This window comes from Pimephales promelas, chromosome 12 (genome assembly GCF_988280905.1).
Source record: "Pimephales promelas chromosome 12, fPimPro1.hap1.1, whole genome shotgun sequence".
Taxonomy (NCBI): domain Eukaryota; kingdom Metazoa; phylum Chordata; class Actinopteri; order Cypriniformes; family Leuciscidae; genus Pimephales; species Pimephales promelas.
Window position 1 is genome coordinate 19,493,663 of NC_142780.1, and position 144,179 is coordinate 19,637,841.

General features: G+C 36.9%; 11 protein-coding genes and 2 long non-coding RNA genes across 15 annotated transcripts in view; 3 read left to right on the plus strand and 10 right to left on the minus strand.

Moving 5' to 3' along the window:
• Positions 1–913: 913 nt before the first annotated feature.
• aqp10a (aquaporin 10a) lies at positions 914–6,736 on the minus strand. The gene is made up of 6 exons (XM_039679324.2): positions 6,500–6,736; positions 3,423–3,549; positions 3,160–3,297; positions 2,903–3,021; positions 2,174–2,391; positions 914–1,927 (listed from the first exon to the last, which is right to left on the minus strand). Exons 1-6 carry the CDS (start codon positions 6,593–6,595, stop codon positions 1,723–1,725), a joined length of 903 nt encoding a protein of 300 aa, XP_039535258.2. The 5' UTR covers positions 6,596–6,736; the 3' UTR covers positions 914–1,722.
• An 857-nt stretch (positions 6,737–7,593) lies between these two features.
• Positions 7,594–20,727, minus strand: LOC120484460 (uncharacterized). 2 transcript variants are annotated; one of them, XM_039679631.2, is made up of 9 exons: positions 20,652–20,727; positions 19,513–19,579; positions 18,931–19,024; positions 11,504–14,465; positions 11,090–11,294; positions 10,853–10,951; positions 10,291–10,504; positions 9,939–10,055; positions 7,594–8,113 (listed from the first exon to the last, which is right to left on the minus strand). In XM_039679631.2, the coding sequence occupies exons 4-9, from the start codon at positions 14,155–14,157 to the stop codon at positions 7,956–7,958; spliced, it is 3,447 nt and encodes a 1,148-aa protein (XP_039535565.2). In that variant the 5' UTR covers positions 14,158–14,465; positions 18,931–19,024; positions 19,513–19,579; positions 20,652–20,727; the 3' UTR covers positions 7,594–7,955. The 2 variants fall into 2 exon arrangements, with proteins under 2 accessions (XP_039535565.2, XP_039535566.2); XM_039679632.2 differs by lacking the exons at positions 18,931–19,024; positions 19,513–19,579; positions 20,652–20,727 and adding an exon at positions 16,936–17,126.
• A 27-nt stretch (positions 20,728–20,754) lies between these two features.
• On the plus strand, positions 20,755–24,276 carry ltap1 (lipid transport auxiliary protein 1). Its single transcript, XM_039679633.2, has 7 exons — positions 20,755–20,995; positions 21,325–21,426; positions 22,059–22,167; positions 22,253–22,306; positions 22,981–23,147; positions 23,242–23,300; positions 23,383–24,276. Exons 1-7 carry the CDS (start codon positions 20,933–20,935, stop codon positions 23,588–23,590), a joined length of 762 nt encoding a protein of 253 aa, XP_039535567.2. The 5' UTR covers positions 20,755–20,932; the 3' UTR covers positions 23,591–24,276.
• An 815-nt stretch (positions 24,277–25,091) lies between these two features.
• tuft1a (tuftelin 1a) lies at positions 25,092–40,015 on the minus strand. 2 transcript variants are annotated; one of them, XM_039679964.2, is made up of 12 exons: positions 39,761–40,015; positions 33,698–33,772; positions 32,455–32,556; positions 32,191–32,277; positions 32,040–32,105; positions 31,866–31,943; positions 30,436–30,546; positions 29,355–29,578; positions 29,142–29,247; positions 28,971–29,054; positions 27,694–27,788; positions 25,092–27,573 (listed from the first exon to the last, which is right to left on the minus strand). In XM_039679964.2, exons 1-12 carry the CDS (start codon positions 39,815–39,817, stop codon positions 27,501–27,503), a joined length of 1,158 nt encoding a protein of 385 aa, XP_039535898.1. In that variant the 5' UTR covers positions 39,818–40,015; the 3' UTR covers positions 25,092–27,500. The 2 variants fall into 2 exon arrangements, with proteins under 2 accessions (XP_039535898.1, XP_039535897.1); XM_039679963.2 differs by lacking the exon at positions 39,761–40,015 and adding an exon at positions 36,819–36,911.
• Positions 40,016–42,202: 2,187 nt separating this feature from the next.
• Positions 42,203–47,321, minus strand: LOC120484309 (uncharacterized). Its single transcript, XM_039679407.2, has 8 exons — positions 47,206–47,321; positions 46,138–46,464; positions 45,723–46,043; positions 44,766–44,825; positions 44,488–44,658; positions 43,143–43,190; positions 43,004–43,060; positions 42,203–42,852 (listed from the first exon to the last, which is right to left on the minus strand). Exons 1-8 carry the CDS (start codon positions 47,276–47,278, stop codon positions 42,800–42,802), a joined length of 1,110 nt encoding a protein of 369 aa, XP_039535341.2. The 5' UTR covers positions 47,279–47,321; the 3' UTR covers positions 42,203–42,799.
• A 4,061-nt stretch (positions 47,322–51,382) lies between these two features.
• LOC120484776 (cell adhesion molecule 2-like) lies at positions 51,383–54,155 on the minus strand (the record flags this gene model as incomplete). The annotated part of the gene is made up of 5 exons (XM_089118196.1): positions 51,383–51,459; positions 51,547–51,594; positions 51,947–52,132; positions 53,159–53,479; positions 53,786–54,155. Coding segments are annotated over 5 exons (1,002 nt in total), but the record flags the coding sequence as incomplete, so codon positions are not given.
• A 4,186-nt stretch (positions 54,156–58,341) lies between these two features.
• On the minus strand, positions 58,342–76,771 carry LOC120484788 (uncharacterized). Its single transcript, XM_089118197.1, has 13 exons — positions 76,580–76,771; positions 74,256–74,389; positions 73,950–74,159; positions 72,971–72,987; positions 70,644–70,970; positions 70,243–70,563; positions 62,958–63,114; positions 61,857–61,960; positions 59,640–59,966; positions 59,226–59,546; positions 58,781–58,942; positions 58,471–58,518; positions 58,342–58,385 (listed from the first exon to the last, which is right to left on the minus strand). Exons 1-13 carry the CDS (start codon positions 76,769–76,771, stop codon positions 58,342–58,344), a joined length of 2,364 nt encoding a protein of 787 aa, XP_088974323.1.
• LOC148977006 (uncharacterized) lies at positions 68,067–69,983 on the minus strand. The gene is made up of 4 exons (XR_016145864.1): positions 69,802–69,983; positions 69,533–69,718; positions 68,634–68,681; positions 68,067–68,542 (listed from the first exon to the last, which is right to left on the minus strand). It is a non-coding gene; the product is annotated as an uncharacterized LOC148977006 (long non-coding RNA).
• A 1,255-nt stretch (positions 76,772–78,026) lies between the features above and the next one.
• Positions 78,027–82,609, minus strand: LOC120484485 (cell adhesion molecule 2). The gene is made up of 7 exons (XM_039679667.2): positions 82,491–82,609; positions 80,522–80,851; positions 80,113–80,433; positions 79,672–79,755; positions 79,415–79,588; positions 78,511–78,558; positions 78,027–78,421 (listed from the first exon to the last, which is right to left on the minus strand). The coding sequence occupies exons 1-7, from the start codon at positions 82,558–82,560 to the stop codon at positions 78,378–78,380; spliced, it is 1,071 nt and encodes a 356-aa protein (XP_039535601.2). The 5' UTR covers positions 82,561–82,609; the 3' UTR covers positions 78,027–78,377.
• A 3,312-nt stretch (positions 82,610–85,921) lies between these two features.
• Positions 85,922–108,330, minus strand: cgna (cingulin a). The gene is made up of 21 exons (XM_039679666.2): positions 108,160–108,330; positions 100,686–100,952; positions 99,413–100,070; positions 98,944–99,044; positions 98,794–98,863; positions 95,901–96,013; positions 95,671–95,803; positions 95,205–95,417; positions 94,921–95,069; positions 93,787–93,907; positions 93,494–93,706; positions 93,187–93,408; positions 92,436–92,684; positions 92,129–92,299; positions 91,863–92,024; positions 91,689–91,778; positions 91,480–91,563; positions 91,201–91,319; positions 90,608–90,716; positions 90,325–90,488; positions 85,922–87,780 (listed from the first exon to the last, which is right to left on the minus strand). Exons 2-21 carry the CDS (start codon positions 100,949–100,951, stop codon positions 87,639–87,641), a joined length of 3,549 nt encoding a protein of 1,182 aa, XP_039535600.2. The 5' UTR covers position 100,952; positions 108,160–108,330; the 3' UTR covers positions 85,922–87,638.
• Positions 108,331–112,611: 4,281 nt separating this feature from the next.
• Positions 112,612–113,893, minus strand: LOC120486030 (uncharacterized). The gene is made up of 6 exons (XR_016145727.1): positions 113,768–113,893; positions 113,251–113,305; positions 113,097–113,148; positions 112,943–112,986; positions 112,755–112,815; positions 112,612–112,652 (listed from the first exon to the last, which is right to left on the minus strand). It is a non-coding gene; the product is annotated as an uncharacterized LOC120486030 (long non-coding RNA).
• A 2,479-nt stretch (positions 113,894–116,372) lies between these two features.
• Positions 116,373–125,080, plus strand: she (Src homology 2 domain containing E). The gene is made up of 6 exons (XM_039679739.2): positions 116,373–117,294; positions 119,659–119,782; positions 122,720–122,938; positions 123,139–123,340; positions 124,545–124,664; positions 124,773–125,080. The coding sequence occupies exons 1-6, from the start codon at positions 116,824–116,826 to the stop codon at positions 124,954–124,956; spliced, it is 1,320 nt and encodes a 439-aa protein (XP_039535673.2). The 5' UTR covers positions 116,373–116,823; the 3' UTR covers positions 124,957–125,080.
• Positions 125,081–130,440: 5,360 nt separating this feature from the next.
• Positions 130,441–144,179, plus strand: part of chrnb2 (cholinergic receptor, nicotinic, beta 2) — a 23,190-nt gene continuing 9,451 nt past the window's right edge. Inside the window, exons 1-3 of the mRNA XM_039679655.2 lie at positions 130,441–130,757; positions 141,900–142,045; positions 143,536–143,580. Of these exons, the coding sequence (XP_039535589.1) occupies positions 130,712–130,757; positions 141,900–142,045; positions 143,536–143,580 (237 nt within the window). The 5' untranslated portion in view covers positions 130,441–130,711. The remainder of the gene's footprint in view (positions 130,758–141,899; positions 142,046–143,535; positions 143,581–144,179) is intronic.

The window sequence follows — 144,179 nt, forward strand, 5'->3', positions numbered from 1 at the left end:
CTATTTTTGAATAGCGAGGACTTTCATTAAGTGCACGGTGAAATAATTTCTCTCAAAAAGGGATTTAGCATGCGAGTAAAAAGAGGCGGACACAGAGTACACAGCTTCGTGAGTAAAAGATACCCCTTGCTAAAATGTACTCAAGTACAAGTAAAAGTACTACAGTCAGATGTCTACTTAAAAAAAAGTACTGAAGTACTTTTTTTTAAAAGTACTTGAGTATCAAGAGTACAAAAGTACATTTTTTAAAATATTGCATTACTACAGTATTTGTGCTTACATTTATGAACATAAAACTTCCTACATGAGTTATGGAAAATGTTAATGTTAATACCTTGGAGAATGTAAAAGGAATTTAAAGTAAAATCAAGTCATTTCCATCTTTTTACCATGTTGCTTTATTTAACATTTAAGAAAATTTCAGAAAATTGAAATAGTGGGGCCACAGGTTGGCACATTCCCGGGATGGACCCTCATCCATTGTTTCGTCCATGGTTTCGTCTCTTATCTAAATCTGACAATGGAGTTGACTTTGGTGGAAAGGTGATTGCTGATAGGCTGTCCTAATCAGTGGCGTCTGCACAATCCATTCAACAAACTGAGGGTTTCCGAGATTTTTCTTTTTTCCATTTTTTAGAAGTAGTAACGGGTACTCGGTTATGGATAGAAATGTAGTGGAGTAAAGAGTACAATATTTCCCTCTCAAATGTACTTGAGTAAAGTCATGAGTACTCCCCAAAAATGATACTCGAGTAAAGTACAGATCCCTCAAAATTGTACTGTACTCAAGTAAATGTACTCCGTTACTGTCCGGCTCTGCGAGTAAAGTGGCCATCTGAGTTCATATATTCAATACGTATTCCCAAAGTTCAAAAGTCAGATAAATATTTGGTAAATAGGAGCTTCAGACAGGTCCAATTATTTATTTTTTTACTTTTTGTTTAATGTACTCCACATGACATCAGCAAATATGCACACACTCATCCTAATGTATTCCTGTGATGTACACAACATTTACATGTAATATATTGTTTCACTTACATGAGAGAACACTAGACAACAAACAAATCGTGAGCTTAGAATTATAAGGTTCTATCTCCGTTTAGGGCAGTTCTGAAATATTGAGCATCAAAGTTTTTACATCCCAGCTGGTAAAACTGGTCTGTATTATAATCTTCTATTATATCTTCTATTATAGCTTTATCTAATAATCTTTTTTTTTATTTTTTTTTTTACAAAAATAACACCACACAGGCATTAATAAACACCTAATGGATCAGATTATGTCAAAAACTCAATTTCGACCAAAAGTGGAGACAGAACCTTATAATTCTAAGCTCACGAAATATCTATTCCACCATCTTCCAACAAGAGGATCTAAAATAACTAATTCACTTTACATACTATATACAAATATTTTAATTCCCATTTACTGTATGAAACAGTGAACAATCAAGGCGATATTAATTTTCTACAGTTGAAAGAAGTCCCTGTTTAATCTTTTAAAGAAAGGGGGTTTAAGGGGTTGGAAATAATAAATAATAAGTGGTTTTAAGAGATTTTAAAGTCGACCTTGAGTACATTTTCCCACAGTTTTTGTTTTGTGGCAGTTCCCCATTTTTTACTTACAGTATTAAACAGTCCGTAAATAATATATTAGGGAAAAGACGGGAAGCAGGTTCTGGAAATGCTGTGAGGAAGATTCAATGGTCCTGCAGGCTTTTAAATAGAAGACATTTTCAGGTATAACTCGTCTTTTTTGCTGTTGTGCTCCATGACCTTTGTGTCCTCTTTGATCTCCTCAGACTCAGACTCATCCTCAAGCTCAGGCAGATGCCACTGAATGAAGACCAGATAAATGAAGGACCCCAGCACGCCCCCCACCAAAGGAGCCACTATTGGAATCCAGAAGAAGTAGTCATAGCACCTGTGAGGGTCAGAAAAAAAGAGGGCTTGAAAAGGACCATGCATGGACAACTGAAGAACACACTTCAGTGCAAATGCCAGTGTGGCAATGTGCTGAGATAACCGCAATGGAACTTGTAATTTGCTTTATCAGAGGAGAGATAAGTTAATAGGTAGGAGGTGCAAGGACATAGATAACAAGCCACTTAATATGATGTTAATTGATCTCTTTTATTACTGTTTGTTAATAGGTTAATAAAGTACGCACGTAAAGACTTCTGTGCCCCAGCCTGCTGTGAACGTGAACAGTCGTGGTCCAAGGTCACGGGCAGGGTTTATAGCAGCTCCACAGTTAGCCGACATTGACATGGAAATCCCAAGTACAACAGTTGCTACAATGGGTGGAAGCAACGCTTCAGGAGCAGGAGCATTTCTCTTATCATTCAGAGGTAGAATGCACAACATCAGCATGGCTGTGCCAACCACCTACACACAGGCAAACAAGAGAAACACGGTCTAGTTAGAAGACCCAGAATGCTGATTAATGTTTGAAATAACACAGTTTCATCCCAAGAAGTCATTTAACTGACGTCTTGGGACGTCTTTTGACCATACGTCAACATCCGCCTTTTTAGGGTACCCTTAAACGTCGGTTACATGACGATCCCGGGCCGTCATACAACTGATGCTTTACCTTTAACGTCGGTTAGGTGACGGGGTAGGTTTAGGTGTAGGTTCGGATCCGATAACGTCATCTAACCGACGTTTAAGGGTACCCTAAAAAGGCGGATGTTGACGTGTGGTCACAAGACGTCAGTTATATAACGTCTTGGGATGCGCTGTTTGAAAAAAACATCTCATAAATCATGTTATGTTGTACAACGTTTTATTGCATTAGAGCATTGCATGTTATATTAGATTAGATTCAACTACAATAATTTATCAATAGCACAGCATTACAGCACTCTTGTCTAATCCGATATGGCCTTTTGCCGACCTGGTCGAGAAAGTTGGTCTGCACTGATACCACATCAGTTGGGTAAGTTGCAAATATACTGGCAGTTTCATTAGGACCAAATACAGTCAGAGTTCCACCACTGAACTCCATGATCGCATCTGAAGGAGAGAAGGGATGAGAAATCTTTATCCTCTCTTTATTAATAACACAAAACTGAAAAATTAGAATGGTGAATTACTGTTAAGATCCAGGGTGTATCTTTAAAGAAATGTCTTTATTTCTCTCTTACTTCTTACCATGGTAGATGAGATAGACAAGTCCAGAGGCCAGGTAAGCCCCCAATATTTGAGCAAGAGTATAGGGTAGCAGCTTTATCCAGGCTAGGTCTCCCAACACACAGAAACTCAGGGACACAGCTGGGTTTAGATGAGCTCCTTCAGAAGGAATAGAGAGAGCGATTTATATTTATTAAAACAGAAGTCAGTTTGTGTTGATCCAAAAAAAAGGTAAGGATTTCCCCTTAACTGCCACAAAACAGCCCAATCTATAACCATTTTACCTGATACCGCCCTGCAGAGGTACATGGCAGACATGACGCCTACAGAGAAGGCCATGTTAACAGACAGAAACTGTCCCCTAGTTTCTCTGCTGGTTTTCACCTGAGCAGCTGCAGCACAACCAAACAGCTGCAGCAGAGAAAAAAAAATTACATATTAATAATTTTACTTGGGTATAAAAACAACTGTCCCCCACCCTCAGTCATAATTATGCTGTTGGTCTGATTGTCGGCATGAGCTTTATTACCTGCTGAACTCCAGCCATAGTTACTGTATATTAATGTAATGTTGTAACATAATTGCTATTGGTACTAACGCTGATAGTACTCTTAACCCTTTGAAGTACGCACCAAGAAAAAAGTGATGGAAAATTTTTTTGTTTGCATGTCTTATCTCGCTAGTAACAACACTCAATGATTTTTTTTCAATACATCCCATAATTATTAAAATATCGGCCTCTTCCAAATGGTTGAGATGTCACTTAATTGTAATAAATGGTACCGAAATTCATACACATACTTTGCCATACTTTTTCATTGCCCATCATATTATGATCAAAACCTTTTCTAATATTGACAAAACACATTGTCAGAAAGGTCTGAGTCTCAAGGTTCCATATTTTGTAACAGAAGTGATATTTGGACAGAAATGTATTAATTTGTTTCAGCATAATGCGTACAATTAAATTCAATGGAATTTATGTCATTTTTGGCATTATGCCTAAACAAAATCTCATGAGAACTTAATTTTTTTCCCCCGATATTTAGCTTGGAACACAATTTGATATCAATTTGGAACACAACTTGGTTAGATACATGTCTTTGATTTTATAGTAATTTTATAGGAAAAAATATTTTGTAAAATATATATTTTTATATAAAAGAAAAAAATATTTAGTACAGTATATTTGATTTAATGTAAATTTAAAACTTCCATAACTTTTTCATACTTTTATTTTTTTGAAGTGTTTTTACTTCAGCAATAATCTGCAGAGTGTTTTCTTTAAAACAAGACTAAACTTAGGTCTTTATTCCAAAGCATACTTAAATTACATTCAAGTTTTAATAGTGCACCGTTTGGTTGAGCATGTTTTTGAAAAATCATTAAAAATATACTAAAGTTTTTTCATAGCACCAAGTAACATCGTTTTGTGGAGTTACAGTGCAATATGTAAAAAAATTATGCTTAGCTTGCAAAATTTCACCAAAAACAGTTCACATGGCTTGGGTGATTTATTTGTTTCTGACATCCATGTTAGAAGAAGTGCTGTTGATTGACACTGTGGATTTTTTTTTTTGGCATAATATAACTCGACCAGATGATAGAGATGGCTAAATCAGTTAGAGTTAAGTGAGGTACTCCTCTAAATAAAATATAGTGACTCAAAATGTGCTCAGCCGTTTGGTTGAGAAGTCACTTAAAGGGTTAAAGGTGTAATGTGTAGATTTTAGCGGCATCTAGTGGTTTGGTTGCGAGTTGCACTAAGGGCTCAGTCCACTGCTCACCCCTCCCTTTCTAGAAGCTGGTTGCTAAAACGTAACAAATAGATCATCGTCTGAGACAGCAAAGAATAGCCAGAGGAAGACAAGAGTGTCTAACATTGTCACTGTTTCTGTACGACAGTCTATTATAAACCACATCATGGATAGCCATAGTCAGGTCATAGTCAGGTGAGGATCAAGGGTCTTAATTTATAACAAAATAATAGTAATAAGCTGATTGTCTCACGAACATAACCTGCACATTTTCTACCGACATAGCAAACCCATAATACAGCGAAGGAGAAGAACAACATGAAACTATCCAACTACATATTTTTTTTCTAACATAGTAGCAAAAGTTTAGCTGGCTAATGAGCTGTTATGCTGTAGGGCTGTGGCTGAGCTGGTTAAACCGTAAAGCATTGTTTATACTCAACGCGTCTGCATGAGCGCAAAGGTGCGCGTGGCAAAAATTACGTAAATGTAACAGAGCGCGCCTCTGCCTCTTTACACAAGTTAATAAATAATAATGAATAAAAATATTGTTTTTATTTCTCTGAAAACCGTGAACGACGGGTTGGTGACTCCTGAAACGTTACTGTTTTACGGTCAATACTAATAAGCGGATTGTCAAAGCCATAACACAGCGAGGGAGAAGAACTAAGTTACATGAAACAATACAAATACATATTTTCCACAGCTGACAAGGGAAAAGTCATTACTCATTAAGTTCATTAAGTAAGGTCTTTATACACCACTGAACACATAGCTATGGATCTTATATTGCATTTCTGTCAAAAGATCCTCAGAAATATCACACATTGCACCTCTAAATTAACTCTGCACTGGAATATTTTATTATGGACTGCACCTTACTTGAGATTGAAAGTTTCTGCTAACTTGCACACATTGCTAAATAAACACATTCTTAGCATATATTAGCAAAAGCACATGCTCACAGTCACAGAGCCTTGCATTTGTCCATTTTAAAAATTATGCTTATATTATTGTGTAACGTACAATCATTTTCAACATAAACCCTTCAAAAAAGCACATTTTTTTTATTCATGTAAATATAATTTTATGAATTCTTAATTTAACTACTAAATTACATGTTAATATTAACAGAGAATCAAGGAAAATATTGCAAAATGTATTTTTTGTAATGTTTGTGGTATTTTCGTAACACTTTGTTAACATTAGTTAAAGCATGCATTATCATTAACTTAGTAATTATCTTTTTTGACAGCATTTATTAGGTTCATGTTATTTTGAACCATTTTATAAATTAAAATTAGTTAACATAATATGCACAAACATGAATTAACAATGAACTATAGTATTTTTTTATAAATTAACATTAGCCTCGACTATTAAATGCTGTAAACGTTGTTAATATTATCTAATCATTTATAATGCATTGACAAATTTGACCATATTACAAAAAATATATATTTTAATAGTGATAATGAGTTTTAAATTACAAAATTGAAAACATCTTATATTTCATTAATGAAAAACATGTGCTAACAAACCATATCTATAAATCGATAACTGTGCTTAGTTTGTTTAATAGTGAAAATTATGCAAAAACTTACCAGAAGTACAAAAGTGCCCAAGACCTCTCCCATAACCTGTCGTGCCAGTTCATTTTTCACCTTCATCCTCTTAACTATCTTTTTTACCGGACTCATTTTTAGTATTGGCTTGCAGATTTTGTGCAAAACTTGCTGCTGCCCTGCTGTTCAGAGATCTCTGACCTCAGTCTGTCTATTAGCGCAGCTAACCTTTAAACCCTGTTTTAAATATCCTCGCAGGGTAAAAACATCCCACATCAGGCAGGCAACATCCACATATATTGTAGCTTGACTGATCTAGACCATGACCCCTTTATAAATCATTAATAATCATGCTGGAAAGAAAGATTTGGTGATCTATGACTGAGTTTCTGCTGTAAAACACTTATCAGGCTTTTCTGTGCATCCAGATAAACTAATCATTTTGACATTGGGAGATTAGATGACATTGAAATTGGTTAATTATGCAATTATCTAGCTCAAATGTTGCTAATGTTGTTTCAACCCAGCATTGACTGAAATTATTCAAATTAAATATAGCTGATTGGAAATATTAAGGGTATTCTTAAAGGATGGGATACAAAGTAATAACTTATATTGTTCATGAACGTGTTTTCATAATAATACAATCATAAGCGGATACAATAAGCACATAAAACGGTTCAACATGGAGATAGAAGTTTTCTACTACCCCCGTTTTCCCCTACACACATGAGCGTGTAATTTACTCAAATGCCTTTCCTTTCACATATTTAAAATTACGTGCAGATTTATAACTTTATTACCTCTGAAGACATTATGACTGTAACAAAAGATTTGTGCGGCTGATGCTCCTGTGGTTATGAACAGCTCATGCAAGCGTGTGCGTGTGGTCCACACCTCTGGTTGCAGTTTCGCTTGTTGCCAGAGGGGGCATAGTTCTGCAAAAACTCAGAAACTTGACCAATGCACCTTTCATATTGGTTGTGAAAGATGCAATTTCTTAATAGATATTCTGTTACACTGTTAAAAAAAAAAAACCCTCTCAAAATTAAACAAAAAGAGTAGTACATTAAAATGTTAAGAAAATGCCATCATATCACTTATGAAATAAATGTAGTTGCTGCTTTTGTCTTTAATATTACAAAAGTTTAATTGGGACGGATATGTGCAGTACAGACAACATATACGAATATACATGTAGCATAAAAAACTAAGAAATATATATAATGGCTTTCTGATAAAGACTGATTGTACAAAACAATATCAATAGTTGCATATTGTGAGTGCATAAAATAAGTGATATGTAAAAGAATGACCTCCTGGTCTCCAGTGCTTTTATGCCCTTAATTTTGGCAGTATTAATTAATAATTATCTATATATAAAAAATATATACTTCATAGTATTGCAGAACTAAATATTTACAAAATATGAATTATGACTGAATTCATGTAAATTGCTTTGAGAAATAAGTTGCAAGAAGGAAAGTAAAAGTCTTCAGTGTGGTTGGTGAGGACGGTGTAGTAAGACCTCTACTGGACCAGAAGGCAGTTTCTTTATGAGGTTCCAAGCCTCAAGCCGCATCATACCCGCCAAACGCTGACCTTGCATCTCCAACAACTCATCCCCAGGAAACACTTCACTGACTGGTCCACCTGCAAACAAGTGATTGACTTAATTGCTTGTTGTTATGAAAGAGCTTGGAATGAACCTCAGCACAAGCTCAAAATTGCCCTTTTGTGCAGAAGTGCATGAGGGATGCCAGTAAAGTGTGAGGTAAACAGAAGGTTTGACATTACAGCTTTTTTCTGACATTACAGTGTGTGTGTGTGTGTGTGTGTGTGTGTGTGTGTGTTGTAAATATAATTCATTCTGAAGTAATATTCTCATCAGTGTTCAGTCAGCTTTTATATAAACTGATAAGCAGATATTTGAAATCTAATACTTGAATTATCTGCAGCATTAAAGGGCACACCAAACCCTATAGGTAACCCTAGGGCTGATCAAATTAAATGATTTACACTGAAAATTACAATTGCATTAAATAATGTTCTGAGATTGTTTTAAATATATAAAATAATAAATGTTGGACAAGGATACTTTTAAACATAACCCTAAACCGCCAGTAGGTGGCGGCGATCGTCTTAATGAGTGAATCATTGATTCATCGATTAATTCTAACGGTTCGTTCAAACGGCTGAATCATTCAGTAATGGGTATTGCCAGAGCCCGTCTAACGGAGAGCCTTGGCACTTCCTATTTGCCCCATTGTGTATCATCTTGGTTGCAGTTCCATTAGAATTCCACTGGAGGTGATCGCGGGCGGGAGCAGAATGATTGGGAGTTTATGGGGCTAAACGGCTAAATGTGTCTCTTTCACCTGCTTGTTGTTAAATCAACATAGATTTTATTGTTGATTCCGCAAGTTCAATATAGATTATAGGCCAAAAGTCGAATGAACGAGTACTTATGTCCTTTTGATTTCTTACAGGTTAGGCTGTTGTTGGCCGGAACACGCTAGCATTCTGCTATTGTGTGACGTCATCACAGTTTTGAACGGATTTTTAGAACAGATAAGTGAACTTAAAAATGCAATTTTCAGCTGAGTGTATTATCTTAGCCCTCCCCTTTGAATGCAACTTTAAAATTACTTGACAAAACATTACATCCTGAGAAAAGTGGATTTCAGGGGGTGAAACCCCATTGACTCCCATTCATTCTGCACTCGACCGCAAGCGCCCCCGCATGGACAGAGACGTGTTACTGCAGCCAGTCCAGAACCCGGAAGTAACCAGCCAGTGCCAATTCTCTTCAATTAGACATTCTCTGGTATTGCTGTGAGATGAGCTATAAATCTCCTGATCTTTGTTTGGAACTATTATACATTTGTAATTGACATTCTAATCAGGCTACTTGTCCAGTCTGGAAAGTAAGATTCTCTATTACTTGTCCCATCAAAAAATCCAATTGTCCTCCAATTAACTAGATAGACCATGCATAGACATGCTAGTTAAAATGGTTTTAGTCTTGTATTTTATCTCAAAATGAAGCATGTCATTTTAAAAATGTGGAAATTAGAGGAAAATAAGTTAAAACAGCCTCTTGTTTACATGAGGTAGGACATAACGCTGCTTGGTTTATATTAGTAATGTATATAATTGCTGCCATAACCTCCATTTCAAATGTTTATGTGCTTTTCTTCTCTTTCTCTTTTGAGTGGTGCAATATCTTTCTTGTAAATATTTTCCATCATTTTAGTATACATCTTTAAATTACATCCAAATTACAGCGAAGTACAGCTGTATGGTGCTCGGCAGTGGTCAAAAATGATTTAAATAGTGAATTTTGAAGAACTCTCTTCTTGTAAACCCAGAGATGTGGATTCGGATGAGGATTTTTATGTGGGTGGTGGGAGAAAAACAATAGCATTCTGGATAGGGTTTTTTATGATTGTTTTAAATTGAGAAAAAGTGGTCTTACCACGAAATATTTTTTTTACAGTGAGGGGTTTGTCTCCAGAGCTTGAGCCCACCCCTCCTTCCAGACTAAAGCCAAGATCAGAGCTGGACTTTTCCAGAGTCACACGGACTCTCCTACCTGTAGGGGGCATACACACACAAAGTATGGGATTCCACAAGATACTCTGCTTTCTTTTATCACACATTTTTATCTCACCTGTTTAAAAGGTAAGGCAACTTAATCTGTATTATCAAACAACTTATTACAGTACTTTTCCAAAATGATGATTTTACACTCAACCACATACATAGGTATGCAAAATAAAATGCTTTCCTTCAGATCAGCACCTCTTTGCCATCTGTCCATCACCCACCTGTGATTCCTTGTATTTCAGTGGCCTCTCTTCTGCTGTTACCACTCTGAAGAACAACAACTGCCATTCCCTGCCCCCTCGCTTTTCTCAGTGTACGCAGAGCCTCAAAGTGGGCAGAGTTCTGCAGGGCAGTGCCATTGATCGACAACACCCGGGCACCCTCGTAGATAGAGCCTTCATGCGCTGCTACTCCCCCTGGGATTACTCTGTGGACCTAAGAGATGAGATGGGGGGGGGGGGGTGGGGGGGGGGACACCCCATTCCAATTAAAGTCAAATTGAAATGACCAAAAACTTAAAAACGTGTATAATTGTACAATACAATGAAATTTGGTGTATACTTAAAAGTTACATAAACATTACAATTGGATCCTAAAGACTAGATCCTAAAGAGTTGGTATTTTGATAAAATGCAGAGTTGACATTTTTTTAGATGCACAATAGATTAGTAATAAACAGATACTTTTTGTATTTGCTGCTTTTTGTGTGGTCTTTTGTTTGATCATCAGTATTGGTTTCAATTAGTTAAAAATGTTGACATCACAGCATTTGGTGATACTCACTGTGACTGGTTTATTCTGATCCACTCCTCCTGCCAAGGTAAATCCTAAGCCACTCCCCACCTCCTTGTGTAACACAACCACTTGTACGTCTTCATATTTCTGTCATACATCAGAAATACAAGGTGTGATAGAAAAAGGAAATGGTCTCTTTTTTTCTAAAGAATTACAATTTACATGTCATGACAGTTTCATTGTCAAATTACAAGCTTTAGGGCAAAGTTAAGTGACTTGTTTTACCTGCAGGGTGTCATCTCCCAAGCCCCTGACATCGTCTAGTAAGCGATCCAGTTCATCAGTGCTCAACAGAGTCACAGAAGAGAAGGCTGAGATGTCTGAGCTCAACGACGCAGAGCGTGTAGATGGCAAATCTTCACCATTCTCTGACAAACTGTTTTCTGATGGTTTGTAGTCCACTCCACCAAAATTACATAGGTCCACAAGACTGTAAGAGGTAAATAGAAATAGAATAGGGGTGTGAAGTGGAGTTATAAAACATATTTTAAAGGAAAGAAGGTACAGTACGGCATAAGGTGGCAGGAACATGAAGAAATGCAAGGTAAAGTGTGGCCATAAACAGGGCAACCTGCTGGTTTGTGCATGTGAAATAAGCCAACACTCCATTTTAGTGTCTTTTTTTTATATATCAATTACCTTAGAGAAAAACTTCTGCGTTCCGATTGGCTTGTGATGGTCACGGATGATTCTCCTGAGTCAGAGTCTTCTTCAGTTTCCTCATCATCATCATCATCTTCTTCTTCAGAGCTCCACCTAGCCTTGCTAGTACTCAATATGGTGCAATCCTTCCTTGTTGTTTCATAGTTGTTATTGTTAGAACTGTTGAGTGAGGAATAGATTGTTTGGACAGGAGTAAAGCTTTGAGAAAGATTGGGCAGCGCTTTGGGATGGTTACCATTGACTGTTACAGCTCCAGGGTTAATCTGCTTCTGAATGGTAACTGTGAGAGGTCTATCAGGAGAGTTAGTCTGTGTATTTTCATCATCATCAACTATATTTGTATTAATTGTATGTTGCTTTGATAAACTTTTGACATTCGACTGTTGAGAGACTGATGGGATTCCTGCTTTTTCTTCCATTGTCCCTACGTTTCTGAGCCCCGAGGTTGCAGTGATGGCCGAATCTGGTTCGTCCGACTCCGTGTGTGCTTTATTTACTGTTGTCCATTTATCTTCATCCCTCCTGTTGATAACTTGTTCAGTTTTTGATTCAGTCATTTGTTTGAATGCTGGAGCAAGCTCAACACTCGTTTTGTATGTTTCTTGACGTTCTAATGTTGGTCTTACTTTGACTATGGAATTTGAATGAGGAGTTCTTCTTGTATTTAGACTGCATTCAGTCTCATCATTGGAATCACTTTTGTTAAATAAATTTGGTCTTAGGATGTCTGTGTTCCGCTCAACCCTTCCAAAATGTAGATTTTTATCCGAATCACTCTTCTTTACAAGAGCCACGGGTTTGGGGTGCTCTTGAACAGATAAGGTCCTCCTGGTAAGAAAAGTCTCCCGTGTGCTTTTGCTTTGTTGAGCCAAAGATTCAAACATGGTGATTGCATTCTTCACTGAATCAAAGGATGGCACATGCAATTTTTCTAGCATGCCTTCTCCTCTCCTTCCTTCAGTTTTATCTGTGAAAACTTCCTCCTTCTCTTCATTTTTATGAATTTCATTGCATGCTGCACCTTTTGAGGCTAGTGGGTATTTGGGTTGGGTGATACCATCTTGCAAACCATCAAGATACTTGACTTTCCCAATGTCCCACTTGATTCCTTCAGAAGTGGTTAACGGAACCACTCCTTCGGAAGTGGTTAAATGGTTTGCTGACAACCTACTGGTTCTTTGTAAGGACTGACTACAGTACTTTGAAGACCCTGTTAACAATTTCCTGCGTGTCTCTTCATTGTCTTCAGGTAGAAGTGATTGGACTTTTTTAACAGAGGACATTTCTGTAATCGATGTAGGCTTTGATGACACCGAAAAACTCAATCCAGAAGAATTGTCCCTTTGGTCATTTTTATTCCCTTTGTAGGTAGAGGGTTCTTGCTTCTGACAAAGGTATGTTTTTGAAAATCCTCTTGGCAATGATCTAGCTTTGTCTGCATTGTAAAAAGGTTTCCCCTGTTGACTGTCAGACAAATCTGAAGTTCCAAACACAGAGTCAGTAGTGTATTTTCTGTGACTTGGAGTAGAGTCCACAGCGTCCATAGATTTAGGAAGTGATTCATCAGAAGTATTATTGCGTTTTGATCCAATTGAATTTTTTGAGCGTGCATCAGATTTGGCATCTGTCCCAAACAGTTTCTCAATTCTTTCCATTATTGTTTGGTTTCCAGTTACTTCCTCAGAATTGGAAGTTCCTTGCTCTCTGGCCCAGGACCCAATTCTGTTGTCTGTCTGATCAAGATTTGATTCACCTTGTTGCTGTGCCCAGAGACTGCTACTTTCTCCAATACTACCTTGGCTTAGTCTTGGCTTCAATCTGACTGGAAGTGACTGGCCACTGCTTGCCTGTTCCAGAGCTAAATTTACACGGTTCATTCTTACAGATGTAGATCCAGAGATTGGGTAAATCTTTCTGTCTGTGTTCTGATTCGCTCCATTGTAAGCGTGAATCCTCCGTGAAACACTACTGGGTTGATTATCTTGTGTGTGTGAAGTTATATTGTTGTTTGGCCCTGCTCTCTCAAAACTACTGGATCGTTTTATAAAATTATCAATTTCTCTGGTCCTAGTTATCCCAGTTCTGTTCCCATGGTCTGCTCCACTTGTTTCTCTCCAGTCTAAGCTTTTGCTTTTATTTGACTGGTATCTCCTCAAATTATTTCCTCTGTCATTTGCTGCCTGACTCGCTTCTTCTTGAGTATTTGACTGTTTAGCACTCACATCACACTTCTCAGAATTGATGGAAAGAGCTGAGTCCTTATGTGTGCCATTACCTACATTTATACCTTTCTTTTTGTCATTATTGTCAGTGTGGGTACAACTTGCAGAAGAAGTACAGACTTTGTTGAGGTCCTTACTATCACTTTTCTGACTTGAGTCTTCAACTTTTCCACCCTCAAAGATGTTACTTATCATCCTGAGGTCCTTAGTAGTTGACTCACACTTTCGCTGACGTGTTTTAGCAGAGCGGATTGTGAATCTAGCAGCTGCAGAGCCAATAGGATTTACCAATGACTCACTATGATTTTGTGTTTCTGTTCCATTGGATGATTCTGCACCTTCAGTTATGCTGCCAGTTGCGTCTGATTCAGGACATCGATGTACAAAAGTTCCAGTATGCAAACTCATGCTTTTAATTCTCTCTGAATGTCACAAAGTATATTCATTACACTATGAATGGAAGGCTGGTTGCTAACACATTTTCAGCAACTTGATCAAAAAATTGTATTCCTTATTTTCTCGGAACGACAGCATTTGTGAAGTAATCAAGAAGGGCTGTGTTTTCCTACCATCGTTATAAAAGCTGGAAAAATGTGTTTGTAATCCAGGGTGGCGAAGGAGGCCTGCTAAATTTAGCTTCTGACAGATGTTTCACTCTCCCTGGATCCAAAAAGAGCTAGTAATGGGTCTCAGTGCTCTCTGCTCTTTATCTTGTTCTGTCATGTAAAGGCAAAAACCACATGTGAAGATTAGCTTTAAACAAGTTCAGTTTAATAAATGAATTGCCAATTCATTTTCATTCATTAGATTCAAATTCTAAATCATCCAATTTGCTACATTAACTAAAATTCAGGAACTATAAAAGGCTAAGTCTAGATTTTTTTCTGAATGGATCACAACCCTGTATGGTCTGAACATACAACCTGGCCAGGCCGTTTAACCACTAAGATACACCACCTCCCACTCAACAAAGTGTATACATGCTTAAAGTGCATTTTTCAAGTCACCTGCCCAGGTTCATTCTAGTACCTCACTATTTCAACATACTGAAACTCTGTATTTATTACAATGAGAGTCCATAAATCTCTTCCGGGCAAACAGCATCTATACCCTCATATGTAAACATCTTGAAACTCTGGACAAGCACCTTGTTTGTATTCCTCACTCTGTAAAATCAAACATTTCTAAAAGGTTTGAAAATCAGTAACCAGAGTGTATCTGTGTACATTTTGTTGTATGTCTACTTTTGCAACATTCTTTATGTTACTTGTCACTCACTTCAACTCTTTCACAAAACCTGATACGCAGTCAGATAACAGGTCAAACACACCAGACTACAATCCTGTCTAACACAACATATGTTACACAGTTATGGTGCACACATATTTAAAGCTACATAAATCTTTCTGAATATGCATTACAATGAATGTGTGTGGATAAACAGGGATGTGCAGTATTTCAGACACATGTATTTTTAAATACAAAACACTTAATAAAATACAAATTTAAACTAATTTAAGTTCAGTATTTTTGTATTTTCAAAACATATAAAATAGTTTTTGCCAGTCAACCTCTTTATTAGGCTGCTGATTTCCTGTATCAACTAGTTCAGGCCCCTAAACCCTAACTTTCATGCTTGTGAGCTGCAATTGTACAAATCACTTGGGTGAGCAAATTTTTTTGCATTAATTAAGGAATGAGATAATGTAGGGATGTCATGGTCAATTCCACTTGGTTAAAATGAAACAACATGTCTTCAGTTTACATGAAGGAATAAAAGCACTGACAGAGGGCAAAATAGCATTAGATAGTTTATCGGTTATTGGTTTTATCAACTAGCTGGTCAAATTACTGCTTGCTATATATTGCTATAATATAAAGTGTATCAATTTATATTTTATATGAATCTGTTTGCACACTGACAGGCAGTTTTCTGTGTGCAGCTAAACGGTCAAATTAAGAAATATGACATATGAGTATTCATGAGTCTTGAGTGAAGGTATCAATACTTTAGGTTTGTGTGTTAAAGTGACAGCAGCCTAATAATCCTGTTGCTGTAATTAATCTAACAGCAAAAGACAAAGAACAAATTTACATACAGCTTTTGACAAAATAACTTTTGTAGATTTAATAAAAATCAATATTTAACTCATACACTGAAGACTATGCAGTGTAATATTATTTTACATTTGAATACATTATTCAATTTCTGTATTGCTACTTTAGTTAGACCACACAAAAACTTACCACTCCTTATTTTATTTTTTTATTTTTATTTTATTTTATAATCTGTATTCATTTGTCTTATTGCTTTTCATTTGTTTCTTTGTTTTAATTACTGACTGTAATAATTCCTTGATTAACTTATCCCAGTAATAGTTTTTGCAGTGGTATTGAGAATAGTGAAATTTTCCTGCTGTTTAAAATGTAAACCTTATTTCCAATTTTGAATCTCAAATTGGTGAACTATGTCAATTAGCCTTGCAGGAACTCTGCACTCTGTTTCTCTTACACACCCACGGCCACGTTCATTCAAAGTAGCATACTGAAATTCATTCAGACACTTCAGTAGGATCTGATAATAGTCACATGCAATCAAACAAATGCTGATATATAAATCAGCATACAAATCAGTTTAAACAAAGTTTACGACTGAATCAACAGGTGAAACTTAAATCAAGGTTTTGTAATACTCAATTCCAGATTTGTTTGCCCCACCTTATTCTGTTGTAAAGATTGTCTTTGTTATCTTAAACTGAACATATATAGGTCAAGAGTGCTGTAGTTATGTTTAAAATAAAAGACATGAACAAAAAGCAAGCAGAGATAGAGTGGGAGGGGGAAGTGTGACGTACACCTTCCAGGAGCGCAAATACAGACCTAATGAAGATAAACCTGAATGGATTGAAAATAAATAAAGGAAACATTGACACAGAAAACATAGGTTGTTGCTCATTTAACCACAAATGGCCATGTACTAGTGCAGTGTTTCAAAGATATAGATGCAAAATAAGGTTACCAGTCCCGTATGAATGCAACATACAGACTTAGGTCAGTGTCATTTTACAGAAACACCTGTTCTCCCATGGCACACGCTTGAACAACAAGCGACATACAATTCATCTGTCACATAATCTAACCACACATGTTGAGTTTTAGCTCTTCAAACAGAACTTACTAACTTACCTTAGAGGACTTCTGTGTCCCTTAGAAGTTTGAGAGAACAGATCCTCCCCATCTTCCCTTGTGCCTTTAAGCTCTCTCTCACTCCTTGCAGTCTGTCATTTTTTTATGATGCATTTCTACTGTAATAAGAACTTGCCTGACTGGTTTGACATGCTTACCCTTTTCAACCCCCTTTGATTGTTGTGCCTTCCTCTCTCATTTCCCTACCTCTCACTCCTCCTCCATCTCTCTCTGTCTGCCTCTCTCTCTCTCTTTCTCCTTCCATCTATTTGTATCTCAGTTTCTTTGTCTCTCGTACACATGTACTGTACAAACCTGTCAACATGTACACCCTTCATGTCTAATGAGAACATTCCTGGTTCATGGTTTCTTGGTGACTCAGTGTTAAAGTGCCTGTGACAATCATGGAGTCATTGCATTCTGAACATATCAGGTATTGGATGAATGAAGGACTGACTTGTCGGAAACAGACAAGTGAACTTTCAATTTAAATTTTAGTCTGACAAAGTGTTTTCCTTTCAATGCAAATGCTGAAATTCAACCGAAACCACACCTGCCTGTTTTTTGTGGAGTTGGATTTAACAGAATACGATTGTAGCGTATAGCCTCGTCCAACATTTTTACACATTAATTGGACAACAGTTGACCTTGGTGTTGTCTATTTGCTCCAAAAGGCAAAAGTGATATGCAATGTCATTTAAATAATAAATGATGCATTGTGTCATGCATACGGATTCAGTGAACATAATGATCAGCCCATCACTACAAAACAAAACTATCAGTCCAACACCACAAAACTACACCAATTTCAACACCCAAAATACGAAAACTTAAACGATAGTAAATGGAAAATCAGTTCAATAAACATGTTGCTTTTATATGATCAGGGCTTCACCCCCTCGATAAACTCCCCAATTGTGTTTTAATTATTCAAACGAGGTTTCTGCATCAAATTTGTCAATAAACCAGCATGATGCATACCCGCATTATCAGTGATCTACCTGCATTGACTGAGCTGGACTATGACATCTCTGTTTTCTCCAGAGCATATAAATGAACTAAATTAATACGTTTTTACCACAGAAATGAATCAACACTGAACTTGACACGAACAAACTGTCGCTATATAAATAAAGGTGACGACTTGACTTAATGTTACAACTTACCAAACACTTTGAAACTTATGGATCTTCAAATAACACGCCTTTCAATCTTGACATTAAGGGTTTTGTTATAAAGCGAATCGAATATATGTTTATCTGAGCAGAATATATGTTTATCTGCTCCATCTTCCATCTACCCTCCATTTTTAATTTAATTTTAATTTCCACTGCATAATTTTACTGGCTCATAGTTGTTTTAGGTAAAAAGGAACTGTATTAAAGGAGTGATCTGTTTGACCGTGGTTATGGCAAGGAGCAGTTATACTATTTTTATAGATCATTGGAAACTAATAAATCAAGAACTTGAAGCGTATGACAGTGAGATGAGAGATTATAAACATTTATAGAGATGGTTGCCATATGTTGGCAAACATTGATGACCTAAAGACTGTCAAGGAATGATAACAAAAACAGTCTTATAATTAGGCAAATTTAAAATGTATAAAGAGTATGCAAGATAATGCAAGTTGCAATGCAAATGAAAGTTTTTTTTTTCTTTGTATTGACCAATGCTTCAACTGAAACCAGAAGTACCAGCTGCATAATTGACTGCATTTTACCCATAAAATCCCAAGGATATCCTTGCAAACAGCTACTGCATGAGCATTTTTTAACCTTTTTTAATCCGTCATCAAGCATCATTTACATGAATTATGAAGATACAAGCATCTTTACATGAATTATGAAGATAAGGGCCACAATATAAAGCAAAACTGATCACACACAACCTTAAAAGATTTAAGGTGCAACACACATTGAAACTGAAATAAATGAAACATTATTCTAACAGTACATTTCGAAAAGGTAACAAAACATTTTGACAATTGATTACCTGACTGTATTTCTGTGGCACACTTCTGTGGGCTGAGTTGCTCAACTTCCTGCAGCTGCAAATGAAGTTTGCAGAAAGAGGAGCTGCTCAGAGGCTGAGAGAGAGAGAGAGAGAGAGAGAGAGAGAGAGAGAGAGAGAGAGAGAGAGAGAGAGAGAGAGAGAGAGAGAGAGAGAGAGAGAGAGAGAGAGAGCGCAGATGGGCGGGAGCTATGTTTTAAATGTTTGAAACTTGACAGACAGATATTTGACATGCTCTAAAACTTGTGAATGAAAAGATACTCAGACAAAATCACGTTTTTATGATGCTGTTTTATGTGTATACATTTTTATATTTATATATATAGCATTTGCATGTACATTATCTAAATACAATGTATTGCTTGTTTTTGATTGCATGTATAAATGTGATGTAAATTTGCTTTTAGTAACTAAATTAAAGAAAATATAACTGGTACTATAACTGGTAAACATGAACTTTTAATACAGTATTCAAACATATCCCAAAGCAATTCAAATAGCACAAATCCTAAGCATTTAAAGTATTTTGTAATTAAATAAAAATAAAAGTACGTGGAGATTTACCTTAACAGCAGTTGTGCATGCAGTCTAACCACTCAACGGTCTGTCTTGCATCACTGAAACAAGCACACTGTTGACAGCAACAGCAGAGGAAGCTGGTTAAATTTGTGGTTTCATTCAGAGACAAAAATGTAACTACAACTGCAACTGAATCTTAAGATCAATTTTTGATCGCAAGTCAACGCAAGCAACACACTGACATTACAGATGGGATGGAATGATAAAGCAAACCAAATAAGCCACATTGTTGAGCTGCTTGTGGACACACAGTATAATTAGATGTTTCAACATATTCTGTCGTCTGATGTCCTGTGTAGCCAAAACAGCTTCTTTCTTGTCGAGAAATTGGTCGAAGAATTTAACTTTTTAGCTGCTGAATAGCACTGCATCCTTCCTATATCTAGCAAATGCATTATCTGATATCTGCACTGATTTTAAATCTGACAAATGCAGAATGTGGTTTATTTTTTTAACAGGACAGAGTGAGTCACTTGCCTACCACCCCTTTTTTCATTTTTTTTAAACGGTCTGTACAATACAGAGATTTTATTCCTTCTTTCTTTTCCAGGGCTTGAGAAAGTCATGATTGTTGCGATATCTGTTATTACTGGAGAAACAATTTCATCCCTTGTTGTCTTTTCATGCATCTGCCACCCACCTCTGTTCCCCACGAAAGAATTGGTGTCATTGTTCAGTGTGTTGATCTGATAAAGGTCAGCTAATTCAGTTGTTCTGGGACTGCTCACTTCATTTTCACAGAAACAAGTCTAAAACTTTGAAAAAACCGTGTGCATAATGTTTGGATGCATTGACAGTACATGTGTGTGCGGCGTGTAAGTTGCTAGAGCTATAATCTCACACGAGGAAAAGCCGTGTGGTTTGGAACGACGACAGACACAGTGGTATTGGTGTAAATTTATATACCCTATATGCCACTTCTCTATGAGTAACTCTCTGAAAATAGTAGGATGGAATGTGAAAACCAGTGTAATGTGGTTGAAAGAAGGCGGAGGGAAACTTTTCTTTTAAAAAATGAACACGTTTATGTGATAAGGAGCACGACTAAATTGCAAGTAGTACATGGAACAATTAACGCAAGGGCATTTTTGTGGACAATTTACACACATATTTGTTTTGCTGACCTGATAGTGACCTGCGGATCGCTGAGGGCATTTTTGAAAAACACTGAACTGATGTTAAGATATCCACTCCAAACCACAAGGTGGCGTCAAAGATGAGAAGCCGGAAGAGTTTTCCCATGCAAAATATGCGACGAAGAGAAAGATCACAGGAGATGTAAACAAAAACTCTCCTGAAAGTGCTGCTGTCAACCTGAAGAATAACGAGCTGAACTTGTACCACTGACTACCAATATCACTCGATTATAGCTTCATTTAATGAGCATTTAATTAAAAACCTAACAATGGCAGAAGGAAACACTCTTTCCGGTGTAAATGTTGTGCTTGTTATGGCCTACGGAAGCCTGGTAAGTACCAAACTGCATAGTAACGTTATTTGTATAATAATAGTTGTATTTTTAAACATGTAAACGGAATATTTAACAACTACAGTAAAGCTGGAGCAATATATATCAGTATTTTCTTCGTACAATATGCATTGACAGCTCAGATGTGTGAATAGTACTTTATAATGGGGATTACAATAGAAATGTCCTTTAAGTTTCTCAAAACTTATTGAGTTGCCCACACATGGCACCTATGGTTTTGGCATCTCATTAAATTTTGAGCCTATATTGCCCGTGTCATATTTGTATTTGAGTGTGTATGTTGATTGAACCCTTCTGTAATTCTGCAGGTGTTTGTTCTGCTGTTCATCTTTGTGAAAAGGCAGATTATGCGCTTCGCTATGAAGTCTCGCAGAGGACCGCACGTCCCGTTGGGTCATAACGCACCGAAGGTATCCTGACACCCCCAAAAATCCTTATGTCTCTGACTGTAGATGATATTTGATTTATTGTAGTATCAGCACCTAAATTTTTTTGGCCACTGCTGTAAAACAAAATGCCACCAGCAGGACAATAAATGGTAAAAGTATAGCCTGTTTTACTCAGGGTCCTACACAAGGTTTTATAAATACCGAGGTCCCAAGAGGTAGAACTTCTACTGAACTTTATGAAATAAATGTCTTCATTGTAACGCATCGCTGAACAGAACACATCAGACACACTTATAGCTGAATTCTAATGTTATTCAGCCTGAGGGTAATGATGACTGACAGACTTTAGTATACATGACAAAAGCATAGAATGCCATCTTAGAATTTCCTTTATGTAGTATTTATTGTGTCTTGAGTGTTGTTTAGGATATTACAGGTTAGGAATTCCAGTGAGGAAAAAAGTAATGTCTAATCTCAGAACAAACATAAATCAAACAACAGGAACTATTGTATATAAATGCACCTGAGCACATTTAAACTAAAGGGTTTATATTCTTTGTTATTTTAAAACGCTACTCCACATAGAAAGACCTGACCTGATGCAGACATATTTCATTTGTAATGCACTGAAGCAAATTTGCATTTTTTTACAGGACCTAAAAGAAGAGATTGACTCCCGTTTGTCTAAAGTGAATGACATTCGCTATGAGCCACATCTGCTCTCTAAAGATGACGACCGACTGAAGCATCAAGGCCAGAATGGTGAGAGAAGCAAAGAAGCCCCGAGCAGTTCTCTTTATAACACTGCTGCAGATGTGAAAACTTATGCCTGTGTATGTTTTTGCAGGTTGTTATAATTATCTCTTCAGAATGCAAGCGTTAGATGCCATCAGAGACTCTGGTAAGACCCTCTTTTGCCTGTGTGCGCGTCAAGATCACGGCTTACTGGAAAGATGTTTTAAATGAATTCACATCAATTTCACATGAATAATTACCATGTTCAGTTTAATATTTTTTAGGCATAAAAAAGGCATAATTAATGTGTGGCCATTTTTATTTCATACATTTTATATTCGTGGTAATGTTACTTTTTATTTATATCTGGTAAATAAAATATCTGTTAACAAAAATTTTTAGTTTTACGTCAGATTTATAATTTATATTACTGCCTTAAATTTTACACACTTTATACTTTATATATTACCACTATAAAGTTTAGGGTCAGTAATTTTCTTTTCTTCATATTTTGTAAAGAAATCTTTGTGTTCATCAAGGCTGCATTTATTTGATCAAAACACAGGGAAAACGGTAATATTGAGAAATATCATTGCAATTGAAATTCTGTGTCCTGTGATGGAAAAGCTGCATTTTTTAGCATCATTCCTTTAGTCTTCAGTGTCGCATGATCCTTCAGAAATCATTTTAATATGCTGATTTGATGCTCAAGAAAGAAACATTTATTAACAATGTTGAAAACAGTTGTGCTGCTCTCTCTCTCTCTGATAAGCTTGTGAAATAGAAAACTGAAAGCATACAGGTCTAGTCTTATCTGATCTGGTTCTGTCCCACCGATAGATCTCCCATTTCACGAGTTGTGTCGCAGTGCCAGTGCTCTGACTGGTCGCCGCTACAGGAAATGGCTGCTGGACCTGCGAAACTCTCATTCTCTGTCCAAGTCGAGTCACAGTGCGCTCCTAGATCGCTTAGTGGAGGGCTACGACAGCGCTCGTCACGGGACAGGGGTCAGTCCTGGTGTCATGTGTGTGTTAATTTGTCATTTACAGCAGGGGGTGCTGCAGGACAATATTTAAAAGGCTTGTGTTCTCTTTCCCATAGATTTTTGGCGAGGCAGAGTTTGTGAAGTATAAGGAAGATCTGGCTGAACTGGCTGATGTGTAAGTTATATTGTACCATTTTTGCTGTTCATCGCTCATATATATCACTTTTCTCACTCTATTGTCTTTTTGTTCCCCACAGTGTCAAGACCTACTCCAGCAGCACCAATCTAAACCAGCAGCACCAGTCAGCAGCTAAAGATCTGACCAGCTCTCCCGGTCCCTCGTCTGCCTCAACCATTCAGGTCACGTACCTGCCGTCATCCGGACAGCGCAGCAAGAGGCCCAAACACTTCCTGGAGCTCAAAAACTTTAAAGACAACTATAATACTCTAGAGAGCACACTTTAGAGCATGAAACCCTTTTGAGGAACTGTGTAAATTGAACTCAAACTGTGAAGCGGAAGCGTCGCTTACTGGAAAATCCATTTTGTAGAAAAGACCACAGTGGGAGTTGCAGTAAAATGGCCTGAAATCACATTGAGAATGTGAGATTGATTTAAGATATAACAACATCTGTGGGATAAATGTCATTGTGAATGCTTTAAGAGCAATCCAAGAATGTTACATTTCTAATTTTATTGTTGTCCTGACAGAACTCTTTACTATTTTCTTATGTTAAAAGTCATAGTCACGGTTCACCATTTTCTTTCTTTGTGAGAATAGCCTTTAAATGCGAAGAGGATCAATTTAAAGTTCTTTAGCTGAGATGAAAATATTCTTACATTTGTTTTATAGTAAAACAACCATCATTTGAGGTTTCCAAATAAGATCCTGTGTCAGAGAAGAGATGTCCGGATGTCATTCTCACAGAAACTGGGTGAAAAAAATATTAATTTATGTGCTACTGATCAGAATATTGTCCTTGTCCTTATTTTTTAAGTGCAATTTAAAACAATTTTAGATCATGTAAATGTGTGTATAAGGAAGAACAAAGTGCTTTGAGTCTTGAAGCGACGTGTTTTTCTGTCATGGTAACGTAGCTTAAAGAGTTATGAGAGGCTGTCTGTGTTGACTTTCACTGTTATAAAGTCTTATAAGATCTAATATAGTGTCTGCTTTTTCTGTACCTGCACTGCTGTGCCTTTAGGGGTCTTCACTAACAAGACATCACTGGTTACCCTATTAAAAAAAATATATAATTAAGCCGAATTTATTTATATGTACTTTATAAATAAAGATATTAGTAGCACACTATAAATTGGTATACTTAAAGTCTGTTAAATTGGAACATTTTATTTTGTACTAAATGAATTTTAGTTGTCCAAAAGCAGTGCAGAAGTTCAACTAAAGTTGTATTTAATATAATTTAAATGTGACCCATGAGATAAACACATTTTTTATACATTTTGCGGCGTTACTTTTCATGCAGTTAATATTTTTGAATCTTTTTGAAATAACTTTTTGTGTAATTTGAGTACTGGTTAGGATCATTTAAATAATTTGCTTAATAATTCATAATTTTTGACAGCCCAAAGGACTGCAGTCCACATTCCAAAGTACAACAGCCATTAATGGGAAAAGTGTATTGCAGTGTAGGAAGTTAGTTTCTGAGTTAGGTGCGTGACTGTGAGAACATGTTTGCTTATGTCTTCAGTGTCACATGATCTTTCAGAAATCATTCTAATATGCTATATTATATTCGTGAGACTCACTTATTTGTGAGACTCGCATGTATTTCCATACGAAAAAAACACATTGGAGTTTTTGTGACGGTGGTCAGATTCCACGGTACCACTCCATATCATAAAATTTTGATAGGTATGTATTTTATTGTCTTTAAGATGCCATAAAACCAACCCAACCAAACCACATTCCCCTTTTTACAGGAAAAAAAGGCAAGACAACAACATTTATGAAACTAGTTTATTTAAAAACAAAACTCAAAATGCCATTAATTCAAGCATAACAAACCACTCGTTTTTTACTACAAAAATATTATTATTATTACAAAAAATAAAAGATGTTACATGTTGTCTGAAGCCTTTCTAAGGAATTCACATCAAGGTTAAAGTTCACACAAACAGAAAACATACACAAAACTATCTACAAATGTGCAGGTGGATAAACATGGTAACGGAATGCATATTTGAACACACCCTTGTCCAGAATTAAATTAATGAAGTATAAATAATCCATGTTGTAATATTATTACCTGTTCAAACAAGGTGCTACTTTGAGTTGGGTAGGTGCTCTGGCCAATCACATCAGTTTTCTAACTAGGTGCTATAAAACCAGTTTACTGAATGTTGGAAATAGCTAACCTAGTAACTGCAGCGGTTGGCTCGACTGAATAACAGGGGTCACACTGTGTTCTACTGGCCTGAACTGGCTCAATAGAGGACAAGTGTTACATTCTTTCAATCGTATGAAACACTCACAAGGCACCTTTGTTTTTCATAGAAGGCAAGTCATTGGATTCTCCCTGCTGTGTCTCTTTGGTTGATGAAAGCATGTAGATGAAGAATAAATATTTGTTGCCGTTTTTTGTTTCAGCATGTCATGTCAAGCAACTCACTGTCTCCCCTTCAGTTCTTTCAGTTCTCAGTGTTATTCGAGATAAACCTGGAACACCGCTGTTCCCGATCGGTCAATGCCACAGAACGCATTTTCTAGCCTTAAAGGTATAGCGGAGGATCTTTCCGAATTTTAGAGAAGACCCGCCCTCTCCAATTTTTTTTTTAAAAATGCACATGCACAAACACAACACTCTTGCTCCCGAGAGGCCTATTACGCCTCGCGCAATTATGTTGCAAATTATAAACAAACTCAAAAACATTCATAAAAAAGACAGCATGTCAAATGCCCTTTCGTGTTTTATTTACTTATTATACTGATCGATTGAGAGACCGAGGACTCAAGACATGATATGTACAACCCTGTATCACACGAAATACGTTCTGAGGAAACTATTTTGCAATCGCAATTACGTTAAATGGCAACATATAAGCAGAATCGCAATTACGTTAAATGGCAACATATAAGCAGTGCTATGTCTCATTGTCGTAGGTTTTAATACGTTATTTTTACACATAGTTGCATATGTAATGGAGAAATAGCGTGTTGCATTTGTGTAATAATAAACACACAAGGTTTTAGAATATGAACACACAAGGTTTTAGAATATTTCAGCGTAATACCATTTACCATTTGGTCAAAAGGCTTTAGACGAATTGAGATGTTTACCGTGTCTATGCGGTGCATTGTGCCAGGGCTAGCATTGCTAAGTAGCTTGTATTAACTTGTACTAGTGATTTTAAATGGATTTCTCCAAATAGCATGACAAACTTTACCTGTCTAGTAGAATCTTCGCGACTGCAGCGTCAGTGAGAAGCCCAACCTGTGCTTTTAGCGCACGCCAGCGTGTGATATTCACCCCAAATCACTCTGGTCTTGTTTCTATATTCTGCGGCCTTTCTCTTCTTATCATACACTTCGTATAGGCCTACATTTTTTCTCTTTCGACCCTCAGCCATTTTCAAAGGAATGGCTGAAACTGTAACTCCAACATAATACACCTGAAAGTGATTTCACTAGGATGAGCACGTACGACGGCCTTACGTAAACATATCACCAGAATGATTGACACTTAGGTGGACCAATAGTATAGACTACCCTCCCGGAAAAAGAAAATCCTCAGCTATACCTTTAATTTAGATATTAAATAGATACAATGAAGATACAAAAATCCTTCATCCTTCTTCACTTCATATTCCTTTGAATTAAATAATAAAATAAAAATGTTTTCCCATCTGTTATCGTCTCTATAATTTGTCTAACTCAGAAAAAGACCCCTTAATTCCACAAGTGTTTAGCCGAGCTAATACCGAGGGAGATTACGAGAGATATAAAGAGAGCTCAACTAGGGTGTTTAGCAACAAAACCAGTCTGACCATTAATATTGGGTGAAAGACATCATCTTCAGAGGGCCAGCCTCAAATAAATACCAAAATATCCCCAGCATCCATCTAGAAGCCCTTCACACTTCTTACAAAAAATGAAAATGAGTTCATCATTTTTGTTTTCGTCACTTGTCTTCATAAAAATGGATATCTTCACTATAACAGTCCCGGTTGTGTCAAACCTACATTGATTATTCTGCAATGTTAGAAGTATACTTGGAGAAAAGGCCTTTAGACATTAAAGCAATGGTGTGTCCTTTGGTGTAGATCTGTGGTCATTTGTGTTGCTAATATCCAGCATTTATACTGGAGGATGGTACGGTTGTCACAGCAGTGCTGTGATGTTGCTGTGGTAACGTTCATGATTTAATTTCAATGACTTTGATGAAGGGCAGACTCTTGTTGGTCTGGGTGGACGGTCTCAGAGGCTTGCTGTGGAGGAGACATAAATTCACTTTGAATGCGTGTGCTTGTATGTCTGTTATCAAGAATATGTGACTATTTGCATAACATAATTTGCGTGTAGCTATCGGGATAATTTGCATGTCTTACCTGTAGACAATCTGCGCATTGGTGTCTGATGGCAGGTATGAATTTGACCTTTGACTCCCCAGGTAGTAATCCACCTGATCGTGCATTTGTTTGTTCTGCGAGCAAAGCACATTCACAAAGGTCAGACATCAGGAAAGACTCATGAGATCACAGATGAAAGGGTGAATTAACTGATTTCTTTTTGTAATTGTAATAGAAATGCTATTTTATTCATATATTTTAAAAAAAAAAACTTTTTCAGCAGTAATTCATGAAATTATGATCAGATGATGGAGAGGAGAATTATAACTATGGGTGAAAAAAAAACCCAAAGAGATTATTTTTCATAACAAGTTTCGTGTTTTTAAAATATAAACATAACCAGTGTAGTCCAATTCCTGAACAAATGACTCTAAAGAGCTGCTTTTTTTAGTGAATCAAACACACACAGCACAACCAAGAACCAATGAAGCAAACACATGCAGCTTAAATCAGTGTAGTTACTAACTTGTTCATACGACACATTACACATTTTGTCAGTAGTATTTTATGCTTATTTATGCATTTGTGTTCATAGTATTTTATGAAAATATTATTATAAAATGAAATGTTACCACATTTTTGTTCGTTTAACATTTTTACTTAAAATATGCTCTTAAATAAGAACGTGTTACAAGAAAACAATAATACAGTGTTTAATTTGATGTGTTCTTTGTGAAATTGAAAATTGTTGCAAATTGTTGTTAAAGCCAATTAAATGATTGGACTCTGTGAAAAGTCACAAAAAGTCATTGTAAAAACACCTTTTGAAAGAATTGTTTCAATGTATTTATTATTGTTAAAATACAAAAAATACTACAATAAAAAACTATGGAACAATTAAAGGGATAGTTCACCCAAAAATTATGTCGTCACTTATTCACGTTGTTCCAGACTTGTGTGACTTTCTTTCTTCTGTTTAACACAAGAGAATATATTTTGAAGAATGTAATCAAACAGTTGATGGTGGCCATTGACTTCCATAGTAGGAAAAAAAAATGCGATGGAAGTCAATGGCCACTGTCAATTGGCTGGTTACCAACATTTTTAAAAATATCTTCTGTCATGTTCAACAGAATAAAACAACTCATTCAGCTGTGGAACAACATAAGGGTGAGTAAAAGATGACAACATTTGCCATTTTTGGGTGAACTCTCACTTCAAGGAACCAGAAACAGTCATAGGAATTGGAACCAGAACCAAAATCATTTGAAATTGTGACTTCCACCTGGATGTGGGTTTATATCCTGTAAACTGACCTCTGCCTCCAGCATGGCCACCTTCTCCTCCAGCTCTCTGATCACTCTGTCTCTCTCTTGAATCACCATGCGTGAGTTCTGAAGCTAAACGGCACAACGATGGAAAGCTGGCGTTAGAAAGTGAACCTATGTTTGTATGGGAGTGTGTGTGTGTGCGCAGTGCACAAGTACCTGTTCAATCATTTGCCGTAGTTTTCTCTGTTGACTCTTGAGCATGTCATCCAAGTGATGAATCTTCTCTTTCAAAATCGCATTTTCCTTTTCCAGCTCTTCTAACCTGTTACACGAGAAGGCAACTGTTCAGAGCAATGCCCAATTGATGTTTAAAGTTCAAAAAAGACAACATTACGTGACAGAATCAGTGCGATATGTCATGACCCTCACCTCTCCCTCCCTGCATGGCCCTCCTCCCTCAGTTCGTGCAGCTGCAGGACTTCGGCTTCTTTGGTCATGAGCTGGTCTCTGAGGGAGGAGCTCTCCTGCTCCATGCCACCCATGAGACGTTGAAGGTCTTCGATCTGCAGATCCTGCTGCTCCTTGCTTTGCTGAATCTTCTTTAGATACTCACTCTGCTCAGATAACTGCCTCTTATACTGACGAGCCTCTGCCTACAAGAACACGAACAAAGACAAAAAAAGAGTTGAATCACAAAGCAAAAGTATCACAGAGTTTTCTGAAATACTCAATTCTGATTTGTTAATCATAGAATTCTGTGGAGAAATACTGTTTTGTACAATGAGCCCTAAACTGTATATTTAATCGTTGGCTCTGACAATCTCAAACTTCATACGGGCAGTCTTCAATAAAACAGCGTGTAAACAATTTGTCACCTGATATTACATTTACCTCAGAAAGGTTATCCAATGTCCATAAGTCATAGCTAACTCTAGAGAATAAAATATCACTCAAATTGCAAAGGTATTATTATATATATACTGATAAAAACGACCCATAATGATGAAAAAGGAAAATTCCCATTCCCAGCCAATTCAGGATGATGCTTTGTGTCAGGATCCTGATCACTCTAATAGGGTATATTTTGCAAAAAATAAATGGCTGACTGTACATTATTTTTTTTTTTACATGTATTTAATTTGGCAGATGATTCCTTATCAAAACAAACACATTTGTTCAACAGAGTTAGTATCAGGAAGTTGAAAATGTTTTCAATCTGTTTAAATTTGACATGAGCAAAATTGCTTAACACTGAAATCCTTAAGATGCAAGCAGTAGCCGATTACGAAACAGCACGTCGTCATGAAAGAATGTCCGATCTCACCACTGTTCTTTCCCAACCTGGATCTGATCCAGTTGACCAGAGGGAATGTCTGGCACAGTATTACTACAACTGAAGTCTCACCTTCTCTGAGGACAGTCTAACAAAAGGTCCTTTGAATGCTAATAATACATGGGATCATTGTATGCTACGAAAAAAAAACAAATGCTAAAAAGTGGAAGTACTAACCAGCAGTTGTTCTCTTTCCTCCTGGTGTTTTTTCTCAGAGTCTTGGAGTTGCGCATACAGACGCTTACTGGCCTCCCTCATCTTCTCTTTTTCCTGCTCATCCACACTATCCTGGAGAGACAGAATAACAGAACATAGCAAATGTTAATGAAAACAATCTGGAATTTGTTCAGTGACAGTCAAGTGTGTTTGAATGTGTGTTCATCCACTTCTGTTACATGTGTTTTGAATTAGTTACGCAACATAGCGGTTTAAGCAATAAAAAATAGTAGCAAACGGTGTCTTAATAATAAACTAAATAACACAGTCATACAAAAAATATTTCCATTGAAACACGCCCACATCTCTCCCAGCTGTTATTTATAGAAATGCTTGAGTGTGACAGGACAATGTAAGTTCGAGAGAAAGAGGGAGGGATCTTCTCTGTACGTGCGTCAACAGGGTGTGTGTTCTCAGAGTAAAACACTGACGTATGCTGTCATAGCTCAGCTTTTCCACCCATATTCCTGCTCTGACTACCCAGACACACACATCCCACTGGGAGGCTAATCCGCACTATTCATTCCTAAAAAGAATCTGCTGCCGCCACATTTAGTTTCATCAATCAACAAAAGACAAGAATGTGAAGAATGTGAGAAACGTTAAAACCCGTTGAACAAATACCAGCGATTAGGGAGAACCAAAGATAATTAATACAAGGTGGCTTAACATGTTTCCCAAGCTGTGCGTTTTTGTGTGGTTTCCTTGGTGAGTAATTCTACACTAGTTCCTGGATAACACAAACACTAACGGGTGTTTACCGCTACGGTTTTGTTGATGTGCTTTTTAGTAACAGACTGTGGAGATTTGTTAATGAAGGTGTGAATAAGCAATTACCTAAATGAAAAAAAAAAACTATTATCACCCAAAGGATACAGATTTTACTCACAGCACATTACATAACATGGCTGCTCTGAAGCACGCTGGTCACTACAAAAAGACAAAGCTTATTTACAATACATCTGAGGTGGTTTATAAATCATGTTTTGTTAATGTCAGTAGGTTTATAAGAGGGTTAGGTTTGGGTTTAGGGGAATAAACAAATAAGGGATGCACAGATAACATTATAGCGATATTGATAACCTGAACATTATTGTCATGTTAAGTCTGATAACCAATAAAAGGCATATGTTAAAATTTGATTCTATTTTGTCTAAATGAATTAAAAATAAAACACTAAAAGCTAAAATCGAGTGAATTTAGGCATCACAATATAACAATGTTCTGTATGAAAAATGGATATTCAATTAGATATTTGCTGAAGATTGCTTTAGTGTTTTTATGATTGAATAGAAATAGTGGAAATAAGCATGTACGTTTAAATATATAATCTCAACTTTATAACCTGTGTGTGTGTGTGCTCAAAGCAACAGGGCACATAAAACTCTCACCTGTCTCTCTAAGCCGTTCTGTGTAAGTACTGAATAAGTGCCATTAACTTTTCTGGGAGCAGTACTAGATAACACCAGCTGAGGGTGAGAAAATGAGAGTTAGTTAACATTTTATTGTTAATCTAGCTTCGAAGAATGTGTATATCTTGAGATTGATGTGATTTCTTGTCTCACCTTGTGTTCTGTTCTGTGACTTTTAGCTGCCATCTGCTCTCTGAGGTTCTTTAGACAATATCTCACCTGCAAACAGTACAACAATGTTAAAACACATGTTCTCAAAACAGCCAAACATAGAAAAGTGGGAAATGAAGATTTTTGCTCTGACCTCCTGTATTTGTGAAACTTCCTCTGAGAGCATCTTTAGACTCTGTTGATGTCTGACTTGTGCTTCTTTGCGGTCTTCAAGGTATACCTGACAAGTAAACTCAAAGATTTTAGAAAACATAAGCACATAAGAATTGACATCACTGATTTCACCAAGTGCCTCAATTAAATGTACAAATTCACTACAAATTCAATTATAGTTTTACTTTACATAACAGGTCAAAATTTCAAATGATCCATAATTAAAATGTAAAGACACACCCACCTTTATGACCTCACCCTGGTCCTCAGACGGCTTGATAAGATCAGTCTTCAGTGGCTGCCTCTCATAGGTTGGTTGTACCAAGGCAAAAGCTCTGCCAATTGGCTGTATTGACATGAAAAATACATATTAAATGCCAATAGTATAGGCATAGCATGTCTATTAACTGCTCTTTTATGTCTTAAGACACTAAATAGAACATCTTAGAAGTGTCTAGAATTTACATAGTCATTCAGTTAAATGCTGTCTAACTTTTTCAGAATCAAAGCTTTACATTTCTATGTCTTCGCAGAAAACAAGGGCCCCTTTCTAAATGCGAAGTATAAATAACTCTGATGCACAAAGTGTATCAGGAAACCCCTTAAGAGGGATGTGGGAAAAGGAACATGGAAAGTTGCGCAATGTCTGGAATCTGAAACAATGAGCCTCTGGTCCTACAAGAACGTCCCCTGGAACAAAGCCACATGTTCCTTATGTTTATAGGGCTTTGTCAGATAGACAGAGAAAGAGAAACAGAGACCAATGAGAATGTGCGTGTGTGGGGGGAGGGAGGGGTACAGGGTTGGGGGCGTGTAATTCCACTGAAGTTAATCGGAACGGAATCGGAGTCCACAGAATCACTATCACAGCATAACCAGAAATAATCAGGCCAAAAACAACAGTAGACATAATTAAGCATAAACATTTAATACACAACTAGAAAACATAAAAACAATTGTATCTGGTGTGATCTAAATCTCAATTTACATAAATATGTAGAAACATAACCATACATATTGGACAGCAAATTAAGTCAGGCTAAATAATAGGCTCAACCCTTCATTTATAATAATGCTTTTAACAATATAGATTGTTACAGATACAGTGATAAGAAAATGAAAGTAACAGAGATTGTTTTGTCTTTACAGTAGCTCTAGAATAATGTTATTGTCCAGCTACAACATTTCAGTTTTAGCTGGACTAATACTAATGTAATACTAGCTACCGTGCTGGTATTATAGTGGAACGTTCTGGTATAACTTCAGCTAAAGCATATATATCAGAGATTCAATGCAGAAATGCAAAACAACTTCCCAGAATCAGAGTTCTGAGTTCACTCAGTCAAATATATATTTTTTAAATCTTACGTAAATGTTAAAATAAAAAAATTAATTTGAATTTGACATCTGCAAATGTCACTACAGATCATCTACCGCTCATCTATTTACTACACGTGAAACAGAAAGAAAGAGAAAGAGACATTTACCTTCTCCGTGGTGGGCTGCTGCTGCTGGTGGTGGTTCTGCTCGTGGAGAGTCAGTCTGAGCCTTCTGTGCCCATTCTGAATAATGACATGAAGAGAAGCACAAATGTGAGTGAGGGATGCAACAAAGAGACCGTTATAGAGAGCGAAAGGGTGGGAGTTGGATGAGGGGAACATGTGGGGTGGAGAAACTGAGTAATTCCCTCAGAGAGAGAGAAAGACTGACTGGAGGCCAATGGCCCATTAAAGTTTGGCATGAAGGTCTGCAGTTACTCAATGTGAAAAAAAAAAAAACGAAAGCGAAAGGCATTTACAGTCCAGTCTCTAGGATTTCTAAAATCTGATTCGATTCGTTCCCCAGCTTCTGGAAAATTCTTGAGCCTTGCAGGCTTTGCCAAAATTGTGTATTTGAATGTAAATTTAAATCGTCACAAAAATGGAGGCGGGAATGCCACAAATCTAAACGGAACAATGCACTCCAGCACAGAACGGAATATCACCATGACGACCCAGATACCCATCCACAACATAAACTATGTGTGTTAGGAAGGAAGAGGCAAAGCAGAGACTATAAAGCTTGGGCAATAACACAAACAGATCAGAGGAAGCGTCTTGTACACAACATACAGTAACATTCACTTAACCTTATAAAGAGATATTGAAGGTTTGCCTGTTATAATAACTGTATATGGTAGTCAGGAACATAATCTGATCAAATATATAAAACAATGACGAGTGGAAAAATTAAACCAACCACAGATGGATGGATAAATGTGTGTGTCCATGCATGAATCCAGAAGAGTCTGCTGACTCTAAAAGTAGTGTGAGTGAGTCATGGTGGGACTAGATGTCCTGAAAGAGAGTATATGGCAGACATATTTATCAAATATGTGTGAAACAGGCCTGAACTGACCATGAAATTGTGAAATTGTCCATGGTCATTAGTGGGGTGAAGATCAAGTGGCTAAGAAGTCAGTGATGAAGGAGGACACCACACATTCACATAAGACACATTTCAGTCACACTCTATTAGATTAGATGTGATTCATGTAATTAGGGCAGTTGTTATTTAAGTCATTTAGAAGGCAATAGAATGGTTGAGTGTAAATGACAAGAAATATGAAAATAGGAGGAGACATGAGAGAATGTTGTATAATAGGAGATGACCGTTACAGTGCAATTGACATCCTGCATTGAGTTCACTGTAATAGTACAAATGTACAAGGATGATACAGTGATATGCAATAATGTGACGATATAAGATACAAAGTAGAGCCAGACCGATATATCGGCCGGCCGATATTAGGCATTTTCCAAAATATCGGTATCGGCAGTTATAATGGCTGATAAATGAATATTTCAAAAATAAAAATAAAAACGGACGAAACACTTTTCAATCATCTCTCCTTGGCCTGCTATTTTGAAAATGTATGTTTTACAATTTGCAGTATGACGTTATCTATTGCTAAATTATGGCTCATAATAGACTAAGCTAGCTAATACTACTATCATCAGTGGAAGACCGCTAACGTTAACATTAATGAGCTTGGAAACCACAATGAACTTTTTCTGCCTAAATAAAGTAATGATTACTATATTTATAACAAGCATATCTCTAGTTACCATCCCTGCATTGTAAAATGTAAGTTAGACTTGTGAGGAGTGAACATTTAGACATAGAGAAAAAGTATCAAACGTATCTTGTGCATAAAAGTTAGCTTTTCTTTTACATGTGTGTGAAATCCAATGACGCCAAGTGTGTGTTGCAGACTGTCGTTCTGTAATGGATTTAGATTAGAATCGCTAAATAGGTTTTAGAAGGCAGGCAGCAACTGATGATTGAAAATGGTTTGATGTAGCTTGATGGAAAGTATTTAAAAAGTGCAGGTAAAGGGATAAGCAAGCTGACATTATAAGGTATAGCTTATAAGGCAATGTAGGGACTAATTATTATTTTATTTATCAGAACTTAAATATATTTTGATGTTCCTCTTTTCTGTTGTGACAATAAAAAAAACAAGTTTCTTTTTAAAATGCTTTATCATATTAATTTAGTTAAAACTAATAAATAACTACAAATAACTATGTTAGGGAAATCTGTTAATGTTTTGTTGCGCGTTTCTGAAAAAATATATATATATATATATATATATATATATTGGTCGATATATCGGAATATCAGATTTTAAAACCCAAAAATATTTGTATCGGTCGGTATCGGCCTTCAAAATCCTTTATCGGTCGGGCTCTAACACAAAGTGCATTATAAATGAGAAAATTCATTTTTTACTTTGATAAGGAACTGACTCAAGCTGATACAGCTCCATATATCCAAGTTATTTTACTTCCAAATCAGTGTCTGACACTAAGGAAGAGGCTACAACTTTTTCAAACTAATTTTTATCAAACACTAAATTGACTCTCAACATGTGGTCTATTTTATGGCAACCCTAAAATAATATGTATACTGTATGTGTGTGTGTGTGTGTGACTTTATAACTTTGGAGGTCTGTACACATATACAGTGTATATATATACACTGTAGCTATACGTGTACAACAGACCTCCAAAGTTCAGCTGTTACACAATACTATACTGTTACTGTATGTATCATATGGAGACCGTATGTTTCACATGTTTATCACAGTATGTCACAGAGTCAGACAACAAACTAACAATAGCATGATACTATGCAGTTCAACAAACCACACCAACACACCCAGCAGTTGAAATTTTGGTCGATTACAAAGGACCTTATAGTCAAAAGCATTCCATGTAAGCTGGAATTTACACACTGTTGTATTACATGTCATCAAGAGCGATTTCAGAATTAGTCTAGTGATGCAAGTTTGTGAAGGCAAGCCCAAGTTAAAAAAAAAAAAAAAAAAAAAGATCTATTATTACTGTAATGCTTACTAAATCACAGACAAAACACAGCCACATCTCGACCCACCTGGCCAAAACAACACATTTATCATAATCCCATAAACAAAACAAAACAATAATTACACTACCAGGATGACGGAAGGCAACCGAACAGTCAATATCATCAAAACAGTGAGACAAAACCTTTTTAGGACTGTAAACATACTCATAATAATGAATTATGCATTAATATATTTACCAGAGGTAGGCTAGTAATCGCAGGAACGTCCCGCAACTGTGTGCGAATTGGGTGTTTCCATAGAAGGCAAAGCAGCATTTAGAGTCGAGCCAGCCAAGTTCAACACCACACCTCAACCCAAGAAAGCAACAAAGACACTCAACACACACACCTGCAAGATGACACGCAACCAGCACACAATATTATCACGCCTGTAATGGGAGAGGATTAAAACAAATCTATGCGTAAAGGAGTTTGAGATGATTCTGCTCGAGGCAGGCTTTTGACTACAACATACTAGCACCACATACAAAAACTCGGCTATACCACAATATAGCTCATTTAAATGGACACAAATACACACACAAAGCCTCTCTGGCTGAGCAAACACTGTCACACAGGAATGATCATTATTCAGAGATTATATAACAGCTCTGCGAGATTTGCATGTTTGTGCATCAAGGAAATTGAGAAAAACAGAGAAGTGGCGGCACCCAGGTATTTGGAAAGCAAACAGACCATTAATAACAGATGGAGAGAGAGTGCAGAGGTGTTTGTTCTCTGAAAATCAAACCGGGTCAGAGTGAAACCTGAACACAGGTGTGAGGTACAAAGGGGAGAGAGACACAGGACACAGAGGAAGGGATGGGTGATGAATTGTTTGAGAGCCATGAGTGGAATGTGTCATTGGATACAGGCCTTTGGACCCCTCAATGAGACAGACAAAAGACTTGGCTAATCACACAAGCGTTTATCCTCGGTAAGATGTAGCCTAAAGGTCACGCGAGAAATCTGAATAGCTGCTGAAACCTGAGACTGTACATAGACAATGGTGACTTTACACAAACACTGAATCTGAAACATTAATAATGGCATCATACTGTAAATCTCAATGTTAGAACGGGGATACATTTCTAATAAAATATTTCAGTTTATGAAATAAACTTATAGTACTTTGAAGTACTTAAAGTAAATGTTATGAAATGCCAAATGTCATTGAATGAACAAATCAGAAAAATAAATTAGCAAAAGGGGGTGTTTTAAATGGAAGTGTGCACTTAAATGTTGTTCAAAATGCGTTGCTATAAAATATATTTGCACAACTTTGTCACAAAATGTCCCCCTTTTGTTATATCAATATTCAATGAAATTAAAAATATTTGTTGTCTATAATTTTAATTGTCTTTTGCAACCATATAACCCTTTTCTTCCCTTTTAGTGCCATTGCACACTAACTCTGATAAGCAATAAATAAGTTTACATTAGTAATAAACAAATGAGTTTATAACAAACTTAAAAATTCATTATTGTTCAAGTCCTTCCAGTGTTGACAAGACAAAACAAAACACAAGGTAATTTAACCACAAAGTTCTGTGGAACTTTGTCACCTCAAGGCAACACAGTAAACCAACATTTCACATGTGTACAAATGACATATTTGTTGCTACTGTATATATGCACTGTACTGCATATCTCCCTAATGACTATCATGCAACCTGCTTCATAATGCGAACTTGATGAGAGAGGCATCCTTTTTACAGAAGTCACATAAAGAGTGAGTAAATACAGGTTAGAAGTTAAATGTTGTGGATTTATAGAGGGAGCGGTTAATGAGCAAAATGGAGGAGAAAGTATACAGACAAGGCTGGTTGAACAAAGATAAAAAAAAAATGTAAAAAAGGGAAACACGTTACATAACCAATCTGCCTTACAAGGTAATCTGGCTAAACTTGCAAAAACAATATACCTACAAGAGATTTTGTTGGTTTTCAATATGAAAAATGGAAAAACATAGCTTTTTCTTTTACAAATCATTTTAAAATAAGGTAAGAATAAAAGTAAAAAATTAAAGTTGTCAGTCTTTACTAGAGAACTAGAAGTCCTCTCAAAGAATCTTTAAGCATGTGACTCCAAAGAATGCATCTCAAATGGTATTTGACCTTGTAATGCTTGACGAGTTGAGAAAGCAGTGCATGATGTTCTGTTTTCAAATTTGCAAAAGGAATGTATGCAAAAACTGTAGCTGCTGAAAAACATACAATACGGTGCTTTAAGTCAGGCTTGAATAGTCTAGTCAGAGAGAATGGGGAAAAAAGGAAGGAAACCTGCCACAATCAAGCAAATACTTGAGCCTTATCTCTCTTCCAATCTTCTAGCACAGACATTTCCATTATATAGTCTAGCCCATATTCTGTGGAACAAAAAGAGGCCATAAAAAATACTGGCACAAGGCTGCCCAGCAACCCTCCAGGATGGAAAGATCAAGTTAATAATCTTCTAATTCATCATAACTCTTTATATACAGAACTTTATCTACGGGTGATTGAACAGACACAGACACAGACAGCTGGCATTTGGATTAACTATTCTCCATGTTGGCAGAAAGTCCTCTCACAGGTTATTAGTGAAACCAAATATCAAGTGACATTAAACCCGATTAAGCATCTGTTGTGAACACAGAGAAGGACAAGTGGAAGTAAAGGAGATTTATTGCAGTTTGCCACATTACTGTTAATCAATAAAGAGTCGCACTTACTGTAGGTATTTTGGTTTAGGCTACAAACGTCATTTTGACGATAAATTAATGAATTAAGCACTAAACCATTTAAATATCAGGAAGAAAAATTCCAAACCAGGAACACATGTGGAAGAAATGCCTCACAGGGGATCAAAGTTCTCTTTTATGAGTAACGTTAGCCTGTTGAGAAAACGACTCCGAAACTTTGTCAAGATGTGTAAACATTTTCCCTTAAAACTTACTGGTAGTTTTATTTATGTTATTTTAAGCCTAAAGTTACATTTTTACCCCTGCTTATTCATACAAGAAGACGTTATGTGTGGCCATTCAACTTCATTCAGACCTGTGCAAATACGTTAATAAAACAAACACACAAACAATCGAACACGTTTGATATTCTAAATAATAAACAATATAGTAATGAATAAATTGGTAGACTACATACCATTCTGTCATCCAATTTGATTTCATCAAATGTGCACATACTCCCCATTCGATTCATTTTAGCTGAATGTTTCTACACTAGAAAGACAATAGTGCTTAAAGTAATAGTGCTAAAGTAAAATAACAGCAGAAGTTGACTCCCACTGCGCGGTTTGTCGGTGTTGTGTTCAGTTCTGAACTCGTCCGATACGCTGAATAATAAGCAGCCTCGGTGCAGTTATTAACGCGAGCTGAAAGGTTTTGACAGACTCTCCCCTCCCCTTCACAGGTTTCACGGGACGGGTCGTTAACGCGTCAGAGTGAAAACTGTCGTGTGACCTCATTCATTCGGCATGTTTGTTTCGCCTCAGCTTGCGGGAACAGTGTAGGATGTTTCACCTAAGAGACACGATCTCATCCCTCTGTCCCGAGGATACGCAAAATTAAGCAACGGGATTTGACATAAATCTTAAAGTTACTCGGTTTCTTCAGAGTGATAGCTGGAAAATGACAGGCCTTACCATAGATAAAGCCTGCTGAAAGCAAAGGAAAAGTGGGAGGACTTAAGAAATGTGACTGCATAAACTATAGGCTAGGCCTACTCAAGATCACATCAATTTCACAGTTGAATTATAAATTGTCTCTATTCTGCCAGTACTAGGTTACCTGTAAAGCTGGTCTCATTAATAATGATAAAAACAAACAAGAAGTAAAAAAATAAAATAAATACATTTTTTCTGTCTCCATTTAGATCTATAGGGGAAATTAAATTAGCCTTAAAATAAAATAAATATAATATAAAATAAAATCAATATTTATAATAATTAAAAATGTGTAATATGGAGCTTGTAATATAGAGCGAGATGAAGAAGAAACTCAAGTGAGGTAATCAGACTCGTGAGTAATAGATAACATTCACCTCAATCCTATCTTAAAGTCCTCCTATATAATTTGATCTGTCACTCTGTAATTATTGAATGCACAATATTTAACAAGTTTGTTTGCATCATCGTGGTCCAGACAAGACACAACTGGAATTAAAATGTAGTCTGGTAAGCACCTCAGAAAAGCAACATACAGTAATAGCCAAATTCACATAATAATGAACAAATAAAGAAAATCCAAATGTCTTAAATTGTATCCCTGTCTTTATTTGTCTGTGTCATTATTTAAGTCTAAACTTTATAAATTGTTTACGTTTATTGATGCAGAGAGAAAAAAAAGTCATTCTACAAAATGTGCAAATTAAAATGCATCACACCCCTGTTATCAAGGTTTAAGCGGCACTGAATTAAATCAATAAAATTTTGTCCTATATGACATTGCCATTGAAGGTTTCAAGGACTCACTTGATCATTTATATTGTTTAGAAGATCATTAAAAAAATGTCACCACTCTTACCTTGATTTTGTATAGGCTATAAAGAATTGAACTAAAGTAGATTAAATATAATTATTAAATTATAGCAAGGACCTGTAATTTCAAAACCTTCAAGCACAAGACTTGTAATAATGTCATATTGAATTTTGAAAAACTGTCAAACTTGTTACATCTCGCTGCAGAACGTAGGTTTTTCCTCTTTGTCGCCATCTCTTTTCAAAATCTGCAATTCATTCGCGGAATTATAAACTTTAGGCGAGTTGTGCCTCGACGTGGCACAGCGCGGATGAACACAATGTTTGAGAAGTGTGCAGCTGTCAGCCACCACAGCCACGAGCATTCAGTCACAGATTATTCTTTTTGGAAGTATGACCAACATAATCATTTTCACCGGAAAATTACATCTGAACTATCTATGTAACATCCACTTTTGTTCTGGTTCTGACCAACGGGTTCAAAAAGTCTATTGAACCTTTTTGGATCCGCCATCAAATTGATGAATTTAATTATATCAAGTGCTGTGAGAAAAAGCTATAAATTTCCACTTTCAACATCCTCACACGCAATATAGCTTATAGCCGAGACTCCTTTTTTATGTGTACAGATGTGACGTAATGACGCATGGGCTCAAATTTTCCACGGAAATCCATCAGTAGCCTACCATTGTAATTAAAAAAAAAAATACTACAAGCTTACCATTTTGAATCGAGCTAAGGCAAGCAATTTTGAACAGTGGCTGGTTTTGATCCAAAAATTATTTTGGATAATTTTTATCCCAAAAAAGCTAATTTAAGAAATAAACATGTCTAGAAAAGGCACCCACGGCAAATACTGTAATACTAGTAGTCATTCATGAAAATTTGCCAGGGGCATTACACTCACAAACCTGCCCTTCCTTTTAAAAATTTAAGCAATATGTCAAATAGCAATAGACAGTTGATATTAAGCAATAATTTCTTACACTGTGTGTGTGTGTGTGTGTGTGTGTGTGTGTGTGTGTGTGTGAGAAGGGTGTGGATTTGACTCTTTGTGAAATATAAAAAAGTTCAACATTTAATGGAGGACTTTTGTATGGCGCATAAAGGAAGTTATAATATGTTTTTTTATTTTTTTATTTTTCTGGTAGATGTTTTTAGATGGTTTCACATGAAAGTGATGATGAAATCTTAATGTACAACCTGTCCAGATTTCTTAAGAAAAATAATTCAACTAATATTCACGATAACGTGATATTCATAACATGGAAAACCACAATAAGATTTTCACAAGAACTGAACCCAACCTCTTTAGTTAATGCATTTAATTAATCTATTTATATTTTCAACTCTCTAATTCTTGCCTCAGTTATCAAATCATCAGTGTGCATCAGGCTATGACTGTCCAAAACAATTCTCAGTAAGATAGTGTGGTGATAAAAAAACGGCTGATAGTTGGTATGACCATCTTGAGTTTGAAAAAAACTAGGGATTTAAAAATTCATGACAACAGTTTTACATTAGAGGATTAAAAAAAAAAACAATAAAATAACATCATAGTGAGTGTCACACAAAACTAGTGTGTATGACAGATTTTCCCCTTTATTATAATTAGTGACTAATTTGCTAAATTAGGAATTACTCAAAGATGGTCATGTCAAAAAAAAAAACATTAAAAAGCCTCACAATTATTAATTTCACAATGTTCAAATTTCATACATGTTATGGTGTACAATACATGCTGGATCTTCTTGTGCAACTGTTGGGAGACAAAGTTCAAAAATTAATTTTGACCACCTGCAATTATTTAATATTTTTTTTAATGTGTTGTTTGTCTTGTTTACTCATTTTGATTGGACACTTTTTTCATATACAATTAATGATATAAATAATACTTTGTGCTAACTTACAGGTGATCATGGTTTCTGTGCTTCGTTCCACCAAAGAATACAATGGGACATCAAATCCTGTCAGAAAAAAAAGAAAAGACTGTCATCATTTACACTTTTTTATATGTCTTCTAAACATTTTACAACATATGTCACTTACCTTCTGCAATTTGGGAATAATATGCAGAGAATCGGCAATTTGATGTTTCTATATAGAGATGAAAAAGAGGTACAATCTGGTCAACTTCAACCATCATTCTATATTACAAAAGTTACAATATTTTAAAATGTGCTTTCTTTCCAACATGCAGACAACATTCAGGCTGCATTATATATACAGTATATATACATATACATACATACATACATACATACATACATACATACATATATTTATATATATATATATATATATATATATATGTATATATATATATGAAGAGTTCAGATGCAAAAGCCTCTAAGTGCCATTTGAAATTTTCTTCTAGAATGATCATTTTTATCAAGCTTGTATATTTAAGTTCGGTAATTTCACTTAAATGGCAATGCTAATTACCTATTAATTGTTATTTAAGTGAAATTACTGAACTTAAATATACAAGTTTGATAAAAATCATCATTAAAGAAGAAAATTTCAAATGGCATTTAGAGGCTTTTGCATCTGAACTCTTCATATATACTATATACATGTTATCTATATATACATGTTATCGGAATACATGTACGATTCTGATTCTTTGCACTTTAGTAGTGCATTGTATGGGGTTTAATTGTTTTGGTGAGATATGTCTTAACAATTTCTTCTCTCTTATAACTAACTAGTCTATATTATGTAATCAGGTGATTGTCCCATTCCCATGACTTACTAATTGCTGCTTAAAAGGAGTGTGTTTGATACCCACACCCTGATGAAGACTCATTAGCCGAAATGCATCGATATACAGTCATTTGAAAGCTGTTTTTCATTGCCTAAGCCATGAAGAAATAAAGGCTTTTTATATTGAAATTACTTAAACTCTCGAGTGCCAAAGTTTGATACATTTTTATGCAAAGGGATATGGATTTTTTTTGCACTCCTTGTCTTAACATTCAGGCTGCATTTCACTTCTCATTGAAACACAACCTCATCAATCATCCAAACATACCCATAAGACTTAAAATCACCTCCTTTTACATTTAGCATTTAACATTACCTTACTGACACATTGACATACTAATATCACATCTTACAATTGCAGAAGGATCTACTTTTAATATCACTATTTTGATGGAAAACAACTGCAAAACAAGCATGTTTGAGGTTTTGCAATGTAGCTGATCCTGGTTTCTGTTTGAATAACTTTTCAGTTAGTCAAGTTTAAATATAAGAGGAAGTATTATATAAACATACAAACTATGTTCTAATTGCAATATCAGTCATCACTTCCTTTCTCAATTCCAATAAGCAATTGCTATTACAGCAAAAGTGTTGTTAGAACTATTCAGAACTACAGTTGTGGACTTACTTTGGTTGATGATTTTGCGCCTTCGTTTTTTGAAATAAAAAATCACACACATGATCAGTGATATGAGGACACACAGAGACACTATTGCGGTCATCACTACTGCTGTCAGATTAGTTGTCACTTCTGCACTCGCATCAATGTTGCCTTCAGTCTGGACAACAGGACTGTCAGCTGAGGTTGAAGCAAAAAAAGAGCATATTAAATGTCAGTTTAATAAATCAAGACATGTTGATTACACACACACACACACACACACACACTAAAGGTGCTTGTCTTACCTGTGTGATAAGTTGTGGAAAGGGTTTCCAATTTTGTTGTCGAATGAGATGTCCCATCACCTATAATTACATTTCAAACATTTTACGTTAAAAAAATGTATCTAAAAATTAGGGTTAGATTTAGAAACACAGCAGTTATATATATATGCTTTTTAGAGACTCAAACTAATGCATATGTGAAGCATGCAAAAATGTGTTTAATGTTAATAACATACGCATTCTCACCCCAAGGCGTCACCTTTGACCATGCTTCAATATTTGACGCTTTAGGCGCCCTTTAGCGACAGTTACATGACACGATCCTACGGTGTCATATAGCTGACGCTAAAGGAAAGCTTCAGTTAGATGACGCAGTTAGGTGACGCAGTTAGGTGACGCAGTGTGGGGTGAGGGTAGGGTTACACGCGATCCTAGGGCGTCATCTAACTGACGCTAAAGGGCGCCTAACGCGTCAAATATTGACGCATGGTCAAAATGCAAAATGTCAGTTAGGTGACGCCTTGGGGGTGAGAATGGGCTGTCTCAGAAGATATTTAGGCAAAAATACAAATGTTAACCAATTTCCAGGTCTTTTGTGCATTAGTGGTGAGGATTTTTCAGTGGCTCTTTCTGCAGATTATTATTATGCCATGCAGTAGAGTGGCAACAAGTGATTCTTTGAATTATTCACGCAAACAATTTCTTTAAACTGATTAATTCTGGAATCTGTTGCTCAGAATTACAATAGGTATTTCTGCTTAGAGCATGTTTGGCACTATTTTCATTGGTGGAGTAAAATTATGCCACCTTGCCATTTTGTGCTTAAAGTGAATAATCTAACTAACTTTTTTATTGATCCGTCATGTAAAAGCAATATCACGTCAGTGCCTTTGATATGTTAGCGTGGCTATGATATTTGAAACAGCACTTGTCTGCTTGATATTGATTAAATTATAAAATTTTGGATTGAAAACACACCTTTCATGACCAGCTTCACCTCATAGCAGGTTTTTTCACTCACTCTGCACCGATACCATAATTCATCAGAGTTTACTGCATCCCTTATAAGCAGAGATCCATTCCCAAGTGTTCTCGCTCTCTCATACAGAGGCTTCAAGACTCTCTCTGCGCTGCTTGAGGGCTTGTGTGGAGGGTGATATTTGCTTATATCTACTGATTGGTGACCAACAACGACTGTCCAAATTACTTGATCAGTTCTGTTTTGCTGTGGATGTTCAGAGCATTGCAGCAACACTGATGTATTTGGTGTTGCATGAACTGCGTTCAAAGTTTTACACTCTAAAACCAGAGAAACACATTAACATTCATATTATATAAGTATATGGCTCTACAATGAGGATTATTAGCGTGATTGAAAAAATTGCATTCTCACCTTTGACCCTCAGGATAAATTGAGTTGTTTTAAGGCAGTCCAAATCATTGTAGACCTGACAGTCATAAATGCCATCATCAGATAAACTGATATCTTTCAGATCAAGTGTAACATTTCCAGCATCATTTCTCACAGACCATCTCTGATGCTCTAATGCTGAAGAGTTGTCTGAATACTTTAGGATGTGTTGAAGCGGGTTTGTCCTGCTTAGTTTTACTGTCAGAGACTCCAGCGGGTGGGTTGTGGTTAGGCAAGAAATAGACATATTGTCGCCCTGAACATAGTTTATGTTCAACTGTTGGACCTTGCAGGGTCTCGCTGTCTGAGCTAAAGGGAAATTAAAAAGAGAAATGAGACATCCTGAGAGAACTGATACATGGATAGGAAACCAGCACTGGGTTTATAGTAAAAAATGTAATTTTCTGAAATGATCCTTTTGATTGCCAGTGTATAAAAATCCATAAATCCACTTGGAAACACTTTAAAATATAGATCTAGTTATTAACTACATTTGTTAAAATGAACCAGCAATGAAAAATAGTTTTGAAGCCAGTTATTAATATTAGTTAATGATAATTTAAACAATTACTAATACATAAAAGAGTTTTGTATATAATACAATTTTTGTTATTATTATTTAATGGAACAGAGGTAACAATGGATTTTTTTTTGTTGTCAACTGTCGTTAACAAAGATGAATAAATACTGTAACACATGTATAGCTCATTGTTAATGTTATAACGCATTAACTAATATGCTAACTTACGGAACCTAATTGACTTTTATAACTGTTTTATATAAATGGATTGTTTGGGTGTTTTTAATTGTTTTTGTTTTAAAGACTGTCTACAGTAAATACTTTTCTTGCTTCAAATTTTCACATACTAGCTAGAACAGAAACTATTTGTTAGCAATTTCTAAATAATTAACCATTATGTAGCCCATGAATGACACTGATTATAATGCATGTCACACCTATGCTGCCTGTACACACCCAATTGATATTATGCATATTTTGCATTTTTCTATGTTGGTAAAAGGAATTTGATTTCATATAATGATACTTACCTTTGCATTCCAATAAAGCTGATATTAGAAGATACAGAATTTGAAAATATGAAGCCTGAAAACTCCCCATCATTTACAGATGCTCACTGCAGGACAGCTGAAATCTATATGAGCCAAGGCCACATCCCTTCACTTTCACAAAGCTGTTTTCAGTTGTTCTAAATTTAGTGCGGAAGCAAATAAGATGTGATCATGTGCTCATACAGAGACCTTCAGTGAGATTCTTAGTTTTGCTTACATAAAAAAATACAAACCTTTGATTTGATCAGTGCTTGATGCCAAGTCTATTTCAAATAAATAATACATGTACTTAAATCATTCTCATTTACTTTGGGACAAGAACTACTGCAAGTAAATAAAAAATAAATAGGTTTTGTAGTGGTGCACATGCACATAAAGTTCTGGAGATGAGGAAAGGCAGCCTGGTATATTAAAAAAAATAAAAAATAAAACAGGATTATCAGAAAATTCTTTATTGGAAAAAATAGTTACTTCAATTATTTTACATTAATCCACTTTGACATCAAAGTAAACACCAATACACTATGGGATGGCAAAGAGCAAATACTATTAATTAATGTCATTGTTTTTTTGTTTTGTTTTTGTTTTTGTTTTTGCGTGATGCAACACAAACTTGGTCTTGTTTCTTAAGCTGTCAGTTGACAATTAACATTTTGGAGGAAACAGAAAAAGTGGTTGTGCTTTCATCTGAAAAAAAAAATACACAGTAGTTGCATTACAAAAGACGGAATTTCACAGTACAATTGATTCAGAAATGCTCTGCAAATTTATAGTGCTAAATGACATTTGTTATAGGTAAGTTGAAGCTATTTTATAAGTTCATTGTTTGTATGGAAATGTAGGCTATTAATTGAAGTAACTGAAATATTAATGTCTTTTTTGTGATTATGTATAAAAGAGTGTCCTGACAGACCACAACCAGCTTACAGCAGAAAAGCTGAACATAAGCACAAGCCACAAGACCTTTTACCTTCACACAGATGTTTTCAAAGCAGGAAATGTGATCTGTGCAAAATGTCAGAGAATATGTCATTTTGCACACATTTCTACAAGAAAGACTCAGAAGGCGAGATGATATCACAATAACATTTATTAATTAATAGACCAGCAAATAAAAACAGAAATAGGCCTATTGGATGGTAAAGTTCTTTGGCACAGGCCCTGTCCATGCTTCACATTCGGAAGATATCGGACTCTGCATGTTTAAGGAACGATCTTTTATTCTCCAAATATTAGAAAGTGATTGTATAGACCAGAAAGAACAAAAGAACAATACACTAATTACGAGCATAGAAAAATCAATTATAATAAAATAAAGTTACAAAATAAGTAAGGTCTAACTGTATTTATGTACAGAAAGGTAAAAATTAGGCATAAATGTAAAATAACACTATATAGCGTTCACTGTATTGTATGTAAAATTCAGCCCATTCTCACTCCCAAGGCGTTACCTAACTGACGCCTTGGGAAGCATTTGGACATGCTTCAATATCTGACGCTTTAGGCGCCCTTTAGCGTCAGTTAGATGACGTCCTAGGATCGCGTGTACCCTACCCCCACCCCACACCTAAACCTAACCGCGTCCTCTAACTGACGCTTTCCTTTAGCGTCAGTTAGATGACGCCGTAGGATCGCGTCATGTAAGTGACGCTAAAGGGCGCCTAAAACGTCAAATATTGAAGCATGGTCAAAGGTGACGCCTTGGGGTGAGAATGCGTTGTAAAATTGCACTGTGTGTAATCTTTGTGAAAGCTGTTTTGTTTGATTAACAATTACTGACAGACAGAAGCAGGTATTTAAAGGCTGATGTCTTCATTCGACTTTTTACACAACAGTTTACATTCACAAGACATTTAAGTGAATTCTTGCCAAAATGGGTATTTTGAGATAATTTTTTGTGTATTTGTATGTTTAAGAGCAAGGAAATGCAAAAGAGGAATCAATGGGCTTTATGCACAGCTGCACTACTTCCTGAACTTAAGCCAGCTCCTTGTTTCCCGTCTGCCATTATTGGCCAAATTGGTTAATTCAGGTGTGCCTGACCTCAGTAGTCATGGCAACAATAATCAGACACACCTGAATTAATCAATTTGGCCAATAATGGCAGACAGGAAACAAGGAGCTGGCTTAAATTCAGGAAGTAGTGCAGCTATGCATAAAGCCCATTAGGTGTCGGTAGGCTACGAAACCTCTCTGTGTGCGAGCGCTTGTGCACAGATAACAGCGTGCAAGTACCGAATGTGTAAATAAGACAAAACACATGCAAATGATAAACTTTCACTCTGTTGGTTAAACTTGGCAATTAATCCACAAACCATATGTGTGCCGAACAATGGGAACCGGTCCTTACGGATTACGGTGGAGGGACCATGCAGGCACAGGCCCAAACCTCTAAAGAGAAGAAATGCAAAAAGCTAAAATAACTAACCTCCGACAGGCAGTTGATGAGTAACCTGACGCATGACATAAGAAAACGAACAAGAATTTTTAAAGAGAAATGTTGGAAGATTTCGATATAAGAGTGGAGGACCTTGAGTTTGTTGCCCAGCCCTATGGTTTGAACCGTGAGAGGCTAAAGCTTACGCTGCTTCTACATTGCTTTTGGCGTATGTCGACTTAAGTAGGACGTCTGCCTGCAGAAGCTAGTTATTGGTTTTAAAGTTTTAAATATTGATATTTTTCTTACACACACGAATGGTTTCGCTTCGAAAGGCCTTTAAAGGCCTTAAATAATTATCCCCCCCCCCCCCCCCCCTCAAAATTGGAAAAGCAAGGACATTATTTAATATATCTCTGCTTGTGTTTGTCTAAAATAATTAAGTCATATAGGCTACACCTAGGATGGCTTGAGGGTGAGTAAATCATGGGGTAATTTTAATTTTCATCTTAGGAACAACAAAAGAAAAACTCGTCTAAAAAAAATAGGTGCATCCAAAACTAAAATCGGGAAAAAGATCGTGTTTGAGGCACTGATAGTGCATTTATTAGTCATTGAGAAATGTCACAACGTCACTGATCAACATTTGCCATTTTTCATTAACCCTTTGTTCGGGTAGGCTACAGCAGTTAGAACTGTAGGCTAGATATTAAGGAGAAATTAAGACAGACTCCACATAAGAAAATACCATAGCACATTTAATATATATTCTTTTTTAGCCTATATGTTTTAACACAAAAAAGACATTTAAGTATCAGCAGAACTATGCAGTTAGAACTGTACAGATATTAAGGAGAAAGACAGACTCGTGCCAAGAAAGACAGATAGCCTTGGCCTAACACGTTTGTTTTATGTAACACTGTCTGATCGAGAGGTTCTTCTGTGATTTCCAGGACGTGCGATGTGATAAACAGGTTGTGACATTGATTTTTCACCCTATAGCAGGAAGGATTAGTGTTTGCAAGCTGATTTTAGGAAAGATCATTTTTGAGTTTGGATAAGGCTTTACAGTAAGAGATTAGAGAAGCAGTCTAGACAAGCCGTTTTTTAAAGAGACACACACTGCCCTCTGCAGGCCTCACTGAGCATTACTGTATAAATAGACACTGCATAAGGTCTTATTCTAAATACTGCACCAAGCACATAGGGAACAAGACATAATTACTCTTTGTTTTAAAAATTAAGTATTCCAAACATGAAATCTTATTTATAAGAAAAAATTACATTAAATACTCGACCATTATCTTTTCTCTCAGTCAAACACTCTATAGAGCTACTTGATTGCAGGATTGCAGCGCCTCCTTCTGTTCCTGCATGTCTCATCCACCAGCCTCCTCAGAGGAGCAGAGTTCTTCTCTCTACAATGACACAAATGCTGTATATACTTGTACAGATGTCCTGAACTTGAAGTTGTAAGACCTACTAAATCGATACAAAGGAGGAATCCGATTAGAGGCGAAGGTGTCAAGCATGTCTCTTAAGAGCACTAAACTCAGACTTAAATACACAGGAATACAAGAGAAACTAATGAGACTAATCAACAAGACAAACCTGAACTAAGAATTAACACAATAAGTAACCAAGGATACAAAGAGACAGGGGGCAGAGGAAGATTGAACCAATTAACAGAAGATTAGCTTAAAAATAAACTGAGATTGACATGGAAAACTTAGACAGGACCTGGACAGAAAAAATTATTTTAACATGGTTTAATTAAACTCAAATCCTGACACCCGCATTAGGTTGTGCCCTGCTCACCCCACGCTGAACTACAGAATACAACGGGACATCCAACCCTGCAGGAAAAAAGATTTTCATTAAAAACACTATCAAATGCACTTATTGTTAATAGGGAGTAAGTACTTAGCATTCATTTGACTTACCTCCAGAAATTTCTGAATAATATGCAGAACCCCTACAGTTCAATTCAGCTACAACATACAAAAATGTATTAGCTTCTACCATCATAAAGCATAAAAGCATAGAGTAAAGTAATATTTTCAACCCTCACTGCCATGGTGGCATGATATGGGCTGTATTTCATATCTCATTTCACACTCAGAAAACATTAAAATCATATATTGTACATTTAGTTCAATTTAGTTTGGTTACTTTCACTTTCTGACATAGTAACAGCACATCTTACAACCGCCTAAAGAATATATCAATTCAATTTCAGTAATTTGAAAGAAAACATGAAAATGAACATATGCAAACAGACACTGCAGTGTAGCTGAGATAGTTTAAACATTTAAACTTTTCAGGACTATGTAGTGGACTTACTTTGGCTGTTGATATTGCGCCTTTGTTTTCTGAAATAAAGAATCACACATATAATCAGTGATATGAGGACACACAGAGACACTACTGCGGTCATCACCACTGCTATCAGATTAGTTGTCATTTCTGCACTCGCATCAATGTTGCCTTCAGTCTGGACAACAGGACTGTCAGCTGAGGTTGAAACATCTGTGATCACTAGAGAAAAGAAAAAAAATAAGCAAAATCATCATATGGTTCAGTTTGATTGGGTTATTTGTATCACTCTTCAATCTAGCCACTGTCTTGCATGGCTAATGATAGTTTGGAAAGTATTTTCAATTTCATGTCCTTTTCATTTTTCCCCCCACATTTGTTCTTTTTGTCTTATGCCAAAATTCTTTATTTCCCCTTTTTTCCCCACACCAATCTAGTCAATACCTCATAATGACATTGATAAACAGTTTTGTGATATCTATATGCAAATTTATCAACAACAATAAAACTTAATTGCTAAAGGGCACCTCCTGCTAGTATTGTGAATCAAACCCACAACCTGACTCCAACCAAGTCTGACTCGCTGACCATAAGGCCACAACTGCTTTATCATTAAGGATATCTTTGTATTTTACTGCACTCAGTTTTCCTTCTACCCTGACCTATTCCTCAGTCCTCATTGCCACAGAAAAAAAAAAAAAGGTTCTTGGTCACCTCTCTTAAAAAAGACCTTCTAACTGCCTGCTATAGGAAGAGTCAGGTTGCCCCAAATCTCTTATGAATTCTGGAGATCACTGTGCTCTTGGGAACCTTCAGTTCAGCAGACTTTGTAGGCTTTCTCAGATCTGTGTCTCAGCACAATCCTGTTTCTGAACTCTGCAGGCAGTATGTTGACAATTTGACCTCTATTTTTTGCTCTGATTTACATGTTCAACTGCTAGACTTTATACAGACAGCTGTGTGTCTTTACAAATCATGTCAAATCAATTGAATCACATATACTGTATTACTAAACAGATATTATAACCAGATATATAATCTTATAAAAAACATAATCACCTCAACATGACTTAATTTTAATCTAATCCTTAACACAAACGTATTAGTTAGTACAAACGTACTATCCCATCAACACATCTCACATTTGAATTGCATAGTTTAACTTAAATTATTGTTAAAGGTGAAAAGTCTGTCAGAGTCTGAGACTTTAGGGTTAGAAATACTGCATTGAAAACACACCTTTCATGACCAGCTTCACCTCATAGCAGGTTTTTTCACTCACTCTGCACCGATACCATGATCCATCAGTGTTTACTGTATCCCTTATAAGCAGAGATCCATTCCCAAGTGTTCTCGCTCTCTCATACAGAGGCTTCAAGACTCTCTCTGCGCTGCTTGAGGGCTTTTGTGGAGGGCGATATTGAGCTATTTCTGTTTGTTGGTGACCATGAAAGATTTTCCAAGTTACTTGATCAGTTCTGAATTGTAGAGGATGTTCAGAGCATGGCAGCAACACTGAAGAGTCTGGAGTTGCATGGACAGAATCCAAAGTTTTACACTCTGAAACATATTTACAGAGAAAACAGAGAAATATATTTATTACAAAATAGACAGGTCTGGATATTTCGGTTTTTTTTTTTTTTTTTTTTTTGTGGTTCTGTATGTACTTATTTGTCCAATATGTGTAATTGTCGATATTTTTTTGTTTGTTTATTTGATTGGTGTTCTTTTGTGATGGCTGTGATGTACTTTAGGACCCCCTCGAAAAGGAGATGTTGCATCTCAAGGGGTTTACCCTAATCAAATAACTTTACAAAAGTTTTCAGAAGGATTATTTACTTGTTTTTTAGAAATTGGCATTCTCACCTTTGACCTTCAGGTTAAAAAGAGTTGCTTTAAGGCAGTCCCAATCATTGTAGACTTCACATTCATAATGACCTTGATCAGATAAACTGATATCTTTCAGATCAAGTGTAACATTTCCAGCATCATTTCTCACAGACCATCTCTGATGCTCTAATGCTGAAGAGTTGTCTGAATACTTTAGGATGTGTTGAAGCGGGTTTGTCCTGCTTAGTTTTACTGTCAGATACTCCAGCGGGTGGGTTGTGGTTAGGCAAGAAATAGATATATTGTCGCCCCGAGCATAGTTTATGTTCAACCAATGGACCTTGCAGGGTCTCTGTGTCGCCACTAAAAGGAAAAAAAAAGAGCAGAACAAGACGAGAGAGTGTGAGAGACATGGAAACCACAGCGTTTACAGTAATAAACAGCATTTACTTTTTACCAAGTGGTTCTGCCTCTAAATGTATTAATACATTTTATGAAATGAGAGAAGAAAAAAACAATCCACAACCGGATGAACTGTCAGTATTACCTGAAATGAAATTTTGAAAGTCTGTGTACCAAAAAGTTAAATTCATAAATAGACTTTGGAAACCCTTTACAATAAGGTACCATTTGTTAATGGTAGTTGCATTAACTAACATCAACTAACAATGAGCAATATATTTGTATTATTCAACTCTGAAAATACAACTGTTCATTGTTTGTTAGTTCATGTCAGCTCAGGTCCAATAAATAATATTAAAATATACAGTACAACTTTTGATTTTAAGAATGTTAGGGAAGGTTGACATTAAAACTAACTAGATTAATAAATGCTTTAGAAGTATTGTTTATTGTTATAGTTCATGTTAACCGATGAAGTAAATTAATGTAAACAAATAGGACCTTGTTTTAAATGGCTACCAATTGCATTTACATTTTCTATGTAATAATGTCTGTACTTTTGAATTTGAACCAAATCAAATCTAGGGTTAGGATAGGATTAGTACTCAGCCGACGTCGACGTGGAGACACGTTAGGGTTAGGATAGGATATATTGAAGTACTGAGTAATATTAAGCAACTACATGTACTTACTGTATATATAGGATTAGGATTTGGTTGAGGGTTAGTTGCATGTAATTACAATTTACTGTTATTACTATGCTAAGTACATGTAACATATGAAGAGTTCAGATGCAAAATCCTCTAAGTGCCATTTGAAATTTTCTTCTAAAATGATCATTTTTTATCAAGCTTGTATATTTAATTTCAGTAATACTGAACTTAAATATACAAGCTTGATAAAAATGGTCATTTTAGAAGAAAATTTCAAATGGCATTTAGAGGCTTTTGCATCTGAACTCTTCATATGTAACAAGGACATGATAAAATAAAGTGTTACCTTTCGTTCTTTATTAAAGGAAATGGTTACATTTTATACCAAAAAAAAAGTAGAAAAAAAAGTTAACAGAAATTTCCAAATTGCACGTTCACTGTGTAAAACGTATATGACAACATGTAAGTCATACCGCTACATTTAAAACTTTAAAACTTTTAAAGCTTTGAAACAATGTCCACTTTCAAAAAGGCAATATAAAAAAAAAACAACATACTGTACTTGACACTGATGCATGTCACACCTATAGCCTCACACAAAATACTCAGATATTATGCATATCTCATGTTTGTATGTTGGTTAAATGAATTTGATTGAAATTACTTTAATTCACTTACCTTTGTATTCTAATAAAGCTGCCATAAGAACAAATAGAATTTGGAAACATGACGGCTGAACACTCCCCATCATATGCAGATGCTCACTGCAGGACAGCTGAACTCTAAATGAGCAAAGGCCACATCACTTCACTTTACCAGAGTTGTGTTCAGTTGCTCTAAATTTAATGCGGAAGTGAATAAGATCTAATTAGGTGCTATTTAGATTCTCTGTGTGATAGTTTTTAGCTGTCACATTTAAAACCTTTAAATATTCTAATAGTATTAGAAAGCTGCTATTAGAAGATTTAAAAGTTGGAAGTACAGAATGAAAAATAAAAGAAATAACCCCATTGCATCATTAGTTTAAAGCTTACTGCAGAATGACTGAATATGAGCACAAGCCACAAGACCTTTTATATTAACACAGTTAATTTCAAACTGCCAGAAATTACAAACAAGTAGAAAATGTGATTATGCAAAATGCCAATGAAACTGCATATCATTAGGCTAACAATGGATATTTGCATTCAGAAGTTTACACCTTTTTGGAAGTAAGACCGTTTCTCTAGAGACCACATCCCAAAAACCTTATTACCTTTTGTTTTACTTATTTGGAAATGAGACATTTGTGCCAGTCGTACTGAGACATTTTTAAATGATTCTGAACATGTATAATACTCAATGATAATTGTTAACATTAAACCATTTAGAGTCTTGGGCGAGTTTTTGGTGATCTTCGCATGGGGGATGAGGGGGAGAAATGTAGATTAGGATGAGGGAGGTGAGACCTTCGTCTCAATGGTGCACGAGGGGGAGTTCAAATATTAATTTCAGCCTCAACCAGTTCTTAAAGTTTTTTCAGTCTTACAATAATGCTAATAATTCATTCAACACCTAGGGCAGAGAATTTTAAAATTTATGAGGTTTTTACTGTTGCTGTAAGGTTCATATTTGTGTGTTCAGTCCAATAGCAATATAACAACGGTATAAAGACAAAGGCATTTTAAAGATCCAGTATCCAGCGCTCAATTGTCTGTTTGTCTAAAACATTCATTGGCTACAGTAGAAATACAAGCACAACTGTGATTATTAAGCACACCATACAATTAAAAAAATAATAATGGAGAGAAACTACTAAAGTACTACCTCTCCAAGAGGCAGCTTGGTAATAAGAAATTGTGATCTGTCTCTCAGCCTGTAAGTTAAAGGAGTAGTTCACTTTAAAAAAAAAAAAAAAAAAAAAATTTTTCTGATAATTTTCTCACCCCCATGTCATCCAAGATGTCCATATCTTTCTTTCTTCAGTCAAAAAGAAATTAAGGTTTTTGATGAAAACATTCCTGTGTTAAAAATGGACTTGAATGGGAACCAAATGGTTCAAGGTCAAAATGAGAGTTTCAGTGCAGCTTCAAAGGGCTTTAAACGACACCAGATGATGAATAGGGGTTGAACCTTGTAGTTTTACAACCGTGAGCAAAAGACTGTCAAACTGACCTGTAAAAAAACTGTCAACCCTGTTACATTTCTTAAGGCATAAGTACACCTACGAAAACAGACATGTTTTCGTAGGTGTACTGACTCTCACAGTAATGCAAAAATATACCGTAGCAGTAACAGACAAAGAAACTTATAGAAGTGTAAATTGTGTCAAAATTTGGTGTAAATGCAGCTATTTTAGCTGTCCATGCACTGTAAAAAAAAAAAAATAAATAAATAAATAAATAAAAAAATCATGATTTGTTATGACATTTTTTTCTTCTGTCAAATCAACTATGTGGTTCAGATAACATAATATTTTTAGTTTCTGATTATTAAATCATTATCCTTCATTGTAACTCAATTTTTCAATTTTAATGAACTTAGTTTTAAGGCAACCAGGTTACTTCACTTTTTAAGTTAAACCAACAATATTTTTTTTACAGTGTGGCAATTAAATTCACTGACACTTAAAGTTTTATTTAAATTGTTTTATTTAAAGAAATAGATATATGCATAGAAAAAGCCATTTGTGAAATTAGCGATACAATACATGAAAATAGTTTTAGCTATGAATGTCAATAATGTCTTCAAAGTGAAAATGTATCATGCTTTGACTGTCTCTCACAAAACAGTTATGATAAAAAAAGAAAAGAAAAAAAAATGATAAAGTAAGTTAAAAACTTAGCAACTATGTCAGCTAATTCTCATTAAAGTATTAGTAGACTGTTTGCTTAATATGACTTTCTTTATAATGATGGTCCTCCAACAGACATTCTACTAACGATAAGTAACTTTCCAACATGGCAACTTATTTTAACCCAAACCTACTATTCTACTAATACTCTACTGACACTCTAATGAGAGTAAGTGACCCGACCCGAACCGTACCGTACTGAACCGTACCACTCAGTGGAAACAAGCCATAAGTAGACCTGTAGGTGCAACGTTACATCATTTGTTAAAGGGACCATCAAATAAAGTAAAACCAAAATCTTTAAGTTCAGATATGATATAATAATAATATTAATAATAATAAAAACATTACACAGAGTATTTACATTTTTTTGTATTACTGATTTTCCCCTTTAATATCAATTTTGAAAGAAGGCTAAACTACTAAATTTGGACTTTATCAAAGACTTATCTAAAAAAAAAGTTTAAATCATCATACATCTGATCTCATTTGCATGCTGTTGCATCTGTTTGTTCACACCAACTGTGAGGAAATGATAGTTCAAAAGTTCTTTGAATCATGTGCACATTTGCAGATGTGTGCATACTCCATTTAAATGTGCAGCCATGTTATGAAGTGAGTTAAAAGTTTACAAAAATGGCTATGCAAGCGGTACAGCATATCTTGTGATGTGGTTTACAACATAACGCCAATCATCATCTGTTTCAGTAACTTACAGGTGGTTGAGAATAGAACGAGACATCAAACCCTGCAAGAGAAAGACTTTTATTTAACACACTTCATGTAAGTAAATTGTATGTATTTTGTAAGGACTTACTATGAATATCACTTACCTCCTGACATTTCAGAATAAGATACAGAAGACCAGCAGTCCAATTCAACTACAAGATACAAATAGAAGTAGTAAGTACTGATCAACTTCTACATTTGTATTTGAGAAGGCTCAGATCCAAGTTTCTGTTTGGATAACTGGTCAGTGGAGTATAACATTATTGTAATGGTGTAGGCTATTACAATATACACATAAAACGTACGGTATGTTCAGGTTCTCTTCTTTTCAATAAGCCATTACATGATTTGAACCATTCTGTTAAAAACAATTCAATAGTGTTCAACTTTTCAGGACCCCGATTGTGGACTTACTTTGGCTGTTGCTTTTGCTCTTTCCTTTTTTGAAATAAAGAATCACACAGACAATCAGTGTTATGACCACACACAGAGACACTATTGTAGTCATCACTACTGCAGTCAGATTAGTTGTTACTGCTGCAGGACTGTCAGCTTTGGTTGGAGCATCTGCAAACACTGGAGAAAAGATAAACTCATAAATGAACATCAGTCAGTTTGATTAGGCTATTTTTCATCACACACATAGGCATTTGTCTTGCCTGTGGCTAACAATGTTGTGGAAACTTAATTGGTTAATTGCAAAACCTGCACAGACATTCATATGGTAAACAATAGTAATGATTTATGAAAAAAAAAAAAAAAATAGAGATAGGCCAAGTTTTCCACCACGCATATAGTTTATAAAATGTAATGTGAATATTGAGACTTTAGGGTTAGAAATAATGCATTTAAAACACACCTTTCATGACGAGCTTCACCTCATAGCAGGTTTTTTCACTCACTCTGCACTGATACCATGATCCATCAGTTTTTATTGCATCCCTTATGAGCAGAGATCCATTCCCAAGTGTTCTCGCTCTCTCATACAGAGGCTTCAGGACTCTCTCTGTGCTGTTTGAGGGCTTTTGTGGAGGGCGATATTGAGCTATTTCTGTTTGTTGGTGACCATGAAAGATTTTCCAAGTTACTTGATCAGTTCTGAATTGTAGAGGATGTTCAGAGCATGGCAGCAACACTGAAGAGTCTGGAGTTGCATGGACAGAATCCAAAGTTTTACACTCTGAAACCAGAGAAATATATTATTACAACAGGTTTCAAGAGGATTATGTACTTGTTTTTTTTTTTGTTTTTTTTTAGAAATTGGCATTCTCACCTTTGACCTTCAGATTAAAAAGAGTTGCTTTAAGGCAGTCCCAATCATTGTAGACTTCACATTCATAATGACCTTGATCAGATAAACTGATATCTTTCAGATCAAGTGTAACATTTCCAGCATCATTTCTCACAGACCATCTCTGATGCTCTAATGCTGAAGAGTTGTCTGAATACTTTAGGATGTGTTGAAGCGGGTTTGTCCTGCTTAGTTTCACTGTCAGAGACTCCAGCGGGTGGGTTGTGGTTAGGCAAGAAATAGACATATTGTCACCCTGAACATAGTTTATGTTCAACCGATGGACATTGCAGGGTCTCTGGGTCGCCACTAAAAGGAAAAAAGAGCAAAACAAGACGTACTGAGAGAGCTGAGACGTTCTGAGAGAACCGAGACATGCAAACCACAGCGTTTACAGTAATAAACACTACAGCATACTGTTCACCAACTGGTTTCGAAATGCATATTAATACATTGTATGAAATGAGAACCAAAAAATTCACAACCCAATCAACTACTGTCAGTAATTCCTGAAATTGTCCAATTCAAATTCAAAAATATCAAATTCATAAATAGACTTTGGAAATGTGTTAATTGTCTGATTTGTTAATGCATTAACTAACATCAACTAACAATGAGCAATATTTGTTACAGTTTTTCATCTTTGTTAAAGTTAATGAAAATATAAATGTTTATTGTTAGGTCATGTCAGTTCAGGTCCAGTGAATAATATTAACCCTTAATCATGTTTTTCAACATTTTTTATGTTCATCTATACATTTATGCTGTGTTTTTGTGGAACATTTTACCTATTTACTGCACAATTACTTAACTATGCCATTGAAAAATCACTTAAATTATGATATTAATTAAACCAAATTGTTTTTGGACATTGCTGTGTGTGTTAGTGATATAATACTGCCATCTGCAGGTTTGTGGAAAACTTTAGAAATCATAGTTAAAGAAAGTGCCACACATATCCAATAGACTGAGCTGAGGTCCATAGAAACTAGAAATTTTTCTTGATGCTAATGATTTTATGATTCCTTGATGCTTAAGTTTTGTGCATGTCACTCAGAAAACAACAATTTTATAAATGCCTTCCAAATGTGCGAAGACTAAACAAAAAGGCTATACCTTTGTTCCAAATACTGTAACTTTTGATTACTTTATGCAATCCCCACAAAATTAGATTTTCAGAATTTTCCTCCACCGTGTTTCTTTCTAGTTGTTGCATGTTAAAGAAGAAAGAAATGTCAATTTATAATAAAAATTATATATATATGTTTGTCTTTTATCACCAGTTTCTCTTTTTTGCTATATGAGTTATGCGTCTTTATTTATTTATATTTTCTTATATTTGCTATGGTTATGCGTCTATAGTTTTGCGTGTGTCACTCGCAACAGCTCCAAAAATGCTCTCTGTCAGTCACACACATGTGTGTGTTTGTGTGAGATAGAAAGTTTGTTCCACTTTGTGTTTATGCTCTTGGACCAGACCTTGATTTAAATGTAGAAATTTTCAGATTTAGACTGGATTTTTTTTTTGACAAACAAAATTTAAAAAAGGCATTAAAAAAAAAATCAAGCCCAGATTTTTGGTTTGTGTTTACTGTAGATGTTCGTTATTTAGGTAAAGTCACAGTGGGGTCAGCTGGACCCCAAACACTTTTAAGATTTTAAGAATGTGTTTGTAAATGTTGAAATTAATTAACTAACTTATTAAATCAAATTAATATTATTAATAAATTAAGTATTGTTTAGTTTATTGTTATATAATGAAACCTTTTTGTTACTTAAACTTTCATATAAATTTTCTAAAAATGTATTGTCCTGGAGTAATGCAGTTTAACCTCTGCACAACGTTTATTAAAACTGTTCATCATGCTTTTCTCACATTTTCTTGCTTACAGAAATAAATATGTAAGTTCTTGAAGGGAAAAGCTTACATATGTGTATATACAAAAATGTTATCAGCAATTTCCAAATTTAACGTTCACTATGTAAAACACGTGCAAGTCATTATTACGGCAATATTTGTTTTACAAAGCTGCTTTGAAACAATCCACTTTGAAAAGTGCTATAACACAGTTGACTTGACACTGATAATATGCATGTCACACCTGCGTCACATTTACACACACAAAGTACACTGATATTATGCATACCTTTTGTTGGTGTGTTGGTTAAAGGAATTTTATTTAATTTAATGGCACTTACCTTGGCATTGTAATAAAGCTGCTATTAGAAAAAATCGAATTCGCCAACTTGACGGCCGAACACTCCTCATCATATACAGATGCTCACTGCAGGACAGCTGAACTCTATATGAGCAAAGGCCACATCACTTCACTTTACCAGAGTTGTTTTCAGTTACTCTGAATTTAATGCGGAAGTAAACAAGATCTAATAATGTGCTCATTTAGAGGCCTTTTGTGATATTTTGTATGTGATGCGAGTAGGAAGACATCATATTTTTAAACTTTTAAATCTTTTAGTTTTAATTAGATGTAGAAGTTGGAAACATGAAGAGCGTAAATATTGCATCACATTGACAGTTTAAAGAAGCTCACTGCAAAATGACTGAATATGAGCACAAACCACAAGACTTTTTATCTTCACACAGTTGTTTTGTTTTAAAGTCTGGTAATACCAAACTCTGCTACTTTGCTTTGCTTTGCAGACAAAGTCTGGAATGGCAAATGAAATGGAGGGAAATGTTTCGATTTGAATCCCATTTCCTGGATGTACATTTAGGGACTATGGTGTTACAAAACCAGGAAATAATTTGAGTATACTTGAGTAAGTATATGTAAAAAAATTGTTTAATTGTTAGTTGTTTAATAATCGTTAAATTTCCCTGAAAGAGCATACACAAGTGTGACACTGTGTCTTTTTAAAGATGTCATGCTGAGACTGTCATGTGTTCGAGTGTAGTTCAGACCACCTCGATACTAGTTCAGCTCAGTTTCTTTTTGTCATTGTTACAGGATAACAACGAAATGTTGTTATAGCAAAAAGAAAAAAACAAAACAAACAAAAAAAAAAACAGACAGGCATATAGTTTAAGTTGTTCACCCATTTGCCTTATCACCATGTGTCCCCATAAATTAAATTTAAATTACCCATGACTTTATACCTGATTGCTAGTTTTGGCCCTGATGGACCAATATCTTCTCCCCGAAGGCATTAGTTGTAAAAGATGATGTGCTGAATGTAAATGGTTTGGAGGATGTCCTTCACTCGGTTCATGCAGCGGGAGGTGTACACAATTGAGATATCTGGGAGAGTGACCCCAGTGATCTTTCCTGCCACTCTCACCTCTCCTTCTCAGAGCTGGTGCAGGCAGCAAACCACACAAGTAACCCATAGGTCAACACACTCTCCACTGCACAGTGGTAAAAGTTGATCATGAGTCTCTGGGGCAGTTTTGCCCACTTCAGCTTCCTGAGGAAGAAGAGGTGCTGTTGAGCCTTCGCTGTGGCAGAGGCGATGGTTTTGCCCCACGAGTCACGACAGATTCTCCGTCAAAATCACACCTAAAAACTGAAAAATAGAGACCCTCAGAGGTACACACAGATAGAACTGCTTGCCTCTCCGGACACATCAAATTGCCAGTTGTTTTACTCCCTGACCAAGGGGACTCTGCATGGGTGCGCTGGTGCACAGCTACAGTAGCCCCGGGGCAGGGCCGTATTGAGACAGTGTGGTGCCCCTGGGCACTTTACCTCAAAAGGCCCCCTATTTTTAAATATGTCAATTCAAAATGTGCATCAATTAATTGACAGAGTCAATTCACATTTTCCTAACGTAAATAATAATACATCTATCAGCTTTCTTACCTTTACAGGCATGAATATAGGTCAGGGTGAAAAAAGTAGATTGTAAGAAGGTTTTACTACCCCTAGGGGGGTCCGGGGGCATGCTCCCCCGTAAGAAAATTTTAAATATTCCATATTTTAAAGCATCAATCTGATGCATTTTGCGATGCGTTTTTTGCCAACCTGGGGAGAGCTGGAGAAACTTAACTTCAGCCATGAGTCAAATATATTATGGCCTCCGTAGAGTTATAGCTTTATATATCGAATTATACCGATCCAATACAAGCTCAATTTCTATAACTCTGTGTTGAACTGATAATCACTATTTTTTGTGTAACACAATAATCTACTTAATACAGACAACTTCATTATAAAGAAAAACAACAAATAAAAAATCAATAAATATGATCATAACCTATGACAAAAAAATCTATTATAAACTGGATTAGTGGGCAACTCCGCAGTTAAATTTAGTCTAAAATAATCATAATTGCACAATAATAGCAGTTAGTGAAAAAACAACAACAACAACAACAACAACAACAACAACAACAACAACATTATTTAGTGGGGAACAAATAAGAGACACTAAATCTGTTAAAATGTTTCAGACATCCCAAGTCTCCCGGAAGTTCCGGGAGTCTCCCGCATATTGATAGCGTCTCCCTGATGCCCGCAAATTAGTTCAAATCTCCCGGAATCTAGAGCGAGACATACTGCGCGCATAACATACATAGCGCGCTGCGCGTGCACTGTACAGAGGGAAAGACCGAGTGTGCCTCGCAGACGCGAAAGTTAGACCTCCCTCCCACCCAAGATCCTGTTACCGAAATATACCTCCCGGAAATGAATTCTTGCAGGTTGGGATGTCTGATGTTTTCATGTATTAAGTTTTGCAGAACTGCTTCTTCCTTGATTTTGCGCAAGCAACTACATGCCCAAAGTCCTTTTCTTTGTTACCGTCTCCACTTCTCATAATATTACTCGACATTCTCTGTAACCGATTCGCGCTACGGTAACGTTAGCATTTTTCGACAAGGCAACACAAATGGTCAGAACACCGGCTCGGTCAGACTTGCTGCTAGTGATTGCAATTACTGTGATGTTCTCACAACAAAACTTTCGATCCCTGGAACATTTTGAATTGTAGCTAAACGTCTCTAGCGTCTTTGTCTTTCTGTAACTTTCTTTTTGCAAAACCGCTCAATTGACTTCTGTCCATGTTTGATTTAGATTCATTTTCTGTAGCCGTTAAAAAAATGAATGACATTTGCGCGTACTTGTTGTGGACTAACTCAACTCTGACAGCTCCTCACGACAGCCTTCGTTTTCGACAGCCCAGTTTTCTGGCTGCTCTGGCTTCCATCAAGAGAGTAGGGGACCTGCAAGCATTTTTGGTTGTGCCTGGAATTCAGGCCAGACAACTCTCATGTTGTCCTGAGACCACGGCCTGGAAATGTGCCCAAGGTTTCCAACACTCCTTTCAGGAAGAAGTGCTGCAAGTGCTGCCATTAGAAGAGGCAGACCCAGCCCTAGATTTGCTTTGTCTCCAATCCGTGTTTTGCGCCTGTACATGGACCAAACGCAGAGTTTCAGGACCTCAGACCAGCTCTTTGTCTGTTACGGAGGCCAGGATGCAAGGCTGTCTCCAAGCAGAGGTTAGCCCACTGGATGGTGGATCCTATTGTCATATCAAACCCAATCTGGTTGAGGGCACACTCGACTAAAAGCGTTGTTTCCTCCTGGGAGTTGGCACAAACCACCTCGCTGGCAGGTATATGTAGAACTGTGGGTTGGGTGACAACCAACACGTTTGCTGGAAATTTTAGCCTTTGTGTAGAGCCGGTATCCTCCCGTGTACTTACCCCAAGTGGCCAGTAGGGCTAGGAACCGTTGTTTTGTCGGTTTACAGCGTCATTCCCCTTGGTAACGCCAAATGTGACCAACTGAAAGGGAACGTCTCGGTTACTTATGTAACCCTCATTCTCTGAATGAGGGAATGGAGACATTACATCCTGTCGCCACAGTTGCTGTACCTCTGCTGAGCGGCCAGGTTAACGGCTCGGCTCCTCAGCGAAAACCAAACATGCAATGCATCTGTGCCATATTTATACCTGTGCTGCAGGACGGTGGGTCATATGAAATCAGCCATGTCAATGTGGATTGGCTCATTTATTTACTACAGAAGTGGATTAGTCTTTCGAAGCGATGGGGGTAGTTAGTCCTAATGCATGAAGGTTGTTAATCAGGTAGCTTGGTACGATGGAGTTAAAGGCAGAGCTGTAGCCAACAAATAGCATCCTTATGAATGTGTTGGGCTTTTCCAGATATGAGAAGGCAGTATGCATAGCTACACAGATGGCATCCACTGTAGGCAAACTGATGTTGGTCTAGATCAGCTGTTACAGAGTCTTTGATGGGAGTTATTACTAGTCGCTTAAAACATTTTGCAATGACAGGAGTGAGAAAAATCTGTTGATAGTCATCAATACATGTTATCATGGGTTTTTTTGGAGCAGGCATGATGGTAGTGGATTTCAGGGATGTGTGGCTATGAATTCTCTCCGAGTCCCTTATCGCTGGTACTATTGTCCCCTCTTCATCCCCCGAATCGCTATCCCCTGCCTCTGATGTCATCGGTCTTCGATGTCTTGCAGGGAGCAAAGATCTTTACCATGTTTGATATCCGCAGCGCCTATCATCTCATTCGAATTAGGGAGGGGGCGCAAATGGAAAACTGCCTTTAACACACCCCTAGGCATGTTATTAATTAGGGATAATTATGGATCCTGGAAAGGTCCAGGCTGTTATCTATTGGCCCGTTCCAAATTCTCACGTCCCCATCTGTCTACCATCTCTTATCGGCCCGGGACTAAGAATGTTAAGCCGGATGCGATCTCTTGCTTTTTTGACTCCTCGGCCACCACCCCAACCCAGGAGAAGATTTCTCCTGGCCGTGTTATGGGTGAGGCGGTCTGGGGAATCGAGAAACTGGTGAAGTGCTCTCTCTCGTGTCGCCGCCCTGCGCAACTGTCCAAGGGACCTCCTTTTTGTTCCTGTCTCAGTGCGTTTAGCTGTCCTCCAGTGGGGGCATTCTTCTAAATTGGTTGCCCATCCCGACACTCTTGCTTTGATCCATCAACGTTTCTGGTGGCCCAAAGTTGAACGTGACACGCAACGTTTTATGGCCTCCTGTGTCATTTGCGCTCAGACAAAGCCAGGCAATTCACCCACCTTACCGTCGTTGACCACTTTTCTAAATCCAAACATTTTATTCCGCTCGCAAAACTCCCTTCTGCCAAGTCATAGTCTATCATGATTTTAAACTTCACGGTCTCCCCTCCAATATCATCTTGGATAGGGGGCCACAGCTCACCTTGCAGTTTTGGAAGGAATTCTGCCATTTGATCGGGGCTTCTGCTAGTCTTTCCTCGGGTTTTAAATGGTTAGGCCGAACGATTAAATATGTTGTGGTTTCATTCTCCGTCTCGCCCATCGCAAACCCCGCATTCTGGTCCGAGCAGCTCTCCTGGGCAGAATATGTGCACAAATTCTCTCCCATCTTCTGCAACAGGTGTTTCGCCTTTTCACTGCTGCCTGGGTTACCAACCTCCTTTGTTCTTTGTCCCAGAACTCGGAATCTAATGCCCCGTCGGTACAGGCATTTATCAGCTGTTGTAAGCGTACCTGGAGGAGGGCTCGCTGATAATCTAGAAGATGCATGAGCAACAGGCACCGCGTAAAGAGTTCACGCTATATTTGCGGGCAAAAGGTGTTTACAGGGTCCGTAAGTTGTTAGACATGCGCTGCCATGATCGAGGACACCAGTTTTTATTTGATTGGGAGGGGTATGGCCCTGAGGAGAGAAGCTGGGTCTCCTCTCAGGATGTCCTGGACCCCTCGCTCATCGATGATTTCCTCCTTTCTCGACACTCCCCTTCAATTGGTTAAACTAACATAAAGCGTGAAATAACTTTTTTTTTTTAAACAAAGTTCTAGATCACGTCAGTATGACACTGTTTGTTTTTTCACTTAATTTGACTGAAGATTCATTTTTAAACAAGACACTGTTATACGCACACTATTCAGAGATACTGAAGATAAAAGATGTTGTGCTGATTATGTTGGATCTGACAGTAATAGTGATACTATTGCCTTGTCTGTTACAGATCTTTTAATATGTACTCACTTTACTGAAAATTATTAAAGATGAAAATAAGAATAAAAGTATGACAAATAATGGTACATTCACTCCTAAATTGTTTATACAAAATACTTTAAGTTATCCTTTGTCCACTGTGGTAACTCCAAGTACCACATGGCTGCATTCCACCGGTTGCCATTTTTCAACATCAGATGTTTTCAAAACATTTCCACATTTGTAATGGCAGGGATGTACGAATGTTACCCAATCATAGCAGTGGGTGTTTACTTCCAAGTCTCGAAAGCAGCACCCCAATCAAAATGTAATCAAAACAGTGTTTCAAAAGAATGTGAAAAAAGAATAGACTGTTAGTTAACTAGGATGTTTTTAATGAAGAATTCTTGATAACATTATAAGTAGACCTTAAAGAACATTACAGAATAAATGCATTTATAATTGATAAAGAATATTTTAAAAGTTCAGTTATATGAAATATTACCCAAAACATTTGTGTATAACTGATTCTCCCCCTTTAATATAATTTGTGACATGACTAATTGAAGACTTTCTCAAAGACTTATTAAGAATTAACATCATGAAAAAAAGCACAATCAAAACACAGTAATTAATTAAAATCATCATACACTTCATCTGGTCTGCAAGCAGAAGCTTCTGTTCGTTTACACCAACAGAAGATAAAGTTCAAAAATTAATTATGCCAAAAATTAAATGTGCATATTTGCAGATATGTGCATAATGCATCTATATGACCATGTTATGAAGTAAGTTAATGAAAGTTTGAAAAATATAATTTAAAAAATATGGCAGTGTGCATAGCATAAATTGTGAAATTATGTCAGTCATCATCATGTGTTGCAAGAGTTGAAAGGTCATGATTCATGTGTTAAATTCAACAAAAGAATTGAATGGGGCATCAAACCCTGTAAGAGAAAGAGTTTTTTTCAAACACTTGATCAAGTACATTTGTTGTATATATTTTGTAACATTTTGTTACCATAAAATATCACTTACCTCCTGGAATTTCAGAATAAGATACGGAAGACCAGCAGTTCAATTCAACTACAAGATACAAAAGTAATGACTTTACCATGTGTTCAACTTCTATCATCATGATTTGACAAAAATTTCTTTTCAACATGAGGGCTCTCATCACCATGATAGCATGACATGGGCTGTATTTCAAACACACTCAGCAGAACATTGAAATCCTAAATATATTTACATTGGTTGCTTTCCCGTTCTGACAGTAACAGCAAATCTTACATATGACCGTTCGCAAAGACCCGCCCCCTTTACTGTAACTTTACTGTTGCTATATCTGACAAGCTACGCCACTCTCACGCAGTGAAAATCACATTGCGGAGCAAAGAGGACACTGTCAATGCACTAACAGACAGGACTTGGTCATTTTTTAAAGCTATTTAAACAACAAATACAGTTTTGTGGCTCTGCTGTGAATGTGATATTGCTGTAGAGCCTCAGTTAAAGCTGCTAGTGAACTGATCTTCTCTTCCTTCTAGTTCATTTATAGCAACAAATAAACATGAATGAACATCAGAAGGAATGGTGTTTTAACCGCGGAAAGATGCAATGCTATATTCAGTTTTCAAGTTCAAATACTCCAACGTTAATCTACTAACTCTCCTGTCTGCTTTGACAAAATTGGCGGATTCGGAAAACATCAATTGAATTCATTAATTTGAAAGAAATCAATTCACTAATTTGAAAGAAAATAGCAGCAAAATAAACAAGTATAATGTAAGTGTAGCAGATCTAGGTTTCTGATTGGATTGGACCACAGTAGCCTACTGTATTTTTAGGATCTCTTCTTTCCAATAAGCTAGTATGACATGCTGTTAAAGAACAATTTAACAGTGTGAAACTTTTCAGGACCCCAGTCGTGGACTTACTTTGGCTGTTGATATTGCGCCTTTGTTTTCTGAAATAAAGAATCACACATAAGATCAGTGATGTGAGGACACACAGAGACACTATTGTGGTCATCACTACTGCTATCAGATTAGTTGTCACTTCTGCACTCGCATCAGCGTTGCCTTCAGTCTGGACAACAGGACTGTCAGCGGAGGTTGAAACATCTGTGATCACGAGAAAAGATAAACTGAAATCAGTCAGTTTGATTAGGTTATTTTCATCATACACATGTAAGTGTTTGTCTTACCTGTGGCTGACAATGTTGTGGAAAGTGTTTCCAATGTTGCAGTTGAATAAAACTTCTCTTCACCTATTTCTAGATCACCTATTTCTAAAGTATGAAAAGTATCACATTTTAGAACATATTTAGACAATAATAAAACTTTAAAAAATCACAAACTACGTATAAACGTCATTATCTCAAAACTAAACACTTTTACATTCATGCTGCTGACATATTACTGTAGCAGAGTTGGTGCTGACAATAATCATCTCAACATTCCTTAATTTTAATCTAAACCTCAGAATATTTACACAGTGTTTTACCAAATTTATTGCCATCATCAATACAAAAAATATTTTTGACTGACCCAAAACCCAACTCACATCTATAGCACAACTTAAATTAAAATCTTTTAATGTAATCAATGTCTGTCAAAGCGTTAGAAATACTGCATTGAAAACACACCTTTCATGACGAGCTTCACCTCATAGCAGGTTTTTTCACTCACTCTGCACAGATACCATGATCCATCAGAGTATACTGCATCCCTTATAAGAAGAGATCCATTCCCAAGTGTTCTCGCTCTCTCATACAGAGGCCTCGGGACTCTCTCTGTGCTGTTTGAGGGCTTTTGTGGAGGGCGATATTGAGCTATTTCTGTTTGTTGGTGACCATGAAAGATTTTCCAAGTTACTTGATCAGTTCTGAATTGTAGAGGATGTTCAGAGCATGGCAGCAACACTGAAGAGTCTGGAGTTGCATGGACAGAATCCAAAGTTTTACACTCTGAAACCAGAGAAATATATTTATTACAACAGTTTTCAGAAGGATTATTTACTTGTTTTTTTATAAATTGGCATTCTCACCTTTGACCCCCAGATTAAAAAGAGTTGCTTTAAGGCAGTCCCAATCTTTGTAGACTTCACATTCATAATGACCTTGATCAGATAAACTGATATCTTTCAGATCAAGTGTAACATTTCCAGCATCATTTCTCACAGACCATCTCTGATGCTCTAATGCTGAAGAGTTGTCTGAATACTTTAGGATGTGTTGAAGCGGGTTTGTCCTTCTTAGTTTTACTGTCAGAGACTCCAGCGGGTGGGTTGTGGTTAGGCATGAAATAGACATATTTTCGCCCTGAACATAGTTTGTGTTCAACCGATGGACATTGCAGGGTCTCTGGGTCGCCACTAAAAGGAAAAACAGAGCAAAACAAGACGTACTGAGAGAGCTGAGACGTACTGAGAGAACCGAGACATGCAAACCACAGCGTTTACAGTAATAAACACTACAGCATACTGTTCACCAACTGGTTTCGAAATGCATATTAATACATTGTATGAAATGAGAACCAAAAAATTCACAACATTTTGTCCATTTAAAATGTTAGTTTACAAAAATATCAAATTCATAAATAGACTTTGGAAATGTGTTAATTGTCTGATTTGTTAATGCATTAACTAACATCAACTAACAATGAGCAATATTTGTTACAGTTTTTCATCTTTGTTAAAGTTAATGAAAATATAAATGTTTATTGTTAGGTCATGTCAGTTCAGGTCCAGTGAATAATTTTAACCCTTAATCATGTTTTTCAACATTTTTTATGTTCATCTATACATTGTGTTTTTGTGGAACATTTTACCTATTTACTGCACAATTACTTAACTATGCCATTGAAAAATCACTTAAATTATGATATTAATTAAACCAAATTGTTTTTGGACATTGCTGTGTGTGTTAGTGATATAATACTGCCATCTGCAGGTTTGTGGAAAACTTTAGAAATCATAGTTAAAGAAAGTGCCACACATATCCAATAGACTGAGCTGAGGTCCATAGAAACTAGAAATTTTTCTTGATGCTAATGATTTTATGATTTCTTGATGCTTAAGTTTTGTGCATGTCACTCAGAAAACAACAATTTTATAAATGCCTTCCAAATGTGCGAAGACTAAACAAAAAGGCTATATTTGTTCCAAATGCTGTAACTTTTGATTACTTTATGCAATCCCCACAAAATTAGATTTTCAGAATTTTCCTCCACCGTATTTCTTTCTAGTTGTTGCATGTTAAAGAAGAAAGAAATGTCAATTTATAACAAAAATGATATATATTTTTTTGTCTTTTATCACCAGTTTCTCTGTTTTTGCTATATGAGTTATGCGTCTTTATTTATTTATATTTTCTTATATTTGCTATGGTTATGCGTCTATAGTTTTGCGTGTGTCACTCACAACAACTCTAAAAATGCTCTCTGTCAGTCACACACATGTGTGTGTTTGTGTGAGATAGAAAGTTCGTTCCACTTTGTGTTTATGCTCTTGGACCAGACCTTGACTTACATGTAGAAATTTTCAGATTTAGACTGGATTTTTTTTTTTTTTTTTTTTTTGGACAAACAAAATTTAAAAAAGGCATTAAGCCCCCAAAAATCAAGCCCAGATTTTTGGTTTGTGTTTACTGTAGATGTTCGTTATTTAGGTAAAGTCACAGTGGGGTCAGCTGGACCCCAAACACTGATTAAGGGTTAAAAGATACAGTACAACTTAAGATTTTAAGAATGTGTTTGTAAATGTTGAAATTAATTAACTAACTTATTAAATCAAATTAATATTATTAATAAATTAAGTATTGTTTAGTTTATTGTTATATAATGAAACCTTTTTGTACTGTTACTTAAACTTTTATATATATTTTCTAAAAATGTATTGTCCTGGAGTAATGCAGTTTAACCTCTGCACAACGTTTATTAAAACTGTTCATCATGCTTTTCTCACATTTTCTTGCTTACAGAAATAAATATGTAAGTTCTTGAAGGGAAAAGCTTACATATGTGTATATACAAAAATGTTATCAGCAATTTCCAAATTTAACGTTCACTATGTAAAACACGTGCAAGTCATTATTACGGCAATATTTGTTTTACAAAGCTGCTTTGAAACAATCCACTTTGAAAAGTGCTATAACACAGTTGACTTGACACTGATAATATGCATGTCACACCTGCGTCACATTTACACACACAAAGTACACTGATATTATGCATACCTTTTGTTGGTATGTTGGTTAAAGGAATTTTATTTAATTTAATGGCACTTACCTTGGCATTGTAATAAAGCTGCTATTAGAAAAAATAGAATTTGGCAACATGACGGCCGAACACTCCTCATCATATACAGATGCTCACTGCAGGACAGCTGAACTCTATATGAGCAAAGGCCACATCACTTCACTTTACCAGAGTTGTTTTCAGTTACTCTGAATTTAATGAGGAAGTAAACAAGATCTAATAATGTGCTCATTTAGAGGCCTTTTTTGATATTTTGTATGTGATGCGAGTAGGAAGACATCATATTTTTAAACTTTTAAATCTTTTAGTTTTAATTATAAGATGTAGAAGTTGGAAACATGAAGAGCGTAAATATTGCATCACATAGATAGACAGTTTAAAGAAGCTCACTGCAAAACGACTGAATATGAGCACAAACCACAAGACTTCACACAGTTGTTTTAAAGTCTGGTAATACCAAACTCTGCTACTTTGCTTTGCTTTGCAGACAGAGTCTATAATAGAAAATAGAGGGAAATGTTTTCGATTTGAATCCCATTTCCTGGATGTACATTTAGGGACTATGGTTTTACAAAACCAGGAAATAATTTGAGTATACTTGAGTAAGTATATTTAAAATAATTGTTTAATTGTTAAATAATTGTTTAATAATTGTTAAATTTCCTGTGACACTGTCTTTTTAAAGATGTCATGCTGAGACTGTCATGTGTTCGAGTGTAGTTCAGACCACCTCGATAGTTCAGCTCAGTTTCTTTTTGTCATTGTTACAGGATAACAACGAAAAGTTGTTAGAGCAAAAAGAAAAAAAAACAAAACAAAAAAAACAGACAGGCATATAGTTTAAGTTGTTCACCCATTTGCCTTATCACCATGTGTCCCCATAAATTAAATTTAAATTACCCATGACTTTATACCTGATTGCTAGTTTTGGCCCTGATGGACCAATATCTTCTCCCCGAAGGCATTAGTTGTAAAAGATGATGTGCTGAATGTAAATGGTTTGGAGGATGTCCTTCACTCGGTTCATGCAGCGGGAGGTGTACACAATTGAGATATCTGGGAGAGTGACCCCAGTGATCTTTCCTGCCACTCTCACCTCTCCTTCTCAGAGCTGGTGCAGGCAGCAAACCACACAAGTAACCCATAGGTCAACACACTCTCCACTGCACAGTGGTAAAAGTTGATCATGAGTCTCTGGGGCAGTTTTGCCCACTTCAGCTTCCTGAGGAAGAAGAGGTGCTGTTGAGCCTTCGCTGTGGCAGAGGCGATGGTTTTGCCCACGACAGATCCTCCGTCAAAATCACACCTAAAAACTTAAAACTAGAGACCCTCAGAGGTACGCACAGATAGACCTGCTTGCCTCTCCGGACACATCAAATTGCCAGTTGTTTTACTCCCTGACCAAGGGGACTCTCTGCACAGATGCGCTGGTGCACAGCTAGCCCCGGGGTCTACACAAGTGTCTTTCCCCCAGTGAGCCTTCTTGCACAGACACTGTGTCAGGGAGGAGGAGGAGCAGGTCTTTCTAGTTGTGCCCTATAGAACATTTCACAAGATGTAAACAACACTGGCCCAGAAGCACTTCCTGTTTCAGTTTTTTAACACTACATAAAAGATGGGATAAAATACAACCAACAGAACATTTAAAACTGAATCAAAAAGTTAAACAAACATCTTTAAGATATTTTCTTTACATGTGAAATAAAGAAAACAGTTACAAACTGAAACAGGAAGTGCTTCTGGACCAGTATTGTTTACATCTTGTGAAATTGTCTATTGGACCTGGTTCCCAGAACTCATGCTCATCACGACAGCCTTCGTTTTCGACAGCCCAGTTTTCTGGCTGCTTTGGCTTCCATCAAGAGAGTAGGGGACCTGCAAGCATTTTTGGTTTTGCCTGGAATTCAGGCCAGACAACTCTCATGTTGTCCTGAGACCACGGCCTGGAAATGTGCCCAAGGTTTCCAACACTCCTTTCAGGAAGAAGTGCTGCAAGTGCTGCCATTAGAAGAGGCAGACCCAGCCCTAGATTTGCTTTGTCTCCAATCCGTGTTTTGCGCCTGTACATGGACCAAACGCAGAGTTTCAGGACCTCAGACCAGCTCTTTGTCTGTTACGGAGGCCAGGATGCAAGGCTGTCTCCAAGCAGAGGTTAGCCCACTGGATGGTGGATCCTATTGTCATATCAAACCCAATCTGGTTGAGGGCACACTCGACTAAAAGCGTTGTTTCCTCCTGGGAGTTGGCACAAACCACCTCGCTGGCAGGTATATGTAGAACTGTGGGTTGGGTGACAACCAACACGTTTGCTGGAATTTTTAGCCTTTGTGTAGAGCCGGTATCCTCCCGTGTACTTACCCCAAGTGGCCAGTAGGGCCAGGAACCGTTTTTTTGTCGGTTTACAGCGTCATTCCCCTTGGTAACGCCAAATGTGACCAACTGAAAGGGAACGTCTCGGTTACCTATGTAACCCTCATTCTCTGAATGAGGGAATGGAGACATTACATCCTGTCGCCACAGTTGCTGTACCTCTGCTGAGCGGCCAGGTTACCGGCTCGGCTCCTCAGCGAAAACCAAACATGCAATGCATCTGTGCCATATTTATACCTGTGCTGCAGGACGGTGGGTCAGATGAAATCAGCCATGTCAATGTGCATTGGCTCATTTATTTACTATAGAAGTGGATCAGTCTTTCGAAGCGATGGGGGTAGTTAGTCCTAATGCATGAAGGTTGTTAATCAGGTAGCTTGGTACGATGGAGTTAAAGGCAGAGCTGTTGCCAACAAATAGCATCCTTATGAATGTGTTGGGCTTTTCCAGATATGAGAAGGCAGTATGCATAGCTACACAGATGGCATCCACTGTAGGCAAACTGATGTTGGTCTAGATCAGCTGTTACAGAGTCTTTGATGGGAGTTATTACTAGTCGCTTAAAGCATTTTGCAATGACAGGAGTGAGAAAAATCTGTTGATAGTCGTCAATACATGTTATCATGGTTTTTTTTTTTTTTTTTTGGAGCAGGCATGATGGTTGTGGATTTTAGGGACGTGTGGCTATGAATTCTCTCCGAGTCCCTTATCGCTGGTACTATTGTTCCCTCTTCATCCCCCGAATCCCTATCCCCTGCCTCTGATGTCATCGGTCTTCGATGTCTTGCAGGGAGCAAAGATCTTTACCATGTTTGATAACCGCAATGCCTATCATCTCATTCGAATTAGGGAGGGGGCGCAAATGGAAAACTGCCTTTAACACACCCCTAGGCATGTTATTAATTAGGGATAATTATGGTTCCTGGAAAGGTCCAGGCTGTTATCTATTGGCCCGTTCCAAATTCTCACGTCCCCATCTGTCTACTATCTCTTATCGGCCCGGGACTAGAATGTTAAGCCGGATGCGATCTCTTGCCTTTTTGACTCCTCGGCCACCACCCCAACCCAGGAGAAGATTTCTCCTGGCCGTGTTATGGGTGAGGCGGTCTGGGGAATCGAGAAACTGGTGAAGTGCTCTCTCTCGTGTCGCCGCCCTTTGCAACTGTCCAAGGGACCTCCTTTTTGTTCCTGTCTCAGTGCGTTTAGCTGTCCTCCAGTGGGGGCATTCTTCTAAATTGGTTGCCCATCCCGGCACTCTTTGATCCGTCAACGTTTCTGGTGGCCCAAACTTGACACGCAATGTTTTATCGCCTCCTGTTCCATTTGCGCTCAGACAAAGGCAGGCAATTCACCCACCTTACCGTCGTTGACCGCTTTTCTAAATCCGCACATTTTATTCCGCTCGCAAAACTCCCTTCTGCCAAAGAGACTGCCCAAGTCATAGTCTATCATGTTTTTAAACTTCACGGTCCCCCCTTCCAATATCATCTCGGATAGGGGGCCACAGCTCGCCTCGCAGTTTTGGAGGAATTCTGCCGTCTCGCCCATCGCAACCTGCATTCCACAGCTCTCCTGGGCAGAATATGTGCACAATTCTCTCCCATCTTCTGCAACAGGTGTTTCGCCTTTTCACTGCTGCCTGGGTTACCAACCTCCTTTGTTCTTTGTCCCAGAACTCGGAATCTAATGCCCCGTCGGTACAGGCATTTATCAGCTGTTGTAAGCGTACCTGGAGGAGGGCTTGCTGATAATCTAGAAGATGCATGAGCAACAGGCACCGCGTAAAGAGTTCACGCTATATTTGCGGGCAAAAGGTGTTTACAGGGTCCGTAAGTTGTTAGACATGCGCTGCCATGATCGAGGACACCAGTTTTTATTTGATTGGGAGGGGTATGGCCCTGAGGAGAGAAGCTGGGTCTCCTCTCAGGATGTCCTGGACCCCTCGCTCATCGATGATTTCCTCCTTTCTCGCCAGTCCCCTTCAATTGGTTATACTAACATAAACATTTGTAATGGCAGGGATGTATAATATTATTTTAATATGCAAAACCATTACCCAATCATAGCAGTGGGTGTTTACTTCGAAAGCAGCACCCCAATCAAAATGAAATCAAAAGAGTTTTTCAAAAGAATGTGAAAACAGAATAGACTATTAGTTGATTAGGATGTTTTTAATGATAAATTCTTGCTAACATTATAAGTAGACCTTAAAGGGTTAGTTCACCCAAAAATGAAAATTAAGTCATTAATTACTCACCCCCATGCTGTACCAACCCCGTAAGACCTTCGTTCATCTTCGGAACACAAATAAAGGTATTTTTGATTGAATCTGAGAGCTAGATCAGTCATAGACTGCCTAAGGGACTGGCTCTTGACGGCCCATAAAGTCATTATACGGTAGGTGGCGGTAAAACTCCTAAGCGATGAGCAGCCGGTAACAAGAAGTAGACGAATGAGAACGTCCTCGTCTCAGTTCTCGCGCATGCGCCCATAAGGAAGTAATGGAATAGTGGAATAAAGTCGTTATTTATGTTTTTTTCGCACAAAAAGTAGTCTCGTCGCTTGATAAACTTATAACTGAGCCGCTGCACATGGAATATTTAAACCTTTTCTTTAATGACTTTATGGGCCGTCAAGAGCCAGTCCCTTAGGCATTCTATGTAGGACTGATCCAGCTCTCAAATTCAATCAAAAATATCTTTATTTGTGTTCCGAAGATGAACGAAGGTCTTACGGGGTTGGAACAGCATGGGGGTGAGTAATTAATGACTTAACTTTCATTTTTGGGTGAACTAACCCTTTAAAGAACATCATGGAATAAAAAAATGCATTTATAATTGATAAAAAATATTTTAAAAGTTCAGTTATATGAAATATTACCTAAAACATTTGTGTATAACTGATTCTCCCCCTTTAATATAATTTGTGACAGATGACTAATTGAAGACTTTCTCAAAGACTAAAAATTAACGCCAGAAAAAAAGCACAATCAAAACAGTAATTAATTAAAATCATCATACACCTCATCTGGTCTGCATGCAGAAGCTTCTGTTCGTTCGTACACCAACAGAATTTAAAATATGGCAGTGCATATAGCATAAATTGTGAAAAAAAAAAATTATGTCAGTCATCATGTGTTGCAAGAGTTGCAAGGTCATGTGTTAAATTCAACAAAAGAATAGAATGGGGCATCAAACCCTGTAAGAGAAAGAGTTTTTTTTATAACACTTGATCAAGTACATTTGTTGTATATATTTTGTAACGACTTACCATAAAATATCACTTACCTCCTGGAATTTCAGAATAAGATACGGAAGACCAGCAGTTCAATTCAACTACAAGATACAAAAGTAATGACTTTACCATGTGTTCAACTTCTATCATCATGATTTGACAAAAATTTATTTTCAACATGAGGGCTCTCATCACCATGATAGCATGACATGGGCTGTATTTCAAACACACTCAGCAGAACATTGAAATCCTAAATATATTTACATTGGTTGCTTTCCCGTTCTGACAGTAACAGCAAATCTTACAATTGACCATTTGCAAAGACCCGCCCCCTTTACTGTAACTTTACTGTTGCTATATCTGACAAGCTACGCCACTCTCACGCATGCAGTGAAAATCACATTGCGGAGGAAAGAGGACACTGTCAATGCACTAACAGACAGGACTTGGTCATTTTTTAAAGCTATTTAAACAACAAATACAGTTTTGTGGCTCTGCTGTGAATGTGATATTGCTGTAGAGCCTCAGTTAAAGCTGCTAGTGAACTGATCTTCTCTTCCTTCTAGTTCATTTATAGCAACAAATAAACATGAATGAACATCAGAAGGAATGGTGTTTTAACCGCGGAAAGATCCAATGCTATATTCAGTTTTCAAGTTCAAATATTCCAACGTTAATCTACTTAACTCTCCTGTCTGCTTTGACAAAATTGGCGGATTCGGAAAACATCAATTGAATTCACTCATTTGAAAGAAATCAATTCACTAATTTGAAAGAAAATAGCAGCAAAATAAACAAGTATAATGTAAGTGTAGCAGATCTAGGTTTCTGATTGGATTGGACCACAGTAGCCTACTGTATTTTTAGGATCTCTTCTTTCCAATAAGCTAGTATGACATGCAGTTAAAGAACAATTTAACAGTGTGAAACTTTTCAGGACCCCAGTCGTGGACTTACTTTGGCTGTTGATATTGCGCCTTTGTTTTCTGAAATAAAGAATCACACATAAGATCAGTGATGTGAGGACACACAGAGACACTATTGTGGTCATCACCACTGCTATCAGATTAGTTGTCGCATCAATGTTGCCTTCAGTCTGGACAACAGGACTGTCAGCTGAGGTTGAAACATCTGTGATCACGAGAAAAGATAAACTGAAATCAGTCAGTTTGATTAGGTTATTTTCATCACACACATGTAAGTGTTTGTCTTACCTGTGGCTGACAATGTTGTGGAAAGTGTTTCCAATGTTGCAGTTGAATAAAACTTCTCTTCACCTATTTCTAGATCACCTATTTCTAAAGTATGAAAAGTATCACATTTTAGAACATATTTAGACAATAATAAAACTTTAAAAAAACACAAACTACGTATAAACGTCATTATCTCAAAACTAAACACTTTTACATTCATGCTGCTGACATATTACTGTAGCAGAGTTTGTGCTGACAATAATCACCTCAACATTCCTTAATTTTAATCTAAACCTCAGAATATTTGTACACAGTGTTTTACCAAATTTATTGCCATTATCAACACAAAATATTTTTGACTGACCCAAAACCCAACTCACATCTATAGCACAACTTAAATTAAATTCTTTTAATGTAATCAATGTCTGTCAAAGCGTTAGAAATACTGCATTGAAAACATACCTTTCATGACCAGCTTCACCTCATAGCAGGTTTTTTCACTCACTCTGCACCGATACCATGATCCATCAGAGTTTACCGCAACCCTTATAAGCAGAGATCCATTCCCAAGTGTTCTCGCTCTCTCATACAGAGGCCTCGGGACTCTCTCTGTGCTGTTTGAGGGCTTTTGTGGAGGGCGATATTGAGCTATTTCTGTTTGTTGGTGACCATGAAAGATTTTCCAAGTTACTTGATCAGTTCTGAATTGTAGAGGATGTTCAGAGCATGGCAGCAACACTGAAGAGTCTGGAGTTGCATGGACAGAATCCAAAGTTTTACACTCTGAAACCAGAGAAATATATTTATTACAACAGTTTTTTTAGAAGGATTATTTACTTGTTTTTGTTTTTTTAGAAATTGGCATTCTCACCTTTGACCCCCAGGTTAAAAATAGTTGCTTTAAGGCAGTCCCAATCTTTGTAGACTTCACATTCATAATGACCTTGATCAGATAAACTGATATCTTTCAGATCAAGTGTAACATTTCCAGCATCATTTCTCACAGACCATCTCTGATGCTCTAATGCTGAAGAGTTGTCTGAATACTTTAGGATGTGTTGAAGCGGGTTTGTCCTGCTTAGTTTTACTGTCAGAGACTCCAGCGGGTGGGTTGTGGTTAGACAAGAAATAGACATATTGTCACCCTGAACATAGTTTATGATGTTCAACCGATGGACCTTGCAGGGTCTGTGTGTCACCACTAAAAGGAAAAAAAGAGCAAAACAAGACGTACTGAGAGAGCTGAGACGTACTGAGAGAGCCGAGGCATGGAAACCACAGCGTTTATAGAAATAAACAGCATTTACTTTGTACCAAGTGGTTCTACCTCTAAATGTATTAATACATTTTATGAAATGAGAAAGAAAGGGTTGTTGGGTTTTATCCGATACCAGTACCTACTCGGTATTTTTTTAAACGGTTCTGGTGCCTAAACGCGGCCAGAAAACAAAACCGCACACACTTTGTCAAAAAAAAATAAAAAATAATAATACCCCCCTTTATTTACAGGGCCAAACTGGACACAATATTAACTTACAATATAAATTCAAGTAACATAATAAACCAATATATAATAAAAGTTCATATTTACATAGTAGCCTATCAGATAAAACAATATATCAAACAATGTAATTAGGCTATAGCCTACTGGAGATTATACGCCAATATAATGTGCAGCACAACGTGAGCGTCAAGGCGGCGCGAATGGTGATTCTATATCCATAGACAGTCGTTATTCTGACGCGTTATATTACACGTGAAATGCAGCCAAACATTTCACGTGTGTTTAATCTCCTCGCTATCAGCAGACATTCCGGGAGTCTCCCGCATTTTGATAACGGCTCCCGAATAATCGCAAATGAGTTCAAATCTCCCGGAATCTAGAGCGAGCGAGCAAGAGCCCGCGTGCGAGATCAGACAGTGCTTCAATAAACCCATTCATATCATACTGGCAAGTTTACGCACGTCGGAGAGGGAGAGGGAGACAACGAGAGACTGCGTGTGTGCGCCTCATGCCATAGACTCAGGAATCGAAATGAGGCACCGAAATTTTCATTCTTATTCGGTCTGGTTATACCGTTCACGTCAGAACCGGTTCCTTATTGGAACCGAGTTTTGGTACCCAACCAAGGTCAGAATTATTTGCACCCCTGAAAAATATGATCAAATATAGCTGTAAAAATAAATTTGCTTCCTTTCATTAATGTTTTTTGCACTAAACTAACCTTTCATTGAACAAGAATTTAAAGTAGGGGTTAAATCACATTATGAAATAGATGATTTTCAAATCATGTTGCTTTCAAATAGGAAATGGTTAGGTTTATTTATACATACATACATACACACACACACACACACACACACATATATATGAAGAGTTCAGATGCAAAAGCCTCTAAATGCCATTTGAAATTTTCTTCTTTAATGATGATTTTTATCAAACTTGTATATTTAAGTTCAGTAATTTCACTTAAATGGCAATGCTAATTACCTATTAATTGTTATTTAAGTGAAATTACTGAACTTAAATATACAAGTTTGATAAAAATCATCATTAAAGAAAAAAATTTCAAATGGCATTTAGAGGCTTTTGCATCTGAACTCTTCATATATATATATATATACATCTTAACATCATTTTCCAAATTAAAACTAATACTGCAGTATTTTTCTATAAAGTTGCTTTTGAAACAATGTCCACTGTGAAAAGTGCTATAAAACACACTTAACTTGACTGTGATCATACTGGCAAGTTTACATACCCAAAGTACATTGGTATTTTGCGTATATCTAGTTTGTATGTTGTTTAAAGGAATTTGATTTCATATAATGGCACTTACCTTTGCATTCTAATAAAGCTGCTATTAGAAAAAATAGAATTTGGAAATATGACGGCCGAACACTCCCCATCGTATACAGATGCTCACTGCAGGACAGCTGAACTCTATATGAGCAAAGGCCACATCACTTCACTTAAGCAAAGCTATTTTCAGTTACTCTAAATAAATTTAATGCAGAAGTAAGAGACCAGATCATGGGCGTAGCTTTTTGGTGGGCCCGACCACTCCTTGTATAGGAACTGAAAGATTTGACTAAATATATATATATTTTTTTTAAATACTATATTTAACTCAAAAGTAAATATGCAAATAATTAAGCAATTTTAATCCATTTTAAATTGTTATTTTGTAAATAAATTAATAAATCAAAATTCCTAATGACTCTGCATTTTGTTGGATAATATGGTATTTGATTGCCTGTGGCGTGAATGGATAGTTAGTGATTTTTTTTTTTACATGCAATGTAAAACAGCGGCAGGGAAATCCTTTAATGTTAGGTTTTTAACATTTAAAATGTTAGGTTTTTAACATTGCACTGATGCGAACTCTGCAGCTGACTACTTCCTGACAGTCAAAGGGGCGTTACTTCCTGACAGTCAAAAGGGACCCATTTGGGACAGGGCCTGACATTGTTGCAAAACACTGACAGAGTCACAGAACATACGTACCTTTTTGGATGCGTAACAAATGATTTTCAAGAAATTGAGAAATTGGATGGGTAGCAATACTGAAGGTTGTAGCTAGGTAAGAGTAGAGGTGGACTGCATTATAGAGAAACAAGTAGCTGTGTACTCCTGGTCTGTGGTCTTTCTCAGAATGCTCAGGAGGAAAAACTGATTAGTGAGGTTTTTAGGACATTGTGTGCTCCATTCAGTAGGTTGCTCTCTAAGAGCCTCTGGGAAAATATTGCAGAGGCACTAGCAATGGATACCGGAAAATAGCCAAGGCTATGTAGTTTATCCCCCTGTACAGCTCTGCTCTGGGTTTTAGGCTGAGTCCTGTCCTACAGAGATAGGGAGTAAGGATTTGCCCAAGGCCTGTGCACACTGGCTTGTAGGGAATAGAACTACTATGCAACTTTTTGCACAAGGCACATAGGATGCGCCCTTGGGGTTGACTCCACCTAGTCCCGAAGAGTCACTCAGTGCTTTGCCACTTCGTGCACATTCAGTGCTTAGTGATGCAGGCATTCTTTTGAAAGGGAACATCTCAGGTTAAATGAGGTTATACAGGAACAGGTCGCTCCATCTCGTTGCCATGCCTCAGGGTTGCCTGCACGTCTCCTTTAGACAAAACTCAGGCTCCCCTTTAATATTTATGGGTGCATGTGGCTGCATGGACTGCTATCAGCCATTGAACATTGGAGTGTATGTCCACATGCCCCAGACACCAGTCATGCTGATGGCGTTCCCCATAGCGTCATCACCAAGACGCCAAGAAGACCAGTAGCAGCATTACCATTTGGATACAATATACACTCACCTAAAATGATTACTTATTAATGCAATTATCTAATAAACCAATCACATGGCAGTTGCTTCAATGCATTTAGGGGTGTGGTCCTGGTCAAGACAATCTCCTGAACTCCAAACTGAATGTCAGAATGGGAAAGAAAGGTAATTTAGAAATTTAGAAAGGCATGGTTGTTGGTGCCAGATGTGCCGGTCTGAGTATTTCACAATCTGCTCAGTTACTGGGATTTTCACACACAACCATTTTTAGGGTTTACAAAGAATGGTGTGGAAAGGGAAAAACATCCAGTATTCGGCAGACCTGTGGGCGAAAATGCCTTGTTGATGCTAGAGGTCAGAGGAGAATGGGCCGACTGATTCAAGCTGATAGAAGAGCAACTTTGACTGAAATAACCACTCGTTACAACCGAGGTATGCAGCAAAGCATTTGTGAAGCCACAACACGCACAACCTTGAGGCGGATGGGCTACAACAGCAGAAGACCCCACAGGGTACCACTCATCTCCACTATAAAGAGGAAAAAGAGGCAACAATTTGCAATAGCTCACTAAAATTGGACAGTTGAAGACTGGAAAAAATGTTGCCAGGTCTGATGAGTCTCGATTTCTGTTGAGAAATTCAGATGGTAGAGTCAGAATTGGGCGTAAATAGAATGAGAACATTGATCCATCATGCCTTGTCACCACTGTGCAGACTGCTGGTGGTGGTGTAATGGTGTGGGGGGTGTTTTCTTGGCACACTTTAGGCCCCTTAGTGCCAATTGGGCATCGTTTAAAAGCCACGGCCTACCTGAACTTTGTTTCTGACCATGTCCATCCCTTTGGCCACCATGAACCCATCCTCTGATGGCTACTTCCAGTAGGATAATGCACCATGTCTCAAAGCTCGAGTCATTTCAGATTGGTTTCTTGAACATGACAATGAGTTCACTTTACTAAAAAGGGCCCCACAGTCACCAGATCTCAACCCAATAGAGCATCTATGGGATGTGGTGGATTGGGAGCTCCATGCTCTGGATGTGCATCCCACAAATCTCCATCAACTGCAAGATGCTATCCTATCAATATGGGCCAACATTGCTAAAGAATGCTTTCGGCACCTTATTGAATCAATGCTATGTAGAATTAAGGCAGTTCTGAAGGCGAAAGGGGGTCTATTTACACTCCAAACTATGTTTATGTTTATGATTATGATAACATGATAACTAATACTAGTTTGCAATAAAGCAGAACAACAGAAATTTTTGGTACAGGTGAAATAAATGGAAATGGATGACACCAGAAGTCAGACAAATTCAATTTGCAAATGGCAATTTGCAAGTACTCATTCATTAAACGCACAGGTAAACCAATGCGTTTTGAGTCTAGATTTGAATGTTACTACTGTAGCAACACATCTAATCTCTTCTGGAAGCTGGTTCCAGCTGTGGCTGGAATAATATTTAAAAGCAGACTCACCATGCTTAGAGTGAACCCTTGGTATTTCTATCTGATGTAATCCTAATGATCTGAGTGATCTGTTTATATTCACTGAGCATATCTGCAATGTATTGAGGTCCTAGGCCATTGGATGATTTATATACTAGTAATTATACTTTTAAATAAATCCCAAATGTAACTGAGAGCCAATCTAAAGACCTGAGGACTGGTGTGATATGTTCATATTTTCTGAACCTGCTCAGAATCCTGGCAGCAGCGTTCTGTATGAGCTGCAACTCACTTATGGTGTTTTAGGAAGGCCAGTGAGGAGGCCATTACAGTAATCCACCTTGCTGGTGATGAAAGCATGCACAAGTTTCTCTAAGTCTTGACAGGAAACAAAGCATCTAATTCTTGCAAATGGTGGTGTGCTAATTTAGTTGTTGCTTTGACATGACTACTGAAACTAAGGTCTGACTCTAGAGTCACATCAAGATTCCAGATTCCAGTAAAAAAAAAAAAATACAATGCGGAGGAAATATTAAAGTACTGAATTTATTTTTGATAGAAAAGGTTTTGCTTCCGGAAAAATATAAACCTTCGATTTGATCAGTGCTTGATGCAAATTCTATTACAAATATATACAAAATACACGTACATAAACTTGTTATTAGATATACAAGGCATTGTAGTGGTTTTCCATTCATGTGAATCAGACGTGGTGTGCATAGATAAAGCACAGAGAAAAGGCAGCTTGGTATTAAGAAATGCCAAAGATAATGTCCACAACAGAATTATAGGAAAGCTCCTGTTTGAACGGTAGGAAATATCAGTAATTAATTTACTTTATATAAATCTACTTCACTATAATACACTGAAATGGAGTTAACAATGTATATCATGTGCTAGTAAACAAAGAACAAACAAAATGAATAAATGTCATTGTTCTATTATGCCTGATGGAAAAACAAACACTGATCTTCTTTTTTTTTAGCCTGTCGATTAAAAATTAACAAGTTGTAAGAAAATAAAAACTGGCTGTGCTTTAGTAGTTGTATAAAATATGTTTACAGTACAATTGATTTAGAAAGGCTGTTTATATGTTGCTAAATGACATTACTACCTACAGTTAAGTCAGTATTGTTTGTACAGAAATATTTGTAAATCAAGAAGGTGAAATGTAAATGTTTATTGTGATTATATTGTTGTTATAAATTGAATTTTGGCATCAGTGATGCATCAGTGTAGTGCTGATTCACTCGTACCTACAGAACGTATTTGCCTTTTTTCGTTCTGCAACTGAAAAACTAAAGTATATTATAAAGAGCTAGAGTCTAAGCAGAGAATGACCTATTAGACCTTTTTTGATACTAAACACATCTTTCGGTTTCTCGCCTGTAAGATTAACATATTTTTTAATGTGTTTTGGTCTATCAACTGCATTGTTATTTGTGTTGCTTTTGCTATACTACACTATTAATGGCAAACATTTACTTTTCTTTCATTCATTCACATGACTACCCTGTGCTAACAGGCATTTTTGGAAAATGTTCACTGATGTGTTCCTTTCCCGTCTACTAATACCCTGGTATCTCCCATCAGTCTCTCTTAACATACACCTAATGAAATCATTAGTTCTCATGATTGGTCTCTAAAAAAATTCAATCATGTTTCCTTCCATCTATATGTATTCATTCACTTTATACAAAAGTAAGACTCTTGTTTCTTCTATTTATCCCTAATTACTTTAAGTACAATATAACATAATGTCTCACATTGTCTTATATTCTTCTTAATTCAGTTTCTAAATGGCTTAAACTCTGAACTGATCTCCTCTAAAAGGCATTTTTTTACACAAAACTTAAAGGGATCATTAATGCTTTTCTTTCAAAAGGGTCTCTAAGGTGGAACTGAGGTCTAGATGAATAAAGCCATGACTGAAATCTATTAGACTCACTGACAGATAAAATGTCAGGTGTCTTAAAAATGTGTGAAAAGATGTTGTCCAGTTTTATGGACAGAAAAAAGTTTAACCCCAGGTTGTACAATATGATGTATAATTGGGGTTGATGTGGCGCAGCAATTAATGCTTAAGGGTGGAAACCAGAAGACTGGAGTTTCAGTATCTATCATTTATATCAGAGCAGGATTGAAGTTACTCTGTGTCCAGGAATGGAGCGCCAATCCTTTTCATTGTATGTACTGCATCAACAGGTAGCTCCCATTGACGCCTCATTCCACAGATTCCTCTCTCGGCTTCAGCAGGAACTGGTCTGTAAATTGCTCTCGGTGAGGATGGAGGTTATGCTGGAATGATCATACAATCCATCATCATCATCATCATCAGAGCTGAGCACTGAAGACTCCAGAGCTGACTGCCGGGCCTGCTGGATCTTCCTTCTGAGGATGAAATAAGGCAATTTGACAGTAGTGTCCTATGGTATAACATACTGTACAATACATTTTAAATAAAAGTTCATTTTGGTGTAATTATTATACATCAAGTTTTTATTTTTAGGTTTAATTTATTATTATTATTATTTACTATTATTTAGAACAGTGATTCTCATACAGGGATCCAGGGCCCACTAGGGGGAATGAATGAAAACAGAATGAAAAGTATTTAAATTTATATGATTATTAATTTAATTAATATGTATAATATTATTAAAGCAAATCTAACATAACTAACTTGCTTTTTTGGGTTTTTTTATCCTCAATGGTGCTTTTACCTGTGCTTTTTCAGATATTACTTTTTCATGCAGTGTGGACTATAGTTGTTTGTGAGTGTATAAGGTCTGCAAAGTTTTAAAGATCAAAGTGCACAATAAATTAAGTTATCTCTCTCTCAAAACAAAGAAAGAATCGATTCTGAATTGCAGAAAGAAGTCATCAGTAATTCCACTCATGTAACTTGCATGCAAAAACACAACAATGTAACACATTTGCATAATAACCACCAACTATATTCAGTGGATGCCCGCAGCACTCTAGCTGGTTCGCGTTGAGTACGAACTTGATACTGTTAGTTCGTACTGAACGCAATATATATGATGTCTTACGTCATCAGCGTCTTGACAACAGAACCGGAAGAGAATACAATGCTGAATAAAGTCGTGGTTTTTGTTATTTTTTGGACTAGAATGTATTTTCGATGCTTCAAAACATTCTTACTAACCCACTGATGTCACATGGACTACTTTGATGATGTCTTTATTTTCTCTCTGGACAAGGAAAGTATACAGTACATACATTTTCAATAGAGGGACAGAAAGCTCTCAGACTAAATCTGAAATATCTTAAACTGTGTTCTAGGGATGGGCAACGATTAATCGCATCCAAAATAAAAGTTTGTGTTTACATGATATATGTGTGTGTGGTGTGTATAATTATTTTGTATTTATAAATACTAACACATGCATGTATATATTTAAGAAAAATGTGTTCTTAAAGTCCCTGTAAAGGCAATTCTACAAAAAAGTTCTAAACACATTATAAATGTTACATATCTATTGCTAAAACATATTACAAAGTCTGTGAACTGTGAAGTACTGAAATGTGGAGTTAAACAGTTTTTCACCATTGCAATTTTACGGATTAATTGGGCGGGGCTAAAACATGGCTCCGTGACGCACTGGAACCCATGAGCTGCTGGACACCCCCCTATTTGATGACGCACAGAGTCTGATCTCCCCCTCTCCACACACACGTCACTCCCCGAGCACATTCGCATTCACAGCTCAATCGCGAGTGACTGTCAGTACTATTAGTTACTACAGCTGAGCCTACAGTTTTCTAGCTAGCTATGCCTTCGACACTGACATGCATGGGCTACTACCTGGATGCGATCATGTACAAAACAGATCGGTATCTTCATTTAAATTCCCCTTAAAACGATCACATCAAGAAGAGGTTTTTAGAGAGCCTATAGCACTACCTTGATGAAGAGCTGAGGATCACCGCCAACACCTGCCTCTGTAGAGATCGTTTTACACTAGATCGTTTTATAAACTTTCCTCAGAGACAACTTGGATTCACTGATAATTCACTGATAATCCGCTGTTACTGGTGAACGTGGCCGAAACGACGATCTCCCGCCTCAGTGTTCATCCTCCCGTCTCCAAAATCTAATCAGCTAATATCACCGTCAACAGCTTTCCCGTGAGTGGGTGTGGTTTCCACGCAGCCAGCGGACACGCCCCCAGCGTTTGAGAGCAGAGAATCTGCTCATTTTTTCATGATTTTGATTGCTTATTTTATGTACTTCCCTGCTTTTTTATCATTCAAATTTGCCTGGGTGGCTAATAACACATTTTTCTGTGGTATGACAGACTCAGAACACATACTTAATTTTGACTTTACAGGGACTTTAATATATCAAATATTTATACATAATATTAATTACATATAAATATATATATGCAAATATTTCTTAAATATATACATGCATGTGTGTGTATTTATATATACAAAATAATTATACACACGCATATATTAAATAAACACAAACTTTTATTTTGGATGCGATTAATCGCGATTAATCGTTGCCCATCCCTACTGTGTTCTGAAGATGATCATAGGTCTTACGGGCTTGGGACAACATGAGGGTGAGTCATTAATGACATAATTTTCATTTTTGGGTGAACTAACCCTTTTAGGGATTAGAGATGCAAGCAGTTTGTTCACTCTTGCATTTTAAGAGACACACACTGCCATCTGGAGGCCTTGTTGAGTATTAATGTTTTAAGTAATAAACTCCATATTACACACACATATACTATAGGTCTTATTCTGAATACTGCCCCAAACACATTAAGGAAAAAGCACAAAGGAAACCAGCCATAATTGCTCTCTATTTAAAAAATAATAATTCAGTGTTCCAAACATGAACTCATGAAATAGGGGGAAAAAAATAACTTTACATACTCCGTCACACACACTTACTTGAGTTCATTCTCTAGCACTGTGACTTTGGATTGCAGGGCATCCTTCTGTTCCTGCTGCTCCTCCATGTCTCTGATGGCCTTCCTCCTCAATCCCTCCAGTCGCTCTGCCTCGGCCTCTCCCTCATCCACCTGCCGCTTCAGAGCCTTCACACGTAGAGTCAGCTGCAGGACCACACATGCATTAAACATACATTCCACAGGTCTCTCAACCAAATACACAGATCACATGGTGTAGAAGAAGACACACTACTCTGTGTACATTTAAAGTGTGTATGATTCACCTGGTCCCTCTGTTCCGTGTGCTGCTGTCTTTCCTCATCCAGGGTGATGTTCAGCTCTTTTAGTTTCCTCTCCAACCGTCGCTGAGAGGACACTACAGAATTCTTCTCTCTGAAAAAACACAATTATGCGCTTGTACCTCAGGATGTGCTGAATCTGTAGTGTATTGAGTTTTCTTATACTTAAGATTCTTCAGGTGCTGTGGCTTGATGATTTTGTTAACTTCTTGTTAATTTAATAATAAAAAATCCTTGTGCATATACAAACACTTTTTTTGTATACAAATGCTAGTAAAAATATTGGCAGGGCAAATTAAAATCTGACCAAATAACAAATAAACCTCCTGACCATTCCCATAATGTAATTTACATAATGTAGTCAAATTTAATTTAATGAATTCACTTAAAAGTAGAAGATTTCGTGAACCACTTTACGAACTGCAATATCTGCGGCCTGTGTATTTTCTAGCACCTTAGATTGATTAAAGAGGAGTGCTTTTCTCTAGCATTCTGTAGTCCTTTGTGGATAATGTAATTGTTTCAGCCACTTCATGGTAGTGGCTTAAGAACTTCAGTTCATTATATCCTTTATTTACCTCTCCTCAGTGCGCAGTCTCTCCTCGAGTTCCTGGATTTTGCTCTCCAGCTGAGACACGCCAGTTGAGGAACGTGACTGGCCCTCCATCTCAGTTACGCGAGACTTATACTCCTTTATCTGAAAGATATGCAGATTAGATGAAATCCTGTGGCCAATCTGAATTAATGCATTTTTCTCTTCACTTGTTTAACTGTACACTCTTATCACACTTGTTACCACAGATAATGCAGTATACACTACGACATCTACTATAGAGTTGGATGGTCACAGTGCGTACCTGTCTCTCCAGAGCATTTTTGTCCAGCTCCAGATCTTGCTTGGAGGACCGTTCTTGCATGAGCTCTGCACGCAGCTGTTCAATCTACACAAGGCACCATATTTACATTAAAAAATTTAATTAACTTTTGCTTAGATAACACTTTATGAATAATTTAATATGGCACTAATGAGCCCTGATGTCCACAGATGATAACAGTGTATGTATACCTGATCTCTGCTCCTGGTGATTCTTTCTGTCAACATCTCCGCACTGTTCTTCTCCTCATCTAACTCAAGCTCTAAATGCTTGATTTTATCCTGCAGGTGGAGACAAACATAGCATACAGTGAGGAGAGAGTTACACCACCACATTATAATCTCTAAGACAACAAATGTGGAAACCTCCAAGCTGCGGATTTCTCGAGATCGGTCGTTTTGTGTGCTACGCTGAGTCTCCATCTCACTCTCCAGATGCTTGAGGCGATTGCTGAGCAGCTCTTTATCTAATAAAGCATTGTCTCGTTCCTCATAACTTGAGAACAGCTCCTTCTTTTGACGGGCCAACTAGAAACAAACAAAATTGAATCACTACAAATTGTTGACTTATTAATTTGCTTAGCCAAATTCAAAACAAAAGTAGGAATATTTGTAAGAGGGCAGTGTGGCACCTCCTCCTGTAGGGAATGAATGGTGCTCTGAGCTCTCTCCAGCTCACTGAGCTTTTCTTTGGTGTTTTTATGCGAGTCCTGCTGCTCTTTCCTCCACTTCTCTCTTTGCTCATCCAGCTGAGCCTGCAGGAGCCGCACCTCCTCACGGGACGCAGCAGACAAGCGTTCCATCTGACAAAAAAAAGCGAGAGAGGGGCAGGAGGATGCAAAAGAGGGAGATTAAAAAAAGACAAAGTAAAGGACAGACTAATAATAAAAATGTAAAATGACACTAGACGGACTCAAATTTGTGTTGATAAGCACATACCTCTTTATTGAGTTTGTCTAGTGCTCTATCCTGCTGCCTCCTCTGATCATCGAGCTGCACGTTCTCCTTGCGGACCGCGTCTCTGTCCTTCTCCTTCTCTTCCATATTCCGAGCCAGCTCGTCCCTCTCCAGGCCCAGCCTGGAGTTCTCGCGCCTGGACTCTTCCAGCTGCTGCCTCAGTTTCCTGGTCTCCTCCTGTTGCTCCTGCTCAGCTTCAATACTCTGAGACATGCGCTCCTGCAGCTGAGACTACAGACACAGACGGTTAAACACGTCAGAGAAAAAGAGGGCGAACAGATGAGCGGATGAAGTAATGTGTGTGTTTTAATGCATGACAATCAACTAGGGATGTCAAAAGTGACAAATAGGATTTCGAAAACACAAATTATGGTGCGAGTTTTCAACCATTAACTGATGAAAACAGATTGTTATAGTCTGAGTGGGAGGGAAGGTGTATCATTATATAACCATGGCTATCAACATTAATGCGGATTCATTAATGTAACTCCTTTTTTATTTCAAAACTCTCTCAATCCACATTAGCATTTTCCTCTCCCATCCAGTAAAGTTGAATAATGCAAGTCTTTATAAACTATCTTCTTATTAAACTGTCTGTACACACTGTCTGTAAACTCATTACATTCGATTATCATGAAAACAAATCTCGGAGAACGATCGACTAGGTACCAATGTGTTGTTAAGACCAAAGGTTCATTTTGCGCCGCAGTTGTCCTTAAATGTGTGTTCTAACCTCCAGGCGTGTGAGCTTCTCCTTCATACGCGTGTTGGTTTCCTCGAGCTCCTTGTGCTCATGTGTCAGATTGTTTGCTTGGGTTTGAGCAGAGCTGAGTTTGTCTCTCTCTGCCTGCAGCTCTTCTTCAGCTGAGAGCAGCTGACTGCGCAGTCGGCCCACTTCCTCTCGCATGTCACTCAACTCCCCGCGCAAAGCCTCCACCAATGAGGGTTCAGCTAGCTGCCGGGGGTTTATAAAAATCAGAAGTAAAAAACAAGAGGAGGAAAACTGTTATTAGGTCATACCAATTTTAGCCATACTGTACCTGTTTGGCCCTCTCATGAGCTTTTGTGAGCTCTTCCTTATCTCTGCGTGACTGGTCCTTCAGCCTGTCAATTTCATATTTCTGCTCTGCTTCAAGCTCCTGTTTGCTCTTCTTTAATAAAACGATTTCCATTGTCTTCTTGTCGAGATCCGTTTTTAATTTATTCATATCTGCCTGGGCCTTCTGCAGGTCAGCTTGAGAACGTTCAAGTTCCTATGAAAATAAAAATAGTACTTTAAGAAAACATTTATTCATTTAACATTCATGAGCAGATGAGAGTGAACTGTATGTACCTGACTGACTGTCTGTGTCTGTTTGGGATCTGGTAACTGCTGTTTCATTGTGCTGACTTTCTCCTGCAGATCTTTCAGCTCCTCTTCAAACTCCTCTTTCTCCAGACGAGACTGGAGTAACCTAACATACACGCACATATACACACATAGTATAAACATACACAAACAAAACACATCAAAAAAGATAAACTGAGTCATTAATAACAAATATGTACATATTCTGCAGTGTATAGCAACTATTGAACAGCCCATGATGACTTCTTATAACATGACATAGCTCCTCATATTTCCTGATAATGGTAATTTGGATGGACAAAGTATTGATTGAGTGTCAAGATCCATAATAATGTGATTAAATATTATAAAAGCAATGTTCCCTAAGTGCACATTTTATTAGTCTCAATTAATGGTGTCATCTGGGTTTGTTAATGGCAAACCATTTAAAGATGGAGAAATTAGCTTAGTGTCTTTAAATTTGAAGATTAGCAGTGTCTTTTCTGAATCAAAGAAATGTGGTGATGTAGTTGCACGTTACTATATGTACTTACTATAGTAATAACAGTAAATTACGTACAATTACAAATAACTAACCCTAAACCTAACCGTAACTCTTTAGTAAGTACATGTAGTCAATTTGTATTACTCAGTAGTTATTTGAGTAAGTACAATGTAACTACATCACCTTAACCAAAAAATGTAATAAGCAGAAGGATTTGGGAGGATGAACTGGTGACGTAACAGGGTAATCAGAATTACAATCGTAAGTAAGCTAATTCTTCTGAATTAAGTAAGGATTTAATGTTTTTGAATTGTGATTTGGTACACTTAAAAAATATCACACAAAAGCATTTATCCAATGTATTTTTAAATCAATTGTTTAAAATTATGATTGTGATCTAAGACTCTACAAAGCAGACTTATAAATACTAATGGTTGCAATCATATCTACAAATAAATCTAGATTTTTGTCTCAGCTACTCTGAGAGTGCATCTCACGCTTTAGGTTGAACCAGTTGTCCACTGCACCGACAAAAAGTGTAAAATGAAAAAAGGGAGACAAAAACATATTAACAAAAGAATAATGTAAACTAATTCAATTATGCCAAAAAACTAATCAGTGTAAGTGTGACTCACTCTTGTTTGGTGTTACGTAGCTCTTCTCTACTGGACTGGAACTGCTCTCTCCAATGGTTTCCCTCATCTCTGCTCTCTTCCAATTGCTGCTGAAGAGACCTTACCGTAGAGTTCACACGGTGACGCTCAGCTTCAATAGTTGCCTGAGACTAAGGCACAGAGATATAGTTGCATGATTCCTACAAAGTGCTTCAAGTTTTAACATTGCTCCTTATATTTTATATTATAGGTGTTCACCAGGGTTCTGATTTCTTTGTACATTTCGCAGACCCTTGGATGTGTACCTGTGAAACCTGCTCCATGCTTGCTCGTAGTCGCTCCATGTCTTGGCTGTACTGCTCTCTGAGAGCTTCTATCTCCTTGTCATGAGAGGAAACCTCATCTTTCAGTGCCCCCTTTAAAGCAGTCAGCTCCCTCTCTCTCTGCCTCAGAATGTCCTCCTGCTTCTGACGCAGCGCTGCAGCTTCAGCCAAATCAGCTCTCACTGCCATCAACTCCTGTACACACAAATCATAACTTTTTATTAAACTCAATACCATCATAGTGACATAATTTTACTGCTAGTACTTTGTCAGCAGCCTAATGTGTACATTATGTGTTTATGAAACATTTATAAGGGTTTTCACAGGTTTCAAAAACATAAACACTTATCACCTGTCACTGTCCCCAAAAGCAAAAAAGTTGATTCGTCATCAAAGAACATTTTAGTCTCAGTCTGAGGTGTATGTGCATTTGTGCCAGTGTAATTACCATATGCATCGTGTCAGTTTGAGCCTTGTTGTCTGTCTCTCTTCTCAGCTCCTCCTGTAGTCCTGCCAGCTGATCCTCCACCTCTCTAACATGAGACTCTGCATTCTCTCTGTCCATTCGCAACTGAGTTAGCCTGAGAGAGAGATAAGCACACAAAAACAACATAACAACTATACCTTATATTCTACATAATCTGCAGATGTGGGAATATCCATGTTGGTTTATCTTACTCTGAATGTATTTGGTGCAGCTCTGTGTTCTTCCTTCCCAGCTGTTCCTGCAGCAGCACGTTTTCATCCAGACATTTCTCAAGCTCCTCCTTTAAGTCATCAGGTCTGCTCACCTGAAATTCAAGTGACAATGGTTCTATGGTTGTGCTCATAATATATACGTTTTTTTAATATGTTTACTTTCCCCTTTTGAAAACTTAAAGATATTCAAGAGAATAAGATATTTAAAAAATAAAATGAGATCATAATTATTTTGTTGTATTTATGTTTATTATGTTTTCCGCATCCGCATGCAGTGTGGAAGCTCTAACCTGTTAAAGTAGTTCACTTTAAAAAAACTTTTGCTGATAATTTACTCACCCCCAAGGTTTTTGATGAAACTGTAAACTGTTCAAAGGGCTTTAAACGATTCCAGACGATGAATCATTTTCATCGTCTGATGATTCATTTTGATGAACGAGTTGGAACAGGAGAGTCACGAACGCGCATCACAGAAAGGAGCAAGTCGACCATTTGAGCTTATAAAACTTAAACTTTTTTTTTTTTTTTAAATGAGCGATCGTTTCGCTTGATAAGAACCTTATTTATCGTCTGGAATCATTTAAAGCCCTTTGAACAGTTTGTAGTTTGCACTGAAACTGACTTTTGGACCTTGAACCGTTTGGTTACCAGTGAAGTCCATTATATGGAGAAAAATCCTGGAATGTTTTCATCCAAAACATTAATTTCTTTTCGACTGAAGAAAGAATAACATGGATATCTTGGATTACATGGGGGTGAGTAAATTATCAGCAGAAGTTTTTTTATTTAAAGTGAAGTACTCCTTTAACATGGGTGTGAAAAAAAATATGCAGTGCAAACGGAGGTATGTGTGAAACAGGCGTTAATGACTATTGCTTGCAGTTTTATCAATGTTTATGACAACCAATATGGTCTGAGCCACTGTGGGGAAAAATGTAAATGTGCAAAGCTTGCAGGACCTAGAACATACATACCATGACAACACATATAATTCATAATGTAATAAATAAAATAATGAATCATTTTACATACATTTATGAGCAGATCTCAATTCAAAGATACTGTATCTAGACTGTCTATATATACTAAGATCTCTGACAGGGCAGGAAAACAGTGCATGATGATTGTAAAGTGACATCAAGTGTTTCCATTGTTTTACCCACTCCATGCAGTCTGTCAGAGGCTAACAGGACTAACCAGGACAGTCATGTGCGTCAAAACGTGCATGTTTTTCATGTAAACAAGGCATTATCAGATTAGCCTAAAACACTATAATTCAAGTCGCTATGATAGTATCTAGACGACAAAGTAGTCATTAGTGGTTTGCTACCCCGTTGAGGCATAATAGACATAATCCTGTGTAAAGTTCACTATTCAAAGTAATTGCTCACAAAAAAAAAGTCCTTTGCTTTTAAGAAATTATTACTTCACAAGTGAAGTGTTTGAGATTTCTACATTACAAAATGCACCCAAAAGCTCAGCATTCCAGACAAAGACTATTATGAATAATATTATACATACATATGATGTTTTATCACATAAGTCACAGGCCTTTGGGTCATTGTTACACTGAATTACTAGTGATATTCTATTTTAAAATAAAATAGGAAAATATCTTTGTAAACATTAAGCACATTATGCAAGTTTAGAAGTTCTGTAACGTCCAGGTATTTTTCGATTTGCTGTGCCACTTTTAAAATTCTCATAATTATCTTGAGCTCAGTTGCTCAGAAACTCGATTAACATGATGTTAACTTGTTCCTGGCAGCAAAAATCAGACAAATCCATCAGGCATCTTGGTTCTCTCTCTATGTCAGGTAATTATACTGAGGCTAAATGGTCCACTGTTTGCCTCCGAAAGTAACTCTCGTGCCTTGCATTTCAAACATAAACTTAGGGTTTACTGAAATGTTAAAATATAAAATTGACAGGGATATTCAATTGCAATCTTTTTAAGTGCTTATAATTTCTGATGGTATATTATTGGGATTTATACATTTATATTAGATCAGACTGTCAGACTTGTGTGTCCATTAGTAGAAAATTGAGTTTGTGTGTAGATGATGGCAGAGGAAAAGATTTCTCACTCCTCTTACTCTAAACTGGGCTCAGCTGTTGTAAGTGAGGTGGGATCTGCTTTCAATTCATTACAGCTTAGCAAAAGATGCCAACACCTAAAAAGCCATCAAATGTAATGCCCATTTTAGCAATGCCTGTCTGAGTACCGAACACAGAGCCAACTGAGCCTACATTCACAGCCAGACAGTGTTTTATCACTAGAGTAAATCACCTCTCACTGCTGACACATGTTTACGATAGCTTTTTAAAAATGGCAGATTTATTCGCAGCTGGGTTTAGTCAAAGTCAATTGACTCAATGGTTATCTTGGTTACACCCTGGGCAGCTATTTTTTTAAGTAAATAATACAAGTGTATTTTATATGTACTTGATTCGAGAATGGCGGCAATATACAAAACTGTCTGTCAAGATTATTTCTCAATAACAGCTCATACTTCACTAAAAGTGTGCATTAAAAAAGCCAACTGGCTCAAAGGGCAAGACTTGTGCACAAATTACACATAGCCTCTGGTTTAATATACCTGAACTGCCTTTTACGATACAAGTAATTTTATATCCTGCACAGAACATTGTCTTTTTTGTTTGTTTTATCATGAATTGTGATTCAGTTCACCTGAAATAGTTTTGGGAGCAGATGTTAAGCTTTGAGCTAAACTGGTTGTGTCATGGTGGTGGAAGCACCCTAAATAGAAGTCATTCATTAGTTTTAAATGTAGGGTATATGATCAGGTGTTCAAACTCAGAGTGAACAAATAGCAATGTTTAAAATTTGATTAACTAAGATACACTGTACCTTCAGGCCTTGAATCTTATTACAGATGACTCGAACTCTGTGCTTAATGGAAGCATCTCCCTCTGTACTCCTGAGGAATTAGGAGAAACAAAATCTTACTAATGACATTCAGACTGTATATATTGTTTGCAAATCAGAACAATGGTTTACCCCTGACGTAGAACATCGTATATTATTTGCTGTATCTGATCTTCGGTTGAGAACTCTGACCCTGAACTTTGACCCTGGTCCATCAACAGGTCAGGGGTTACCTAAATGGAGATTACGGTCTATTAAACATCAAACACAACCCACACAAATAAGTGCAAAACACAACAGTCTAAGGAGTGGGTTACAATTGTTACATCTTTGAGAGTAGTAACACTTTCTCCGCTGAAACTAACAAGCTACATTAAGCTAAAAGACATTCAATTCCAGAGAGAACAGAGTATCAGGTTGAAGAATTGCTTTACTGTAACCTATTCAAATTACACCGATCCAAAATCCTCACAGCCTTTTAAGGAATCTGAGGAGCACTTCCAAATGCAAAGGCTGATCCAAAGTCTAGATCAAAAAAATGCTAAATTAAAATATAGAGCACACTTTTAATAAACCTCAATATATTTCACCCATCATTTACATGTGCATCAACTGGAGCAGATGAAGAGACAGCCATGACCTTGGCGACAGAACCAGAACCACGTCCCAGGCTGCTGTAGGTAGAAGCAGGGGAGGAAGACAGTGGTGAAGAGTATGTGTTTGAAACGAGAGGTGAAACAGGTAATGGTGAGGTTGAGGTGGGTCTGTTGTCTGCATTTATGATGGGATAGCGCCCCCTGGTAGTGGTTCCAGCTTTATCCGCCTGTGCAGCAGAGCCCTCGTCGAACCTGTCGACGAGTCTGTGAGGAGGAGTCTGACGAATGGAGCTCTGAGCTGATTGGCTGAGAGTTTGCTGGTCGTGTGGAGACATTTCAATTGATTCGGATGAGGTGTAATGACTGCCTCCGGCTCTCCCTCTTCCCAAAGTGCCATTCAGCCCTGTCTGGTAGGAGCCACCCCACTGATTTCTCTCCATCCTTTCTAAAGGCCGCGCCCTCTCTGGTCCCATACCAACACCTCCATCCAGGTTGCCGTAGCTACCAGAGCGTCCATCACCAAGCGGCCGTCGGAGTTGATCTGTAAAGTCTTCGCTGCTGTTTTCTCTTTCCAACAGGGAGCCGTGAGACTGAGCCCGGCGCAGTTGGGTATACTCTCCAGAAGAGAAATACGGCCCCTGAATTACCCCATCCTCTCTCCTCCTAACACAGACACAATCAGCAAAATACAAAGATACAGATTTAAAGTTTGTTTAAAAATATAAGCACTGCCATTTCTGTTGTATATGTGAAACAATAAACAGCAAACTTGGTGGCACCAGTGGCACAGGTCTCAAAAGTTAGTCTAGAGTACTGAAAGATATTATCAACTACAGTGTAAAACTACTATGTATTATCCATTTGTATTATGCCAAGACAACTTTTAATTTAACTCCTCAGATAAACCCAGCCTTATTTAAAGTTGTATAATATGTATTATATACAGGACATTCACGAAAAGCAACATAAATCTATAGCAAAATTGCCTGATTATTTATTTAATCACAAAATGTAACTACTGTATATTATTGCCCAACTCTTTAAATAAAGTTGGATATACCGGTATAGGCATGTCCAACTTTATCTGCATACACACAATATTCTCTCATTGGGAATCTCTCATGCTTGCATCATCTCGATCAATGTTAACTATTATCAGCCATTTTATCAAGAAAGATAAACATATATAGGCAACAAATTTTAAGATCAGAGGGTTTTAAGATATAATGAAAAATCAACAAATGTCACATTTAATAAAAAAAATGATTAGGAGCATACCTAGGCAGGCTGCTGTAGGCAGGTGTTTGGGTTCTCAACTGTACTCCATATGAATCTCCTTTTTCTCCATCTTTCAGCACAACGTAGGGCTGCCCACCGATGCCCTGCACCCTCACTGCTACTCCATAGCGAGACGGCTGTTTTTTGGATCCGTCTTTTCGAGGCTGCCCACTCCCCCCCCCTCCGGTGTCTTGCAGGTCATTTATAAAGCGAATCTGTACCCCATAGTCCACGGGGGTCTTCCTACCTGAGACAGGAGCGGACATCCTAAAGGTGAGACGAAAATTATATTAAGTGTACAGTCAATGTACAGTATATCACAGAATGTCAAAGTGTACTTGTCCCGTGACTCTCAAATACTCAAAAAGAACTATTTTCCCCCTCTCATTCTCTGCAAAGACATAAAAAAAATCTTAAATAAGATTGTGGGATAAATAACCCACAACCATCTCTATCTGAATCACAACAGTACATCGAAATAAAAAATATATATATATATATATATATATATATATGTGTGTGTGTGTGTGTGTGTGTGTGTGTGTGTTTTCCATCACAGCGCTGCATGTTCTTTCTCCAATACCAGTTAAGTCACTTTCCCCTTTACATACACTCCTCTCGTCAATCCTAAAAAAAGCACTTCACTTCAACAAGGATACTATGGTGAATTCCCTTTTCTTAGTGGTGGATCTTGGTTCAGGATTGGGGGTAGTGTCCTACTTTATTTTATAATATGTGATCTTAACATTTTTTCTAGCATTTAGTTCTGAATGCAAAATGTTTTGCTTATACACAAATGCCTTTACTAAACTAAAATATTAAATCTTATCAATATTTTAATATAAATGTAATAATCTGAGATTTCAATTTCAACTTGTTGGTGAAAAGTGGTGTTATACTCTATAATGAAGCCAAGTGGTTGGAGGGGGCTGAACAGGAAAATCCTTTTTGTTTATGGAATGTGCACTTCATACAATGAAACCAGGAACATGCATTAATATAATAAAGTAAATGGGTTCAATATCACATTGACTTCAACAACCTTGTAGACAACGATGGTCTGTCTTGAAATGTTTCAAGCCTGTGTTACTCTAAATGAAATTTTGAATGGGATTTTTACTACCAGAACCCTACTGTTGTGCTCTATTGAGATACAGACCGACACAGAAATGCAGACAATCCAATGAGGCCGGATTGAATTACACTCTCCTCAAAGCTGCCCATTACCTCTGACTCCTGGCAGAAAACCCAATGTCCTTCATTATTCATTAACCTGAACACACACGCACGTTTGTTTTTCACGATGGAGAAGTTCCATCATGGCTTTGGCTTTCTATCCTAAACCACACACCATTTTATTTTTATTTTTATTTAGACCTACCATGTTACTACTTCTCATCAAAACCAAAGCTTCAGTATTCATGATGTAATGGAGAAGAAAACTGAAGGTGTGGCTGGTGTGATGGAATGAAAATAAATCTCCAAATAAGGAACATTAAAGCATGAAGGGTGTGACGGGGAACAAAGTGCATTCCCAGACGGTGGTAGCCTACATCTTTACCGTTTCTCTTTGTCTTTTTATTTTACTCTCACACTCATCGTCTTGTTCAGTAACAAACTACATCACTGAGATAAACTAAACAGACTGCAAACTACAAACACAGTCAGTCTGATCAGTACTACTGCTCCTCTTACGTGTGTGTGTGTGTTTGTGAGATAACCAGTGTAATAAATTGCATGATAAACCAGAATCAGGGATGTCCGTTCCTATGACTGGATCATGGAAAAAGCACTTTCCCATGTGCTACTCAGCAAATCAGATTCATAATTAACCTACAAAGATATTCCTTTTATTAAACTAACCAAAGGTTCAGTTAAAACAAACTAACAGTCAGCCTGAGATGAGTAAGTGTTAAGAAATACATTCACTATGTGACAGAAAGGAGCCTTCAAGTCTACTATTACAATGTGAATACAATGAATGAGCTCATTATGTGTTTTTGTCATCAGAAAGCTTTTTGAGACGGCTGACGTGTCCATGTCAATGACTGAAAGCAGACACAAGAGAGCCAAGCTCAATACCGGAGACTCTTGTGCTGACAGATAAACAGGTGGAGGGGTTATACTGGTGTAGTGAGAAAGTGGCAGCAGCACTGATCATTTTTCATGATTCATTCATTATCTATGTTTACTGTGGTTGAGGTAGAATTTACAGTGACAATAATTAAATTGCAGCTCTCACATTGGATAGGTGGAGTTTCCAAGACAATAGACTTTGAACGCCATAAAATAACTAAGAAGGACAGGCTTCTTTATAGATAACAGGGGGGACATTGTTGTGAAAGACGACAATTTATCCTGAGGGTCTAAACGAATTCTGAAAACAATTTGTGTGGCAGTCAAATGTAATATTGACAATAAATCTTTAAAATATTTTTTTTCACCATATTATACATAATGAGCCTAACAGTTATGCTGGCACTTTTATCAAAGTCCCTTTAAGACAAGCCAGTTCATTCTGCAGTCATATTAGCAAGCTATTCCAGTCATGCTTCATATACACAAATACTGTTAACACTATACACAAAAGCCTAATTTGGAAGGTAATTGTTTCTCAAGGGGCCGTAAGGTATTTTGTAACATTTACAGGGGCTAGCCAGTGATTTTATTGCCGTCCGAATTCAGAATATCACTGTTTTTCTCAACCACCTGTATATAAAATGGCCGAATAAACTACTGTTTTTTTGATAAACACCAAGGTCATGTGGTGACCTTCTTGCCGCCCGGATCCACGTCCAAGTTTACAAAAAGAGATCAATTCAAAATTCACTGTTTAAATTTTTTCCCCCCGCAGAGCACTGCACGAAGACGATTGCACTTCGCTGTAATTTGGATGCATTTTAAAGATGTAGCCCAAGCGCTTTTAACACTGAAAGGCTGGAAAGTATTTTCAAGAACAATATATCATCACTCAAAAGGAGAAAGAGCAGAAAATCAGGTAAACATTCGAAAGGGCAGCAATACATTAAAAATATAAACCAAGCAGCTTTACGTTTACCTCATGTAAATAAGCGGCTGATTTAAATTATTTCCACTAATTTCTACTTTTTTAATCCATCATTTTGACATAAAATACAAGACCGAAAACTATTTTAACTATATCCCGTATATCTTCAACTTATCAATATTTTGAATTAGCTTTTATTTTTGTTTTATGTTTTTATTTGAACAATTCTGTTACATGATTTTCATTTTTTTATATTTGTTATTTAGACATTTCCTAATATTTTAATATTTATATTTAGCTTTTAATTTTATATTTATTTATAATTTTTCTAATATTGTAATATGTATATTTAGTGTTTACTTTAATTTCAATTTGAGTCATTTTAGTATGTCCAACAAACTTATTTTATTTCAGTTAGTTGCTCATGCAGCAATTCAATTTTTCAGTTTACCTTTATCATTGAATATTTATTTTGTTTTATTTCAGCTTTGTCCCAATTAATATAAACTATTTTTAAGTTTTAGTTAAGAATAACAAAACCAATTTAACTCTCCTCAATCACTTTTGTATATCCACATCCACATGGTGACAGACAGAATATTTATTCTGTTATGACAGTGATCTGGTCATTGGTCAAACATACAGTCAAATTCAGTCACGGTCTAAAACGATCCAATTCCTCTGTGTCAGTGTGTCAGTGGCCAGGCAGACAGAGGCACCATTTAGCCTCTCAGCACTGCATTATCTGATAGGGTGAATGGAGGGAGCCTGTGAGTGCGACAGAGAGGGAGTATGAGGACCCTCTTCCCATTATTACAGTGAAGTGGGGCAGAAAACAAGGGCAGCTATGCTGAGAAGAACACTGCTTCTCTATCACACAGGCTCGCTCCTGCTCTCATACACTGATCCAAATCAGACATGTCACTATTCCCTTCACAGGCAATAGCCGAGGGCATGCAGGCGTTTACATCCAGAACAAACACACTGGATTTAACAAAAGCAACAATGTAAATCAGCCAATTTGCTTTTTCTCTCTTCATAATGAAGCACTCTGAATTATATCTCTTCTATCTATTTCTCTTAATGATGATTTTATGATGACTTCTGCCTGTTTTAAATGTTTTTAACACTAGATCCAACCCTGACTCAACCTTGAATTCAGCAATGTTTCAAATTTCTTTTCAGGTATTGTATTTTTGTATTTTGTTATATTGCATTTAATTGTTTTCACTATTCTATGATTTATGTTTGCAGCAATTCCTCAATTTCCCTGAGATTATTCAAGTATATACCTGCATTCTTAGTTTTGCTTTGCCTTTTTGACGAATAAATCTGCTTAAACAGACAGACAGATATCTCCTTTACACGCAGGCGCAGAACACGACAAGATGACCCAAGATTACACTAACTAACCCAGGATTAAAAATGACCCATTGCATCTCATCTACCCCCAGCATCCTTTATTTCACCCATCCTTTCATAGGCTGATATGCAGCTCATTTCAGTGGCATACTCACTTGATTCATTACCCCTTTATGACCACATAATTTGTGCCACAGAATTCCACAGAAATCACAGCAGACTGTCAATAGAATTCAAGTGCTTGAACACAAAGTTTTGTCTCCATAGCTCATTCAAGCAGAAATGCGTCAAATCTGATCACTTACGCATAAGGACAGAGACACATTCTGTATTGTACCTTTCACGTCTCATTCAAATGCTCTGGGAGATAAAGCCAAAACAAACATTCCAATTTAAAAGTCTTAATGAACCACACTTAAAAATAAATAAATAAATAAATAATTAAAAACTCACACAGGCCCTCCAGGGACATGTGCCCACAGCTGAGTCTGCAACCTCTTGTTCTCCCATTAAATTGAATCTTGAATCTTAAATTGAATCGAGACTCTCAGATGTGGAACGTCTAATTAAATTAGGAGGGAACTGAGGCAATAGGACTCAGAAGACATCTGCGCAGTTTGTATTATCTATGTTGACTATCATAAACCAAAGTCTATGCCTCTACAATCAGTGCATCCGAGTCATGCGTTACATTTTTCCTCACACATACGTAACCCAGCATCAGACTTTCTATTTCAATATAAAATGTGACTTCAGTCACCTCTTTTCTGGTCAGACCTCATTTAATCTAGCATGCTTAGCATTCCCAGAGTCCTTTAGGTTGTTAACACCAATCTCTTAAAGCATACTTCATACATTAACACTTTTGAAGTGGCATATTAAAAGTATGACAACTATCAATGAGAAACACAGCCTAAAGGCTGAATCTCTGGTCTAGTTTCTATTCACTTTGGGGGTGATTTTCCTTGAGAGAGGTGAGATATGGTTCATCTAGATAAGTCTGAATTAAAGAGTCGAGTTGCTATAAGAATGCATCTGAGAAAGTGTAGCCCCTTAGCTTTCATCTCATTTTAAAGAGTCTGGTTTTAGTGCTCGACTCCCCTTTGCATTCTTTGTCTCCAGCCAAACTCCCTCTAAATCTTTCTTTTCCTTTCTACCCCCCTCCCTTCCTACACTTCAATCACTATTCTCGTTTCAAAGACAGACAAACAAGTAGTAGTTCTTCTGTCTGTCTATTGGATCTCACAGGCATGACTGACTCCAGTGTTGCCAAACACAAATCATATGACAACAAGAAACTCAAACAATATAAAATTAAATCTTATCTAATGCTAGCATGTGCTCATGACTCCAGGTTTTTCAGCTTGCAAAAATAAAAGCAAGTTATGACTCCCAGCTGTGAATCACACTTGAAGATTAGCGTCTCATGTCAGGGATAGAGATGTTTTTCCATGGCTCAGCATAAGTCATAGAACCAAGATAACGGTGTGATATGAGGGGGTGCAAGAACAAAACGTTTTGGTTTTATGGTCTAAATATGTGCAAACAATGATTCAAATTAAAAGAAAGCATTTAATGCAATGCCAATGATTCCCAACCAGGATACATCCACTGCTGAGTGTACTTTAGGAGGTTGGAAAGGGATGCTTGATTGGAAAGATTTATCTTTCTTAAAGCTATAAAACATTACTACTTTATTGGAGTTCATAATACAATGTGCCGTTAGTTCTTTCTTGGGGTAATTAATCCAGAATTGCAGCAAGAATTGTTAAATAAATAACATACACAATGAAATACATGAAATACACAACTAAGCTCATGTATCTCATTGGGGGAAGCAACTTGGCGAGTTTTCTAACCCACAGGACTTTGATGAACATGATGAAAAATGATAACAACAGATGTTTTCTTCCATGTGACATAGTCTGTTAAATTAATTACTAAAAAAGAAAAAAGGTATGGAAGTTGTCGATTGGACATTGGCAGATTGACTGAATGTTAAAAATTGAATTACGACGGTCAAAAATGTTGAAAAATAAGCACAGATGAATTCACAATAACATCCATTTGGAAAATACATTTTCATTTTATTTACCATTGCAATCTTATTTTATCCCAACTTTAAAAGTTGAATCATGAGTATAATCATTTTAATACTAATAATGAAGCTAAATTCTATGGATTAGATAAAAGTAACAAATTTATATTTGAGACTTATAACAAAACACGCAGTAAATCACTAATGTAAATGACATAAAATTAGTAGTAGGCTAAAGTGTTTGTGTCCCACTGTTCATCTGGGCCTATAAAATTCTTCTGCACTGAGTCACTGGTTTCAAATCTCGAAAAGTCATAGAGTCTGACTGGATAACATCACGGCTTAACCAAAAGACTAAGAACTTTGAATCAAATAAAAACGAGAGCAATACCTTAACTGACTAAAACGTTGGTTGTTCTTTCAAGTCTTTTTGAACAGCACACGTTTGACAGCCTAACGTTGTTTGACAGAGAAACCTGATCGCTCACGGCAAGTTTGACACTGACTCGTTATTTAAGCCTATTTGAATACAAATTGGGCTACTCTAACAAGGCTTTGAGTGTTTAGCGGGCTTAAACAGTGGGCTGTGGTGAGGTAAACAATCACAATACTGTTAAAACAGGATTGTTTGCCACGTCAATACTTTCAATGGTTTGCTCCCAACGCGAGAAGCGCAGGTGTTCACCTGGCGATGCACCTGCGCTTAGTGCGAAACTCAATGAGATATAAAGTCTCTCGAGGCGATGAGCGCTCATTTTCAGCGTAAACCAGTGGAAAATACTGTAAATAGCCTAGTTACGTGGGCTCGAAAATAATCCTTTGGACAGACATTAATCCAACTTCACAGAAGTAAACTTGAGAAGAACACGAAACAGGACAAAAACACAACTAAGCTGAACAGTATACATACGAGCGAGACAAGTGAGGAATTCCTAAAGGAAGAAAGTTCATCTCGAGAATTCGTTGGAGCATCTGGCGCGCGACAAACAAGTTCAGCAAGCATCAATGTCTAGTCACAGGCTAACTGGTTTAGCGGTGATAGCGAACAAAAATAACATTTATCCTACCTGATATTACGGCAAAGTTTATATTTCACTCTGCCTAATGTTCCTCTGTTACTTCCTGCTGTTCTTCTTCATGAGAGCTGATAGTGTAACAGTAAAAGACTTGTCTTTGAATATGACAGCCCTAACTACTAATCCTCAGGGAAAACATTGGCTAAAGACAACCTGTTACCTTCAGACCGATACTACTTGCCTCGCCCACTCTGCAAGTGGGGAATAATCTCATTGGCTGATAGTGGCGTCGTGGGTGGAACCCATGAAACAATTTCTGCTTCGATTATTGGTTAGGTTGTGTGTCAATCACAATAAAATTGGGAACGTAAATGTGTCTGTGGAAGTGGAACCGTGAAAAATTAATTCAGGTTATGATTTAGAGACACAAAAGTTCAGTTTTGTCACAAAATTGGCTCACTATTTTACTGTAAGCTTATAGTAGGTATGTGGACAAAAAATTAAAACTCAACAAATAGACAAATGGATAGCATACGTGGAAAGACCTGGGTACCCCCTTTACAAAAAGAAAAAAAAAAGGTAAATATGTCAAGTATGAAGAAAGTTACAACATTTTATAGTTCAGTAATCAGCGCCTATTTTTGTCTCATTTCTAAGGTGAAAACAATAGAATTTAGTGTGACCGAAAACAAGTTGTTTTTTCACAAAAATGCTCATAACTTTCTCAATATTCAAGATATCTTAATGAAATTTTCTGTGGAGATGGGTTTTATATAGTTATTTGGATCTAACGTGGGTTTCATGTAGTTATTTGGATCAATACTTGATTTTAACACACGTAAAGACTGATTTGGCCTATCTTTTATAGTATTTTTCTGACGAGCAGTTGTTGAAAATACAAATAATTGAATGGTAAACAACAATTCAAGGAAAATTATATATCCTTAATTTAAAAGATGGATTTTGGTTGATTCATGCTATTTCCAGTTGTGTAAGAATATAGAGTTAACAATACTAATGCTGGTGGAGGAAAGAAAGTGGAGGAGACCACACAAATGTTGAGTGTAGCCTACACGACGCGCTGCATTTTGACAGCTTTTCTGCAGGTAACGTTCAGTGGCAGTAGTCAAAAAAAAAGAGGGGGAGTTTAAATGGCCACAAAATTTTGTACAGCACACCACAAACATATGTTCTTCATGTCTACCTTCCTCTGGAAAGTGTCCAAAGTGGGTAAAAATAATTTCTTGACAGTTGAATTCTTTCGTATTGTTTGAAATCGCCTTTCAGGAGGAAAATGCAGCCTGACTAGAAAAAATTGAAAACAAATGTGCAGTCGAAAACGCTAATGATGTGATTGGCTAAAAATAATCAAGGATTCCCACAGCAAGTCAATGAAAACAGCGCATTTTAGGAGACCCGCTCAGAGTGATTCGGGAAAATCCGGCACAGAGATTTGGAACACAATGGCGGCCGCTATTTTTTGAAATGTCCACATACCTACTTATAGCTGCTTGTTTTGTTTCCATATGTAAATAGCCTAGTTGAAAGGGTTGTTTAGGCTAACAGTTAGCCTAAAGTGCGTGATCTCGTATACTAATATATAAAATCTTACAAATAATAATCAACAGTTTTTACGTATTATAAAAAGATCTGTTTCTGTAAATAATAATAATTTTATCGCCGTTCGGAATTGAACAAAGTAGTAGCTCAGACTCTGCAATCATATTGAAAACAGAGCCAAAATAGTGCAACATGAGTAGCCTACTTACTAGGCTACTGTGTTGGTAGCCTAAAAAACTTGCGCGCGCAAACACACACAAAACTTGCTACGTAGCCTGTGTCTGTGCTAGATGACTGTGACTAGTCACACTCAGGAAGCACTTGCATATTGTTGCAACATTTGCTCTCCTGCTCTCCTAGGCTAATTTGTAAGTAAATTATTAAATATAGGCCTAGTTGTTGTTAAATGTTGTAAATTAAATTTGTAGTTGGTCCACCAATGTGAGTAAATGTCCCTTCTGCTGTGTATTATTGGCTAGAATTTATTCAGTTGCGTATGGATTTCCTTTTTTTCTATCGGTTTCAATAACTGGAAAAACAGGTCCAGTTGCTTCTCAATAAATTCAGCAAGACATTCCACGATGAGCTGGGTTGACTGACAGTGTTGATAAACACACTTGATGATGATGATAGTCACGTGTGGGCAGAGGCAGTGGATGGGCAGCTTGGCTTCCCAGTAGCCTTTTGTAACCCCAGTAACCCTAAGTTTGAGTAGGATAGTTTTACTTCCAGAACCGACATTAGGTATATTTATTTAAATATAGGCTATAGGCTATAATATACTAATCCATGTTTACATATCAATGAATTTATGTTTTATTAATTAGCCAGTTGCCACTAGATGGAGGCAGTACAAATAACTTTAAGTTGCCCATAAGTGACTTGGGCCAGTTACCCGGCATGAACTGCTGCCCCACTGTGGTAGTGGTGGTGCCTTGCACACACACACACACACACACACACACACACACACACACACGCACACGCACGCACACACACACAAGATAAAATCCTATCTGGTAGCCTGGCCTTTTTTAAATTAAGAACATCAAATGGATAGGATTCGGTCCACTGCATGAAAAGTGGGATTTTCGTCCCCGTAAACTGCCGGAAATCTCCCTAATTTTCGGCAGTTAACGACAATTTACAGACTGTGAACGTCGCGTTCCACTGTGCCACATATTGACGGAAACGAACCATGACGTATGCATGGAGCGCTCGCGGAGGTGTGAATGGCCCTAATTAGCATATGAATAGCAGCACTGCGCGCGCCTTGCCAGAGAATGGCTTGAATTTCCTCACTCAGTATTGGTTGAAATTCACTACATTTAAACAAGAAAATCACTCGTGATTGGTTGGCAGATCTGTTACTATTGGTCAGCCGACATAAAATTATAATAATAATAATCATATATATATATATTCATATGATATGCTATTATGTTGTTTATTCATGTCATTGTTATCCTATGGACTAAATTATTATTACCATCAAGGACATGAATTTATTGAGGAAAGGAACATTTGCCACATACTGTTTATTCAAAGAAATTGCTTTATTAGAACAAACACAAAACTATGTACACAGCATAGGAGAACATCTTTCAAAGCACAGAAAACATGTCCTCCACCCTCTGGAAACATGGGACAACATACATACATACAGCACTACAGTTATACAAATAAATCAATAATATATTGCATCTCTATTCAAAAATAAATTGCCCTGAATGGCATCAGAATTGGGCACCAGATATATCAAACACAATGTACAGTGGAGCCAGAATTATGAACAAATAATAAGGATGTAATTTAAAGGTATGGTTCACTTTGAAATAAATTTTTGATATGTTTTATCTTATCTCAAGGGCATCCAAGATGCAGGTGGTTTTGTTTCCACAGTATTTTCAATTTTGATATTTTTAGGTCAAACTGTTGTTGTCTGTCAGTCATATAATGCAGGTCTATGGTCACCACCTCAAAGAGCATGCACAAAGAAGACCAAATTAAACATGATTTAATGACTCATAAATTAAGTACACAATGATTGACTAAGACACGAAATGAGCGTTTTGGGAAAGAAAACAAACAGTATTTATATTGTATAAATGTGTGTGTGTGTGTGTGTGTGTGTGTATATATATGGTTCACTTTGAAATAAATTTTTGATATGTTTTATCTTATCTCAAGGGCATCCAAGATGCAGGTGGTTTTGTTTCCACAGTATTTTCAATTTTGATATTTTTAGGTCAAACTGTTGTTGTCTGTCAGTCATATAATGCAGGTCTATGGTCACCACCTCAAAGAGCATGCACAAAGAAGACCAAATTAAACATGATTTAATGACTCATAAATTAAGTACACAATGATTGACTAAGACACGAAATGAGCGTTTTGGGAAAGAAAACAAACAGTATTTATATTGTATAAATGTGTGTGTGTGTGTGTGTGTGTGTGTATATATATATATATATATATATATTTAGATATACACAAAATGCAATACATCTTAATATGTTTAGATCTTCACAGTAAAACTTCCGAAATCTGTGTAAACAATGAGTGACGTACCAGTGCAAGATCGCTTCTGGCGGTTTCCACCGCATGCGCAGATCATATATATATATACACACACACACACTGTTCATTTTCTCACACAAACCGCTCGTCTCGTATCTTAAGCCATCAAGGTGTACTTACAGTTATGATTCATTAAATCATGTTTAATTTGTACTTCTCTGTGCATGCTCTTTTAAGAGATCCCCATAGACTTCCATTATATGACTGACTGATGCCCTTGACGTAAGCCAAAACATTTCAAAAAATAATTTCAAAGTGAACTATCCCTTTAAAACTCTTAATTCAAGTCCTGTAGGCTTGGCTCATCAGGGCGAAGTGAATTTAAGTCTTTGCGACGCGTGCTTGAGGTTCACCTTGATGTACATACACCTCAGTGGCTGTGGAACCGAATTTCATGACCCCTTCTGCAAAGTTGAAAAAGACAAATGATTTAGATGTATGCAAAGGCAATCTGCCCCAAGTCCCCACATTTGTAAGCAAAAATATGTTTCTTCTGCATCCACTACCTGGTTTCCTTCAGGCGATGGCGGATGTCGACCAGTAGTTTCAGGACCTTTTTCTGGAACACTGAAGTAAACAAACACATTTGGTGATGTTTACAATGCTCTAATTAGAATAACAAAGTTTGCTAGCTCACAAGAGAGAAGGTGTCTATTAAAAGTGTCTTCTCCACTGCCAATAGATCAACACTTACCACCAGGTTTCAGTCACTGCATCTCCCAGTCTCAGTCACTGCATCTATACCACAAAAAAATGTGTTTTAAAAGTTATTATCAAATGATGAAACTGAACAGATTTATAAGATATTTAAAAACTTGGTCAAACATTTATAACTGAATATAACATGCCATGTTCCAGTTCTCTTTGGCGTTTTCACCACTGTCTCACGCTCAAAGTCATCTATAAACACAGACGTTAATCCAAATTAGTTTAGTTTTACTTTTTATTTGACTGGGGTCTGTTCAAAAGAAAAGAGGATGAGATCACAACACGTAACGTTACCTTATTTAGGTGTTTTTTCTCCCATCAGCGAAGGACACCTCACTCCTAACAGCCCCTGAGAGACAAAACAAATCACAAACATCTGAAGATTTCACTCATCACACAAAGTGATGCAATTTTACAAACAAGGATAGCCTACACTAGAGCATACAAGCACATTACGCGCTTTGTTTTAGGACCCTGGCACTTATTATTTTTTCATAATTTCTGACGATATTCAGAGTAAATGAGTTAGTTTGATTACTATCAAAGAATGGTAGCTAACTTGCAGCCAGATAACAACGTGCAACCCAACGTACAGTTTAGTGTCCCAAATTTGTTCAAATTGAAATGAAACAAAAAAAGAATTAAGAGCAGCAAGCTAACGCAAAATAAAAAACTGTTCCGTTAGGTTAACACCCTTGGACATTCGCGGCAGTAATCACAGCCGATTTGTGAAGTTTAAGACAAAAACGCTAAACTACCAAAAACTATCAGTAGACATGGACATAGAATTCACTAAGCTGGACGAACTTACCTTCAATTTAGAGGAAAAGATGGGTTCCCCAGCGATCATGACGGCGAAGCAGGCTGAATATCTGTGTAGTTACTTTCTGCTTAAAAAAACACGCCACATGCCTGGCACGTTGCCTCAGCCAATCAGAGTGGCTGACGTTACAGGTTGGATTGTGACGATATGCTGCCTCAGCCAATCAGAGTTACGTTCACTGGTTTTTGACTCAGGTTGAAAGGCTGTCGTCGGCTGTCCTTTGACTTTTCTGCTGCTGTTAGTTCATTTTAAATTAGGAATAAGGTGGATATACCCAAATAGGCTACCATGAAATGTAAAAATACATATATGCATAAATAAATAACTTTATTAGGTTACTTAAATTAAATAAACCAGTCAAAAAAATTGTAAAAAACAAAAACAAAAAACATCTGTTTATAACTGTGAATTAACATCAAAGATGTTATCATATATTTTGAAAACTGCTTCCGTAAATGTTATGATGAATCTTATAATTTTATTAGGAAAATTTCATATTTATAAGAGTAAAATGAATAATTCTAAACCTTGTTTGAAGTTTTTTTTTTTTTGGTCTAATTTTTAGTTTTCAGTATATTCTGTCTCTCAAATGTATCGATAAAAATGTAGTGATACAATTGTATTTGCTAAAGAATATTGAAGCTAATTGAAGCTAATTTTCTTTCTTTAAATAGTACAAATTACTGGTTTCTAACTTTCTCTTAAATCATAATATTATACACAATAGAGATAGTCCCTTTCCTGTTTTTATTTCATTTGTTCAATTCTGTCCTATTTTTATTTGTTTCTTATTTATTGTGAAATTATTATTTGTTGATTGTTATCTTTTTGGATGTCATGTTATTGTTGTAATTGTTGTGCATTATGTGCAATGTTAAAAAAACAAAAAACAAAAAAAAAAACACAGCAATTAGGTTATACTGAGCCTGATCTTGTCTTAGAATGAAGTTATACCTTTCAGAAAAATGTTACCTGGGGTGAAACTCCCCTACCCTTATTTGCATGTGTATAGCTCACAGCATTTTCATTTACATGTCAAAGCCTCCTCTAGATTTAGGAGAAGGGGGGACAATGGGGGGACAACTGCCAAGCAAGGCCCACGTCAATTTCCGGCAATTCACAGCAGTTTTGAGTGTTACCTGTAAATTGCCGTGTGCAGTCGTAAACCTGAACTTCCACGACAATCTACAGTGCCGCTTACTGACGAAAATCCCACTTTTCATGCAGTGGTCATCATGCAATTTTGACTGAAAATATGCTACGTTTTGTTTTGTTTTTTTAGGATTGTTCAGCCTATTATTGGAATATGAAGCTTGGAAAAGGTTTTTGCACTTATGTGAACTCTCTCTCTCTCTCTCTCTCTCTCTCACACACACACACACACACACATACACACACACACACACACACACACACACACACACACACACACACACACACACACACACACACACACACACACACACACACACACACACACACACACACACACACAAATCAATACATTTTCTTTTCCTAAAAGGTTAAACATCCTGAAAAAAACTATGCACAAACAATAACAGAAAGCTAATTTTTTGAGATATCAACCTTTTTTCAAGGTTTTTTTTTTTTACTTCTTCAATTATATGACAAGTGTCAGCCTATTTAAAAAGAGAAGTAAATTTTTGGTATGTTTTAGCTTACCTCAAGGGCATCCAAGAGGTGTCTTTGTATTTCCGCAGTAGGCCTAGTTTAAATTTTGATATTTTTAGGTCAAACCGTTCTTGTCTATTAGTCATATAATGCAGGTCTACCTCTAGTTTGGCCTAAAAATATCATAATTTAAACTACTGTGAAAACAAAGACACCTACAACTTGGATGTCCTTAGGGTAAGCTAAAACAAACCAAAAAATAATTTAAAAGTGAACTATCCCTTTAAGTCTTTTCTCCAAAGCATTCAAGCTACCCAAGTTATGAAAAGTTAAACTTCATTAAGTTCAAGGTACATTTTCAGGTTCAAAAAGTGAAGATGAATTAGCATCATAGTCTAATAAATCACCTAAATAAAAATATATCAAGTAAAATATAATCAAATTAAAACAATCATTTTGATTGAGCCATATCCTACAATCATTTTATTGACATAAAAGTAAAAAAATTGGTCATTTTAAAACGACACCCCAATAAAGGGGGTAATTTGAAAACCATTGCGAAGACTAGCGAATAGATTTGCTCAATGTGTCCAGTTATGTGTAACCTATGTAGTGGCAAATGTCAAATAGCCTAGTTTTATTTTTATTTATTATTTTTTATTATTATTATTATTATTATTATTATTATTTTTTTTTTTTTCATTTAAAAAGAATACTCAGTCTTGAGAAATAGCGTGAAGAGTGTAAATAAATCCCTGGGCAAATAAATGGAAACGTTAAATAAAATCAATAAACTATTTGTTGTGCACCAGAGTATGGTTTGCGTCCACAGGTGGGCAGCGCCCAGCAAATGAAAAATCCCCATTTAGGGGAACAGTAGTTGCAACCACCCCCACCCACAGCTGCAGCACAAGCGCACGTATGCATGTACATCCCCTTCACTTCATTTAGACTGTCGCTTGGAGTGGATATACCGGGAATGGGATCTTCATCGAGAGCTAAGAAAAACTTTATTTTTTTCCGCGTTTATGCCCTTCAGAGACTCCTCTTTATCTTGCGGGAATAATTGGGAGCACACAAAAAACAAGACATTTTCCAATGTGAAGAATCGTAACTGAGTGTGTAAGAAGTTTCCTGAAAAGAAATACGAATGGGATAAATTCTGTGATCAAGATTATTAAAAGGGATTTAATATTCGGAACCTTTCCCAAAATCAATTTGACATATTTTCAAAGTTAAATAAATTAAAAATAGCCTAGTTCTTGTTTAAAATAACAGCAACCTTGTCAATTGAACTGCGCATTAAAGTATTGTTGATTAAGGCAAAAATCCTTTATAGGGGCCATAGTGAGTGATATTTTAGAAGCAGTTGCGCGTGTGTATGGAGAGTAGCGCAGACACCTGTATTCGTCATGGCGAAGTGGTTTAAAGATTTCCCAACTAGTTTGAAGACTGGATCCGATCGGATCCGTTCTGCTTCGGAATCGGGAACCCAGTCCCGCCCGAAACCGGTTCTGACCGTTGGTACTGGTTCGAAGGGAAGTCTGCGTAAAAATTCGGGAGCGGAAAACGGTGGCGGCGGTGGCGGTGGTGTGGGTTCGCTGCTTCACGGGAGGAATCGTAAAAATTCGGCCATCGAGCTGGGACGAAACCACTCCAGCACCGGCTCGATGAAAGACGGGAAGATATGGGAAATTCTGATCCCTGGAAAAAGTAAGAAAAACACAAAAATGGAAGGGTTTGAAGACCATCGCACCCTGCGGACCACCAGTCTTGCTGATGCGTACATGAGCAGAATGATCAAGGTTAATGATCCAAAATCCAATGCAGGAGGATCATCCCCGGACAGCGAGAGGGCCAAATCACCAATCAGAACAGAAACGGTAAGTTTGACAATGAGCCAACACCACAATGTAAACTAACAATAAATAATAATAATAATAATATAGCCTAGCTAATAATAATATAATTTATTATTATTATATCTACCCCCTTAAATTGGGTTTTTTGCTCGTCTTAGGTGGTTTTAGTGGGTTTTTGGGACTGTTCTCTGGTCTACCTGCTGGCCAGCTGAAATAACTTAAGACCTGCTCAAAAACCAACTGAGATCAGCATCAGGCTGGTTTAGGGTGGGTTTTTCAGCTGGGATAAAGAAAGAATATCCCAGCAGGCCTCAGAGACAGAAGTTTTTTTTTTTTTAATAACCTACATGACATTCTCTAATTCCAGTCCCTCTGTTGACTGTGAGAACCAAACACACATCTTTGTTATGAAAATTGTGATCAGTATCTCTCTTCCAGCTCTTTGTTTAAGCAATATCTTCTTTTTCCCTCCCTCAGCCCCCTCCTCTCTATTTCGTATCTTTCTTTCATCCGTCCTCACATCTTTCTTTTTCTTCCTATATTCTTTTTTTCATTGAACTGCTTTATTATACGCAGACACAGTGGAGCTGAAAAGCAACAAACACAATGAGAGCCATTTCCTTGCCTTGTCTCTTTTCCTAGCCATGCACTCTGTCTTTGTGGGAAACACACTTTTGTGCTCTCACACACACACACACACACACACACACACCCTTGCTCACAAATACGCAAAGAATACAATGCATACATAACACAATGGCTCTATCCCATTCTTCCAGTCCCTGGTGAAAGCAGTGTTTGAAGAATTATGTCACCTGATACATAGGCTGTATCCTATCCCATTTACGGACATCCCCTCCAGCTACACTTTGAACAGCACAGAAATCAGAATCTCATGAGATCACACACACACACACACACACACACACACACACACACACACACACACACACACACACACACACACACACACACACACACACACACACACACACACACAAAACGTCCAGAGGGAGAATCCGAGAAAGAATGGGTCGGAGAATAAGATTAAATAAAGGGTTAGTTCACCCGAAAAAGAAAACTCTGTCATTAATAACTCATGTTGTTCCAAACCCGTAAGACTTCCGTTCATCTTCGGAACACAAATTAAAATAAAATTTAATGAAATCTGAGAGATTTCTGTCCGCTACAACTACCACTTTGATGCTTCAAAACTAATCCATATACGAACTGAGCAGTCCAAATTTTCTGAAGACTTGATCGCTTTATATGATAATAATGATTGCTTTAAATGTGCAATACATTTTTTCCAGTTTTGACTGGGATCATGTTTATTTTTAACTGTCTCTACAAATAAACTTATAAATAAAAAAACAGTTTTAACTATTGTAAAGCATCAGAGTGGAAGTTGTGTAGCTGTCGATGGAGGAATAAAAAGCTCTCAGATTTCATCAAAAAGATCTTCATTTGCGTTTCAAAGATGAACAAAAGACTTATGGGTTGCATGGGAACAACGTGAGTAGTTAAATAACAGCATTTACATTATTCGGTGAACTGATTTTTTTTATCAAGATGGAACAAAGAATTCCACCCAATAAGATGTAATTTAACTCCAGGTTTTGACTAAATGCCCTTTTTAGCTGGGTTTGCACATTTCTGAAGTAGATCATTGCCAAATATGTTGGCATCATATTATTAAAGGACTATTCCAGGTTCAGGACAAGTTAAGCCCAATCAATAGCCCTTGTGTCATAATGTTGATTACCAGAAAAAAATTACTTCAACCTCCGCCTTTTCTTAAAAAAAGAATATATACAGTGAACGGTCCTTAAATGGTAAAAATAGAATTGTATGACCAAACAATAAGCATGTTAACATAATTTTAGTGTGGAAAAAAAAAACTCTTACTAACCTGTTCTATTGAGTTGTTTCCAATTTTACAAGTTCAAGTTCATTATCATGTCAATGTAATGCCTAAACACTAAAATTATGATAAAAATTAAGAAAACAACTTTGCAGCTCAAATAAAGCACAAGTTTTAACATAATAAATTAAAGTCCTTCTCTGTATTTTAAGATTCATATTTCTGCTTTTAAATCCTGAGAAATGTACCACATTTACTTTATTTGTCATGGTTGATTCCTGTTTTTTAAAGATAAAGAAGGGAGAGTCTATTTCCTTGTGATATGTAGTGCCACAAATTGCAATTTTTATATATATATATATATATATATATATATATATATATATATATTCTAAGAATGTTTTGCTAACATTACCATCAAGTTATGAAAAATAGTTTTGAGGCCGTTCTATTCTAGTATAGTCCTTAACATAAATCACTGATATCACTTTCTATTCTTCTTTTCTTCTCACTCTTAATAGATCATCCTGGAGGATTATGCTGTCCCATTTGATGCCGAGAAAACAAGGGAACAGAGAGAGACTGAAAGAGAGGGAGAGAATGATGGTTACATGGAACCTTATGATGCTCAGCTCATTATTACAGGTATCACTCAATTATTTACCTCTTCTCTCCTTTATTTCTCTTAAATATATCTTAAATGTTTTATCAGTGTAATAAGCAGAATATCAGGGATTTTAAGAGTATGAAAAATCATAGCTCCCTCTCTCTCTCCCCTCGTTGGTGGTTTCCACGGTGACAGTGTTGTGCTGGGACAATGGGTGCAGTTTCCTCTTTCTGCTTCCTGTTTCCTGTCTGTGTTTCCTTTGCCCCATTCTATGGACAGGAAGTTGACCCCTGCGCCCCCCCCCCCCCCCAAATGCCTGGCTATGTGAGAAAGACCCCCCAACCCTCCCCTCTCCCCCCAATCACTTCCCAGAACTCAGGAAGTGGCCTGCTAAGCCAGCCAATCACAGACTCGGTCTGACTTTCCCCTTGGAATGACCATTGTTTTCTCACACAATAGGCCAGACACAAAGTGACAGCAAAGAAACAGAGAGAGAGAGAGAGAGAGAGAGAGAGAGAGAGAGAGAGAGAGAGACAGAGAAGAACGATGGAGCTTCAGGGATAGCTTTGTTGATGTTTGTTGAACTTTAAATCTTAAGGTATGAATAGATGCATTATAAGGTAGACAAATATATAAAAAAATCATTTAGACTAACTGAAAATGCAGTATGATACAGTTACATCTGAGAATGATAGGAAATGCTATATATTTTATCCTTTTTTTTCTTTTCCTCACAGTTTAAAAAGGCTTAGGAGATGGGTTTCTATTTTTTTTATCAGATATGGTTTGTGTTGTGTAATACATTTTTTTTCATTTTCCTAATATAGTTTATCTGTATAATGAATAAAACATACTTTAATATTCAGTCTAATGGACAATGTAAACTTAGAACCATAGTTAGCTAATACACAAAAGCAAATGATTTCAACTCAACTTAAAGAAAAGACTTAGTGTAAGTAAAAATAGTGTAAGTTCTCTCATAAAATGTTTTTGTTAGCTGCACATTTCTGCTTTTCTATTGGCCTCATGCCCTTCAATTATAAAGGCATAATCATAATTCTTTTTGGAATAACTTCCTATGCTCCCATAAAGTAGAAAATGTTCTATCAGCGCTGTATATTTAGAACCCCTAAATGGTTCTATACAGAACCCTTTTTAAGGGTTAAAATTTAAGAACACTGTAACCAGGAAAAAGGTTCGATAATGGAACCTTTTGGTTTCATTCATTATCATTTGTTTTGTACTTTCCGGATTAAATATTTCATATTATTGACAAACATCAAGACCCTAAAATGTATTTATGAATGCATGTGAATGATCACAAAATTCAAGATATGGGGGTTAGAAAATGTATTAGGGCTGTCAAACGATTAATTGCGATTAATCGCATCCAAAATAAAAGTTTGTGTTTACATAATATACAGTATGTGGGTGCACTGTGTATAATTATATATATATATATATATATATATATACACACACACACATGCTTGTATATATTTAAGAAACATTTTCATGTATATACTGTATAGATTTATATATAATTTATATATGTAAATATAAATATTTTATATATAAATAATATTTTTTTCTTAAATATACATGCATGTGTTTGTGTTTATATATATACAAAATAATTATACACAGTCCACCCACATATATTATGTAAACACAAACTTTTATTTTAAAAGAGATTAATTGCGATTAATCGTTTGACAGCCCTAAAATGTATATATTTATATAATTTTATGTAGTTAATCAATATCACACGAAGAGTGCCATTTCAGTTTTTCTCCTCCAAAAATCAGCATGATTAAAATGTGATATTAAGTTACTACAAGAGTTTAATAAAGAATAATTGAATTACAACTTCAAAATGTTGCAGAAAACGTCATGAATGAATAATAGCCTATAAAGAACCTTTGCGCTAAAATGGTTTTTCTTGTCATTATAGAACCTTTTTTAGCATAAAAGGCTCTTTGGAGTTGAGTAAAGAACCATATTCATACTGCATAGAACCCCAATGAACCCTTTTTTCTAAGAGTGTATAATCTTTTAAAGGAGCAAACCTGTTACAGCAACATTTAGTTTGCTGCAGAGAGAACAAACTTATGACTTGACCTGGTACAGATTCAACTTTGACTTGGTCATAATTTCCTGTGGTTTCACTCACATTTAAAGTGATCTCAAAACAAAGAATGGCTTCCAAATGCTCTTTCAACAGATATATGGTGATTTGTTAGGAAAGTGTGGAAAAACATTCACTCTGTGTATAAAATGACTGGCAATAGTGCCATTACTAAAATTGCTATTAATTAAATTAGCCTACATATTACATGTGTAACTACTTTGAAGTTATTACTGTAAATAATTATTTTACAATAATTATTGCAATATTTAGGAAAAAAGATAGAGATAGAGAAAAAGTTCACAGCTTGTTCAACAACCTATAGCACAGACTATTTGTAAATGAAACATCTGAATATACAGTATATTGATTTCTAGGGACAAATAAGGCCATCCCTTACCACTTTCTTAATAATACAGATGGAGAAAGTGGGCAGTCGTCACTTGCACACAGATGCAAATTCCATAACAGGATCTGCTATATTCATTTCAACAGTTAAATATGAGAATATGTGCTAAATTTGACACTAAAGGTTCAGTTACATTTACTGTTCTGCGAATGCTTGTGGGCGAAATCAAGTCATTTTGTTGGGAACCCATGTGTTTTGTTGCCCACACAGAATTCTCAAATGTGCCATGCCATATTTACCAGCAGGAAACTGCTTGGTTTGAAGGTGACTTCTGTGTGAGCTGGAAGCATTAACGTGACTGTACTGTATATGTAATTATACCCCAAAAAGCTAGTTTAATTGGGGCAATGTACTATAAATAACTTTCTACATACTGTTCTTATCCAATCATTTAATTTGTGGAAAAAATTGTGAAATCCAATGTGTGCCCTTATCTAGAGATTCGCCGGCGAGGCTCGAAGGACCTGCTGAAAGTGTGTGTAGTGTTGAATGGAGGAGAGAGTGAGGGGTCTGGACCCCCACAGATTTATGATGTACCATATGAAGAGGTTCTGGAGGGAATTCCCTTGACCCGACCTGAGTCCGACTCCAGACCACTGGCAGAGTATGAGCTGCCCTGGGAGTGGAAGAAGGAGCAGATTGTTAGAGCACTGTCAGGTACCACCCCTTTACTGTCATATTAGTAGCATCTTCGTTATTTAGCATTGCCATTGTATAAACACAGTGATGGGGAAAAAAACAAACAAACAAAAACAAGTTTGTTTCTGATGAAATAGAACGGTTAAGATTGAAATTTTTGGTCATTTTTGGCAGATCATAAAATATGCAGCAATTGGTATGTTTCATTCTGTGTACAGCTCAGTTTGATGGAGTGGAGCGCATGTCGAAGGAAGAATCAAGTTCTCCTACTGTAAAACAGCAGACCCTGAGACATAAGAGCTGGACCCCCAAATCTCTTCGACCGAATCCCCCCTCCCCGACTTCCCCATCGTCTCCCAGCATTATCCCAGACAGTGAGACACCAATAGTTGATCCCACCCTGCCTTTGGAGAAACAGAGGTGTGTGTTTGTGTTTGAAAAACATGTTTTAGACATTATTGCTAATGTGTGTGAATATGGTTATTTTGAGCAGATTACCTGAAACTTAAAATCTAGAATGAAATGGTGAGATTAAAATAGTAGTGGGTAGTAAGCGCTAAAATATCCAATATATTAACAGTTATGACATGAAACACCTGATCACCTGGCTACTGTGTATATTGGCAATTATAATAAAGGCCAAATTAATAGTTTGCATGTCAGAGAATACTCTTCAAAAATAATGTCAACACTGAAAATTCTCTCATCATTTATGGACTCTTATGTTGTTCCAAACCTGTATGAGTTTCTTTCTTCTGCTGAACACAAAGGAAGATATTGTAAAGAATTTTGGTTAACAGTTGATGGACCCCATTGACTTCCATAGTTTTTTTTTTTGTTGTTGTTGTTGTTTTTTTCCATGGAACATTCTTTAAAATATCTTCATTTGTGTGCATAAATGATGACAGAATTTTCAGTGTTGATGTTATTTTTGAAGATTATTCTTTATGAAATGCAAACATAATATCAATTTGGCTATCTATTGATATTAGAACTATCCTTTTAATTTTTTTTTTCATGTAGTATTATATTTTTTATATTTGATGTATATTTTTTTATAATATTTATGTTGTAATGAAAAATTGCCCACATAATAAAAAAACGATTTTTAAATAAACATAAATATCAATAAGTATACATGTTTATTAAAATTTACTCTAATTTATTTATTTGAATTTGTTTCATTATTGCTTTTTTATTGTTGTTTATTTATAATATATAATAAAGCACAGCCTCCCAAATCCAAAAGTGAAAAATTGAATATTCACCCTCATGTCATTTTTCTGTGAAATATTCTGAAATATATTTTTGTCCATTCCGTTAAGAGTCAGTGGCAATCACAACAAAATTGGACCCCATTGACTTTACTTATATGGACAAAAATGATTTGGCAGATCTATCCATTTGCACTGTTGTCTGTCCATCTTTCTTAATCTCTCCTAAATAATTCTCTTTTTATATAAAATCAAAACTTTATCTAATCTGCTTTAAAAGTACTGTTCATATTACATAATCATGCAATATATAAATAAGAATCTCCTCCCCTTTCCTTCCTCCTCTCTCTCTCTCTCTCTCTCTCTCTCTCTCTCTCTCTCTCTCTCTCTCTCTCTCTCTCTCTCTCTAGCTGGTATCATGGCAGTGTGAGTCGTCAGGAGGCGGAGGCTCAGCTGCAACACTGTAGGGAGGCCAGCTTCCTGGTGCGAGACAGCGAATCGGCTACCAGCAAGTACTCCATCGCCCTTAAGTAAGTGCGTGCTGGTGTATGTTTGATATCAAGAGAACAAGAAATGAGTTTGCAGTCCTGAAAAGCTGATGTAGATGATATAAGATCCTTATTTCCCTCTCTCTACAGGACGAGTCAAGGATGCGTGCACATCATCGTTGCGCAGACTAAAGAATGCGGCTACACGCTGGAAAAGACCAGCTGTGTGTTCCCAAGCATCCCAGAAGTGGTGAACCACTACTGTACCCAGCGCCTACCTTTCACCGGGGCAGAACACATGACCCTACAACACCCCGTACCACGCACACACTGAACACACATGCTAAACGTATACACAGCGTTCTCTGGTGCAAAAACATGAATGTAATACTGTGGTGCCTGCCAATCGCATACCAGCAAAGCACAGTTTAACTCTTTTTCTTAGTGTATGTATATGTGCGCATGGAAATGAGTAATTGGGACTTTTCATATTTGAGTTTTCACCCCCTTTGAAACCAGGCCCCTAACCCTCCAGAGAAACCAAGGGAGGAAATACGTTTCACAAAAGCTGTGGTTTAAACGCCACAGTGTATCTGTTGTTGACTTTTGTTTTGCTATTTCCTCATCCCTTGTTTCAGTATCCTGGGACTGCAGCCTCATAAGTTCACTTCCAGTTATGCTACTGATCTAACTATGTGCCTGAAGGGGTAAATCGCTCCTAAACTCCCCCTGCTGGCAGCTGTTTCAAACTGCAAATCACTCATGCAATAGATGCCAATTTTGTCACTTTCCCTGGTGAGACACAAATTTGAATTCCTGCAAGAAGTACTGTGCATTTAAATGGCCAGAATTGGCAGAGTTCATATTTTTAGGATCCCTAGTATAGATTAAGTTTAGAATTGTTGAATCCTCATATTATTGTATCCTCTGAGAAAAAAATTTCACCCCACATTGGCAGTTCCTAGCTGAGGTTAGATCGTTAGTTCGGATCAATACCGCAAATTGAAGCTGGCTCGTTCATCAGATAAATGAGTCATTGCCGTTGATTGGCCAATGTTCTTGTCTGTCAGTGATAAAACTATTATTGATTGGTTTGCGTTTGGGAATAGTGGGATGTTGCACGGCTTTACTGACCGCGCAGTCATGCTTGGATTCATGGTGTACCGAATGTGACATTGCTCTCTTGGTGATGGGAAGTTACGTTTCAATGTGTCTTTTTGTTTGAAGGTCACAGGTTCCGTTTTAATCTTTAAGGATGCTAAATTTGATTTTGAGATAATTATTGTTTTAAAAGGATAGTTAACCCCAAAATGTTGTCATTACTTACCCTCAAGTTGTTCCAAACCTGTATGAGTTTCTTTCTTCTGCTGAAAACAAAATCTTTAGATATTTTAAAGATTGTTGGTAACCACCCATTGACTTCCATAGTTGGAAAAACATGTACAACTATGGAAGGCAGTGGGTGCCCTCAACTGTTTGGTTACTGACATTCTTTCTAAATATCTTCTTTTGTGTTCATGCAGCAGAAGAAAGAAATTCATACAGGTTTGGACCAACATAAGAGTGAGTAAACAATGACAGAATTTTCTTTTTTGTGTGAACTTTTGCTTTAACCTAGATGAGAGAAATGAGAGAGAGGGAAAACACATTCTCTGAAGATGTTGCCTTTGTACAATGTAAGACTGTGCAAAGCTTAAAATAAAGCAGATAATGCTGAATTTGTTAAATCTCTGTCTCTTTCACATTCACACACAAAGGTTCCTGCAAAAATACAACATATCAGGACCACAACAGATCTACTGTGCTAAAGCCATAACCATAAGTCCATTTTTTTTAAAGATATTAATAGTTTAATTTAACAAAAACAATAAATAAATTGATTGTTAAAGAATTTTATATTGTAAAAAATCTATTTGAATTTCATTCATCAAATAATCTTGAAAAAAGTATCACACTGTCCACAAAAATATAAAGCAGCACAACTGTTATCTACTGATCAGAAATCAGGTGCTTTCTTGAACACTAAAATCAGAAAATAAAATAAGGTTCTTATTTCTTATATTTCTTAAGGTCATGTAACGTAATGATGCTGGAAATTCATCACAGGCCATTACTTTTTAAAATACATTACAATATAAATAGTTATTTTATATGTAATTTATTTTCACAATATTACTATTTTTACTGCCTTTTTTAACAAGTGTAAGAGACTTTTGTATACATCATCAGGACAAAGACTAAGACTCATTAAGAATGATTACACACTTGCTCTCAAAATTCAGGGGAAAAACACATAATAAGAAAAATATATATATTTGAAATAATTAATTAAATAATACGAGTAATGCATAAACAAATAAAAAATAAAAAGAAAACTGGCAGAGAATGATGCTAGCAATGCCAATTCCCAGTGATCATATACAAACTAAAATATAAACCTTGAATCCATTGGATGAAGTCGGTTTTGAGGATACCATTTAATTATCCATAATACATACATAATTAGAAATGTACACTCATCTGCTCTGATCATGCTTTCAACCTCATTACTTGCTATTTCAAGCTTCATATAGCTCTAACTGAGAAATATATATTGTATTTGTGTGTGTGAATTTTTTCATTGCCTTTTTTCCCCAAAGAAAATATTTAGTTTTTTATGTCCTAATAGCTGACTGAGACCACCATCATTATCCTTTCAAATTGCATTCAGAACTGTTTTTTCACAACAGCTGAAGTCAGTCAGTGTGTCAAAATCACAAAAATTTGAGAAAGCATGCCACCAGCAAATGGCAGGAGTCAGAGACGGAAGGAGGGAGGGTGGAGTAAGGAGGAGGGAGGGGTGAGATAAGCACTCGGGGGGTCCCAGTACGTGAATAATTCAAGAAGAGACTCCGAGTACTTGCAGCACTGAAGTTTCCCTGTCAGCTCAGCTCTGCAGAGATAGAGAGAGGCAGAAAGTATACAAATGTGTGTGTGTGTGTGTGTGTGTGTGTGTGTGTGTGTGTGTGTGAGAGAGAGAGAGAGAGAGAGAGAGAGAGAGAGAGAGAGATAGGGAGAGAGAGAGCAAAAGTGCACATATGACATCAGAAGAAAAGAACAACTGAGGAAGGCTGTGAGGGAAACCACGGAGGAGAGGCGGAAGTTTAAGTGAAGAACAAAAATAACAGCAGGAAAAATTGTAGTTGGAGCTGATGATGAACAAGGTGATGTGAAAGGCAGGTTGAAAAAAAGTGAAAGTGATCAAAAACTATAATTTTCTTTCAAAAAAATAAGCCATGATCTCAAACAAGCATTTAAAAATATGATATATTCATTTACATATTAATTTACATTATATATATATCTCATATTCATTGGTATAATGTATTAGGACTGTATTATGTTTTATTTTAAGTATGTTCAAATACATTTTATAATCCATATGACAGATACTGTATAAACATCTGAATCCTCTAACAATATTATATAATCGTGCATAGTGTGTGAGTATATGTGAATTTATTAATAACATATTGAAAAGAAATAATACATATGGCTACAGAACGAACATGAAGATGCTTGTGGCCCAAGTGTCAGTGTGTCTGAGTGCCAGGCACTTGACCTGATGATGACGACAAATATATTATTGTTGTTGTTGTTTATGTTCTTATGATGTGCATGTCTTTTTACATTTACAACACCTCATCACACACACACTATGTTGTAAGTCAGAATATGGAAGCCATCATATTCCAGGAAGCTTGAGGTAGCCTCATCTCTGTGTGACTCACTGCTCATAAAGAGCATAGCAGTACACTATGGTGTGAATAGGATATGAATACATACGTAACAGTCAACCAGTGAGTCACCAGTGACCAAGCTTTTGCTTTCCTCCACATTAATTCCACCTCCCTGCTCTCTCTTTCTTCTCTTTCTCTCTATTAATCCATTATCTCTTCTCATCCCCTTTCTTGTAATGTTTTCACATCATTCCTTCCTTTCTCCTCCCACTAGGGATGTAAATCCAAGGTCATCTATATAAGGATCCCTCCAGAGAACAAGAAGAAATAGACATTTTGGCCAACGGGTGTAAGTGTATGTGTAACGGAAGACAGGGAGAGTCATAAACAGTGTGAGTGCATGAGACACGGAGAGAGGGAACTGAGGGGAGAGCTTGGAGACCCCATCATCTCCCCGGAAGCGACGGCTATTTCTGGAACGCTGAGCACTGAGTTTTGACACACAGCAACTGCAGAACCACTGGTTGAAAGGCCAGAAGTGACTGACACACAGACAAGAGTGGTTGTGATGTGGGGACAGTACTCAGTCATATGGTGATGTTACCGATACTGACTGGTGGAGAGAGGATACCCTTCTCCTTGAAAACCTCACACCCAGCCGCCCACTCCCCTGGGGCAAAACAAATGAAGCGTAAGTCTCATGCAGAACGAGCTTTACTCCCTGCTGCTGGATGGGGTGATGCTGCCTTATACAGCTGTTGGGAGCAAAATGTGTGTGTAATATTTGAAGGTAAGTAGCGGTGCTGAACAATTATAAAAATTAAATAATAATAATAATATTTAATGATTATTCTACATGGTATTGCAATCACTTATTCACAATTAATTGTTTAAACACAATTACATATACAATACAAATTTGAAAAGTGTTTTATACAATCAAGTTCCCAAAAGGTCAACTTCACAATAAACTGATAAAATCATGAAAAACAAAAACTGTTTCTCAAATTCTGAATAAATTATATAAAAAAATGGAGCAACATCACACATTCTAGTGTTTCTGTTCGCTTATAATCAACAAAGCAACAGTAAAATGCAAGTTTACATTTGATGTGACTGTTTGGGATCTATACACTTCAACAGAATTCAGTTATTTTGCCTTGTGAACTTACAGCGTATAGTTACACATTTCGAGCAAGTCCTGTGAGATCTAGACCAACAGGACTGTTCCGCACCCAATTTTCATGGGCCAAAGAATGGCCAAGCTTCTCGTGAAAAATATTAAGAGGTGTCACTGCTATATAGGCTACAGTATGTTCTCCATTGAAAAATTTACACATTCTTAAAATAATGTTCCCATTTTTTTTTTCTCTCACAAAGATAACATTGTGGGTTCCCAAATAACCCTTCATGGAACCGTTTTAAAGAGAATCACTTTCTTAGAGTGAAGAACAATTTCATAATCTGAAAAAAAACTTTTCCACTAAAAAGAACATTTGTGAGATGGTTCTTTTTAAGGTTTAAGGTTCTTCAACCAGCCAATCATATTTGAGAGTGTAGGTCACAGAAGAAGAAAATAGTCCAATAGTCCCCTTTCAACATGTAAAAAAAAAAAAAAAAAAAAAAAAAAGGTTTATAATCAAAGCTTAAGATCTACCTATTATGGCTCTCACATAATAGACTATTTGCCCAACAGAAATGTCAGGGATTGCTTGCAGTTCTCAACCACTTCATGCTGACCGTTTTGGAAGTAGCCTGAACCTAAACGGAATGATGTAATCAACTCTTTTCACGAACTTTGGAAATTATTATATTGTTGTAATATCATTTTTTAAATATATATATTACTTTTGAAGTCATAGACGGAGAAAATATTTTCGAATAGCCTATGTGCTGCCAAGCCCCCTATGAAATGCAGAATGCACTATGAATCCTCAGGTGGACCAAATGACCTTGTAAAGGAAATATTAAGTGTCCTGTAACAAAAAAGACATTCTATGTAACCGGATGTAGTGAGAAGGAATCTGAGGATTGCATCCCTTCCCTTCCCTTCCCCGCCCCGCCCCTCCCATCCGCTGCTGTTTCTGTCATCTCGTCACATCTTCTCTCGCGCACCGCGACGAGTCCTTCACCTTACCTGGCTGCACATAAAACCATTCCCTCACGCTCGCGAGGGAAACTAGACATTCACTAACCCAGAGCCGCTGATGTAACGATGCCAGGTAGTGAATAACGTCGAAGCAAGACATTTTCATTTAACCATATTGCGCGTGTACACCTCGACAAAGTCACGCTCCGATACGCACGACCACACGCGCCCACGGGAGAGAGCAGTTCACGCGCGGCAGATGCTTCCCCGTCCTCGCTGAGATGATGGCTATGTGGACGCTCTTCTGCATCCTCGCCATTGTGAAAAGTAAGTTATCTGGCTTTCATTCGCGAAACTAGTCGTGCATAATGTATAGGCTTGCCATAGAAGAAGGGATGTATGAGCGAACCGTAGCTCTTTTGGAGATGGAGAGATGCTGGGCGGTGGACTACATACAAACAGTGTTAATATTTCATTTGTGACCTGATTTTTTTTGGTTTATATTATGTCCATAATTTTTCTTGTCGTCCTGTAAGTTGCCGTAGCACATTAATATACTGTAGAATCACGGCGGCGGCATGTTGGGCTGTTTGTCATTGTGCGCAGAAGTGCTGAGCAGCGGTTATGACACTGTAGCCTAAAACGAAATGATAATACCCATTACTGCAATGAGCCGCAACTGCTGAAATGTGATTTTTAGAGGCGCCGCTTGACGAAGATAACATTTAATTTTTGTGTATATCACTCAGCAATGCCTCGCAGGAATGGATTGGATAGTTGCAAAGCTTGTGATAAATCGATTTGTTCATGTAGCTTTCTGAAATGGCTTGAAGTGTGCATGGAGAATACATGGGTCTTTAACCTCCTGACGCATGTTATTAAATCTCTACGGGGAGAGAAAGTTTAATGTTTCTTTTTACTTCAGAAAAATAATATAATGATTCCCACCCAGATGTTAAACATCTGTCATCACCATGAATTTAAGGTTGTATTGTAAAGAAATTTAACTAAATAGCAATTTGTTGGTAAACAAAAAATATTATAGTAGCCTATGCATAACATAACACACTTTCACACATATCATGTGTGTCTTTAATATAAATCTATAGTGTTGTTATTTACTGTAATCAAAAAACATCTTAGACATTACCTACACCTTATCATGAAATACACTTTATAGTCTGTGGAGTCCAATATAGTGGACATAATAATTTTTCATTGTGCGAAGTAAACTAAAACAAACAAGAGACATTACAAATAATGCAGAATAATGCAGAAGAAAAGAAGATTCCATTAAAAAAAAAAAAAAAAAATATCTCCTGGAATCAGAAAAGTGATCTTTAACCACCTTTTGCTTACCATCTTTTGTATTACTACATTTTATGTATACCTTGCATGTTCATTTTTATGATGTAATTGTTGCAATGCTCCTGTTAGAGACATATTGATTGAACATACATTTTTAATTGAACAAGCTTAATATGAAAAAATAAGTAAAAGTGGACATACCACATTATGGGCTGATGAAAATTGACTTGGGTCCTTCTTTATAAGTGTCAGACCCCAGAAGGCTAATTCAGTTAATTAACTCTGAGTACAAGCAAATGAGTAAAAGAACGAGTGACCGCCAGATGTGTGGTGAAAGGGTTTGCTAAGGTCAAAAAGAGGAGGGCCCTCGCTCCACCATCCTACATCCATCAATGTAGCCCTCTTTTCCCATCTGAGCTCATATATATAAGCATTTTAAGATTCTCTTACACAGCAATGCAAGGATATACTACTACATCTGTGTGTATTAGACTAGCATTCAACCCAGTAACCCACCTAGTCATATTAGATGACCATTAACGGTTGTTATGGAGATGAACAGACATACATCCAGTGTGTGAATGATTAAGGTTAATACACACAAGGACTATAGCAATGGTCTGTGGCCTGTTCTCTCATTAAGTGGCATCAAGTCAAAAGCTCTGAGTCTGACCTGTATTAATGTTGAGCTTTTGTTCAGCTATATCCAACACTCTATACTTCTGAGATCATCTTTTGGGAAATAGCTCTTAAGTTATTTATTTACAAAGTCCATTATGGATAAAAGCCACCGTCCTTTGCATTACCATTTTTAATGATCCCGTGGGCAGGGATACAAAAATGAGGAAGTGTAATCTGTAGTTTTCACGAAAGTTCAGGAGCTGTCAAAAGTCTTTTTGCGGCATTTCTCGGTCCAGGTATAACATACAGAAGGAGTAAAAATATTTTATTTACATATTACCAACACCGTAACAAAGAAATCGGTGAAGTTAGACTTTAAAAGTGTAGTTCATCCAAAAATGAAAATCTGTTATTCACTCTCATGTCATTCCAAAGTGAATAAATTGTCATACATCTTCGAACACACAAAAAAATTCTGTCGTTCCATTGAAAGTCCATTCCAACAAAACTTTGATACTTCAAAATGTTTATAAAGAAAATCCATGGAAAAAAAGTAATCCATGTGAATAGAGTGGTTTAATATAAGTTCTCTGAAGAGACAGGCTGCATATGAATAAAAGCCTAAATTAAACCTGTTCACCGTGTAAAGCGATTGTGTCTCTTCAGCATTAAAATTGCTTATTCATTTCTTTTGCAATCTTTTTTATAAACTTTTTGAAGTGTCAAATTTGTGTGGAGTACTGGACTTTAAATGGAGGGACAGAAGAAAAATATTGATTAACTTTTAAAGATTAAATATCTTTATTATTGTTCAAAGATGGATGAATGAAAGTTTAGAATAAATGGAGAACAGAATTTTTATTTTTTGGTGAACTATGGCTTTAAGGCTGCATTTAACCCAATTAGTATAGTTATAGTATAGTTAGTATAGTTTTTATATTACGTTTAACTAATATAATTAATTTGATTCAGTAATATTAAACTTTTTTATATAGACCATTTCACAAGATGTAAACAACACTGGTCCAGAAACACTTCCGTTTTCAGTTTGTAACTTTATTTTACTGTACATATAAAGAAAAAATCTTAACGATGTTTGTTTAACTTTTTGATTCAGTTTTAAATGTTCTGTTGGTTGTATTTTATCCCAGCTTTTATGTGTTAAAAAACTGAAACAGGAAGTGCTTCTGGACCAGTGTTGTTTACATCTTGTGAAATTTACATAATTCCTAGTTTTGAATGTATTATCACACACACACACACACACTAAAAAGTGCTATACAGGCACAGAAGAACACGCCATTCATAGGCACCCACCCAGCCGAAATATATGGTGAATCAATATTAATTTCCTCTCACCTCGTCCATTCCGCCCACGCATTAACTGTAATTAATGTCAGCAACTCTGTCCTGGCTCTGTTTTGCTAAGCTTCCTGCCGTAAGGCTTCTCTTTATCAAGGAGGAGCAGATTTGGCAGTGATTTTGGACTAAATACAGCCTCAGTCTTGTGGGAGCCGTAAAAACAGACAAAGCCTGTTGTAGAGTGACTTATGGTCCACCTTTTATCTACCAGCTGATTGATGGTGGAGACACAGTGGGTCAAACCCTCTCCACCTCCTGCATTATAGATCTGCTACAAACTAACACCCAGGAATCAAGACTTTTAAAACATACCACTACATAAGCCAAATATGTGATGGATTGATGGATATTTTGAACAGAGCACACAGAGTTGTTGAGAGAGGGAATAATCCGTGATGCTGGAAGCGAACTTTGACATGGAATAGTCAGGGCAAGAATCGGAAAAAAGCGTTAGGTGTGTTGCTTCAAGAACGAGACAGATCTCAAACCCGCAGGCTTGCATACTAATCAAATTACATATTCACAAACTTACCCATGCGTGTATCACTGTCTTTCCCATTTGCAGACACGAATAAAGAGATGCATATTTTGAGGGGTCAATAAAGAACACTGAGTGTAGGTGCGGATGGGAGGTTCACCTCCTAGTCTATTTTTAGCGTTTATTATTCACACCTCAGCACACACACACTCCTCCACACAGAGTCTGTATCTCTCCCTTACTATTGGTCTAACTCATTGACTCTCTAAAGGACTTTCAAGGACGTCCTGGCTTCTTCTTTTAGGACACATCTACCGATTTCAAAGACACATCATCAGCATTGTTTCCTGGTATCATAGGGTGTTTTGGGTCTTTCAATAGGCGACCCGCCTGAGGTGGATCAAGCCTTGGCCTGTGTCATTGGCATTTTGGGGTCTCCACACGCCACACTTTTTCAACCAGGCATCTTGATACCCGTTCTGCAGTCTCCATTCTGTTCTGTTGCTTGCATCAGTTATTCATTCCATTAGCCTTGATGAGGGAATGTCCTTCAAATCTTCTGCAACCCACCTCTACTGGCATGCACCTAGTTTTCCATCAATTCCAGCGGTCCCTCATTCCCTCTTTCTCACATGCTCCTCCATAGTTTCCTCCCAAGGCAAAGTTAGCTCTAGTAGGATAAGCTGTTTCGTAAACCCCAAGACCAGGGTGATGTCCGGCCTATGCGTGGACTGGTTGATGTATGCTGGAATTTTCAGCTGCCTATCCTGGTCAACTGTCATCAAATATATTGTCAAATATACCGTTATCATTTACTTACACTCATGTCGTTCCAAACCTGTATACATTTCTCTCTTATGTGGAACATAATATGATATTTTCCATCCAATTACAATAATACTGCAGCGTTCAAGAGAATGAGCACAAATCAGCATAAAAGTATTGCATAGTATTGATAGCGACCATCGGAGCCAGCTGATAAAATAAAGTTTTGCCGAATCTCGTAGGAAGGACAGCAAAAACATCTTTCTGATTGAAAAAAATGCCTTTTTTTGCAGTTATCTGTTTTTCTTTTAAAACGAATGTGCTGTCGATTTCTTTTACAACAGACGCAATAGCAGAATCTATACATCTCAATTCTCCATCTGCAGTCATCTTTGAGGGAAACCAGTTCAACCCAAGCGCACTTTGATAACGTGATGACATAACTGCAGATAATCTGTCCATCATCGTATAAATTTGATTGGCCCAACTAATTCTGAACCGATCATAATTACTACTCAATGGATCGAGTCGACCAAAAAATGTTGTGGGTGGGTGGGGTTCGGGCTGGCATCCCGGCTATACGAGAACAGCTGCAACTGGTTTGCGAATATATACCCAGCAAACACAGAATGTTCCCCTAATGTTCCCAAATGGTCCCATGAGGTTATTTTTTGGGAACCAAACAAGAACGTTATAGGAATGTTCCATGTAGGTTATTTTTAGGTTCCATTTTTATAACGTAAGGAGAATGTTCCGGGAACGTTCCCTTAACCTTAAGGGAAAGTTCTAGGAACATTCTTGGAACCAAAAACTAACGTTCCCAGAACCTAAATTTGTTTGCTGGGTATATATATATATATATATATATATATTCGCAATATTGCTGTTTTTAGTGTATTTTTGATCAAATAAATGCAGCCATGAAGCATAAGAGACTTCTGCAGACCTCAAACTTTTGAGCAGTAGTTTGTATACACAAACCCACTCACAACTTGTTTATTTTGCCTTCTCTTTATCTTATTTTCTCTCCATTTTGCGGTTTCTTGTAGATAGCTTATATGTGCATATAACATGCTTGCGTTGCGCTCTTGTCATCTGATCTGTATGTCAGTTATGCTGGCTCAACACAGTAGCCCATGTAGATAAGATGGTGATCTGGGACTCAGGTCCACTCTCTTATATGATCCACGTTTCAGCAGCCAACAAATAATCCTGAGGTTTTTCAGTTTCACACAGATATCCAACCAGCTTGTCTCGCATGCTAATCTTATGCATTAGTTATCTATATCATAAAAGCCCATCAACCAGAGGTCTTCAACCTTTTCACCCCATAGTCACACACACAGAGCAATAGTTGCATTTTAAAGCTGACCCATGATAACTGTGTATATGGTAGAAAAGAAGCGTGAAGTCTGCACATTGAAGACTGTGAAGTACGAAGCTCTTTCGCACCAGATAACACGTTAGCAGCATCTTACGTCACCAGCGTCACTGAACGCGTCTTGACTACAGAACTGGAAGAGAAGACAATGCTGAATAATAAAGTCGTAGTTTTTGTTATTTTTATTTGTAGTAACCCACTGATAAATGAATACTCTTATAAATGAATGATTTTGTCATTAACATTTCAACACATCGACAAATCAACATTTCATAATAATACGTACATTTCATTGAAAGAAATATTTAAATAAAATACTAGGGCAACGGGGCATTGATGATGGTCAGGTATTAATTGCAGATGAGCTGCGTTTTTTTTAATCCAGATGTGCCCATGTGTTGCCAAGCCAATGTTCTTTTTTGATGATCACAAACAAGCCCAGGCAAGCCATTTCAAATCAGCCAGACATAAACCTGCCAACGTAAGCTGGACTAATTGTTAGCACTCAATTTGCAGAGCCAGTTTATGTCTATGGAGCACAAATTGTGATGGTTCAGAAGGAAGGCAGACCCAGAAACAGCAGGGAAGCATAACAATAAAACTGGTTCAGAGTGCTATATTGATTCCTTTTACAGCCCATTTAAAGAGTGCAGTATAGCCTACATTCAAAGAAGAAGAAAAAAAGAGTGTTGTTGAACTGCTTAAATACCAATTTTGTGATCCAGGACTTTTCAGCCTTTATGTGATGAAATTTATATTCACAAATGCTTTGATTAAATCATTACAGGAATCAGCAATGCTACTGTAATTCAGTTTTATTGCACAGAATAAAAGAACAGCAGCTGTAAGGATTTTTATGACATTATATGATTTCAAATATAATATTCTGAAATAACATTCTTATTTTGAGGTGCAATTTCTATTCTGGTAAAGGAAAAAGTGACACCAAAACCATATTCTGAGAGGTATAATTTGGGGACATATTGTCAGGCAAGATTATCCTGTAAAGAAGACAATGTCAGGCAAATGAGCTTATGAAGCTGACTCCCTTTCGTGTCCTTGTGGAATGGATTGCATGTGTGATGCAATGCGATGTGCGGTAACACAATAGCTTTCTATGGCCAGCAATTAGTTTGGCCTGTCGTTGGAAGCTTTCACCGTTATGAGTGTACTTTATGCTGAGATCAATACCACCAGCTCTAGGCATCTGTCTAAAACACATTGTCCTTTTCCTCCTGATATGACTTCTCTCTTTCTTCTCTTCGAAAGGCATGTACTGCAGAAATACAGTGCATAAATATAGCACAATAGCCTGGAAGGAAAGACTTATTTTGTGCTTCAGATATTTACCCTAATTTTTAAGCTATTCACAAATGAATGTATGGAATGCACACCATATTTAAATTAGCTTTTTTGTATGTTGGCTTTGGAATATACTCTCTGACATCTAATGTTAGAAAGTATCTGACATTTTAGATGGTATGTATCTAATATCCGTCCATTTTTCGTCCATTTGTTCATTCATTAAAATATGTAATATATGCATTGTGTGATAAATGTTTGTGGACTGTCATTATGGGATAGTTCACCACCATGTTGTTAATCACAACCATGTTGTTCTAAACCTGTATGACTTTCTTTTTTGTGGAACACAAATCCATTAAATACACAGGAGCTAGACCATTTAGGGCTTTATAGGTCAGTAGTAATACTTTGTAATTGATACGGAACTTAATAGGTAACCAGTGTAGGGATGATAAATTGGTGTTATATGATCATATTTTCTTGACCTATTGTAAGAACATGGCAGCTGCATTTTGCACTAACTGTAGCTTGTTAATTGAGGATGCAGGACAACCAACTAATAAAGCATTACAGTAATCTAGTCTCGAGTTCATGAATGCATGAATTAACTTTTCTGCATCAGAAACAGATAGCATGTTATGTAGCTTAGCAATATTTCTAAGGTGGAAAAAGGCTGTTCTTGTAACATATGAAATATGACTTTCGAAAGACAAGTTGCTGTCTAGTATAAGTTGTATTGTAAGAGGTTTTGTGGGTAGTTTTTTTTTTTTTTTTACCAATAAGTAATACCTCCGTTTTATCAGAATTTAATAGCAGGAAATTACACGTCATCCAGCATTTTATATCTTTTAGACTCTCTGTCAATTTATATAAGTTAGTGTTTTCATCTGGTCATAATGAAATATATAATTGAGTGTCATCAGCATAACAGTGGAAATTAATTCCATGTTTTCTTATAATATTCCCAAGTGGCAAGCTTATATATATGGAGAATAGCAGAGGGCCTAACACCGATCCTTGCGGCACTCCACAGTCTACTGACGTTATCTTTGGTAACAAAATGGTAACGGTCTGATAAGTGCGATCTAAACCAGCTTAATGCCTGTCCCTGAACACCACACCAGTGTAGTTTTGTAGTCGATCCAAGAGTATTTTATGAATTTATGATCTACTGTATAGTGTCGAACGCAGCGCTAAGATCGAGTAGAACTAGTTTTGAGATAGCCTTGGTCAGAAGCTAAAAGTAAATAATTTGTAATTTTAACTAACACAGTTTCTGTGCTATGATGCAGTCTGAATCCTGACTGAAATTTGTCTTAGATGTAATTTTCTTGCAAAAAAAAGCACATTTGAGTTCAAAAGCACAACTATTATTTTCCCGGAAGACTCGAAATGGGTCTGTAATTTGCCAGGTTATTTGGATCTAATTGTGGTTTCTTAATGAGATGTTTTATTACTGCCAGCTTGAATATTCTTGAAACATGACCTAAAAATAAAGACGAGTTAAAAATGTGGGGGAAAAAACTCACATTATAATGTTCAAATGATTGACAGACCATAAGTGCATTGATGAATGACAATGTTGGTAGTTGTGGTATACACAATTTAAATTATTTAAAATAATAACATTTCAATGTTTTCTTTGAAAACATTATTCATGGCAGGTTAAATTGAGTCTATTAATGGAGAATTTGGGCACACATATATAGCATCTCCATACCAAGAGATATGTAAAAGAGAGAAAATACAAAACATGTCACAATTGCCCCCGGTCTCCCCTACAATATTTTAATGAGAGTATATCCGCACACAAGCGAAAGCACAGCAGGGAAACATTATAAGCAGTAAGCACTTATATAGAGCTGGAGTAGACCGCATCCTACTGCTTGGCTTTATATAGCTTTGCAAACACCCAGATATTCTGAGAGAGAGGATCAAAGAGGAAGAGAAAACATGCTGATTTATTAAAATACCTTCTGCCTCAACACAGGCCCTCACAACATTGTCTTAAAAAGGCCAAAGGGGAAATGATGGATGGACTGAGAGAGAAAAGAATGGAAGATTGCGAGGAATGGAAGGAGGATAGTCATTGTGGCCTTTGCTGATTTACAGTAATTTCGAGTGGATCCTCTGTTTGCTGTTATAATAGCTTCCAGTTTTCTGGAATGTTAAGAAGTATAGGAAGTGTTTCTGTTTCAAGCTACCTGATGATGGCAGTAATGCACTGTTAAGTGTGGTTGCCAATAAATACTAATAATAATAATAAGTTTTGTATGTTGTTGCACTGCATTTCTGAGTGTTTTCCCTGGTTTTATGTCTCTTGGTTTTTGGATTTCTTGATGCCTCTGACCCCTGCCAGTTATGAGTTAATAAACCATGTGTTTTTATCATTTTTATTTTTTTGACTAATCAAGGATTGCCCACTACCTGAAAAACATTTGCCTGGAGTACATTATCTCAAAATGCTTATTGGTATATACTGTACTCTTTAAATAACACATTAAATTAAATGAATTGTATAGCTGGACCTTAACTTTAACAAAAGTAATGTTAAAACTTAGCATATTCATTACAGCCTATATAAAGACAAACAAGCACACGACTCACCAAATCATTCATTTCACTCATGCATGGTCTTTTTTTTTTAAAGACAGGAGCAATAAAAGAATAAGCTGAGCAAAAAAGAGATTGGATTTAGATAGAGACAGAGAAATTTAGAGGGTGGACATGTGCACAGAGGAGAGCAGAGGAGAAAGAGAGAGTTTATGGCATGTGATTAGGGTCTTCATTGATCTGTGCCATAGAAACATCATTCCTGTCCACTGAACACAACAAGAACAAACCAATAAGAGGTAGGGAGACAGACAGAGAGAATGGGATGGATGAGTAGAGAGAGAGAAAGAAGAGATTTATTATGCTGACCCCAGGAAAGGAGAAAACAACAAGACGGGAAAAGTGAAAACGTACTTAGTTACTAAAGTAACCTCGGTTCCCTCTAGAAGACGGAACGAGTACTGCATAATATCTCATCTCATAATATTCTCGCTAGAGGAAAACCTCTTTTCCACGAGATATATAGGGCAAAAAATATCCATAATTTTTTGATTAATGTAAAACACATTGCAGCAGCATACAGATAGGCAAGAAGTCTCGTGTGGCTATTGGCTGTCCTGCGGCGACTGCAGCAGCCTATCGAGAGAGGCCCTTGGTGACGTCAGATCCAATGGGATCTACGTCCTGCTGAGATGGGTGTGGCCTGGGCCTATAAATACAGCTCGATGGGCTGATATAATCTGTTTTTTCATCGCTGAAGTGAAACAGAACGCGTTGCAGGCACAGCAAAGATACTCAGTACTTGTAGACTGTAGATTTGTACAAACTGCAAGACTGGTGGTTCAATCCCTGGTTCCACCTGACCAAGTGTCGAGGTGTCCATGAGCAAGACATCTAACCCCAGCTGCTCCCGACGAGCTGGATGGCGCCTTGTATGGCTGACACCGCCTTAGGTGTATGAATGAGTGGGTGAATGTATGGCAAAAATGTAAAGCGCTTTGGTGGCCATTAGATCTATGAAAGATCTAATGTGTATGTATAAATACACATATATATATATATATATATATATATATATATATATATATATATAGCTGCGAGCAGCAATGACAGGGTAACTAAAGGGTTGCGGTGCCACCGGCTTGGGCCCGGCATCGCTGCACGCAGCTATATTTTTATATTGTACTATCTAGTGAAGATTACAAATTCTGTGTTGATTTACATTTGGTAGTGAAGATTAACCTACAAATATACGGGCCCTATGTAACAGACTGAAGTAGGGAAAAACAGCTTTTACTTGATTTGATGGATAAAGCCATCCCACTGGATTGATCTGTAGGTGCTATTAGTCAATTGCTGTAAGCATGCAACAAGGGTTTTATAAGCAGGTGATGGGTGTTTGTCTGTCACTCTCAAAAATAAAGAAGATTTAAGTCAGTGCTTTCCTGCTGTCCTGCCAAAATTAATAATAAACAAAATACATGCTAGCTATTTAGCTGCCTAAAGCAGTAAGCTAAATGTAACAGTTTACAAATGATTAATGAGTGAGCATTATTATTCGGTTTCCATGCAACTTTGTTATAGCAGATTTCTGTTTCATATAGTTGTTCTCCAGAGAGGAGGTTTTCTGTGTTTTGCAGCAATGTTTTTGAAATGTGGGATGTGTATTGATCTACTGTATATATATATCTTACAGGCAGTGATGGGGCAGATACAGAAGAAAGACTGGTGGAGCATCTTCTTAATCCAGCCCACTACAACAAACTCATCCGACCAGCGACTAATGGTTCAGAACTGGTGACCGTGCAGCTGATGGTCTCGCTGGCCCAGCTCATCAGTGTGGTCAGTGATCATTACTTTTGTTCTTTCATATTTAAATACAGTATTCATAATAATAAAGGTTTCACTAAAATGTTTTGACTCTAGCTTTGTATATTTTTTAGTGTTTACAAATTGTACAGTAAATCGTGACACTAGTCGTCACTTTCAAAAGAGTTAGCAGTGACTGAGATGGAGCATTTAACAAAAGCCTCTTGTCTAATCAAATTACAGTTTTCAATGTAGTACTATGCCTCTATGTTCAGTAAGCCCACTTAGGTCTAAAATGGAGCGGTGACATAATGCAGTTAGCTCTGAGGCCTCAGTATTAGCATTTATTTTATTTATTTTTTAAATGTTGTCAGTATGATGCAGGAAGCGAATATGGACAACATGAAATAGCCATCTCTGTTCCCACAGGTGCAGAATTACCCATGCTTTCTGACCACTCGTCATTGCTAACAACTCAGCTGTCAGCGAATTACATGCTTCCTTCATGCTTGTAATGCACCTTAAAGCAGCAGCTCACTTACCTGGGCTGAAAGCTGGAGAAAAACAGTGTCTTTCCTATGTAATTTATCTCTGGAGGGGCCGGCAAGGGCTTCTTAATGTCCTTGAACCATAAAATAACCATTATGCTCAAGATTGTAGCCTTTGATCAATAAACTTTAAGTCTATTGATCTAAATTTTTGTACATGGTATAATACTACATTTTAATGAATTCGGGATCATAAAAGAATCATTTTAAGTGTCCCATAATGCTATTTTAATGTTCCTAAATTTGTTTTGGAAGTCGCCTACAATAGGTTCACATCACATGTGTCCAAAGTAAAAAATAAAAAAAATAAAAAACATTATAATTTTCTCTTAATGTACATTGCAGCATCAGCTCTTTTTTTCACAGTGCCTGAAAAGGTTTGATAAAGGTTTCAGACTCTCTGAACCCATTCTTTACAATAGCTTACTCTGCTCTGATTGGTCAGATATCCCAGTCTGTTATGATTGGCCTACTGCTGACAGCATGTGTCGGAAACGAAACAGTCATTACCATATCTGAATTTCAGTTCCAGAGGCACTTGATACACAGTGATACGAAGAGTTCTCGCATCGCAGAAAACAGAATCTTCTCGACATAGCGATAAAAGGAACCAAACTCTTCCAGACCTCAGCTATAACTAACAAGGTTTGAAGTCAGGTCAAAATAAACGTTGTTCGTGGGCAGCCAATGAAGACCAGGCTGGCATTATGCAAATTTGCTATAAAATTACCTAGGTTCATGTTAGAAGTAAGACTGAAATATCATTTCAGACTGTCCAGAATCGGTTCTTTCTTTTAGGGGGTTATTAACTCTATTTGTTGTGCACTTCGATCTTTAAATCTTTGCAGACCTTTATAGATGAAAGGTAATATCTGGAAAAGCATATTTTGGGCTTAAAACACCCTTTTATTCATCAAATTTGATTGATTATGCAGTTTGTGTAAATTTTTACCTTCCTCTGTTTTTTCTACACAGCATGAGAGAGAACAGATCATGACCACCAATGTCTGGCTTACACAGGTCAGTCGATACTTGCATTATTTATGCTCCATTTTATTTTCCAGATGTAAAGTGTTTTATACCACAAACACACACACACACACACACACACACACATTTGTTTTTCTATCATGAGCTATTCATTGGTTTTTATTAAACACATTTAAAAACTTTTATTAAGTAATCTTTTTTTAAGATTATGTTTAAGTGAGGACCAGCTTAAGTATCCCCTTGGTCCTCCTCACTCCCTTCAGCATCCGTTCTGCCAGGCCTACACAGGCTCTGTGTAACTACTCATCAAAATCAGTTTGTACAGATACAGTATTCTCTTACACATATCTCTTTTTTTTTCTGTTTCGTTCTCCATCTTTCTGTCACGCCCTCTCTACATCATCTGCTCATGGTCACTATGACCATAGATGTCAGTTGACAGGAGTTATTACCGCTGTCATTACCCATAAAACTTTGCAACGGTGTGTCTTTTCTAGCTAGAGTGTGTGTATGCTATTGGTGTTTCAGAGTAAAGAATGTAATATAATTACATTAGTGGTCACTATCTGGTCAAAACCCAACAGGAAGTGTGTTAAATTATCATCATCAGACATTTAGCACTCTTTTTG

Excerpts from the sequence above, each read along its gene's own strand:
- she (XM_039679739.2), top strand. The coding sequence starts at position 116,824 with ATGGCGAAGTGGTTTAAAGATTTCCCAACTAGTTTGAAGACTGGATCC. Across the intron at positions 122,939-123,138 it reads GATTGTTAGAGCACTGTCAG|CTCAGTTTGATGGAGTGGAG; the intron begins GTACCACCCCTT and ends TTCTGTGTACAG. Across the intron at positions 123,341-124,544 it reads CTGCCTTTGGAGAAACAGAG|CTGGTATCATGGCAGTGTGA; the intron begins GTGTGTGTTTGT and ends CTCTCTCTCTAG.
- LOC120484309 (XM_039679407.2), bottom strand. The coding sequence starts at position 47,278 with ATGATGGGGAGTTTTCAGGCTTCATATTTTCAAATTCTGTATCTTCTA. Across the intron at positions 46,465-47,205 it reads AGCTTTATTGGAATGCAAAG|CTCAGACAGCGAGACCCTGC; the intron begins GTAAGTATCATT and ends ATTTCCCTTTAG. Across the intron at positions 43,191-44,487 it reads GCGCAAAATCATCAACCAAA|AAACATCAAATTGCCGATTC; the intron begins GTAAGTCCACAA and ends ATCTCTATATAG.
- LOC120484460 (XM_039679631.2), bottom strand. The coding sequence starts at position 14,157 with ATGAGTTTGCATACTGGAACTTTTGTACATCGATGTCCTGAATCAGAC. Across the intron at positions 10,952-11,089 it reads TGGGAGATGACACCCTGCAG|AAATATGAAGACGTACAAGT; the intron begins GTAAAACAAGTC and ends GATGTATGACAG. Across the intron at positions 10,056-10,290 it reads TGAAATACAAGGAATCACAG|GTAGGAGAGTCCGTGTGACT; the intron begins GTGGGTGATGGA and ends TGCCCCCTACAG.
- LOC120484485 (XM_039679667.2), bottom strand. The coding sequence starts at position 82,560 with ATGGGGAGTGTTCGGCCGTCATATTTCCAAATTCTATTTTTTCTAATA. Across the intron at positions 80,434-80,521 it reads TTTTAACCTGGGGGTCAAAG|AGTGTAAAACTTTGGATTCT; the intron begins GTGAGAATGCCA and ends CTCTGGTTTCAG. Across the intron at positions 79,756-80,112 it reads GGTGAAGCTGGTCATGAAAG|AAATAGGTGATCTAGAAATA; the intron begins GTATGTTTTCAA and ends TTCATACTTTAG.
- LOC120484788 (XM_089118197.1), bottom strand. The coding sequence starts at position 76,771 with ATGGGCGAGACGGCAGAATTCCTCCAAAACTGCGAGGCGAGCTGTGGC. Across the intron at positions 74,390-76,579 it reads AAGCGGTCAACGACGGTAAG|GGCACAACTAGAAAGACCTG; the intron begins GTGGGTGAATTG and ends AATGTTCTATAG. Across the intron at positions 61,961-62,957 it reads ACCAGCTCTGAGAAGGAGAG|AGTTCAGCTGTCCTGCAGTG; the intron begins GTGAGAGTGGCA and ends TTGCTCATATAG.
- aqp10a (XM_039679324.2), bottom strand. The coding sequence starts at position 6,595 with ATGAGTCCGGTAAAAAAGATAGTTAAGAGGATGAAGGTGAAAAATGAA. Across the intron at positions 3,022-3,159 it reads TGTCTATCTCATCTACCATG|ATGCGATCATGGAGTTCAGT; the intron begins GTAAGAAGTAAG and ends TCTCTCCTTCAG. Across the intron at positions 2,392-2,902 it reads AGACCAACTTTCTCGACCAG|GTGGTTGGCACAGCCATGCT; the intron begins GTCGGCAAAAGG and ends GCCTGTGTGTAG.
- cgna (XM_039679666.2), bottom strand. The coding sequence starts at position 100,951 with ATGTCCGCTCCTGTCTCAGGTAGGAAGACCCCCGTGGACTATGGGGTA. Across the intron at positions 93,409-93,493 it reads CTCATGAGAGGGCCAAACAG|CTAGCTGAACCCTCATTGGT; the intron begins GTACAGTATGGC and ends AACCCCCGGCAG. Across the intron at positions 92,300-92,435 it reads TAGACAAACTCAATAAAGAG|ATGGAACGCTTGTCTGCTGC; the intron begins GTATGTGCTTAT and ends TTTTTTTGTCAG.
- ltap1 (XM_039679633.2), top strand. The coding sequence starts at position 20,933 with ATGGCAGAAGGAAACACTCTTTCCGGTGTAAATGTTGTGCTTGTTATG. Across the intron at positions 20,996-21,324 it reads TTATGGCCTACGGAAGCCTG|GTGTTTGTTCTGCTGTTCAT; the intron begins GTAAGTACCAAA and ends GTAATTCTGCAG. Across the intron at positions 21,427-22,058 it reads TGGGTCATAACGCACCGAAG|GACCTAAAAGAAGAGATTGA; the intron begins GTATCCTGACAC and ends ATTTTTTTACAG.
- tuft1a (XM_039679963.2), bottom strand. The coding sequence starts at position 36,896 with ATGCTGCTTTGCCTTCTATGGAAACACCCAATTCGCACACAGTTGCGG. Across the intron at positions 32,557-33,697 it reads AGCAGCCCACCACGGAGAAG|CCAATTGGCAGAGCTTTTGC; the intron begins GTAAATGTCTCT and ends ATGTCAATACAG. Across the intron at positions 29,579-30,435 it reads AGGAAAGAGAACAACTGCTG|GCAGAGGCTCGTCAGTATAA; the intron begins GTTAGTACTTCC and ends GTGTTCTTGTAG.